The sequence below is a fragment of the Phyllostomus hastatus genome, unplaced genomic scaffold (assembly GCF_019186645.2).
Source record: "Phyllostomus hastatus isolate PE091 unplaced genomic scaffold, TTU_PhHast_1.1 phas_scaffold_193, whole genome shotgun sequence".
Classification (NCBI taxonomy): domain Eukaryota; kingdom Metazoa; phylum Chordata; class Mammalia; order Chiroptera; family Phyllostomidae; genus Phyllostomus; species Phyllostomus hastatus.
This window is the reverse complement of record NW_025334015.1, coordinates 5,283,409-5,409,797: the sequence shown is the minus strand read 5'-3', so window position 1 is coordinate 5,409,797 and position 126,389 is coordinate 5,283,409. Positions and strand designations below refer to the sequence as shown.

The window sequence follows — 126,389 nt, the reverse complement described above, 5'->3', positions numbered from 1 at the left end:
GCTCTCAACGTCACCCTGAGGATGTTGTTTCATCCCAGCAGCTCGGTTTGTTTTGGTTGCAGCAGCTCATTCCGCTTTCCTGATGGACCCCTGAGCCAGCTTTGTCATATCTCTTCAAAGACCAGCACCATCAGCTTGGGATGTCCTCTTGCCCCTTCCTCCCAGCCTCTAAACGTTAGTAATTAAAAAAAAAGATTTTATTTTTAGAGAGAGGGGAAGGGAGGGAGAAAGAGAGAAACATCTATGTGAGAGAGAAACATCCATTGGCTGCTTCTCCTACATGTCCCAACTAGGGACCAACTCCAAGCCAGGCACCTGCCCTGACCCAGGATGGAACAGAAGACCTTTCACTTTGCCAGAAGTCGCCCAATCAACTGAGGGATGCAGGTCAGGGTGGACATTAGTAATGTCAAATTCTCCCCGAGATTCCCCAGAAATAGGGGTGGTAGTTGCTTCCTGTAGTTACTATTCTCATAATACGTCTGTTCCCTTTTCAACTTTTATATTAATGAATCTTCACTAAGTTATTTCCATTAAAATAATCGGTGTGACTTCTCTCCCCTACTTGAACTATAACTGCCATTTGTGTTTATTATTTCCAAGCCAGAAACAGCAGGACAGCCAGTGCAGAGGAAGAAGCAGGGAATCAAGCTGAGGATGTTCCATCTTGTGTGTGTGACCAGTCTCCACAAGTAGCTACTGGATCGATTGCTTCCTGAATCATACGAGAGCCACGCAGAAAAGCAGTCTGAAGTCTTTTCTGAATAGTGCAGAAGCACTTGAAGAATCTGAAAAACCACATCGTCAGTGTCCACTGACCAGTGGACAAGAAGGTGGCCAAGTGGGAATGACTTGGCACTGATTCCTTAACAATTCTGGAAGCTGCAATGAGGAATAAATCCTCCTGTTCCTGCTTGGGATCTGTTTGCATGTTTGTACTTGCTCTAATGTTAATCTGTACAATATGCTGGGCAGAATAACCTCTTTTGCTTTCCTTTTGTCAAAAAACATTGAGGTCCTATTTTGCACTCATAAAACAAAACAAAAATGAAAAATTCATTCTAACAAAAAGAATAAAATTGATAAAATTGAGTAGTAAGGATATTTTCCATTTTTCTGTACTCCCTATCATTTATTAGGCAACTAGTATTAAATCTTGCTTTGTTGAAGACAGCTACTCAAGTTTACTTGTGGTTTTCATTGGAATACTATGCAGCACTAAAAAAGAAGTAACTCCTACCTTTTGTGACAGCATGGATAGAATTGGAGACTATTAGGCTAAGTGAAATAAGCCAGTCAATGAAAGACAAATACCATATGATCTCACTTTTAAGTGGAATTGAATGAACAAATAAACTAACAACCAAAATAGAATCAGAGACATGGAAACATGGAACAGACTGAGAGCTGTAAGGAGAGTGGGATGTGGAGACTGACTGAGAGAAGGTGAAGAGATTGGTCAAAGAACATACATGCATGGCCCATGCATCTGGACAACCATGTAGCTATTGACTGTGGGAGTGGGGGACTGGCTGGGTAGAGGGGGGCTAAGGGGAAAAAATTAAGATAACTGTTATAGCATAAACAATAACAATTTTTAAAAATCTACTTGTGGTATTAATGTGAATTTAATTTCCAACACATTCCTTCTTTATTATTCTTTGAAGCCTTTTTATGTGAAATATTTTACATATACATAAATGTATGGTTTAGTGAATTATAAAATAAATATCTATATAAGCAGCATTAAAAGTCAGAAATAAAATCTCAAAAGCACTCTCCCCCAAAGTTCTGAACCTGACTCCCAGAGCTGACCATTCTAACTTTATGGTAATCACTACTTTGCTTTTTTTTAAAGATTTTATTTATTTATTTATTTATTTATTTATTTATTTTAGAGAGAGAAGGGAGGGAGACAGAGAGAGAGAGAGAGAGAGACATCAATGTGCGGTTGCTGGGGGCCATGGCCTGCAACCCAGGCATGTGCCCTGACTGGGAATTAAACCTGCGACACTTTGGTTCACAGCCTGTGTTCAATCCACTGAGCTACGCCAGCCAGGGCTACTAGTTTGCTTTTTATTCAGCTTTCTCCGCTACGAATGCATCCATGAATTTAACAGGTCAATTTTGCCAGCTTTAAATTTTTAGATATAAAATCATACAATGTGTATTTTTTTTACTCAGTATGTATTGTTAAGGTGCCTATGTGTCATTTCATGCAGCTGTAGTGCACTCATTTTCACTATTGTGCACTGTGCCAGTGTATGGAACACCACGGTTTAATGAGCCATCCTGTTATTTCCAGTTTGGGTGCACATGAACTCCCACTTTTTTAGGGTAAATATCTAAAAGTGAAATTACTGAATCACAGGATACACATATTCTAGCTACTGTCAAACCATTTTCCCAAAGTGGTTGCTCGACTTCACACTCCCATGCGCAGCTAGAGGCCTGGCTTTCCATCCTCTCCAACGCCAGACGCCATCAGATACTCTGCCTGTCTGGTGAGTATGGAGTCATATCCACTGTGGCTTTCATTTGTCCTCTTCCAATTAGTGATGAATTAAGCACCTTTGTAATCAATAAATATTTACTGGCCATTTGGATTTTTTGTTTTATTTTTTAAATTTCCATGGAATGAATAGGGGTGACATTGGTTAATAAAATTACATCGGTTTCAAGTGTGCATTTCTGTATTACATCATCTATATGCTATACTTTGTGTACACCAGCCGAAGTCAAGTTTTCTTCCATCGCCATTTAGCCCCCCTTTCCTCTCTGCTACCTCCCCACGCCCCCTTCATCTGGATTTCTTTTGTTAAATTCCTGTTCAAATCATTTGTCCATTCTTTCATTAGAGTCTTTCCCTTGATTTGGAGAAGTTCTTCACCTATTCTTGGCGATATTTGTTGCAAATATCTCCTTCCACTTGATGGCCTGCCCTTCCTCACTTCCCAGCTTTGGGAAGCAGGCCTGGCCTGATAGCAGCCTCACCAGAGCCCTGCGGGTCCCGGGGCTGCCCCGCTGCCCCATCCTCGACGTTCCCACCCTGTCCGCTTGAGCAGACGGTGTAGCCTCCCCGCGGTGTGACCTTGCTCAGGGCGGGCCACGCCGGCGTCGCTGGGGGCCTCGGTCTCCAAAGCAACGCGGGGAGACGCTGGCGGGCAAGGACCCGGGCGGTGCCCAGCGAGGCCGGGCGGGGCGGCGGCGCCAGGAGGAGTCGGGGCTCGGGGTCGCGGCGGCGGAGGAGCGTGGGGCAGGTGAAGGCGGTTGCACCCGGAAGGGGTGGGCGGTGCGCCCCGGGGACGGAGGCACGGAGGGGAAACGGGACCGGGACCGGGACCCGGGAAACCTCAAAGGAGCCAGTTCCCGACGGCATTTAGGACCCGGACAGGAAGGGCGGACCGCGGCCGAGGCAGGAACTAGGGTCTGGGGGCCTGGGGAGTGGGTGGGGCGACGCGCCCGCACCTGAGCCGGCTTTGGTGCCCAGACTCTGGGAGACCGCTCTGTCCTCGGTTAAGAGTGGTCTTGGGCTCCAGCCCCGTCGCACTCCGGCGCGTGTACTGGAACTTAAACCGCCCATGCTGCCTCCCATGCTTTGTCCATCAGAGAAAAAGCAAAGGGAGAAAACAAATCCGAACGCGCCTATGCGCAGCTTCTGGCCTTTTCCAAAACGGCAACTTTTTCTCTCCCATTCATCTCGGTGAGCGCAAGCGGGGTTCCCTTTCACTCGCCGCAGGAAATTGATTCCTCCCAGGGCTAGCGGACTAGACCCGCGGTATCCCTGTGGGTCTTGTTTACCGAGATTTGTCAGTCTCTCTAGGTCAGGAACTTAAGTAGAAAACTGTTTGGGCCGCTAGGGAGCCACCTCCATTACTTTGAAAATTCTCCCTTTTTCATTGAGCCGACCTACCGGCTTCAACTGCTGTAGGGCCGGCCCCGTGTGAGGTTAGGTAGGCCTCCGCAGGATACCCAGCTCGACCTGTGGTATTTGGCTTTGCTTTATTCCTGCACTCACAAACGTCGTTAATCTGTGAACAAAAAAAAGTATTACTTTTATGGACATTTTTTATTGATTAACTGCAACATACACTATCTCATTTAAGAAAAGAAGTTGAAGAGACTAATGTCATGAGGAAGCATTTTCCAAATTGAAATATAGTGACTGTTTTAAGCTTTTTCTTTAAGACCCCTAGTACAGTGACTTGAAGTCGTGCAGTAAAACGTTTTAAAACCTTCGGTGACTTGATTGATTTGCTGCTTTGTAAAAATGTCCTTAAAAACAACAGTTCATCAGCTTGCCAACTTTAAATTAACACAGTAGAATGAAATAGACGTTATTTTTAAAATGAGAGACAATACAGCAAACCAGTCTGTACACTCGACAATAATATTTCCATATGAATGTTACCTTTTGTCTGTTTTGTTTGCTAGGTGCTTTTCTCCAAGGAATTGATGATGTTTCTTGGGAACGTTAGCAACAAAGTCAACATAAGCAATGCCAGGAATAGGAGTAAGGTCATGTTTAATTAAAATTAGGATCTAGCAAAAAAAAAAAAAACCCCCCCAAAAAACCAAGAGCAAACCTTTTAAAGCAAATTTTGCAGTAATCTCTGATGTGGAAGGTTTCTGTAATCTGACCTAGAGAAAAAAATGTCATAAAGGCAGTGAGAGAGAAGACAGACCAGAGAGAAATGCTGGGTGGAGATGAAAGGGAGCACAATCGGAAACCATCATCTCCTTTCAGTCTGCGGTGAACTCAAAGCACCCTTTCCATAAACCGCCTTCTGGGCCCTCACAACAGCCTTTCAAGGCGGGGAGGGCTCACTTGCAGTGACAGCCTTAACAGAGTGAGAAGAGACCCCAGCTATTGTTCAGGCCGATCTCCCAACACCCCCTGGGGCAGCATCTCTTCCAGGTAGGTGGACATTCAGCCTCTGCTGTGAATTGCTCAGTGGTAGAATTCACAAGATGGCCAAATCTTTTGTTGAATAGTTAACCATTTATATATATATATATATATATATATATATATATATATATATATACACTGTATTGAGGTTGATCTCCCTGTAACGACCCCCTAAATTACACATTCTGATCTAGTAGCAACCTGGATACCAAAAAGACCTCCCAATGACGAAGCTAGCCAGTGCAGGTCTAGGGGTCTAGGAACCAAACAGCTTCCCTCTGTACAGTTCTGACTATGGAAACCACACTCTTGCTCTCTCTGCCTCCTCTGCTTTCCAGAAGACAGACCATGAACCTGTTTTATTGTGTCCATGAATACAACTGAACAATGGCATATTTGTACCAGTGCCCTGGGTATTTGAAATAAGGCCATCAAAGTCCTGTCCATAATTACCACTTGGCATGTCCAGGCTTATCTGTCAGAGGGCCTTGGAAGCTGGAGAAGGAATGTGCTTCCACAAGCCATTTGATTTCCTCAGTGAAGTAAGTGTCCCTTGATTACCCAGGCTGGTTTGAAGCTCTTCATCACATGTATTCCTCCAGAGAGAAAAACACAATGATATTGCCAATAGACCTTCCTCTCACACACAAAAGGGTGCATATGAAAGCCTGCAGATAATACAACAAGGTTTTTGTCCTCATCTAAATTTTTGATTAACATTGCAATTAAAGAGATTTCAGTAGTCACCGAGTAACATAAATGTAATTTTTTTAGGTAATGCTTTTGTGAACCACAACTTTAAATATTCAGCCAACTGCTCCTATCAACAAAAGTATCCCTGTTAATTTTTGTATTTTTCAAGATGAGTCATAGTAAATTAATTCCCAAGCTATCTGTTCAATCTCCTGTCTATCATGCCAACTTAAAAGTTCAGTCCACAAAGTTACCTTTTAAGAAAGAAGACGAACATCTGATTTCAAAAGACTCCCTGGAAGCTGATTCAGAAAGCCTCACTCAAGAGGTTAATTCCCCATCTGAACTTGAAGACAGAATCCAGGACCACAATGTGGAGACCGACAGCTTGGAGGAGGAAAGCCGTCCACAGGATAGCCTTAGTGAGACAGAAGAGGAAGCAAGCAGAAAAGCAGCTCAGGTGGCCAGCAAGGACAACCTCCGTTCTTGGGATAGTGGCATGAAAAACAGGTAAGAAGCTGTCTTGTATAAGATACCAGTGCTTTCTGAAATGTTACATAATTACGGGCCATAATGCTGTTTGAGAGTGAGGTCAGGCCCCCATAATGAGCCTGTTATGTGTGTGAGCTAGGTCTCCATGCATCAGATGGCAGCTCAGAGCCAGGCTTTTGGCCATAGTCATTGTTTATATTAAAAAATATGCAAAAGGCAAGGAGAGGTATTAATAAGGGCATTTGCTTTTCTTGTGTTCCTTACTTCCTGTCCATATTCCAAGTGTCTCCACTGCTAATATAGAAAAGTGCCATAGCTTGGAGTCAGGTGGCCTCAATTCGGTCCAGGCACTGCTGTTTAGTGTATGATGTAGAATAATTACTTATCTCTTTCACATCTCACTTTTTCTTACCTGTTAAATGAACCATCTTGTCTTTCTCCTAGGACTGCTATAAAGGTCTGTAAAGTACATTCTGGGGTTAGGTACCTCCCCCAGGGCTTATATAATCATATAAAGATTCAGTTGCTAATAATCAGTATTTTTGTATCCTCACCTCAGGACATTTTTTCATTGCCTTTAGAGAGAGGAAAGGGGAAAGAGAGAGAGAGAGAAAGGGAAACATCAACTGGTTGCCTCCTGTATGTTTCCCAACCAGAGATCAAACCCACAACCTGGGTATGCGCCCTGACTGGAAATTGAACCTGCAACCTTTTTGGTCTACAGAATGGCGCTCTAACTGAGCCACATGGCCAGGGCTCTAATAATCAGTGTTGATGAGGCATTAACTTTATGCTATGAGCTACCAAACTATAAGGAAAAATAAATTTGTGCAATATTAGTCCTAGTTTTAATGAAAATGTAAATGTGATAGAATATAGAAGTTAAAAGCTATTGATTAGAAAGATGTTTTAGTGCGGTGGTGAAGTACATAGAGTCTGAAACAGACCATGGGGTTCAGATTCTTCCACTTACTAGCTGTATGACCTTGGCCAAGTCCACTTAATCTCTCTGTGCCTCCATTTCCTCATCAGTAACAATGGGATAATAATAATGGTTACTTTGCATAGTAATTGTGACACTAACATAAATTAATATATAAAATATATAAAGTACTGAGAACAGAGACTGACTGTGTTGTATATGTGTTAGATTTTTTTTAAAATTAGGGGTAAAATATATTCAGGAAAGTTTATTGACACTCCTAGAACTTGGGTGGGTAGGGTTTTGGAGACAAGGTAGACTTGGCAAAACAAAACAAAACAAAACAAAACAAAAGTGATGTGTGTGACATAGTAAGGAAAACTGCTTGATGGCAGAGGGTCTGTTCTCAGTGTAGGGAAGGTGCGCTGAGTAGGGGCCTGATCATAGAGGCCATACTAGAGTGAAAACAGCTCCTACTCCAACAGGGCACCAAATACAGAACTCAGATGACTCATCCAGGAACACAGTCACAGCAAGGGCTCAGGGCTCTTTTGGAACAGAATTTGAGCATGGTCCTCAGCCTTTTTTTTTCCATTTCTTCTTTCCATCCTTCTTTTATTCACTGGGAATGTTGAGTTGAATCAAGTTTACAGGGGATCTCAAAATACATTACAAGTGAAATTCTGTCAATAAGGCACAGCCCCAGTGCTGAGGGCAACAATGGGCTCAGGAATGCTTTAGGCAGCCAGCCACACCTGGTGACTGGAGGGCCTGCCAGGAGGAAAAGATGCAGGTGCCTGGGGAGGGCAGTGAGGTAAAGCAATGTTTTTATTTAAATTATATTTTACTGATTATGCTATTACAGTTGCCCTGATTTTCCCCCTTTGTCCTCCTCTAACCAGCACCCCCCACTCCCTAAGGCAATTCCCCCACCATGGTTCATGTCAGTGGGCCATGTGTATAAGTTCTTTGGCTACTCCATTTCCTATACCACACTTTACATCCTCAAGGCTATTCTGAAATTACCTATTTGTACTTCTTAATTTGCTCACATCCCACCCATTCTGTTACAACTCCCTCCCATCTGGCAACGATTAAGACACTCTCCTTATCCATGATTCTGTCTCTCTTCTTCTATTTGCTTAGATTGTTTTTTAGAGTCAATTGTTGATAGATTTGTATTTTTTGCCATTGTTCATAGTTTTAATCTTCTTTTTCTTAAATAAGTCCCTTTCACATTTCATCTAATAATGGTTTGGTGATAAGCTCCTTTAGTTTTTTTCTTGTCTGGAAAGCTCTTTATCTGACCTTTGATTCTAAGTGATAGCTTTGCTGAGTAGACAAATCTTGCCTGTAGGTCCCTGCTTTACATGACTTTGATTTTTTTTTTTTTGCCAATTCCTCTAGTTTCTTTTGAGAAATCAGCTGAAAGTCTCATGAGAACTCCCCTGTAGGTAGCCAGCTTCTTTTCTCTTGCTGCTTTTAAGATTCTCTCTTTATCTTAAAGCTTTGGCACTTTAATTATGATATATCTTGGAGTGGTGCTCTTTGGGTCTATCTTGTTTGGGACTCTGTGCTTCCTGGACTTATATGTCTATTTCTTTCATCAAATTACGGAAGTTTTCCTTCACTATTTTTTCAAATAGATTTCCATTGCAGTCTCTTTCTCTTCTCTTTCTGGCACCCCAATGAGGTGAATGTTGGACCTCTTAAAGTTGCCCCAGAGCTGCTTATACTATCCTTATTTCTTTATTTTTTGGGGGGATTCCTTTTATTCTTGTTTGATTGCTTGTTTTTTGCTTCCTTATGTTCCAAATCAGTGATTTGATTGTCAACTTCCTCCACTCTACTGTTGTTTCCCTATAAATTGATCTTTATTTCAATTAGTGAATCCTTTGTTTCTGACTGAATCTTTTTTTTCAATTGGTTGTTTTACTTATTTATTTTAAATATATAATCTTCATTATAATTTTTTACATTTAGTACCTTATACCCCTATCCTCACAGCAGTCACTACACTGGTGTCCATATCCATGAGTCCTTTATCCTTTTTAATCAATCTCTCCACCCTCTAACCTCCCCCCGCCCTGCCCAACTAGTTGTCACCTGTTCTCCATCTATCACTCTGTCTCTGCTTTGCTTGTTAGTTCAGTTTGTTCATTAGATTCCACATATGAGTGAAATCATATGGTATTTGTATTTATTTGTATTTCTCTGACTGGCTCATTTCACTTAGCATAATGTTCCCCAGGCCTGTCCATGCTGTTGCAAAAGGTAAAATTTTCTTTTTTATGGTCAAGTAGTATTCCATTATGTAAATGTCCCATAGTTGTTCTATCCACTCATCTATTGATGGATACTTGGGCTGTTTCCATATCTTGGTGATTATAAATAATGCTACAATGAGCATAGGGGTGCTTATGTTCTTTTGAATTAGTGTTTTCATTTCCTTCTTATATATTCCCAGAAGTGGGATTGCTGGGTCAAAAGGTAGATCCAATTTTAATTTTTTGAGGTATCTGCATACTGCTTTCCATAGTGGCTGTACCAATCTGCATTCCCACCAACAATGCAAAAGGGTTCCCCTTCCTCCACATCCTTACCAGCACTTGTTGTTTTTTATTTATTGATGATAACCATTCTAACAGGTGTGAGATGGTAGTTCAATGTGGTTTTATTTGCATTCTCAGGTGGTTAGTAATGTTGAGCATCTTTTCATATGTCTATTGGCCATCTATATGTCTGACTGGATTTTTTTATGTTGTTGAGATCCTAAGTTCCTTGAGCATCCTTATAACCAATATTTTGAACCCTGCATGTGATAGATTGCGTATCTTCCTTTTGTTTACTTCTTTTTCTACAGTGTTGATCTGTTCTTTCATTTGGGCCATGTTTTTTGTCTCCTCATTTTGGCAGCCTCCCTGTGTTTGTTTCTATGTATTAGGTAGAGCTGCTGTGACTCCCTGTCTTGGTAGTGTGGCCTAATGTAGTAGGTGTCCTGTAGGGTCCAGTGGTACAGCCTCCCCTGTCACCCAAGTTGGGTGTTTGAGTTATGCCCTCTGTGAGGGCTGAGTATACTGTCCTTTGTAGTTGAGCCTTGGTTGCTGTTGGCAGATCAATGGGAGGGATTTACCCAAGCCAGTCAGCTACAAGAATTGCCTGTGACCACCGACCACCAACCTCCACCCTCTGTAGATGATCAGCTGTGCAGGGGTAGGGTGGTGGTACTCTCACATGGTCTGTAGCTGTCCACTGGGTACACAGGCTCTGGGGTTTCCTGGGTGGTGTAGGCCAAGGTCAGCCACCACCTGTGTTTTGCTTGGGGCCATCCTGCCTGAGCTATAAAGCAATCTGAGATGGCTGCTACTTGTGCTGGGCTTGGAGATTCACAGGTAAAGCCAAGCTATGAATCTAGTCTGTCTGCTGCTAGTGCTGGGCCTGGGGCCACTTAGTAAGAGGTATGGGGGCTGGGGGCTCACTGAGGCTGGCTGTTGCTTGTTTGAGAGGATTTAGAAGTTGTGAAGCATGAGCCAAGACCAGCCATTCATATGGAAAACTCTCTGTTAACAGCTTGGGTGGGTCTATAAGTTATGTGGGATCACCAGGGTAGGGCAAACTATGTTAGTCAGGTTGATGGAGTCTCAAATATGGCACCTGCCTGTTCTCTTCATGAGTGGAGGGCTCAGAACAAGGACAATGGTTTCTACCTGCCTTTCTGTATGAGAGAAAGCTGTCCCCCAGCTCTTGCCTCGATGCCAGACACTTCAGTTCCCCCTTGTATGCCTTTGGTGCCTTTCAAGCTGTTATCCCAGTGCTGGAGCTCCGAGGGAGTGAATCTGAGTAAGTCCATGTGTGGGTTCTTTAAGAGAAACTGCTTGAAACTACAGAAGTTTCTTCTAGAAATGCAATTCCTGCTGGTTTTTGCAGCCAGAAGTTATTGGGACTTATCTTCCTGACACTGGAACCCTGAGCTGGGGGCCTGGTGAAGGGCTGGGACTCATGGCTCCTGAGATATTCCTCCCAAATTTTTATCCACCACATGTAGCTTTGGGACCAGCCCATTCTATGTCTCCACCTCCTACCAGTCTGGATGGATGTGATTTCTTTAATTCTGTAATTGTCAGACTTCCATTCAACTTGATTTCTGATGGTTCTGAGTGATGGTTGTTCTATAATTTAGTTGTAATTTTATGTGGTTTTGTGAGGAGGCGAGCCATGTTTACCTATGCTGCCATCTTGACCAGAAGTCCCTAGCAATGTTTAAAGAACATTATTCTGCAAGCTGGCACATTTTGAATTAGAAGATAAACACACAAGGGACAAAGAGACTGCCCATGGTAAATTCCCAACAATGTTGACAACTATTAACATAACAATATCTCTTTGTATAGACCCATCTGTAATTTCACTTAATTCTTCATTGTCATGCTGTGAGAAAGTACAGTTACACATTCCCATTGTGAGATAAGGAAAATGAAGCTAACAGGTGAAGTAATTAGTCTAGTGCCATAGTGCTGTGAGGGGATATTTGTTGTTTTGCTCTTGATGTGGTTGTTTTCTTTTTTAATTTTGACAAAATTCTAACCTAGAGAACAGTATAGAGAAAATGGTTATAACCCTATTACCATATTTGTTTCAGATATATATTTTTAAAGACATAAGTTTTCTTGCTCCACATCCCAAATCCATTGTCCTGTTTTCCCCCTCAGAAGATAACCAATACATAATCCTTCTTAGCACTCTTTTATTCATTTCTGTCGTGGGTAATTTATAATTAGTGCAGATTATATATATGTATATATAACATACCCATGTGCGCGCACACACACACACACACACACACACACACATGAATTGGTGACAGATTAGGAATGATGACTGAAGGAACAGGAGAAGCCAAAGACCACTTTAAAGTTCTAAGCACAATAGCTGGCATTTACAGCATGCTTATCCTGGCCCATCACTGTGCTAAACACTTTACATGCATTACGTCATTTAATCCTGTGGCGGCTCTGGTAGGTGGTCACTATAATGATCCCATTTTAAAGGTTGTAGATGAGGCTTACAAAGGTTATATTATACCCATTTATTACATCTAGTGAGTGGTGGAACAGAAAACTCAGGCAGTCTGACTCTGTGCTTTAAACCATGTTTTTCTTATGGCTGTAATCTAAGGGAGTCATTCTCTTGGTGACAAACAGTAGCCATTTTATTTACAGAAACGAGAGCATTGGAAAGGGAAGCTCTTTGGCAAGGAACAGGTATTCTTGTCTGTACTTTAACATGAAGAAACCAGGACAAGGATTTATTAAGTGACCTCATTTCCCCAGTGTTGAGTTTTTCCTCTTTGAGTCGATGCTCAGAGACCCAATGCTCTTTAACTTTGCTCTTTACCCAAGGACAATGTAACTACCACTCAATATATTTGAAAATAAAAAGTAATACAAAAATAAAAATTATGGTTAGGGCCTTGGCCTTCTGATTTAGATTTCCTTAAATAATGCTATTATTCTTTGATTGATTAGCCTTGGAAATGTTTAATGATAGATTATAATCCCCAGGGTTAGAATGGGTTATACATTGCACAGTAGGAGGACAGTTCTCCACTACAAGGAACACAGAACTGAAGCATTCGGCTAAATTATGCCTCAGAAATAATATCCATGTGAGTGTTTAGTCATCAGCCCTTTCTCTGCCTACTTAGGTCTTGAGAGTTTGCCTGGGTGTGTTGTCGCTCAGATCTGGTAGTTCATGAGCCATGAAGGAGATAAATTGATATCATTCTCAATATAAAATTCAAGTATGCTTTCATTTCTGTAAGGTAGATGGCATTCTGGGAATTGTAGTTCAAAAAAACTAGTCAAAGTCTGGTCTTAAATCCAAGGAAAATCTTCTTCTTGCTTTTATTAACAACATTTATAAAAGCTGCCTCACAGGGGAGGTTAAGAATAGTATAGAAAATGGAGAAGCCAAAGAACTTATTGACATGAACTAAGTGGGGGGAATGCTGGAGGAAATGGGGGTACCGGGTGAAGGGGGATAAAGGGTAGAAAAAATGGGACAACTGTAATAGCATAATCAATAAAATAGACTTAAAAAATGAAATAAAACTTGCCTGACAAATCCATTGAGCCCTGCTCTTAGGTTTTCATGTTACTAGAACCTCCTCCAAGCAATTACTCCTTTTACCTCACCAGAGCCAAGCCATAGTTCAATGTACATGGATTAGAGAAAACATTTTTCTTAACAGAAATTGGAGCTGCACTGACTATAGTGAATGATTCAAGAGTGGAGGGAGGGTCTTCACATGACTGCCCACCAATGCCACTCCAGAACTAGCCTTATGACCTTCGGCACTCATGAAGAAGAGATCAGTGTCATCCTAGAGCATTAGAAATAACTGCTTCAGTTGGGGCCTTCTGAAACCCTCTATATTTTTAAAAAATCAGAGAGCAGCAGTACAGTGCCTAGTGTATGTGTTTGTATATGTGTGTAGTCTTGTTCACAGGCACATGAAAGTGTAATTAGCTACCATTTGTAGAACTATTTGCTTTATGCATGCTGTCTCATTTACCCTACAGGGGCCTCTTAGATAGACACGATTATCCCCATTTTGTGGCCAAGGCACTGAGGTCCTGGGAGCTGCATAAGTGTATGTAGTTGTTAAGAGGCAGAGGCTGAGCCTCTAATTATATGTATCTAGATAGGTGATCAAGGCTAATCTGATAAAAGATTCCATTTTACTATCCAACAAATAGTAACGGTATAACAATTTTAATATGGACTAAGCCAAGGCCAGAGTACAGATGCATGTAGAATTATTCTTTTTATTAAAGTCATCCAAATTTTGAAGGACTCTGTGTCCCCAGAATAAATGAGCATTGATCGTGTCTTTCTTAGGGCAGCAGAGTCGTAGTAGCCTCCGTTCCTCCTCCTGTCCTGGCAGATGGAGCTGCTCGTTCCTCAAGGTCCGCAGGTGTCTTCCTCTCACCTCCTGGGAACCACCGCCTGCAAAAAAGTTCCCCTATTCTGTCTAATAAACCTCCTTGTGCCAGAAATTACTGGGTGAGAGAAAGTCAACATGAGCAATTAAAAATTAAGTTGAATGGTCAGAATTGTCTGAAAGTAAGAAAGAGACTCAGTATAACAGCCTGCATTTTTTATTGTTTTATGGAGGTATATAATTTTTCCACGCAAATGCTTCCCTGTGTATTGTTTCAGATTAATAATACCACAATCAGGTGGAGTATTGAATGATGGTTTCTAGGACCTAAACAGCAGTACTAGATAACCAAGATGGATAGTGGGTAAGGACCAACACTCAGCATGTTCACTACCCCTCAAATTTCCCAGACTGCTTTGTATAGCACAGTGGAAACACTTAAGCTGAGGATAGACTACTTTCTCTCATAGGTGTAGAGATTTTATTTTTGTTTTTTTTAACTGATGGGGAGCATAAAAATGACACTTGAGGCTAGGTCTATTATTCTATTATTAAGAACATCTGAGAGTTTCCAGGAGTCAACTTTCATTTTTGGGGGGTTCTAGCAGTATTCATCTATGTTGATTTCTATTTTTAGGATAGATTGCTATCAAGTACATTACATTACACACCTTATTTTAGGGATTTCACACAGTATTGCAGGGATAGCTACTAGCATCGTAGCTATTTCAGATCATACAGGAATAGTAAGTATATCAGACATGAGACTTTTGGTGAGAGGTACTAGTTATTCCTCTTCTGTGTCCATTCATTTGCCCCTATTCTGTACTCCTCAGAGCAGGCATGGTGCCATTGTAACAGAGGAGTAGTCAGAGGAGGGATTAGAGAGTACTCGAGGGCATGAATTGTGTCTGTTAAGGGCAGAGTCCTTGCCAGAAAGCTACAGTCACAGGGACTCCTCAGGTTTATTGCCTTCCGAGAACAACCATTTTGTTTCTATCTTATTTCAAAACAGGGATACATTACTACATTAAAATAAGTAAATAAATAGTGAGTTTGAAACCTTACAAAGTATAATTTAAGTTTATATCACCGGCAAGCCCATGAGTTCATCAGGAGAATTAAGAAGATTGATACTATCCTGGCTGGTGTGGGTCAGTGCTGGTGTGAGTGCTGGCCTGACAACCAAAGAGTCATTGGTTCAGTTCCCAGTCAGGGCACATACCGGGGTTGTGGGCCAGGTCCCCAGTAGGGGGCGCATGAGAGGCAACCACACATTGATGTTTCTCTCTTTCCCTGCCCCCTGTCTAAAAATTAATTAATTAAAATATTTTTAAAAGGATTAAAAATATTTACTAAAATATTAAACTAAAGGTATAGTTTAATTCATGACCTTTATGGTTTTCATTTATTTCCACTCTGTGATGAGTTTGAAAATAGAGAAAGCTGTGATAACTATACTTTTTAATGTGTTGAATTTAAAATAAGTGCTTTTCCCAACACTTCACCATAGATTGCCAAGTTTTACATGATAGGCCCAACCCAGTTACTAAAATAGTGGAGTTTTGGAGCCATTGGGATTCTTAAAGTTCAGCCTAGTCCCCTTATCATACAACAGGGGAAACTGGCGCCTAGGGTCAGGGGAAGACTCACTCCAGTTCATACAGCTGTAGTCAGTGGCAAAACCCGGCCTGGGACCCAAATGTTGAGACCTGGCCCCCGCTTTTCCCATGACATCACAGCCACCTTGAAACTTCAGTGCTGTGAACATCTGGCTTTTAAAATGCAAGAAATTCTATCTAAAGAAAGTCCATTCATTGGTTATGCTACCTAGAGAAAGTGTAACATCCAGAAATTTTGTAAATCTGGGTCCCTGACTCTTCGCCCTTATTTCTAGAGAATGAAATGAACAACAAAGCCCCCCTAGTTTGGCAGAGCTCTGTCAACTCTCACTGAGTGCGAGGAATTGTGTTCTTATATGCTGTGTCAGACAGCGTTTCCTTTGCGAAAACACAGTGTTTGCTGCACAAAAGGTAAACTTAATAGAATTGAGGAACTGGAATTTCACATTGCAATTGCTGACATGCCCTCCTCAGGCCGTTTATTTTCACTGGACTCACAGATTGTCCTTGAACCAAGACTGTTCCTAACAAGTCTGATAATGTGGGACAAATATCTGGTTATTTCTCAGCCATAAACTTGTTGTCAAAAAAAAAGAAAGGATTTTAAGTGGAATTATCTGGAGTATGTAATTGCTGAAAATAAAATTCACTAGATGACAATCCAGTCCTCCAGTCCCTTATATTCCCGTGGGTGGTCTTCCACCTTCAGTTCATTGAACCACCCTTTTTCTATTAGAATGTTTAATTATTTTGTCAGAGTAAATGCCTGCATTAAATGAAATATTCTGGATTGTAAAGATCCTTCCAAAGCATTGCAGTGTATTTGAGGAACCATTTTATTTCATAATTGCAAAAGTCATTTTTTAAGCATTTGGGTTTTTTTTCATTTGATTTACTTAAAAGCTGTTGATAAAAGATTAAGAAGAGCATAGAATTCAGAAATCCTTAGAAACAGTTGTCAATTTTATAGTTCTTGAAAAAGCATTAAAAACTTCACATTTAAATAAAGATCGAATTTGCTCTTCATATGCATGAAAGATTTAATGGCATACAAATTGGCAATAATTGTTCTATTTAAAAGGATTAAATTAAACCTAAATCAATAATAACATGTGCAGTTTCAATTTAACCGGCTACTTTAAATAAAGTAGCAAATAAATAACTGCTAAATGATTAATAGCAATGCTTTTATTCACCTTCTCAACAGACAAAATGGCCAGTTATTGAAAATTTTATTATGTGTGCAAAGGATGTTAATTGTGCTAGAAACATGTTCTAATTTTAGTAATTTTTTGACTGAATACTATACTGAAAGTGAGGCTTTTCATTAAATGGAGATTTTATTTTGCTTTGTTTGAAGTTGTCACAGTCATTAATCAAATATGGTCCATTAAAGCCAGCAAGTGTCATGGCCCATGCATGAGAGACCCCCGCCCCTCCCTCCCTGCATCCATTTCTAACCCGGCATCTGAAGAGGAGACCTGGCATCTGTTGTCTGAACACGAACAAAAGCGTTTCGTGCTCACTGTTGGTGTAACGCTTCTGTCGAACGCAGAGGGAGAGAGGTGCATGTTCTGTGTGGAGATGATTACTGATGAAGGAGCACTTCACACTCGGTCTGTCCCCGCGTGTTGACCTGGACCACGCAACACAATTGAGCAACTCATCGCACAAGCCCAGCACAATGGGGTTCTTTAGTGTCGTGTTCTATTTCCACCATTAGACTTGCTTCTGTAAAGGATTACAGCTTTCTGTGCTGGTGATTTGGCAAAACATAACCTCCCGTTTGTACCAACATGTGATTTCCATCGAGAAAGGGAAGAGGGAATATTGTGAGATAGTCGACACAGGTGTAAACGGTAAAGTGTGATTAATGCTCTGTTAAGAGCTGCATTTTCAGATTCTGTCTCATATACATACATTATTAGAGTGTATCTTCAAACGATTGGTTCAAAAATATTTTTCTTAGCCAAAGTTATTCATTTTGTCTGATTTGTTTCAAAACCCTCTGTAGTTTCTAGATTCTACTTTAAACATCACTCTTGCTTTTATGGCATTTAAGAATGGAAATTTACTGGTGTGGCTCGGCTGATTGGAGCATTGTCCCAGAGACCAAAAGGTTGTGGGTTTGATTCCTGGTCAGGGCACATACCCAGGCTGTGGTTTTAATTCCTGGTCACGGCGCCTGCAGGAGTCAACCAACCAATGTTTCTCTCTCACATTGATTTTTTTTTCCTTTCTCCCTCTTTCTCCCTTCCTCTCTCGTTGAAAACAATGAAAACAAAATGTCCTTGGGTGAGGATTTAAAAAACAGAAATTTGTTGAGGCTAGAATTTCTGAAGGTCTAAGTAGTTTGATTCTCCTAGTTTTATCTTCCTGACCACTTTTCAGCAGTTCTTAAAATATTTTGTCTCGAAGAGACACTGACATTTCTTAATTTCATTTCCTAAATCACAGTTTTGACAGATCTGTCCATGACGTTTAAGTTGTGTTAAAAACTGGATTTTTAAACGTGTTAATTTTTTCAGGCCACTAAGTTGCCACTTAGTGCGTCACAAGACAACTTAGTACCCTAGCGATAATGTAAGCTCTGGGGAAAGAACCCCCAGAGGCCCGTCAGCAGGAAGCACAGTACACAACAATGTGGCCTTGTGGCCACTGAAGGTAATACACAGCAAGCCAGCGACCAATGAGAGAGCTCACTGAAGCGCCCTCAGAGCTCACCCTCACCAGGTCCTTACTCTGTGGGCATAGTCCTAAGTTTTATGCATTTATAAATTTGCTTAATCCTCTCAACCACACTCTGAGGTAGGTAATATTATAAACCATATTGTGTTATTGATAAGGAAGTAGAGGCACAGAGAAGTTTATTGACTGGCCCATACACACACAGGAACTGGTAGCACCAGGGACTGAGTGCCAGTAGTTGGATTCCAGGGCCCTTATCTTGAGATGCTCCGCTATGGCTCTTCTCAGAACTAGAGTACTCCCCGTGGTCACTCAGAGAAGCATGGCACCGGGGGAGTCCCTGGGACTGAGGAAGGTCTACACCATGACTGACTAGATGTCATGCCATTGTCAGCTGGTGCTGATTAAAATGATGACCAATCGGAGTGCCAGTATTTTCAGTGGTATTACTGCACAGATGGAACTCGGAATCCATTTCCTTCAGTCATTGAAGATCAACTACTTTTCTTAATAGTAGACATTCCTTGGTTATTGAGTCTTTTATCATAGGATCATAGAACAATAGAGGTGGAATGGACTTTGTGATGTATTCTAGCAACTGAATCTGCAAATAAGAGGTTAACATATTTTCAGTGACAAACAAGGTTATGTCCTATTTTAAATACCCATAACATTCTATATCTCTTTACCTATCTAATTTGTTAATTGATCATTATAGTTGGTACAACAAGCCGGTCTTCCTCACTAGCACTCAAGGTCCATCAGCCTGCTTCTATTTTGCTTACCACTCCATCTTCAGTGCCTAGTTCTTGGGGAGCCACTCAGTACATATTTGTTGACTGGCCAACTGACTAACTGATCAATTCACTAACTTCCATGAGGCAGGCCCTGTGACAATGTGTGCTTCACTGCCACCTTTGGGAACAGCTACATGATTAAGGGCCACCTAATGGACAGGAGCCAGGTCCTGGGACAGACTGCCAGGTCTATATCCCAGCCCTTCCATTTGTTAGCTCTGTGGCCTTGTGAAAGTTACATAAGCTCTCTAAGGCTCAGTTTCTTCATCTATTAAATGGGGATAATAATAGTACTGACCTCATAGTGTTGTTCTGGGAAAAAACTAAAGATTCACTCTAAGCATTCCCTAGATCACCACCACGTCCTTCCCCATGACTAAGAAGCAGAATAGTGATCCCCATGAGATGAGTCACTTTGAAAGGTCACCAGCCCCTACTTTAAACACCGTGAAGGACTACACGTTCTAACACCTTCCAACCCCTCAAAACCCTTACAACCTCTGTAGATAATTCCTTTCAAAAGTTCATTATTTTCACTATCCAAAAGTGTTTGTGTTATGATGTCTTTGCTCTAATTAAATTGTTTTTGCTAATTAAATTCAAACTCTGAAGTTAATTTAGTTGAGCCAAACTCCTTCACAGTGTTTATGAAGCCCTTCAAGATATGACCTCTCCCTAGTTCTGAGCTCTATTCCTCAACCTTCCCTGCTCCCACCCTCCACTTCACCCACACAGAATTTGTTCTTGGAAAGCACCATGTTTTCTTTCCCCTCCATTCTTTTCCATGTTGTCTCCTCAGCCTATCATACACTTCCTGCCCTTCTTGGCCTTAGGCCTCAGCTTTTCCTGACCCTGCAAGACGGGATGGCTATCCCTGCTGAGTTCTGAGGGCCCTGGTGTCACTCCTGTTGCCATTTCTTGTTTCCTAATCTGCTTCCCCCCACGAGGCTGAGAGCCCACTGAGGTATTCCTCAGGCTCACAAACACTCAGTAAATACCTGTCTGATCAATGTGTGAGCAAATGGATAAGGAAAGTTCAATTCTGTTGAGTTAAACACATCAATGAGGAGAGTTAAGTTCACTCTTTCCTTTCAATATATCATGGATACGGTGAAACAGCACCTTTCTTCATTAGAAAATGTCTTATATCTTTGCTTACTTGAAGCTGTACCTGGGGCGGGCCTTGCCTTTCATTCCTGCCTAAACGACCACAGTGGAACCTTACCTGTAACAGTGCAAGATAAGCCCTAAAATCAGTCACTAATTTGGTCCAATGCAAGAAGCTTTTCTGCACGTTTATGTTCTAATTTACTACTATTGGTTTTTTAAAATAAATATTGAATACTACATTTGCGTTGACTAGAGTATTTTTAGAGGCTCAGGTCTTTATTTAAGAAACCCTTACTGATTCTCTCGTCTCTGGCAGAGGGCAGAGGACTCAGTGAGGGAGGGGAGGCTAACTCGCAGTGCCCGGTGCCCACAGCCGTCACCAGCTGAGGGGACAAGGTCCCCAGAGTGAAAAGTGAAATAAGCCCAAATACAGAATGTTAGTTCAGATATAATGTCTCATTTTGATCCTTATGCAGTCCTGAGAAATAGAATAAATGTAACTCATCCTCACTTACAGCGGAGAGACACTGGCTTGAGGGAACATGATCTGCCAGCTGGTACTCAGGCAGGTAGTGACAGACCCAGAACTTAAGTCCAGGTCTGTACAGTCCCAAGTCCTGCATGTCCTGCTGGACAGCTCCATGCCCCTAAGACACACTCAGTGACCCTTAGAACAAGCAACAGGCAGAGCCAAAATTGTGGTGAGTCCCGTGAAGGGACATCAGAGAGGAAAGCTTATCCAAGCTCCAGAGGTGTCGGTGTGGTGGTGTGTAGGGCACGGTGAGTCACACAATCTGGCATTCAGTTTCCTGATAGATGAGGGCCATCTTCATCCAGGCATTTTGCTGGAGGAATATATCTGTTCTTCCCCTGATATGTGGCAAAGGAAGACCCTCCTATTCCAGAAAGTTTTCCATCTTAATATGTGAACTGAAAAATTCACGACAATTTAGCAAGACATGGGAGTTTTGGCTTTTTGTTCTAGTTTTTGCTTTACATCAAATCAAAGAAATCTAGGTCCATGTTAAGAAGAGTAAATTAGCATCAGGTGCACCATTAGTTTGTTTACTCAGCATAAAATTATGTCCTCAGTAAATGGGAATATCAAATAATATAAAAAAGCTGGCTGATTTACATTTTCCTTTTTGATTAGAGGATTGCATCTGCTGAACTTAAGGGAGGAAAATCTCTCCCATTTAGCTTTTGAAGATCAAAGGGACCATTAAATATGCCATATTACCAGCATTTTTTTCTTTTGGGGTTAAGACTGAAAGGTGCATTACAAATTGAGACTGCCGTGGGGAAAAGAGAGGACTTTATTTGGGGTCAAGTTCACTTCCCTCAGCCAGGACAATCAGTTTAACCTTTTATTCCAATAGGGCTGCCCTACACCTTAAAGTAAACCCTGACCTGTCTGCTGAGTTTTCTGTGCAGAGACCTGAGCCGCCACCTGATTCTAAATCTTGGGGATTGTTCTGTAGTGCATTTGATAAAGTCGACAAACATAAAATGAACTGAAAAGTAAAACCATCGAAAAGGAGGAGAACCTGTGTAGGAATTCAGTTGGGATACATCTCGTTTCCTCCTGAAAGGGAGTAGACAGAGACAAGTGTCTGGGTAATGTTCGTGTTTTCCTTCTTAGATAAATAGCCAAATGTGTGCATGACCAGCTGGAGCGTGAAGTCAGCTTCATCTTCAGCTGCTGAAATACTTATGGTGTACATGAGTAATAGCATTTCTCAGACCACAGTCATTGGCTGGTTTAACATTAGAGGCACTTGTTTGTCCGTTGTTTTCTGGTGTTTAGAAATTAACTGTCCCCAGTTTCTAGTCCCTGTTTTAATAAACTTGAATAATTAAGACCTTTTTCAAGGTGCCTCTAAGACCTTTTTCATGGGTGGTGTGCAGGACTAATTTGAAAATGCCTGAGATATGTCTTTAACATGTCGACAGTAAAAGGAAAATTTTCGGAGATGGGTTGAGATTGATTTCAAATAAAATGAGCAACTAAATGTAATGAGTAAATTTATCTTAAGTACTTGGCATGTCTTTTCTGCTTTGGGCAGCCAACACCCAGAAGAAGACAAATACTCAGATCTCCGCTATGACCCAAACTGGAAGAGTAAGAGAGGAGAAGGGCAGTCATTGAGTGTGGAAACATCGCCAGAGTCTCCAGACAGCTCCACAGAAAATCTGACTTTGGGTCCACTCTACCCTTCCAGGGAGACTTCACTGGAACTCCCAGGGGGGAAGGGTGAACAGAAAAAGAGCCCACAGAGCGAAGCCTCCTTACTTGGTAGTGAATTTTTAAGCCCAAACTATGAGCATGGTGCCCATCGCAGCAAGCTGTTTTCAGAGTTGAGCGACAATGACCTGGCAGAGAAATCCAGCAGCCACTCTCTGTACTCGAAGAGTTCCAAGTCATGTAAAGAGGTTTTCTCGTCAGGACCACGTGGCCCTCACCGAAGGAAGTCCAAACAATATTTTGTGGAAAAAAATAAGCTGACTTTGGGATTACCTACCCCTAAAATGGACTCTTACCTTCAACTTCACAATAGAAAAAGGGAGGAAACTCTCACAGAACAGGTATGTAGCAGTTTCTTTAAAATCTCACCAGAGTGCTCTCCCTCCTGGGAGCAGGCTCCCATTTTTCCCATCTCCCCACCCCACATTAGTTTTACCCTTCTCTCTCCTAAGCTCCAAGGGCCCCTTCTTTTGACTCTGTAACTTGTTTCCTGAGCTCGTTTCTTCTGCCACTCAATTCTCTTACCTCTGTAAATCTCTAAATAAACTTTCTCTTATAGTTTGAGTCTTGGCTCTGAATTCTTTCCAGGCCAGAACTCAAGTTATAAAGAAAAATAAGTCATCTGAAACACTAAGCACTAAACTGGAATTTGCCTTTGTTCGAAATGGTTGGGTATCACTTCTTTGAGATAGTGGTGGCAGTGTTAACACCTGCCTAAGTAAATCTAATGCCCTAGGGAATTATTCCACAAATTCCTAAAAGCAAAATAAAAGTCATGAATGGTTTATAGTTCTGTAATTGCTGCAATTCAATTATTATCTCTAAAATGTTTTCATTCAAGGAACTACAGACTTTATTTAAACTACACACTCCAATGAAGAAATCTTGATTCCCTGTGTCAGTTGCCTTTGCAGCAACCTGATTAACTGCCCCCAACACATTGGAGATGACAAGACATTAGATAGTGGCAACTCATGTACAGAAGTGATTCTCAGTCAGATGCTGTGTACTTACTGGTTGGGAGTGGGAGGAGGGCAGATACAACATGGAGCATTTTTTTAAATCCAAAACATTCTATTACCTTTCCAACTCCTCTTGATAATCCCTATAGCATCCTTTACTATCCTATCCTGATTAAACCTTAGTCTGTCCATCTATAAAATTAGGATAATAATAAATGTCCTCCCTTTCTCATATGACCATTTCGAAGGTAAATTGTATCCCAGATGATGGATTCAAAACCTGTTGAATCCAGAAAACTTAGTTCTATTTCATGGGTGCAGGTAAAGGTCATATCAACCCACCATCTAATGAATGGTTCCCCTGTGGACACGAGAAGAGAGTGTGGTTGAATCAGTGTCCACCACCCTTATTGGAGGAGGAGCTTGAAATTCATCATTTGCTATGGTGGGGTCAATAATAGAAGGAGACCTTATGACATTAAGTGGGGATTCCTGTAGGCCTATTCCAAACCTAAATTGGCCTTGTTTAACCTGTATTTTCTGATGGAACAAGAGAGATGGGGTGAACATTTGTGATTATTTTCTTGATTTAGAAACTCCCTTGAGAAGGAGCACCTTTCCAGTTGCTAGATAACATGCTGCCAATTAATGACTCACTTAATAAAGCCAATTAGATATTTAAATTTTAAAAAAGAAATTTCTTTTGTAGTCTTTTAAAAAATATTTTATTTATTTATTTTTAGAGAGGGAAGGGAGGGAGATAGAGAGAGAGAAACATCAATGTGCAGTTGCTGGGGGTTATGGCCTGCAACCCAGGCATGTACCCTGACTGGGAATTGAACCTGCAACACTTTGGTTCACAGCCCACGCTCAATCCACTGAGCTATGCCAGCCAGGGCTTCTTTTGTAGTCTTAAAGAATTTGTCACATCCTTGCCTTTGTGACTAATAATAAAACAAAGGAGTGGGTGTCATATATTTAGCTGAATTATCAAAACAAATATTTAGCTGAATTGAAGCAGAGTTTAAAAGATTTTGACCCAGTTTTAGATGTTTAATCTACTTTTTTGTTTCATAAAACTGATATGAAATTTTGAATTTTGATTGCTCATTTAAAATTATAAATAAATTTGATAGCCTAGTATATGTGAAAAATATTTATAGCTAATTATTTCTCTCAGGCTAGGATATGTTTCAATTTATTTTAAAATGTGTTGTCAAAAGAAGCTGATATAAAAGGAGAGGTAAATAGGCTAAAATAAGTAGTTATATTTCTAATAATAAAAAGGAAAAATGTTAAATATAAACTCATTGCTGATATTTGATTGTTAATTTTTTAGTAGTTATAACTTAATTTACTAAACATTATTGGGTTGAGTTGATTGTCAGTGATTCCATAGCACAGTTTTCATTATGGCAAGGGACTTTAAAGCATGTAGGCCCTCCCAGTCTTCAAGCTCGTGAATTAGCCTTTAGCCATTTACCTTGTCCATTGCTTTCTCCAGGTTCAAATATCTAAGGGCTGGTTGCTAATTGTATTCAAAATTGTTCCATAACCATTTCTAACATATATTTTCCTCATTTTATATTCTTTTAGAAGGATAAAAATTAGTTTGACCTAACAATGATATAATGATAATGTATAACTTTTTAGTCCATATTATAGTCGGTAGCATGAAACATATTACTTTAAAATAATTATTTAGTTTAAGAAATGTGTAGTCTTTTTGTGCCAGTGCAGATTTATATATCTTCTTATGAGCAGGAACTATGCTTTGAACATATATTTTTTGAAGATTTTATTTATTTATTACTAGAGAGAGAGGGAGGGAAGGAGAAAGAGAGAGAAACATCGATGTGAGATCACATCCATTGGCGGCTTCTCACATGCTACCAACTGGGGTCCTGGCCTGCACCCCAGACATGTGCCCTGCCTGGGAACCGAACCAGCAACCTTTTGGTTCACAGGCTGGCGCTCAGTCCACTGAGCCCCACCAGCCAGGGCTAAACTTATTTTTAATCTTCATAGTAACCAGCCACCCACACTACAAGGACTCAGTAAATATATAGGAATTGAAAGCTACATCTCTTCCATTACATCCAAACTTGATCCTCTTTATTCTGACTTGAAGTTTATATGGGGAAAAAGGTATTCCTAAAGCAGTGGTTTGAACTCCTGGCTGGATATTAGAACCTCCTGAGAAACTAAACATTGGGGGGAAAAAAAGTGATTCTCAGCTTCCTGCAGGCCGCTTCACATCTGTGAGTGAGAACTTGAGCATCAGAATTTTTTTAAAGACCCTCAGGTGACTCTGATGTGAAGCAGGTTTGAGAAGCTTTGCTTGAGACAGAGCAGAGGCTCTCACCCTTGACTTCACGTTGGAATCACCTGGAAACGTTTAAAAATGGTAACTCACTGTTGTGAAGCCCGAAATTCTGAAATTCTCATTTAATTCATTTGGGGTGCCCCGTAAGCACGGGGAGTTTTCAGGGCCGGCCAAGGTTGATCGCTGGTCCAGAGCAGTGGTTCTTAATCATTAGCACGAGTGAGATCATCTGAGGGCTCATTAAGCCAGGTTACTGGACGGAGCCCAAGAACTTCTGGTTCAGGAGGTGTCAGGCTGGGCCCAAGGATCTGAATTTTCTGCATGGTTCCAGAGGATGCCCCTTCTGTTATCAGGTCCACACTTTGAGAACCACTGACCTTTTGCTCCAACTTAAAAGTGCTAATGAACTACCTCAGGATCTTGTTAAAATACAGATTTTGATCCAGTAGGTCTGGGGTGACACAAGAGCTTGTGTTTGTAACAAGCCAAGGCTGCTCCATGGACCACACTTTGAATAGCAAGCGGTGAGAGTATAAAGAACATAAAGCATTTATCAGAAAGCTAAAGCCAAAGTGGGGTAAGTCAGTACCCACAAAGCTTTGGTGATGTCACTGGCCTCTAGGAGTATTCCTTTGACTGAGAGGTAGGAGGTATGAAGTTGGGATGGCAGGTTAGATTAAGCAGCATCCTTCTGTAAGTTTTTCATATTTGAACATCTATTTTCTTCTAATTTTTTTGAAAGAGATGACAGATGTCTTACAACTAGGAACATCGAGAGGATAAATAACATCTATTGTTGAATGAATGAATAAATAAATCTCAATTACTATTAAACACAACCAAGAAGACTCAGCTTTTTAATTTTTATTTTTTGTAAGCACCTATGCCCCCTTTGAATCAGACTTAAGGGTCTTAAGTAGTGTGTTGTACTTAGGAAGATTTGAAAGTGAGTCAAAGAAGCTTATAACATCCCAATAAAACTCTTGATAGTTTTCTTAAAATAAGACTTGAAAAGCTGATTATGAAGTTCACATGAAAAATTGGCATGAATGATAAAGACAGCTCTGGAAATTAAAAGTCCTGAAAGAATATAGCCCTACTAGATAGTATAGTGTATGATAAAGCCTCAATAATTAAATTTTAAGGTAGTATTTAATGCATATGCGGATAGAAAAATGGAAGAGTAGAATAGAAAGTCTAGAAATAGAACCAAATTCCATATGAGAATGTAAGATCTAAAATGAAGATTTGATAAAGGCGGGGTCGCAAATCAGTGAGGGAGTCAGGAGCTGCTCAGTGAAATAACTGGATAAGCCACCTGGGGAAAATTAAAGTTGGATCCATACCTCATGCCATACAACAAGATAAATTCTAAATGAATTAAATATTTAATTTTTAAAAGTCACAAAAAAACTATTAAAAATACGAAAATTCTCTATAATCTTAAAGTTGTTTAAAATCTAGAATCTATAGATGATTGATAACTTTGACTCCATAAATATCAAAAACTGCTATAGGAAGAAAGCATATGAAAGTCAAAATATAAAGAATAAACTAGGGAAAATGTTTCTAATTTATATCACAGACAATATACTAATATCTTAAATACCTAAAGAGCTCCTAGAAATCCATAAGAAAAAGACCAGTGCTCCAGTATAAAATTACACAAAATATATGAAAAGATAATTCACAGAAAAGTTAATACATGTGGCTATTAGGTATATAAAAGATATTCAACCTCAGTTATTATAAGAGAAATGCAAATTAATACTACACTGGGATTCCATTTTTTATCTATAATTAAACCAACAATATTTCCCAAGTCTGATGAACCTATAGGCAAAAAGTACAATCAAGCTGGTGAACGAATAAATTAGTATACTAGTATGGGGGAAATTTTGTTAGTACCTATTTAAAATATACATACATACACTCCTTGAGAAAATCAAGTGTAATGGCCAGGAGTGTGGACTTTGGAGACAGGTGGGTTCGCACTAATTCCTGCTAGCTGTGTGTCCCTGAGCAGCCTGCTGTACCTCTCGGTGCTTCAGTTTTCTCATTTTAAAATGGAGATAATAATAGTTCCTTCCTCTTAGGATTATTAAGCACGTTGAATAAATGAGTTAATTTGTGTAGAATGTACAGATCAATGCTTGGCTTAGAGCAAGCACTATATAAAAGTTAGTGATTATTATTTTTGTTTGACCCGACACATGCCTCACCTAGGAGTTTATCCTAGTTACATGTGTGCAGTTTTGAAATAACTCCTGTGTAAGGTCATTTATTTCACCCTTCTTTACAATAACAAAAGACTGGAAACCACTTGAATGTCTGTCATCTGGGAGCACTGAAGTAAATCATGGTGTATTCAAACAATAGAGTACAACTGCCGCTGCTTAAAAACGAGGATGCCCTGGCCAAGAGGCTCGATTGGAGCGTTGCTCTGGACGCCAAGGGGTTGCCGGTTTGAATCTGGTCAGGGCACATACCTGGGCTGTGGGTTCAGTCCCTGGTCAGGGCATGCTCAGGGAGGTAACCAATCAGTGTTTCTCTCCCCCCTTCTCCCTCTCCATCTCACTCTCCCTGCCTCTCTAAAGAATCAGTGAACATCTCACTGTTGTGGGTGAGGATTTAAAAAGATGGAGATGATCTTTATAAACTGTTATGGACAGCTTATCAGGATTTATTATTAAGAGAGAAAGGTCTAGAGTAGTGTGAACAGTGTAAAATGGTGGGGAGGTTAACAAATATAGATCATATTTCCTTGGCATACATAAAACCTTTGGAAGGGTCCACAGATGGTTAATTGTACAGGGTGGAGAGGAGCCAGCGGGAGCACAGCTGTGCACGCCACACCTTTTCCGAGCTCTCGGTTCTGAAGCATGACTGTGTACTTGTACTACACAGCATTTTGTAGGAACCCTTGTACCTTCATGCCCCGAGTTGTTCAGAGTCACCAAAATTGTGTTATTTCTGCTTGTAAGTAATGGCTCAGAGTAGAACCATTGATTTTTAAATTCAATTGCTGCACAACCTTTTGGGCATTTTTCATAGACCTGTCAATAGCACATTAAAATGCACTGGAAAAGTCACTTTGGAATTCACGGTCAGATCTTAGTCACATGATGCGTAGAGCCAGGAATTGAATAAAAACAACATACACTAGAGGGCACCTAAGCACCACATTTAAACACAAACTTGGCTGGTGAACATTCAGTGCTTGGATTCATGAGCTACTCAGTAGCCAGAAGGATTTGTCTGAAACTCATTAGAGTTTGAGTCAGTTTATGTTCTACCAGTAAAGGAAATTATGTCTTGAAAAATGAGCTACCTTTCTTTTCTATCTTGACTTTAATGTGACTTTTAAGACTGGTGATGCTGAAATTTAGTATGGGCTCAGAGAAGAGCGTTAAGTGCTTTATACATGTTATTCTTCTCTTTCCTTGTAATTTCTTGGAAAGAAAGTACAGATACTTTACAAATGTGGATATAGAAAGACTATTTAACTATGTAGAGTCTTCAAGGTGATATAAAGCCACTTATAGAATCCACTTCTCATTCTCAGGTTCAACATACCTTTGTGGCTGTTGCTGAGCCAGCAGGTCAGTCAGCAACAAACATTTATTGAGCAACAACTATGTGCTAGGTGCTGTCCCTGGTGCAGATGTTCAGAGCCCCATCTGGAAGGAAGGGGCTAGTCATGTGACACAGGCAAAAAATGTAACATGTAGCAAAATAATTTCAGGTGCTTCAAAGGAGGCTGAATAAACTATTTAGAAAAGGAATGAGGGGTGTCACTGGGAAAGTGCTCTCAAAGCAACACCATCGAGGCCATGCGTGAGTGGATCAGAGGAGAGCGGACTGTGCGGGCAGGCCCTGGGGGACAGCTTTGGTTTGAGCCAGCCTCGGTGGCAGCCTCTCTCAGAGCAGTGACCTAATGTAACAGGAGAAAAATGAAACTCAAGCAAACCCTGGTGTGGGAGTCCGTCATGGATTATTAAATCCTGGCTCTTAAGCATACTAGCAGGTAGTGCTTCCTGGATACTTGAACCACTGACTCTTTAAGCCTTATGTGCTTCATCTATTGTACGTATTCAGTTTCTGCCTGGAGGCTAGTAAAGGTTCCTACAAAACTCCTGGTGCCTGGCAGACACTCAGAAAAGGAAAGCTGTTATTACCACTGGGCTAGGAAAGGAGTTCATTCTGGGCATATGCCTTTCTGAACAGACGTTAGTTCAGGCTACAGTGCCTGAGAGTGTGTGGCTTCAGGTGGAGAAAGAACGAAGCGTAGTCAAAAAGATAGCCCCCTTATGGTCTAGCAGCCCATTCTGTGGTGTGGCTCCCAAAAGGCTGTTAGCAAAGGGCATACACCTAGTCACCCCTCACACTTGCCATGCTGTTTCTCAGAGTGGTACTGAAGGCCTCCGTGACCTTCCTGTGGATTCAGCCTCATCCTTTGTCACGCCACCTCCCTCCCTGCATCCCCAGGTCTCTTCATGCTGATGGACCCACCGCTCTTCCCTGACTTGCTTGCTTAAGAAAAGCCTACCTTCCTTTGGAGGTTCAGCTTAAAGGCCCCTGCCTCTGTGAAGACTCTCTAAACACCCTTCCTCCCATTGCCTCCCTTGTCCCAGAACAGCCAGCACAGTGACTAGTTAGTTTTGTTAGTGTGTCTGTATGTCTTCCCACGACTCTGAGCTCCATGAGTGCATGCGCTGACACCTCTGGCTCCCAGAGCCTGGCCTTCAGTAAGTACTGTTTTCAACAAAGGGATGCAATTTTAAATGTGGGGGGGGGAGTCCAGAATTCTATTATTTAAAAAATGAAATTATTTTTCCAGTAACTGTAGTTAGTTACTAACTAACTGTAGTTAGTAACTAAATTATTTTTCCAGTAACTGTAGTTAGTTACTAAACTAACTGTAGTTAGTTTTCCAGTAGAAAAACTAACTGGAGCTTGTGCTATTGACTTAAATATTGGAATTTGTATTCCTGTATTCAAAAGACTTGATTTGAGCCCTATTGTTATTGAAGCAATTTATCACTTTTAGAAAATCACAAAATCTTGCTGGGCCTTATTTTTCCCTAGGAGAGTGAGGTCACCAGTGTTTGCCCTGTAACTCAGACCCAAGACTACTGGGGTGACCAAACAAGGTACTTACTGTAGGTGAAAACTTGGTATAATCATATAGCCCTATGTAAAGGTCATATTTATTATTCAACATTTGATTTAAATTTAATTTCTTACCAGATAAGATCATTACCAAGTGAGATATTGCTCTCCTTTGCCATAGTTTTGAGTTTAGGGAAACTCTTAGTTGTCTATGAAATTAAGCTTTACCTTTATTTAGGTTATTATTTTCTAATTATATTCAGTTAGAAACATGGAACTCTTTTTTTATAGAATTCTTCTAGTTTGCTGGTGTTTTTGAGTTCCACCTCTCCTATTATACATGTAAAAATTGTTCTACAGAGTGGCTACTCTGTGTATGTTTATTGATTTTTAGATTTTTTTATTTTGCCCTGTGCAACTACAACAAGAGCACTTACTTAGGACAGTGTAATTTAAATTGAACTTTATGGAATTTTCAATACAAGGCATTTGTAAGGCATCTTTCTTGTGTGCACTGTTTATCTCTTAGTTGCCTAACTAATGATTTGTATCATCTATAAAGTGATGCTTCATTAATTCAACATTACTGATGACAGGTCTGTGAAAAGAAAACTTCGCACATAACTGAAGCATTCCCTTTTGAAAAGTGGAATGCCAACATACATAATCATTTCTATGGATAGTTTTCAAACATGTGCCTGGTGTGCCTGATAATTCTGCCTATTTCACTGGTGCCATATTGCACTGCTGTGCAATAAAGCCAGGAGCAAGGCAATGGGCATCACTTGGCCTCCTTATTAAATGCCCTCGTGTACTGATTCAGCCTCACTCAGTCTGGCATCACCCTTGCTGCTATTAGTGACTCTGCTCTTCAGCAGCTTCTGGCCAGTGGGAAGCAGGCATATAAACAGTACCAAGAGATAACCGCTGCACCGGAGACATGTGGAGTCCCAACTGAACCCACGGGAAGAAGTGCCTCCGCCTATCAGGGGAAGTCAGAGAGGCCTTCACAGAGGAGGCCTCACTGACCTGATTCTTTAAAAGAAGCAGAGGAAACAGGTGTAGGTGGGCAGCAAAGGAATCACAGGAAAAGGGAGCACAGCAATGGTGTAGAGGAGGAGTGGACACTATGTAAGTATTATGGAAGCCTGCTGGTATAGCAGGAACCCCTGTCACATTAGTTAGGAACTAGCAGGCCTTTAATCAGACAAAGTGTTTAAAGCAGAATGGGAAGTGATACCTATGTGTCTCACAACATAAAATACATGTGAATTTGCCGTTTTTTCCTGGGGAGCCAAGGCCTTTCCTGTTGGTGCACAATCTGCTGATTGGAGTCTCGCACTGTCTTTCTTTCATCAGTTTGAGAGCATCTGATCTCTGCTACTGATTTCTTGAAAATAGAAACTTAAAAAGCCTTTAGAAACAATCTAATAACAAAATCTTTACCGATTTTTATGGATGTTTCCACTAATCTTTTACATTTTTTTCCTCAACATGTTACTTTGCCATTTGCTGTTATTGGGTTATTCTATATTATTTAACTTAGTTTTTAGTGAAAATAACTATCCATACTCAGATTTCCCCATAGGGTCTAATATTTAAATAAATTCCATAACTTCAATACTTTCAATAAGAATAAACAGGCTTGGAAACAAATGTAAAAGACTCTTGGTAAACATACAAACTAACTAGTGGAAACAGAAGTATGAGGCATACTTATGAGTAGCTGACCTGCCGTGAGCATTCAGCTGTGGGCATTATCTGAGACATCTGAAAGGAGGATGGGGAAGTATTGTTTAACCCAGTACATTACTTAAGGAGAAGGCGGTATAGTGCTGTGCTGTGTGTAGCTAGATTGTGAGGAAGGGAGCATGGGTATTTAAGCTGGAGAAATTGGCAGGTGCCTTTCACATAGGCCCTTGTATAGCTTTTTAAAGCAGAGATTCTCAGAATGTGGTCCCCGAACCAGCAGCAGCACCCAGGAACTCATTAAAATTCAGATTCTTGGGTCCCACTCAGAACTCCTGAATCATACACTCTAAAGTGAGGCTTTTAAAACTCTGTTTTAAAAATTAAAAGGGTTTCCCTCAAGACAAGAACAGGATAAGGATGTCCACTTTTACCACTCTTACTCAACAGAGTACTGGAAATCCTAGCCACAGTGATCAGACAACAAGAAGAAATAAAAGGCATTCAAAATGGAAAGCAAGAAGTAAAACAGTCACTATTTGCAGATGACATGATACCATATAAAGAGAACCCTAAAGATTCCACCAAAAACTACTAGAACTGAAATCAGTGCCTTTTTATACATCAATAATAAACTAAACTATCAGAAAGAGAAACTAAAAAAAAAAATCCCATTTACAACTGCATAAAAATACTTAGGAATAAATTTAACCAAGGAAATAAAAGACCTGTACTCAGAATATAATAAGCCATTGAAAAAGATACAAGTAAGTGGGAGCATGTGCTGTACTCATGGATAGGAAGAAGTAACATCATTAAAATGTCCATGCTATCCAAAGTAATCTATAGATTCAATGCAATTTCTATCAATATGAATGGCATCTTTCACAAAACTAGAACAAAACTCCAAAAACATACATGGGACCAAAAAAACCTTAATAGCCACAGCGATCTTGAAAAAGAAGATCAGTCTTGGTGGTATCATGCTACCTGATATCACACTATATGTATAAGGCCATAGTAATCAAAACAGCATGCTACTGGCGTAAAAACAGATATAGATCACTGGAACAAAGTAGAGAGCCCAGAAATAAACTCATACCTGTATGGTCAATTGATATTTGACAAAGGAGGCAAGAACATACAGGTAAAGACAGTATTCAATAAATGGTGTTGGGAAAATTGAACAGATACATGCAAAAAACTAAAACTAGGCCACCTTATTACACTATATATAAGAATAAACTCGAATTAAAGACTTAAATGTAAGACTTGAAAAGAAAAGTTCTAGAAGAAAACATAGACAGTAAAATCTCTGACACATTTTAGCAGTATTGTTTCTAATATATCTCTTTAGGCAAGGGAAAAAATATAAAAATATACACATGGGACTATATCAAACTAAAAAGTTTATGCACTGAAAAGGAAAATATTAACAAGATGAAAGGACAACCTACTGATTGGGAGAAGATATTCTCCAGTAATATATTCAGTGAGGGGTAAAATCCAAAATTTACAAGAAACTCATACAATTCAACATCAAAAAACAATTCAATTAAAAAATGGGCAATGGACCTGAATAGATACTTCTTCAAAGAGCACATACAGATGGCCAATGGACATATGACAAGACCCTCAAAGACACTAATCATCAGAGAAATACAAATTAAAACCACAATGAGATATCATGTCACACCTGTCAGAATGGCCATCATCAGTAAATCAACAAGTGTTGACACAGACGTGAAGAAAAGGAAACCCTTGTGCACTGTTGGTGGGAATGCAGATTGGTCCAGCGACTGTGGAAAACAGTATGGAGTCATCTCAAAACATTAAAATGGAACTGTGTTATGACCCAGGAGTTCCACTTCTGAGTTTATATTCAAAGAAACCCAAACAACTAATTTGAAAAGGTATATATGCATCACTATGTTCATTGCATCATTATTTATAATAGCCAAGGTATGGAAGCAGCGCAAGTGCCCATCAATAGATGAGTGGATAAAGAAGCTCTGGTACATAGGTACAATGAATGGAATATGACTCAGACATAGAAAAGAATGAAATTGTATCACTCACAGCAGCATGGATTGACCTAGAGGGGAAATAAGTCAGAGAAAGACAAGTGCCATATGATTTCCCTTATATGTGGGATCTAAAAAACAAAATAAATGAACAAACAAAATTGAAACAGACTCATAGACACAAAGAACAGATTGATGGTTCCCACTTGGGAGGGGCCTGGAGGATGAGTGAAAAGGGAGAAGGTCCCGGGTCTGTAAAGCACAGCATGGGGAATAGAGTCAATAATATTGTACTGACTACATACAGTGCTAGGTGGGTGCTGCAAGTATCAGGACGACCACTTGGTAAAATATATGGTTGTCTAACCACCATGCTGTACATCTGAAACTAACACAAAATAATACTGAATATATAAACCTCTGAGCTTTAACAAGCCCTCCAGTGATTCTGATATGTTCTCAGGTTTCAGAGCCGCTGTGCTGGATCTGGGCCTTTTCTCAGTGATGTAGAGACACACTGAAGGGTCCGAGTGATGGGCTGTCTGAACACTGTGACCGTCAGAGGTCCCACTCAGACGGTCTTCACTGGGTTACACAGGGTTCAGGTCGCCAGCGAATCAGCCTTGATACAAGTTGCATGGGACATTCCTAAAAATCTCTCACATTTTTAAAATGGGTAATTTCTTCATCATTTATATGTATTTGTTAGGAGCTTATGATTTGTCAGTCATTGTCCTAGGATACATCATGAAAATAAATCACTGAACAAAAGAGACAAAAACCCAGGCTAACTTTCTATTAGGAGGTGGACAATAGACAAAGTATTTGTATGTGTATTAGTATGTGATACAAGTGCTAAGGCAAGAAGTGAAGCAGAGCAGAGGGCTAAGGAGTGCTGGGGGAAGTACTGATTTTAAACAGCTCACAAAGACGGTGAGGGAGTCCTCCTTGCAAATACGGGAAAAAAGAGTACGGTGTGAAAGGACACAGCACATACGAAGGGCTGAAGGGCCAGTGGGCCTGGAGCCTAGTAAGGGAAAGTGGAAGATGAGGTCCTAGTTCTACCTTACTTGTTGGCAGTTGGCTGCCTGGCTTTAATACCAACCACAAATCTAGCCAGACGAGGTAGATTGTAAGTGGAGACTCCCAAAAACCCAGAATTTATTTATACAAAATTGTGTACTTATTCTTACATATTTAAATTTCAGTCACCTTCAAAGGACTCTCCATTTGATGCAATACACCTTGAGATATTTCCCCGATGCTCAAAACAGGTTTTGAACTGGTCAATTTTGATGCCTTTTAGTGCTTCTGCCATTTTTTGTTTCACCTCTTCCACACTGGCAAAACATTTCCCTGTGAGAACTTTTTCATCCAGGGAGACAAACAAAAGTTACTCAGGGTGAGATTGGGTGAATCGGGAGGGTAGGGCGTGAGAGTCATGCAGTTTTTTGGTCAAAACCCATTGAACACTCAGCATGGTGTGGGCAGGTATGCTCTTAAATCACCTATTGTGGAATGGGCAAATGCACTGAAAGAGTCTTCAAAAAAAAAATTCACTGAAGCCAGATGCAGCCTCTCAACAACCCCAGCTACATACAGATTGGTTCCAAGATACTCACCTAGCAAGGGATGCCTGTACGACAAGAGGACCACCCTCCAGAAGATAATTCCGCTTTTGGGGGAGTCCTTCCTCATATATGTATTCTGATGTAAATGGAGAGTTCAATGAGCAATGAATGCACACTGGTTGTTTTTTCACTCAGTGATATTTATCAATCATGTGTGGGCCAGGCATGCGTAAGCTGCATGCAGCTTGTTTGAGGAGCGGGACTGGAGCAGCACAGCACACAGCCCTGCACAGATCCATTCTTCTGCTGCTTCTGGACTTAAAGTCCAGAAGGAAGATGAACATAACTACTAGGCTGATACTTGCTGCCAAAGGGAAAGTACAAAGTACTAAGGACATGTGCTCAGGTGCATCTATTTTAACCCCTAGGGTGTCTGGGAAGGCTTCCTGGAAGAAGTTTTATTTCAGCCAGACCTGGAACAGTGAACAGGATTGGTCAGAATAAGTGCTGTGAGAAATTTCTGGGCAAAGAATGGACCAGGCACAGCAGAGATGAGAGATAACAGCACACGTGGCCTGCCAGTGGGACCAACGGTACAAAATGAAGGGAGGAAGGAATTCAGGCTGAAGAGCAGAGGATGCATGCTCTTATAAATTTGGGGTGGAGGAGCTTATAAATTTTTCAAGATTGAGGCAGTGGAAAGCACTGAAGTGTCTTTAGGAAGGTGACTGGCATAATCAGTTTTAGGGTTGTAAAACTCACTGTATATGGAAAATGAATGTAAAATAACACATCCAAAGGTTTTCCTGTCGTCTCATTTTTGTTGAGCACATGTCTGCTAAATACATCATGAAATGTCCTATAGGAGTGGAGAAAGTGGCCAACAGCAGAACCAAGTTCTTTCACGTGTCTCGTCTCTACGTAGCTGAATAATTCAAACAGCTGTGCAAAATATCCGCTTTGGAGCCTTACAGGGCTACTCTCTTTGTATAGCCATGCCTCAGCTTCTTCTGCTGGCTGTTTATAAACACAGGAGGTAGCAGTGCTGACGTTAGAGGGCATGAACCAACGCAGCACTAGGTATTAGAAACAGGGCTGGGAATGAATACTGCAGCTCCCTCATTAACCAAGTTAACACAGAAATGCACCCTGAACCAGTGATTATGCCTCAAGGAGACAAACTCAATAACCGATGTGTTGGAATTGTGGTAAGGAAATACATCTTAAAAATCAGAATCTGGCCTGTTTTTATTTGGATATGTACTAGTTGTTAGTATCATCAAGGAATGAGAATAATAAGGAACCTAGTAAATTAATGTGAGGCCCCTCACAACATCTGAACATAAGGTCAGTGATAAAAAAATCAAGGAAAAAAAGAGCGAAATCTGCATTGATGGCTGACCATAACTACAATGTGCTATTTAAACATGTTTCAGTGTGTGCCTATGCAGAGACACTAATTCACATAGAGCACTTGGTAAAGCATCAACTTTTTGTGTGGCACTGATTCCCTAAGAATCTGATGAGTTTCTTTGAGGGAGCGGCAGCAGCCCAATCTAGCTCAGCTGTGCTCAGTCTGAGTTGCTTTCCTACCTACAAACCCTCACTTCAAAGCAAGGAACATAATGTACAATTTTTTAATGGCTCTAGACCCAGGCACTCAGGCTCCCTGCTCTGTGCCTTCCCTCAGTGTAAACACCTAATCAAGATTGCCTGCGCTTCCACAATAGCAGCCAAATGCAATTCGAGAACCACAAGCCTTTGAAGTCCTCCCAGCAAAGGCCGGTTTTCTAGTCTGGGATAATGACATGCCATGATTGCTGTCTTTGTTGTATCTTTTCAGTAGAGAAGCAATTATAGGCCCCAATTTAACAGAATAGACATTACACAGCTTATGATGCTCAAAATGCAATTTCATTTGATCATTTTCTCAATTTGATTGGTATTAATAGAATGGTTCACAAAAAAAAAAATAGCTGGCAGAGGTTGTGTCCCATTCCACTTTCAAAGAGATAATGTAGAAGCATGCTTTACTTGCCCAGCGGCGCCCACTGGGGTGGCTCAGACACTGAGTTCCAACAAAACAGCCTGTGGATGGAAGCACCATACCTCCCACATTCTCTGGGGAAGGAAGCGTAAGACAATGCCATTTTAATTTGTAAACTTTTTACCAAAGCTATGTAATAGATCCCATCATTGTCAATCAATATCACCAGTGAAAAATTGAATTAACTAAACCAAGTCCTCTTGACAACAGCCAGGGGATAAACTGCCCAGTGGCAGATCTAGGAATAAACCCGACTTTTCTCCTGTCATCAGGCTCCAGATAACAGCTCGTCCAAGATGTCTCAGGTTTGAGGTTTGGGAAAGGATGTTTTCTTGTCTCCTTAGGCAGCCTATTTAGATTTGTTTATACTCTCAGGTTTCAATTCTCACCCAGGACAGAGTTGATTTTTCTTTTCTCTTTTTAAATTATATTTTATTGATTATGCTATTACAGTTGTCCTGACTTTTCCCCCTTTGTCCTGCTGCCCCCAGCACCCCCATCCCACTTCGTCAGATAATCCCTTGTTCATGGCCATGGGTCACGTGTATAAGTTCTTTGGCTACTCCCTTTCCTATACTGTACTTTACATCCCCATGGCTATTCTGTAACTGCCTGTTTGCATTTCTTAATCCCCTCACCCCACACCCATTCTCTCTGTTACCTGCCCCCCCCAATCTCTTTATCTTTAACCTTTGGCATTTTAATTATAATGTACTTGTGGTGGCTCTTTGTGTGCATCTTGTTTGGGACTCTCTGTGCTTCCTTGACTTGCATGTCTATTTTCTTCGCCAAATTAAAGAAGTTTTCTTTCATTATTTTTTCAAATAGATTTCCAATTTCTTGGTCCTTCTCCTTCTGGCACCCCTATGAAATGAATGTTGGATTGCTTAAAGTTGTCCCACAGGCTGATTACACTATTTTTTTTTTTTGGATTCTTTCTTCTTATTGTTCTGATTGGTTGTCTTTTGCTTCCTTATGTCCAGATCATTGATTTGATTATCAGCTTCATCAACTCTACAGTTGACTCCCTGTAAATTGTTCTTTATTTCAATTGTGTACCCTTTGTTTCTGACTGGATCTTTTTATGCTGTTAAGGTCCTCACTAAGTTCCTTTAGCATCCTTATAAATAGTGCATTGAACTCTACATCTGATAGATTCATTTCATTTAGCTCTTTCTCCATTTCATTTAACTCTTTTTCTGAAGTTTTTATCTTTCCTTTCATTTGGGCCATGTTTCTTTGTCTCCTCATTTTGGCAGCCTCCCTGTGTTTGTTTCTGTGCATTAGGTAGAGCTACTTTGACTCCGTGTCTTGGTAGTGTGGCCTAGTGTAGTAAGTGTCCTGTAGGGTCCAGTGGCACAGCCTCCCCTATCACCCAAGCTGGGTACTCGAGGTATACCCTTCAAGTAGACTGAGTACACCCTCCTCTTGTAGTTGAGCCTTGGTTGTTGTTGACAGGTCAATGGGAGGGATTTATCTAGGATAGTCAGCTGCAAGGATTGGCTGTGACCACTGACTACCAACCTCCATGCTCTGTGGATGATCAGCTGTGCAGGGCCAGGGTAGTGGTGCTCTGATGTGGTCTGTAGCTATCCACTGGGTGCTCTGGCCCTGGGGTTTCCTGGCTGGTGCAGGCCACAATCAGCCCCCACCTGTGTTTTGCACAGGGCCACCCTGCCTGAGTTATAAAGCAATCTGAGAAGGCTGCCTTTTGTGCTGGGCTTGGAGATTCACAGGTGAAGCCAAACTGTGAGTCTAGGCTGCTAGTTCTGGGACTGGGGCTCACTGAGGCCAGCTACTACTTGGTGTTTTCTTTTAAGTGAGCTGTGTTTCATGACAATGAGCAATTGAAATCTAGGTAATAATGATGACAAAGTTGTAAAATCAAATACTTTTTTTAATGGGAGAAAATTTTTATTTATTTTGTATTTATTTATATATTTTTAGAGATAAGGGAAGGCCAGAGAAAGAGAGGGAGAGAAACATTAATTGGTTGCTCTTGAATGCACCCTCTCTGGGACTAAACCCCCAACCCACACATATACCCTGACTGGGAAGCAAACCAGTAACCGTTTGCTTTGCAGGATGAAGCCCAGTCCACACTGTTCAGGGCACCTAATACATTTTATAGTCATCTAATGTTTCTTGAGCTGGTACTGTGATACGGACCAAGAGATGGAAACATTAGAAATGGTTCCTGACCTTGAGCAACAGCATTTATCGTCCTAAACTCCCCATTTCAGCACGAGTTCAACTATTTCATGGTGCTGTGAAGTTTCCCCCTTGCAGAGTAGGTAATCATTTAAAACCTGTTGATTACTTCCATTTGTAATCAGAAAAATGCTATCACCAAATAGTTCTGGTAGTAGCAGTGAAAATTCAAGCAAAATTCAAGTGAAAAAAGTTCTATTGTCACTTTTTCCGATTTTCAGATTAACCTTTAAGTATCCAAACTTGCACGCCATCTGTTTGCACACACACAATGATTGTGATAAGTAGACATTCAGGTAGAGAAGGTTACATTCAAGATAAAGGAAACAAGATAGTGCCTTTGTTGTGCCAGAGAAGTTACATTAAGTTGTAAGGAATGAGGTTATCTCCATTGTCAACTGCTTACTTATTACTTAACATTTAATAAATATTATTGCTTCTTTTCATATTGAATGCTAGTCTGTGTAGCATGAAGAAAAAGGAAGCAGCAGATGGAGAACTCAAACAGGAACATGCAGAGTCTCAGTCCCACACTCTCCCAAGGGTCTCACGCTACTCAGCCTCCTGGGGAAATTTAACAAAACAAGTATAAAGTGCTGAATCTATATTTTGAAGTCAATCACATTAGCATTTAAAGGGAAGTCAATCACATTAGAAGTGGGAAGACGGATCAGAGTGCCCAAAGGAGCACCCCCTGAATGACCCATCCCAGGACGAAGGGCACAGAAGTTTCGTGGCTGATCCTCCAAATAAAAGCAGGCTTAGGAAAGACACTGTAGTCAGCTTCTCATAGTTTTGGCTGTTTTCTGACAGAGAGATTGGCTTATTCCATGTTATTTCAGAGAGCAGAGGGATAGAAAGGGAAGGAAGACATATTTCTGCTCTTGTAAGGAAGAGCTTTATAGCATTCAGGTGGCTCAGTGATGGAATTGCATCACTGAATGTTCACCATTCATGAAACAGAGATTGAGAAATTTAACATTTTACTCCAAGGGATGCTTGAAAGGACCAGGTCTCCCACAGAAAGGGAATACACGCAAGCCCCCTCCTCATTCACAGAAGATCCTTAAGCTTATGCTCACACAGACACACAGAGAGCTTTGGCCAGGAGAGGAGGCCCGTGTTTGGGCAGCAAGTGGATGAACTTATACCAGGGATGGTGTAGAAGTATCAGAGGCTGTGCTGGATCACCTCCAGAGTCCCTTCCAATATTATGATTATGTAAGTGTCACTTGATTTTTCTGAAATGTCATCTGCTGTAATTCCACATAGGACAGAGAAATCCATTTTTTTTTTAATTTAAAACAGATAGCTAATGGATAGAGATAATGAAGGCCCTAAGTCCCATGAATAGTTTTGGGACCTAAATATGATATAGCTGCCTTTATTTGTGGTTCCCAAACCTAGAGGTGGGAGGGTTAAAACATCTTAATATTTGGGGCCACCCACAGAATTTCTAATTCAATTGGCCTGGGGAGGGAGAGCATTGATAGTTTTGAAAAGCATCCTGGCTTATTCTAATATCTTACTACAGTTTACAACCACTGATGACCTACATCATTCAAATTCAGAGTGCCAGATGAGAAATTCTGCCAATCAAAGATGATATTCCTAATAAGTGAGTGAGTTTATCGAAACTATCAAATGTACAGGCTCTGGAGTTGCATATACTGCCTGGCTCCACTGTTTACTGGCTGTGGACTCTGAGCAGGTTACTTAACCTCTCTGTCCCTCAGTTTTCTCATTTCCAAAAGGATATTATAATAGCACATACCTGATAAGCTTGTTTGAAGATTAACTGATATATGCCAAGTACTTGGGACAGCTACTGACACTATGAGCATTCAAGGTATATTCAATACTGTTGTTATTTCTATTGTTGTTGGTGTCATTATCTTGCAGTGCAATGTTACTTCATTATATTCTTTTGTCTGGCATACGCAAGCATTAGTCGCAGAATCTGGTTCACATAACTCCTGTAAAACTGGGTCCCCTGAGTACGCACAGCATTTACAGTCATTAGTGTGACCTCAAAGCACTGATTCTAAGATCATGCCTGAAAGAGAAAACATTGTTTATTCCCATCTCTCTTGGTAACAACATAAGTCCCTGAGGACTAACATTAACCCTTGAAATGAACAGCAAGTAAAACAGTCCTTGCTAGAGACAGGAGGCCGTGGCTCTAAGGCCATGTCTCTAAGGCCATGTCTCTAAGGCCGAACCAAATCCAGTGAACCTGCTATGTGTTTCGCCCCCCTAGATGTCCTCCCCAACCAGAGGAATGGGCCAGATGTCCACCCAGCACTCCCACGAGAGGGGAAGAGTTGCCTTTGATCCTGAAAACAACTGGCACCAAAGAGCCCAGCAGCTAAAGGTTACTTGCAGGATTGAATTTTAAATGTGTTTCAAGGGTTACTGCTAAATATAAGCCATGTTTGTGACTCACTTCTTATCACTTAAGGGTTCATTCTTATGCCTGAGAACAGTCCCCTCCTCCCAGGGTAAGACTGGCTTCTGCCCAGATGGGCCATGGCTTGCCCAGCCAGCCAACCTGACCCATTTTCGCAAAGGTTCTACTTCCTAAAGGAAGAGTCATTTCACTCTCTAACATTCGAAGTTATAACCCCTTTGAGAAGAAAGGCATGGAGAAAATGGAAGGGGAAAAAATGCAGTTCCAAAAAATTGTCCAGTTCTGTGCCCCTCCTGGCCTGTTTCCTCTGGGAATTGGCGGTTCTGTTGCACCCCTGGGGGAGGGGGACCCCGACCCTCAACATGAGACCGGAGCCTCACTGCAGCCTCTGTGGAAAGGGAAGGCCTGCTCACTGCTCACAGAGCATAATGACATCCTTTTCTGCCTGTGGGTTTACTATCTTGAAACTATATTTTGTTTGTGGGAAGAATTTTATGAAAATGCCCCACTGACTTTTTCTCAAGGAATCAGGAAAAGCAGCTACAGCTGCCTTCTGGAGCAGTGTCTGCGGTTGTGTGGAGCGGTGTCTGCGGTTGTGTGGAGCGGTGTCTGCGGTTGTGTGGAGCAGCCGCGTGTGGACCGGGTGCCATCCCTGCTTAGGAAGGAACCATCCCTTTAGAGTCACCCAGGCTTTGACCTGGACTGTCAAACTATGTGCAGCAGTGGCAGTAGTAATAACAACAATAAGTTGTGGTCCGGTTTCAGAGGAATTAGATAAGAGGGACTGCCCCAACCATCCTTCCTGGGGCAGTGGCCTCCAGACCAGTCTTATTTTTATTTTTAATATAACTTGTATTTTAAATTACAGTTGACATCTAATATTGTATTAGTTTCAAGTGTACAGCATGGTCACTGGAAATGTATATAACTTATGAAGTGATCACTCCAGTAAGTCTGGCACCCACCTGACACCTACATAGTTATTACAGTATTATTGACTGTATTCCCTGAGCTCTACTTAATCCTCATGACTATTCTGTAACTTCCAATCTGTACTTCTCAATCCCTTCACCTTTTCCACTCATCCCCCCACACTCCTTACCATCTGGCAACCATCAGAATGTTCTCTATCATTGACGTTATTTCTGTTTTTCTTGTTCACTTATTTTGGTTTTTAGATTCCAAATATAAGTGAAATCATATATTTGTCTTTGTCTGACTTATTTAACTTAGCACAATACCCTCTCAATCCATTCATACTGTTGCAGATGGCAAAATTGCATTCTTTTTATGGCCAATCCATTATGTGTACAAGTATATCCAAAGAAAACCAAAACACTTATTTGAAAGAATATATGTACTCCTATGTTCATTACAGTGTTATTTACAATGGCCAAGATATGGAAGCAGCCCAGATGTCCATCAGTAGATGAGTGGATAAAAAAGCTGTGGTACATTTACACAATGGCAGTAAAAAAGGAAATCTTATGTTTTGCAACAGCATGGATGAACCTGCAGAGAATTATGCTAAGTGCAATAGGCCAGTCAGAAAAGGACAAATACTATATAATTTCACTTATACATGGAGTCTAACAAACAAAATAAACTAATAAACAATATAGGAACAGACTCATAGAGAATAGACTGACAGCTGTCATAGGGGAGAGGGCTGGGGGCTAGGTGAAAATGTTAAAGGGATTAAGCAAAAAAAAAAAAAAGCAAAACTCATAGACACAGACCACAGTATGGTGATTACCAGAGGGAAAAGGAGTAGGGGGAGGTAGAAGTGGGTAAAGTGGGTAAAGAAGTAGGTAAATGATGTGGGTTGGTGAACACAAAATATAACATACAATGATGTATATAGAACTGTATACCTGAAAACTATGTAATTTTATTAACCAGTATCACTCCAATAAATTCAATTAAAAAGTGAAAAGACAAATAGAGATAACAGTGAGGAATGTTGGGGTCATGTCCCCCTGGTACGGGCTGTTTATCTCTGAAGGTCTGGAGAAGAGATCATTCTGACATTTAAGCATCCTATCCTAGATGCACAGGGCTCGCTCCAGGTAAAGATTACCACACAGGCCTAGGACGTGAGTTCTCATTATGAGTAGCTCAGTTAGGAATTTTTATGAGCAGAACATCCTGCATGGTCACCTTCAGGTGTTGTGCTTGTTCTGCCTGCCAGGTAAGCCATCTTGTCATTTATAGTTTCCCCTTTTGGTCATAAATCAGTTGGAACAATGCCTTGATGACCAACCATTTGGGAATAATGTAGTCCCATGGTGCTAGGGAGGCTCATTCCGAGGAAGTCTTAGTGTCTGCGTTCTCTTGTTGAAACATGAGCAGTTGGGGATGGGACAAGACTATAACCATGGGATGTGAATTAAGGCCTAATTTTCCCAAAAGAAGAAAGGGCAGGTAGATGGGAGGCAGTCGGTCCTGTGGGCCTTCATTATGACAAACATTCTGGATCGTTTCTAACCCATGAGCTCCATGACCTGAGTTTTCTTGTTTACTTTACCCCTCATCCTTCTGTGTCTAATGTAACATTTACCTAACAGGAAGAGGAATAATAACGTAGTCCAATAACATACAATAAAAACATAATCTGCTTTAGGTAAGGATGAGCTTGAGGGAGGTAAACGTCTCAGCCAGTCAAAGAACGCTTTACAGGTGTTGTCATGGTTTTTACCAAAATAACAATGTGTTTTCCTCCATATATTGCCATCTGTACTTTATGAGAGGTTTGGCCCAATGAATGAAGACTTTTAGCTATTTCATGACCTAAATTTCTAATTTTTCTCCTGGCTAGTTTCCATGGAAATAACTCCATGGAGAGAATTGAGTTCAATTTCCCAGTACATTTGATTTTCAGTATTAATATTCTTATGTTTTGTTAGCCTGAGATAAAGTTCTTTACCTGTAATCTCTGTATTATACCATATTCCTGTAGCATTTAATATAAATTTAGTGTAATTATAATAGAAATGACTTAGAATAACAGGAATTTTCTAGTCCTTCCCAACAAAAATGGCCTTTCCCCATGTACCATACATTGTTACTTGTCAGGATAGATGCAACAGGACAGGTTTGGGTGAACTCAATTTCACATAGTTTGAGGGCATGACCATTTTACCTCTTTGATTTTCATAATCTGACAGTAAGATGAGCTCCCATGTACTGCAATCTTCTTTAATATGGCCCATCTGTTTCCCACTAAAAAGTGTTATTAAGAATAGTTTTTTTTGGACTTCCGGCCAAGATGGAGGCATAGGTAGTCACACTATGCCTCCTCGCACAACTAAAAAATTACAAACAAAAAACAACCATAACAGAGAGAAATGAACCGAATGGAAGTCTGACTACCATACATCCAGAACGGTAAGGAGGGGCGGAGTCGGAGGCCTACGGAGAGGGGTTGAGGGGTCCCAGCAGGAAAAAGTGGTGGCTGGCAGACGTGGGTGCGCAGGGTGCAGACGGCAGTTGTCGGACCCTAGACGGGCAGAGACAGCTGACAGACGGGTGTCAGACCCTGGGCAAGGGAGGCAATGAGCAGACCCAGTGAGGCACGCAAGGCAGCAGCTGGCTGTCTGCAGCCGCGCATTCATGTGCAGACAAACTAAGTGAAAATGGGCAGCAACACAGACTATGCAACCCAGGGACCCAGCGCCAGGAAACAAAGCCTAAAGGCACCGGCTGAAAACACCTGTGGGGGTTGAGGCTGGGAGATTCTCTCAGCCTCACAGGAGGCACCTTGGAGAAACCCACAGAGTCGAGAAAGTACACAAACCCACCGGCCCGGGAGCCAGCACCAGAGGGGCCCAATTTGCTTGTGGGAAGCAGCAAAGAGGACTGAAGTCGAAGAGAGAGCGGAGCGGGTGCCATTGTCCCCCTCGGACCCCGCCTCCACATACAACGTCACATCCCAGCGACTGGGTTGCCCCGCCCTGGTGAACAAGTAAGGCTCCGCCCCTCATACTTAACAGGTGTGACCAGACCAAAAGAAAAAAATAAAATAAAAAAGATAGCTCAAACAGAGTTAAAGCCCCAGAGCCAGTTTTTTTAAGCAACCGAGAGATAGCCAGCCTATCAGATGCACATTTCAAAGCACTGGTGATCAGGATGCTCACAGAATTGGTTGACTTTGGTCATAAATTAGATCAACAAATGCAGGCTATGATAAGAGAAATGAAGGAAAATGCACAGGGAACCAATAGTGATGGAAAGGAAACTGGGACTCAAAACAATAGAGTGGACCAGAAGGAAGAAAAAAACAACCAAACAGAAGAGAATGAAGAAACAAGAATTCAAAAAATGAGGAGAGGCTTAGGGACCTCCAGAACATCTTTAAACATTCCAACATCTGAATTATAGGGGTACTAGAAGGGGAAGAGGAAAAACAACAAGTGGAAAAGTGATTTGAACAAATAATAAAGGAGAACTTCCCAATCTGGCAAAGGAAATAGACTTCCAGGAAGTCCAGGAAGCTCAGAGAGTCCCAAAGAAGTTGGACCCAAGGAGGAACACACCAAGGCACATCATAATTACATTAGTCAATGTAAAAATGAAGTAGAGAATTCTAGAAGCAGCAAGAGATAAGGGGACAGTTACCTACAAAGGAGTTCCCATCAGACTGTCAGCTGATTTCCCAAAAGAGACTTTACATGCAAGAAGGGGCTGGAAAGAAGTATTCCAAGTCATGAAAGGCAGGGACCTATATCCAAGATTGCTCTATCCAGCTAAGCTTTCATTTAGAATGGAAGGGGAGATAAAGTGCTTCCCAGATAAGGTCAAGTTAAAGGAGTTCATCATCACCAAGCCCTTATTATATGAGTTGTTAAAGGGACTTATCTAAGAAAAAAAAGATAAAAAATATGAACAGTAAAAAAGACATCGAGGGAGAGGAAGATGGCGGCCTTACTGTAGGCAGCATTTTTCTCGGCTTCTGTGAAGAGGGGGGAAACTCGCGGATCGGTGGAGAGGCAGAGCAAGTGGGCTGGGTTGCCGAATCACTTTTGAAAGCAGGACATCTGAAATTATTGCACTCACTGGAAAACCAGACGGTAAGAAGACGGATACAGGACAAAAGGGGCCCAAGAATCAGCGCGGGGTCTGGGGTGCGCAGACCCCAGGCCCGCCCGGTGCTCCGGGCTCTGCCCCAGGGATCCCGGGAGAGGGAAGTTGCTGCTCCCTCCCTCCCCCGAATACGGGGGTGAGCAACTCCAGGGGAGAACGGGTTGCTAGAAGGAACAGATTGGCCAGTTGGACTGAGAAAAAATCGCCCAGGGAATATGAAATCCCGCCCAGAGGCCAAGAAGTGAGAGCCTCTAGCCAACAGGACCAGGGGCATCTTTAGCCTGGTGGAAGTGCAGAGCGGTAGCGAGCACAAGCCGGCCGCGCTCGGCTCGCGCCCCATAGGGAGGCAGGAATCGCGCGCTGTGATCCCAGGAGAGACGAGGGGCTGGGCGCGTTCCTTCAGTGGTGGCTCAGAGATTTCCAGCCAGCCCGACCGGAGAGCCGGGAAAGGCGCCAACATTCCGTCGGAGAGCCGTTTGGCGGGGAACACGGAGCTGGAAATGGCTGGGCTCCCGCACCTTCATCGGGAAGACACTCTCTCGCACCAGTGTGTCTTGGAGCGCCCCGGGTACCTGACAGACTTGCTGAGTTCTGGTTGTGAGAGAGAGAAGCATTTCAAAGGCCCCTCAGCCAGCTGAAGCTAGCAAGATCAGAAAAACTGGTCTGGCCAGTTAGAAACCAACAAGAGGTTTTTTGTTTGTTTGTTGTTTGTTTGTTTGTTTGTTTGTTGGTTTTGTTTGGTTTTTATTGGTTTCTCTGGCTGTTGGTTGACTGATTTTATCTTGTGTTTTATGTGACTTTTTTTTTAATTCTCATTATTTTTATATCGCAATCCCTTATGTTTCTCTTCCATTCAACCTAATATTATTCTTTCCACTCCAAATTTAGCTCTCCTGCACCACATCTTCTGCTTTTCTTTCCTTTTGTTTTAATCTTGCAAGTTACTGTAAATTTGTATTATCTTTTTCTCACTTTTACGACATTTTTTATTTTAATAATATTTTGGTACTCTTTTTCTTTCTGTATAATCTTCTTTGCTTGGCTGGTTATACTGTCATTTGATAGGTTCCCCCTGGTATCTCAGGCACAAGATGTTGATAAGTTACTATCCTTCATCTGAGTTCCATTAATACACTTCTCAAGGTTCTATACTCTTTATTCTTGTTATCTAGACCTCATCGATTTTGCCACAAGACTGTCACTTTACTATTACTGCTAGTAAGACCTAGTCTATACAATTGTAAATGCTTCTCAATACCCCTACCTGATCTCAGCCCACTTTGCAATTTTCTGAACTATACTATTGTGGGGGTTGTCTCTATTCTTTTACTCACTACTCCTATATACTAATCTTTAGTCCAACCCTACCTTAGAAGCTGACCTCCCACAGCCTCACAGCTTTCTAGATCCAACTAACAATCCTCTCGTCCCCAATAAGAGTCTTACCTTCTTTCCATCCTTTCTAAAAGGTGGATAGTGGGGTGGAGGATCACGGCTACACTGTAAGGAGCCAAAGGATAACCCATCTCTTCTCTACTGGCTGCTAAAGTAAATATCATAGTATACTATCTTGCTGTTTTAAACCATTTTGCCTTACTCCTCCAACTGATCCCAAAAAAGAGTAGGGGGAAGCTGTGACCACCAGGATACACGAAGGAAATTGCACCACTGAAACACACAAAAATTCTACCACAGAAGTTCACACCATAAATACAGGGAACCAGAACAGTTCAAATTAACAAACAAGAAGAACAAAGAAGAAACCCACGAACAATGAGAAAACAAAGAAACAACCCCCAACTGAAGGGAAACGAGGAAGCCTCAGGAAAAATGCTAAATGAAATAGAGGCAACCCAACTATCAGATAGTGAGTTCAAAACAATGATTACCAGGAAGGACAATGAACTCACAATGAGCTTTCAGAAATTAGAGGGAAACTACATCAATCTCACTGCAAACTATATAAACATGAAAAAGGAAATAGAAACTCTCAACAAAGGTCAAGAGGAAATGAAGAATACAATTTCTGAACTGAAGAACACAGTAGAAGGAATGAAAAGCAGGATCGATGAAGCAGAAGATCGGATTAGCGAGCTGGAGGACAAAGTAGAAAACAGCATCCAGAAAGAGCAAGAAAAGGAAAAGAAGCTCAGAAAGAATGAGGAGGGATTAAGAGAAATGCAAGACAATATGAAACGTAATAATATCCGTATAAAAGGGATACCAGAAGGTGAAGAAGAAGAGCAAGGGATCGAAAACTTAGTTGAACAAGTAATGAAGGAGAACTTCCCTAATTTGACGAGAGAAAAAGTCACACAAATCCAGGAAACACAGAGAGTCCCAATCAAGAGGAACCCAAAGAGACCCACCCCAAGGCACATCATAATTAAAATGACAAAATTTCAAGACAAAGAGAGAATCTTAAAGGCAGCAAGGGAGAAGAAGGAAATAACATACAAAGGGAGCCCCAATAAGGCTAACAGCTGACTTCTCAATGGAAACACTTCAAGCCAGAAGAGAATGGCAAGAAATACTTCAGGTAATGAGAACCAGAGGTCTGCAACCAAGGCTACTATATCCAGCAAGGCTCTTGATCAAGATTGAAGGCCAAATAAGAAGCTTCCCAGACAAAAGAAGTCTAAAAGAATACACCTCGACCAAACCAGCTCTGCAAGAGATTCTAAAAGGACTGCTTTAAGGAGGAGAGAAGAAAGAGAGAGAGAGAGAGAGAGAGAGAGAGAGAGAGAGAGAGAGAGAGAGGAACACACATACATAAAAGACAATGAATAAGTACCTATCAATAATAACCTTAAACGTAAATGGATTAAATGCTCCAATCAAAAGACATAGAATAGTGGATTGGATAAGAAAAAATGACCCACATATCTGCTGTCTACAAGAGACCCACCTCAGGATAAAAGACCTACACAGGCTGAAAGTGAAGGGACTGGAAACAAATCTTCCAAGCAAATGGTCAGGAAAAAAAAGCCGGGGTAGCAATACTCATATCAGACAAAATAGACTTCCAAAAAAGGTCCATAAAGAGAGACCCAGAAGGTCACTTCATAATACTCAAGGGAAGAATCCATCAAGAAGACATAAATATTGTAAATATATATGCACCCAACATAGGAGCACCGAAATACATAAAGAAAATCTTAGAGGACTTCAAGAAAGATATGGACAGCAACACAATTATAGTGGGAGATTTTAACACCCCACTATCAAAAATGGACAGATCTTCTAAACAAAATATCAACAAAGATATTGTGGCATTGAACAATACCCTTGATGAAATGGATTTTACTGATATATACCGAGCCCTCCATCCAAAAGAAGCTAAATATACATTCTTTTCAAATGTGCATGGAACATTCTCAAAGATAGACCACATGATAGGACACAAAACAAGCCTCAAGAATTTCAAGAAAATTGAAAGCATACCAAGCATTTTCTCAGACCACAAGGGACTGAAGCTGGAAACCAACCCGAAGGAAAAAAACCAAAAACGCTCAAAATCATGGAGATTAAATAGCATGCTATTAAACAATGAATGGGTCAAGAATGATATTAGGGAAGAAATCAAAAGGTTTCTGGAAACAAATGAAAACGAACTCACTACAACCCAAAACTTATGGGACACAGCCAAGGCAGTCCTGAGAGGGAAGTTCATAGCGATACAGGCCCACCTAAAAGGGTTAGAAACTTTCCAAACAAACAACCTAACCCTACGTCTACAAGAACTCGAGGAACAACAACAAAGACAGCCCAGAGCAAGCAGAAGGAAGGAAATAACCAAGATCAGAGCAGAATTAAATGATATAGAGACTAAAAGCACAATTCTAAGGATCAATGAATCCAAGAGCTGGTTCTTTGAAAAGATAAACAAAATAGACAAGCCTTTAAGCAGACTCATCAAGAAAAAAGAGAGAAGACCCAAATAAACACAATCAGAAATGAAAGAGGAGAGATTACAACAGATACCACAGAAATACAAAGGATTGTAAGGAATTACTACGAAGAACTGTATGCCAAAAAATTTGAAAACCTAGATGAAATGGACAACTTTCTAGAAAAATATAATCTTCCAAAACTCAATGAAAAAAGAAGCAGAAAGTCTGAACAGACCAATAACAACAAAAGAAATTGAAGCAGTAATCAAAAAAACTCCCAACACACAAAAGCCCGGGACCAGATGGTTTCACAGGAGAATTCTACAAAGCATTTAAGGAAGAGCTAACCCCTATCCTTCACAGACTATTCCAAAAAATCCAAAAAGATGGGAGTCTCCCAAACTCTTTTTATGAGGCCAACATCATCCTAATTCCAAAACCAAATAAAGACACAACAAAGAAAGAAAACTTCAGGCCAATATCACTGATGAACATTGACGCTAAAATCCTCAACAAAATACTGGCAAACCGCATCCAACAATACATTAAAAAGATTATACACCATGACCAAGTGGGATTCATTCCAGGGATGCAAGGATGGTTCAATATTCGCAAGTCAGTAAATGTAATACATCACATAAACAAAAGCAAAGACAAAAACCACATGATCATATCAATTGATGCAGAAAAAGCATTTGATAAGGTACAGCACCCATTCATGATAAAAACACTCGGCAAAGTGGGAATAGAGGGAGCATTCCTCAACATAATAAAGGCCATATATGAGAGACCTTCAGCCAACATCATTCTCAATGGGCAAAAATTAAAACCTTTTCCACTAAGACCAGGAACAAGACAAGGCTGTCCACTTTCACCACTTCTATTCAATATAGTACTGGAAGTTTTAGCCACAGCAATCAGACAAGAAAAAAGAAATAAAAGGCATCCAAATCGGAAAGGAGGAAACAAAACTATCACTGTTTGCAGACGACATGATAGTATACATAGAAAATCCTATTGACTCTACCAAAAAACTGCTTGACCTAATAAATGAATTTGGCAAAACAGCGGGATACAAAGTCAATATCCAGAAATCAAAGGCATTTCTGTACACCAACAATGAAACAGCAGAAGCAGAGACCAAGGAAAAAAATCCCATTTGAAATAGCAAAAAGAAAAAATAAAATATCTAGGAATAAACCTAACCAAAGAGGTAAAAGACCTGTATTCAGAAAACTACACAACACTGAAGAAAGAAATCAAGGAAGACACAAACAAATGGAAACATATACCGTGTTCATGGATTGGAAGAATTAATATCATCAAAATGTCCATACTACCCAAAGCAATTTACACATTCAATGCAATTCCTATTAAAGTACCAATGGCATATTTCACAGACATAGAACAAACACTTCAAAAATTTATATGGAATTATAAACGACCCCGAATAGCTGCTGCAATATTGAGAAAGAAGAGTAAAGTAGGAGGGATCACAATACCCGACACTAAACTATATTACAAGGCTACTGTAATCAAAACAGCCTGGTACTGGCATAGAAACAGGCACATAGACCAATGGAACAGAACAGAGAGCCCAGAAATAAGCCCAAGTCTCTATGGTCAATTAATATTTGACAAAGGAGGCAGCAACATAAAATGGAATAAAAATAGCCTCTTCAACAAATGGTTTTGGGAGAACTGGACAGCCACGTGCAAAAAAAATGAAACTTGAGCACCAACTTACACCATATACAAAAAATAAATTCAAGGTGGATAAAAAGACTTAAATATAAAACATGACACCATTAAAGTCCTAGAGGAGAACGTAGGTAAGAAAATCTCAGATATTTCACGAAGACACTTTTTTAATGACGTGTCCCCTAGAGCAAGGGACATAAAGGAAAGAATAAACAAATGGGACCTCATCAAAATTAAAAGCTTCTGCACAGCTAAAGAAAACAGTATGAAAATTAAAAAGAGAACCAACTGTATGGGAAAACATATTTGCCAATGACACCTCAGACAAGGGTCTAATCTCCAAAATATATAGAGAACTTACACGACTGTACTCTAAGAAGACAAGGAATCCAATTTAAAAAGTGGGCAAAGGACTTGAATAGACACTTCTCCAAGGAGGACATACAGAGGATCCAAAGACACATGAAACGAGGTTCAATATCGCTAGCTATCAGAGAGATGCAAATTAAAACCACAATGAGATACCACTTCACACCAGACAGAATGGCCATCATAAACAAAGCAACAAACAACAAGTGTTGGAGAGGTTGTGGAGAAAAGGGGACCCTAGTGCACTGTTGGTGGGACTGCAGACTGGTACAACCACTATGGAAAGCAATATGGAACTTCCTCAGAAAACTAAAAATGGATCTGCCTTTTGACCCTTGCAATTCCACTACTGGGACTCTATCCTAAGAATACTAAAACACCAATTCAAAAGAACCTATGCATCCCAATGTTCATAGCAGCACAATTTACAATAGCTAGATGCTGGAAGCAACCTAGATGCCCATCAGTAAATGAATGGATCAAAAAACTATGGTACATTTACACGATGGAATTCTATGCAGCAGAAAGAAAGAAGGAGCTCCTACCCTATGCAACAGCGTGGATGGAGCTGGAAAACATTATGCTAAGCTGAAACAAGCCAGGCAGTGAAAGACAAATACCATATGATCTCACCTTTAACAGGAACCTAAATAACAAAACAAAGAAACAAGCAAAATGTAACCAAAGACACTGAAATAGAGGACAGGCTGATGGTGACCGGAGGGGAGAGGGGAGGGAATTTAAGGGGACAGTGGGAAGGGTTCACAGGAACAAACTTAAAGGACACATGGTCATAGACTAAGGGGAGGGTGGTAATGGGAGGGAAGGGGGGCAGGTGGGAGGGGGAACTGGATTGGGAGTAAAAAGGAGAAAACTGTATATGAACAATGATTAATAAAAAAAAAAAGAAATACTCCACATGTATTTTCTAGCAGAAATCTGGATATATAATATGTTCTCAATACATGTTAATGGGGTCTAGAACTATTTAGTTAATTGCCAAATTTCACATGACATTCAATGATGAAACTGCTTCTTTGAATCTGATGCTGTTAGCGCTTTTGCTTTCAGCTTATATTCGTTGTTTATTTGGTTTCAAATAAACATCAATATGAATTACAAAAAAAAAAAAAAGACATCAAACTCACAGTTAGTAACAACCATACCTAAAACAAAGGCAAACTAAGCAAACAACTAGAACAGGAACAGAACCACAGAAATGCAGGGCACATGGAAGGCTAGCAGCAGGGGGGTGGGAGGAGGAGAGAGGGGGAAAAGATACAGAGAATAAGTAGCATAGACAATAGGTAGAAAATAGACAGGGGGAGGGCAAGAATAGTATGGGAAATGTAGAAGCTAAAGAACTTATGACACATAGACATGAACTAAAGGGGCGAATGTGGGTGGGAGGGGGTGGGCAGGGTGGAGGGGAGTGAAGGGGGAAAATGGGACAACTGTAATAGCATAATCAATAAAATATATTTTAAAAAAGAATAGTTTTTTTAGCAGCCAGTTGAATTATTGAAGATTTTAGTTTAGGATTTAGCTAGATGCCTGATACAGTATTGTAAGTTCCATTTTCTTTCTCCCCCACCACATTTTGTTATTGTTGTTCAAGTACAGTTGTCTCCATTCCCCCTGCCTCCCACCAATCCCCCCTACCCCAGCTATCCCCACTTCCCGCCCTTGATCTTACCTCCCTTTGGTTTTGTCCACGTGACCTTTATACTTGACCCTGAAAACCCTCCCCCCTTTTCCTCTCATCCCCTCCTCCCCTCCCACCGCCCCTCTGGTTACTGTCAGTTTGTTCTTAATTTCAATGCCTTTGGTTATATTTTGCTTGTTTGTTTTGTTGATTAGGTTCCACACATAGGTGAGGTCATATGGTGTTTGTCTTTCCAGCTAAAATTTTCTAAAGCTCAGGGAGATCCTAAGAGTCTTGTAGGTCTTTACACCCATTATAATTGGCCATTGTCTTCCAGCCATTTAAGATTCCATTTGTATTAACAGGGATACCAGGCCTTACTGAGTAAGGTGCATGCATTAATTAATAAATCAAGTGTAATTGGCAAAAGGTAGTCAGACTTCTGAGCCTTGTTAGTCTATATCTTCTTGATCCAAAAGGATACACAAGCAATTTATGGAATAGCAGAAAAAGAGTTCAAATCATTCCTAATTAAAAGGACATAGTGCTTGATAGATCATTTCTATTCTTTGCATCACCATAGTTTTAGTAGGAGTAGCTGATTTCAAGCAGGGGGAAAGACAATAGACTTTGAATCTGAATACTACAAAAAGGATCAGCAAACCTACCAATACCATAAAACTCTAACAGAAATCAAAACAATGTTCTTAATCCTGAAAGTAGCCAGCTAAACAAGTCATGTAGTGGGTCATCCTTTCTTTTTTCAGGTGTCATTTAGCTTGTTGAGTGGCCTTTTCTAATTAAGTCTCTATTCCCCCTGAGGTGTTTATGTAAGTGGAATAGGTGACATGAGCAACAGCACAAACTCCACCTTGTTTGGCCAGCAAGAAGTCAAGGGCTATGTGATTGTCAAGGACAACCCAAGCAAGAGAATTTAGAGACTTTTGTTGTTCAGCAACAGTCTTAGCCATCTTTTTAGCAATTTTCCAATGGCGGCAGGTAAATTTTTAATCATATCCCTACTGATATATATTCTGGCTCTTGGGATTAGCATGCCAAGTATACTTTATCCAAAGCTGTCATGATAACCAACCAGCATTTCCTTTTAAGGCCTTATGATCTGTTTTTCCTTCTGTTGAAACAGCTCTTTGTTAAAATAATTTGTCCTATGGAATACTGGGGATCCTTATGAATAGATAAAGGAGTGATGAATTGCCCCCCCCCCAAATAGAGTCCTTCCATTTGCCAACTGTTTAAACATCAATGTACCCATCCTTTAGTAGAAGGATCTTCTCCAATGCCATGAATAAAAGTAAACTTGGGTGGAGCACGAACTACCTCCCCAACTTGAGTGTCTTTGTCTATGGACCATTCAGTTATTATTGAGAGAATCCCTTTCAATAAAGGTGAAACCATTTATTATACATGTTTTCTAAAATCCATTGAGTTGATATTGGTTGGAAGGAATGAGTTTACATAATTTGGTTATATTTTTCTTTTCAATTTTGTCATGTAGACATTTAAAGATCAAGTAAGAAAGGAATCAGGGAGAGAGCCGAGTTAAATTCAAGTTTGGAGATGACAGGGGATAGTGAAAAGCAAGGGACGGATGTTCCTCATTCTTGAATAGATTCTACCTGAAAGGTGAAGTTGGACATGGGTTGGGAAGACAGTGGCATTGCACATAGTTCCAAAGTTGGTAACAGGTGTAACTAATGGTAAGGATTGGTTTCTTACTGACTTAAGAATTTGATGACATATCCAACAATCACTCTGATTTCCTTTCTTAAAGTTTTACCTAAAACCTTTTTAGGCATTAGAGTAATGAAAAAGAGACAAGGAAAAGGGAGCCAGTTGGGTTTGTTACCATCTTTGCCAACCTTCCTGTAGCATAAATCAAGATCAGCAAGGGATGAGGCAAGAACTTGAAGTTAGTCTCTGTAAAGGCTAGGGTGACGCAGACCTGGTCCAGTTTCTTGGGTACAGGTCTTCAGTTGGTGGCTTCTCCTTGTCAAGGAGTTTTTGACATTCAGTATAGGTGGAAATAAGTGTCACAGACAGGGCAGATGTCCATAACATTCCATGAACTACACCGAAGGCATTGCGACTATCAGTATAGATATCGGCTGTTTTTAGAAAAATTTGTCAAATTTAAAAGGACAAGAACCATATGATTTCACTCATATGTGGGATATGAACAGAAAGCAACAAATGAAGAAATAAACTCATAGACACAGACAACAGTATGAAGGTTATCAGAGGGGAAAGGGAGTGGGGGAAGGATGAAGAGGGTGAAAAGGTCAAATATATGGTGATGTAAAGAGACTAGACTTTGGGTGGTGACTCACATATGCATTACAGAATTGTACACTTGAAACTTATATAATATTATTGACTCATAGCACTGCAATAATTTAATTTTTTTAAAGGCCAAGCAAAAAAAATATATAGTGGCTATTTGATCTTTGACCAACCAACAAGTTTGGCTTAGAGCCATTAATTCAGTTTCTGGAGCAGATCTTATTTCAGGTAGATGTGGACTTTCAGTTATGTCCACCAGGGAAGTTGCTGCATATCCAGCTTGGTAATGCCCCTGTTCGTCTTTTAGATAAGATCCATCTGCACCTAAGTTAAGTCAGCATTATCAATAGGAGTTCCCTGTAAATCATTCCTAAAAGTATAATTTGAGGTTTCTTCCTTCTGTAAAGAAAGTAGTAAAGTTGCTGGGTTACGACTGTTACATTGAGAAAAGTCATATTAGATGAGGAAAGCAGTACTTCATAGGAAGCCAGTCCGATGACAGGGAAGCCATGAGTGTGATAGGAGTTCAGTAAAGGTTCAACACAGTGAGGAGAATGAACGGTTTGAGGACAGCCCGGAACGTGGCTGAGCAGCAACAGGCCGCATACAAGGAGGGAGCTCCAATTCCTTTAGGTCTATCATGATCTCCATGTTTCTGAGTTAAAACTCCTAAAGCATGTCCTTTATTTTTGTGTATAAAAAGGAAGAAAGGATGTTTATGCGTTGAGTCTCCCAAAGTAGGAGCTTTAGATAATTCTTCTTTAGAGCTTCTATATCTCATTTCCCTTGGTGAGTCCATTGGATTGGATCAGGCTGATCTGATTTTAATAATCCAGATAGAGGTTGAGGTACTAATGAAAAATTTGAGACCCAGTTTCAACAGCATCCAGTGAGCTCTAGAAATCCCCTAAGGTATTTCTTAGGTATTGGAAGAGGAGAGGCTAGAATTCTTATGAGTCTTTTAGAGTTAATTAGTAGCTAATTAGAAGGTGGCAAAGGTATTTTACTTGGGGTAAACAAAAAGAAAGTCTTATCTTTCAAGACATTATGTCCCTTTTTGGCTAGATGTTATAATGAAGAAATTGTGTCCTCTTGAAAGTCTAATGATATCCTGGAGTGTAAAAGTAAATCATCCCCATACTGAATCAGAGTGGAATCTCTAGGAAATTCAGTATCATTTAAATCAACCTTTAGTTTTTGAGAGATATATGTGGGACTCTCTGTACATCCCTGGGACGTTACTGTCCCAGTGAACTGAGAACCTTTCCAAGTGAAGGCAAAAAGATGTTGCCTGTCCTTTGCTACCAAAATGCTGAAAAGGCACTACCTAAACCTGTTCCTGAAAAATACTGTAATCCCCAGGAAAGGTAGATAATAGTGTATGTGGATTTGGGACCACAGGATGTCTGGAAATAACAATTTCATTGTAGCTCTAAGATCTTGTACAAATTCTTAGCCTTTCTCATTGGATTTCTTTACTGGAAGGAGTATTAGAGGAACTTGTGCATGAGTTATAAGCTCTCTATTTGAGTATTCTTTTATAAATTTTTATAATGGGCTTAATTATGGCCAGTGCATTGGGTCTCAAAGAGTATTGACAAATACCAGTGGAGGCAAAGTATTGTCAATAGTTATTTTGACATGAGTAGCTAACTTAAATGTTCAGCTTCAAAATTAGTTTCCTCTTTTTGAGCCTTCTTTAAAATCATTATTTTCTCAATTGATTCGATGCCTGATTTCATTTACTTCTAAATACATTGCACCCCCCTTTTTTTTCACTGACCAGGAATTGAACCTACAACCTCTTGGTGTATGAGATGACACTCCAACCAACTGACACAGCTGGTCAGGACTACATTTACCTTTTTGAGAAAAGGCTATGTGGGTGTCATGATTTGTAAGAAAGCCCTGTCCTATCAGGTGAAATGGAGCAGATTTGACTAGTAAAACTATGTGTTGCCCCTATCATCCCTGAGCTGAAAGGCAACAGGTTCTGAATTAAAAACAGGCACTAATTGGTTAGCTATCCCTACAACTTGTCTAGAAGTTTCACTCTGAGGGAGAGGGCAATTTCATTGGGTAGAGTGAGCAACAGATACAGTAGTCCTGGTATGTTTAAGAGCCTTGATAAATTTCCCCTTTATGATAATTTCAGCCTCCCCTAAAGTATCGGTAGGGGGAAGGCAACGTACTCTCGTAATTTTTGGAGTAGCCCTTATGCTTGCTTCTGTTTCTTTTCTTTTTCTAAAAGCCATTTCAGTTTTCTGTAGTCTTTCTGAAGATACCTGGCTTGTTACAGTAAAAACAGACTTTCTGTCCCCTTGTTGAAAGTCCTTTGAGAAGGTCTGACCTGATTGCTTAATTGTTAGAGCTGTAAATTCATGATTAGTAACTTTATCCTTTTCCTTCTTTTGAATAGTTTTAGATAACTGATCAGCCAGAACTCCTAGCTTATTAGTTGCATCTTCGTAGCTCAGTTTAATTTATGCTGTTTAATCTGAATAACAAACTCTTCATCTAATCCTCCCTAAACATGGCAACTTGAGAAATGGATAATTTTGGTGATTATTAAAAGTGGAGTCAGTTCTGAATATTGTTTGAAAGTTTTCTTAAAGTGTTCAAAGAAATCAAGTATGGTTTCATTGGGTCTTTACCTACACTGCTGGATTTTAGGGGGAAATTTTCCCCCGTCTTTTTTGGGGGGGAAATCTCAGAAATGACTTGGTGAAACCAATTGGCTAATTCCTTGCATTCATCCTGATCTATTTCTCTTTGTCTTAAAAAAATCTACAGGTTCCCACCCACAAAAACCTTATTTAACTATTGTGTTGCTTTATTGTCAGAAATGAATAGGTGTATCATTTGGGACCAATCTGAAAAGCCAGGATTGTGGAGTCTAATAGTTAAATATCTTAGCAAGTCTGATGGAGCCTTGGAGGGGATCAGGAACATCTTTGGTTAGATTTCTTAATTTTGTCCTAATCAAAGCAGTGTAAATAATTGCTGGTACTCCCCTTCCTGAAACTGGCTTTTCCCTAAAGGGAGCCACCAGAATTTCTGGTCTTTCTAGTTTGTCCTGGTTGGGTTATTTTTTAGTTTCTTTTTTAGTCGGTGAAGGTGAGGGCATCAGAGAAGGGAAAGAAGAAAGGGGGAAGGCAGGAGGAAGGGGAGTCAGTCCACGCAGGGAGCTCAGAGAGCAGAGGATACAGTGGAGTGGTTGGAAAAGGGGGAGGAAAAGTCATTGGAAAAAGTTGGATAAGATGGAAGTAGGTGGTTGGCAGTGAGTAGCTTTGGAAGCCCTTTTCAGTTGAGACAGTCTAAAACTTTCAAATTAACTTACTGGAGGGAAGAGAGTTTATCTGTGCCTTGTCTTGAGGCGCCTAATTTTCAAACAAAGTAAGCCTCCCATTCATTTCATTTAATTAGAGCTGGCCTTTTGCAGTTGTGCATGCAGAAAAGTCAATTGGAATAGATCAGAAGTTCCCCATTTTAGCCATCTTAAGCTGAGATCAATTTTAGTTAAATCTTTCCATTTCTGTAAATACTGACGAATGAAAGCTCTGTGTGGATTGGACATGAGTCCTCCAGGAATACTAGTAGGTGGCTGCCCATTTGGGGCTTGTCAGCCTGTAGACAGAGTTTCACATTTGAATTTAATTTCCTTTTGAATTCAGTGGAATTTGAATAAGCTTCTAGAAATATTATGTTGTGGGTTATAGTGTGCTGCTTGTGTGTTGACTTCCAAGACTTTTACCTCCTGAGTCTCTCGAACCTTCTTGTGTGCCTTAGTGTCTCTCTCGGGCTGTCAAATACAACTGTGAGGACTTGGATCACTGGATGGCCAGTCCTTATTGCGTGTCCCGGGACAAGTCAATTATTCAATTGCGATGCATTGGGACTCCCTATGGGACTACGTCATGCCTTCACATTTCTGAGACTCTGCCCCTTCCCACAGTGATTCTTAGTTATCTAAGAATACTCAGACTTTGAGCTGGAAGGAGCAGGTAGCCTTTTTCTTTGGAGCTGAATGAGTTCAGTCTCTCATTTAACCAACAAAGACTTTTTTTCAGTCAGACTCCCAGAAAGCAATCCCAATTGAAAGACTGACGTAAAACAGCCAACCTTTCTTCCTTTCCTGGGTAAATCTCAATTTAACCAACCCTTGTCTTTTAGTGCCACCTCAAGGATTTCCTAATAACAGCTCAAATAAAGTCAGGACCTGGGCCCAAAAGTAGGAAGGTCCAGGATTCCAAGAGCGAGCCCACCCAAGGTCACCCAACATGAATCGAGGGACCAGTGGGGCACAATGGGCCCCTGCTGGTACCAAACACAGGTCTGGGTCTGCAGGGTGGTCCTGGGTGGTTTCCTTTGGAATCCTGCTCATATCACCATATAGATGTCAATGAAAGGAATTCCAAACCCAAAGAGTAGCTTAGAGTTTATCCAAGTCTAGGCTGAGGGCCAGACCCAAAAGGAAAATAAAAGTGTCCAAGTGTCTGATTAGTGGTATCAGTTCTACTGAGGAAGAAAAGGAGGGCTTTGGTACCAGGCTGAAGGGGAAGGGGGTGTGAATACAGGGGTGGGCCTGATGATGGGTTTGGAGTTGCCTGTATCTGAAATGGGCACAGAATGCAGAAGACCACATCTGTGTTAGCAATACATTTGCATCATTAGAATTCACTGGTGACTGAAGCTGTCGGAATTGCTGAAATGCCCCAGGACTTGTAGGGCAGAAGAGAGAAGGGTCAAGAGCAGGGCCCTGTGGAGAATGACAGAATTTTAAGGGTTGACAGAGGTAGAGGTGGAGAGAGCAGGAGGGGAGTCTACAAAGGGATGGCCAGAGAGGTAGAAAGCTGACCAGGATAAATCAGTGTCATGAAACTGGAGACATGAAAATTTTAAGAAAGAAAAATCAGTGAACAAGGTCAAACTCCACAGAGAAGACAAGTAAAAAGGTGCCATGAAACTCAAATATGTGAGTTTCAAGTGATTCAGAAAAACTAAACAGTATCATAAACAATAGTGTAAATGTATTTGTGTGCCTATTTAGCAATATATGGAGAGAAGACAGAGTGAATGCCAAAATGTGGCAAAATGTTCAATATAGGTGAATCTTTATATAAGAATCTTTGGAGACTCTTTGTGCTATTCTTGCCATTTTTTCTGTAAATTTAAAATAATTTTGTAATTTTGAAAGAATTAGAAGTTAAAGAAAAAGGAACCCATAGGATTTAGCAACTGAGAGGGAACTGGTGGCCTGAGCAGAGCGGTTTCCATGGGGGCTGAAAATCAATGCTTGCCCCAGGGTGGAGGTCAGAAGAGAGCTGGGGAAATGAAGACTAGCACAGCCTGCCCTTCCACGCCTGACAGGGATCAAGAGAAGAGGTTTAGCTAGAGAGTGTGATCAAATGAGGGATTCTTCCATTTTTGTAACAGGAGAGTCTTAAACACATTTACATGCTGGAGGAAAAAAGGGAGAGAGAAACTAGAGATAGGACAAGGAAAGAAAGATGATAGGATGGAAGCAAGGTCCCTGACACAATTTAAGCCTATATATTTTCATTTTAAAAATACTGATAGTTGGCCCTGGCTGGTGTGGCTCACTGGATTGAATGCCGGTCTGTGAACTGAAAGGTCACTGGTTCAATTCCTAGTCAGGGTACATGCCTGGGTTGCAGGCTAGATTCCCAGTTGGGGGCACATGAGAGGCAACCCATAGACCATGTTTTTCTCCCTCTCCTTCTCCTCCCTCTGCTTTCTCTAAAAAAATTTTTTTAATAGAATAAAATAAAATAAAATAAAATACTGATAATTGATGGTAATTATTTTCTTATTTACAACCCAAGGAATCCCTCTTCATTTGACCTTTCCAAGTAGATCTTGCTGTTCCAAACCATTCTGTGTGTCCCTGGGAATCTTCACAGGTTTTCCAAACCCCACTTCCACTGTGTGCCCAGAACTGGACACAGTACGTAGCTAAGGGTCTAGCCCTCACTGGCTAGTGCAAGGGAGCTGACTCCCACCAGCAAGGAGTGTGTTGTCAGTAAAAGAAATAGAAACTTGTCCAATTAGGTAAAGCTTCAAAAGAATGAACTAGGATGTTTTCTTTCTTGACACTCCTAAATTGCCCTTGACTTTCTAGGCAAGGAAAAGGAGTGACAGTGTGAAAGGTGTAGAGGATCTCTGACTAATCTCAAAGCTCTGTGCTTCCTGGACTTGCATGTCTATTTTCTTCACCAAATTAAAGAAGTTTTCTTTCATTATTTTTTCAAATAGACTTCCAATTTCTTGCTCTTGTTCTTCTCCTTCTGGCACCCCTATGAAGTGAATGTTGGATTGCTTAAAGTTGTCCCACAAGTTGCTTACGCTATTGTTTTTTTGGATTCTTTTTTCTTCTTCTTGCTCAGATTGGTAGTCTTTTGCTTCCTTAATGTTCCAAATTGATTTGATAATCAGCTTCATCTACTCTACTGTTATTTCCCTTTAGATTGTTCATTTCAATTAGCATATCCTTCATTTCTCACTGGATTTTTTATGCTCTTGAGGTCCTCACTCAAGTTTTTTGAGCATCCTTATAATCAGTGTTTTGAATTCTGCATCTGATAGATTGCTTATCTCCATTTCATTTAGCTCTTTTTCTGGAGTTTTGATCTGTTCTTTCATTTGGGCCATGTTTATTTCTGTCCTCATTTTGGCAGCCTCTCTGTGTTTGTTTCTGTGTATTAGGTAGAGCTGCTAGGACTAGGGAGTCTTGGTAGTATGGCCTAATGTAGTAGGTGTCCTGTAGAACCCAGGGGAACAACCACCCCTATCACCCAAGCTATGTACTTGAGGTGTGCTCTCTGCACGGGCTGAGTACACTCTCCTCTTCTAGTTGAGTCTTCATTACTCTTGGCAGGTCAATGTTTGGGATTTACTCAGGCCAGTCAGCTTAATGACTGGCTGACACCGCTGAGCCCTCCATGGAGGGTCAGCCGTGTAGGGGCAGGGTGGTGGTGTCCCGACGTAGTCTGTAGCTGTCCATTGGGTGTGCAGGCTCTGGGGTTTCCCAGGTGGTGCAGGCCAAGGTCAGCTCCCACCTGTGTTCTTCCCAGGGCCACTCTGCCTGAGCTATAAAACAATCTGAGATGGCTGCTACTTGTGCTGTGCTTCATGATTCCCAGGTGAAGCCAGGCTGTGAATTTAGGCTTGTTGCTGCTAATGCTGGGCCTATGGCTACTTAGTAAGAGGTATGAGGGCTGGTGACTTACTGAGGCTGACTGTTGCTTGTTTAATAGGATTTAGGAAGTTGTGAAGCATGAGCCAAGACCTGCCATTCATATGAGAAAGTCTTGGTTAACAGTACTTTTAACCAAGTATTGGGCCAAGGGTGGGCCAGTAATTTGGGTGGGATGGAGTCTCAGGGGATCTTCAGGGTGGGGCCAACAGTGTTAGCCAGGTTGATAGAGTCTCAGATATGGCACCCACCTGCCGGGTCTGTGGCTCTATGGGATGAGAGTTCAGAAAAGGGACAGTGGCCTCTGCCCACCTTTCTGTTTGGGAGAAAGCTGCCTCTCAGCTCTCATCTTGATGCCAGACACTTCAGTTTCTCCTTGTGTGCCACTGTTGCCTTTCAAGCTGTTGCTCTGGTGCTATAGCTCAGAGGGAGTGAGTCTGAGTAAGGCCGTGTGTGGGTTCTTTAAGGGGAACTGCTTGGGATCCTGAAGTTTCTTCTACTGACTCAATCCCTGCTGGTTTTTGCAGCCAGAAGTTATTGGGACTTATCTTCCTGGCACTGGACCCTGGGCTGGGGGACCTGGTATGGGGCTGGACTCCTGACTCCAGACATATCCCTCCTGAATTTTTATCTACCACACATGGATGTAGGACCAGCCTGATCTGTGTCTGCCCCTCTTACCTATCTGGATGAATGTGGTCTTTAATTCTGTAGTTGTCAGACTTCCATTCAGCTTGATTTCTGATGGTTTTGAGTGATGGTTGTTCTATATTTTAGTGTTGTAATTCTGATGTGGTTGTATGAGGAGGTGAGGCATATTTGCCTATGCCACCATCTTGACTGCCATTTTCTTTTTTATGTTTTCTATCTAATTTTTTATGTTTCCTGTCTCTTTGTTGAGGGTCTCAGTAAGTTCCTCTACTCTTCCCCTAGTTTCATTGAGCATCCTTACAAGTGTTTTGAACTCTGCTTCTGGTAAATTGTTTTTCTCTATTTTGTTTAGTTATGTTTCTGTAGTTGTATTCTGTTATTTCATTTGGGACATGTTTTTTGTCTCCTCATTTTGGCTGCCTCCTGTGCTTGTTTCTAGAGCTGCTGTATCTCCCAGTCTTGACAGACTGGTCTAATGTAGTATTTGTCCTGTGGGGCCCAGTGGCACAAGCTCCCAGTCCCCCAAGCTGGACACTCCAGGTGTGGGTTGTGTGTACCCTTCTTGTTATAGTTGAGCCTTGATTGCTGTTGGCACATCAGTGGGAGGGATTTATCTCCAGGTCTATTGGTTTCAAAGACTTCCACAACTACAGTGGGGGATCTGCTGTGCAGGAACCAAACCAACACAGAAGGACTTGTTTCAGTGGCGCAGGGGTGCCCACTAACTCCACCCCTTGAGTGTGTCACTTGTGAAGGCAAGCTGCTGCTAGTGCTGAACCTAGGACCACTTAGCAAGATGAATGGGGCGTGTTGAAGCCAGATCCTGCTTGTTTAAGGCTTATGAACATTTGAAAGCTTTAAGAAAAGTCCACATATGTGCCAAGACAGGTCATCTGTTTGGAAAAGCCACTGGAAACAGCTTGGGTGGCCCTGCAAGCTGGGTGGCGAGGGGTGTCAGGGAATCTCCAGGATGGCAAATAGTGTGAGCCAGGTTGTTGGAGACTTAGATATGGCACCCTCCTGCCTTCTGGCTGTGTGGGAGGAGGGCTTAGCAAAGAAACATTGGCCTCTGTCAGCACTTCTGTCAGGGAGAAAGCTTCCCCCAGCTCTCACCCTGATGCCAAACAATTCAGTTCCTCCCAGTATGTGCCTGGTGCCTTTTGAGATGCTGCCCCAGCACGGGAGCTCAGAGCAAATGAGTCTGAGTAAGTTCCATGTGCAGGCTTTTTAGGAGGAACTGCCTGGAACTTCAGAAGCCCTCTGTCTCACTGAGCCTCAATCCCTGCTGGTTTTTACAGCCAGAAGTTATGGGGACTTATGTTCTTAACACTGGAAGCCTGGACTGGGGACCACTCACTCCTCAGTGGGGACCTCCATATTCAGTATATCTCTCCTGATTTTTAATTGTCACACATGGGTGTAAGAACCAGTCCATTTCATGTCTCTGCTTGTCCTACCAGTCTGTGTGTGGTTTTTCTTCATACCCTCTGTTATAGTACTTCTGTTCAGCTATATTTAAGGCAGTTCTGGATGATGGTTGTTCTGTAATTTAGTTGTAATTTTGATATGGTCATGGGAGGATGAGTGTACTGCGTTTAGCTACTCTACCATCTTAACTGAAAACTATTGTTAATAAACACTACAGAAACTTCTCTATCTCAGAACTCATCTTGGAGTCCAGACACAACACTCAAGACTCCAGGGTTGATCAGGGTAACTGCCGGAGAGGTAATAGGCTATATGTGTGCTCCCCTTATGAGCAAAATGGGTTTTGTTTGAATGCAGATGGACTTCTTGGTTGAGATCAGAGCGTATATTCTCCCTGTGCTTATGACATGCAAACAGCAAAGCCATGGGAGAGAGAGCCTCTGGGTACCCTTTCCCAGGGTTGGGGCAAACTTCCCCCAGAAGGCACACTGTGAACAAACATTAATAACTAAGTACGGCTCTTATTAAGAAATTGTTATGGTAGCATTAGGCATCAGGATTCCCCAATGCTAACGGTCCAGCCAAAGGACCCTGCTCTGTGTGTGGCAGGAAAACCCACTGCCATTAAGCAGTTATTCTGAGTGCATGGAGTATGGGCTGATTGTGCATGCTGGTAACAAAAGAGCCCCAGTGAGAGCTCGATGAAACAGAGGATTTCAGTGCTGATGGAGATTAAATGGCCTGAGAACCGCTTTGTGTGTGAATGTCAGGGAGCTCAGGTCTTGCCACCTAAGGAGTGACACATGACGCCTCCACTGTAGGGTAATAAACCTTGGTGAATGTGGATCTCAAGTGGGCTTCTGGGGAGACCAGAGAAACCACAGCGAGCCCATAAATGTCTTCTGCTCTAGGGACTGGAAGCCGCCTCTAGGCACTTACATTTGCATGAATAGCGAATTTAACACTTGAGACCATTGAAGTTTCATAAAACGATGAGTCCGTGGCCTTGTTGACCAAGCACCCTGTGAAGAACACTGTCATAACCTGAACTGGCAGCAGCAGAGGTAGCATGTGACCAAAGCCAAGTGGTGGCCTGAGACTTCAGGTCTGGTGCTCTTGGAAAAAAGTTTCTAACAGGTTTTTGTTTTCTTCTTTATTGATGGGAATAAGGAGGGAGAACTGAAACAAGTAGTTGTACAGCAGCAGAAAAAGAGTTTCTGGTCATGTATTTTCTAGCAATTAAAAGACTGAACAAGTAGTAAAAAGAATGATCTTATCAGCATCAATCAATATTTGTAGATCATAGCAAAGGGGGCCTTTTTTTGCCCATCATGGGCAGTCATGACAGTCATAGAAAGAGCCACTATGTTTCAAGGACACCCCTGTAAATTGTGCAGTATGGTTTCCTTAGGCGTCTACCGCAAGGACGGATGCTCTTGGGCTGTGGCAGAGCCTCTTTGCCCACATCTCCCCAACCCCTGCAGTGCAATATACTGTGTGGGAGGAAGAATCTGTATTTTTTCTTTAATTTTTAGTTGATTTGAGAGAGAGAGAGAGATTTGTTGTTTTACTTATGGATGCATTTACTGGTTGATTCTCATATGTGCCCTGACTGGGGATCAAACCCATAACCTTGGTGTATTGGGACAACACTCTGGCCAGGACCTATCATAATTGAAATACAGAAAGAGAAGTTTTCCTTTTTGCAGCACCACAGGTAAAAGTTAAAGTTTAGAGGAGCTGATCAGAATTTGGCCAGTCATCTAGAAAGCACAAATCCTAAGGAGAACATACTCTAAATTTCAAATTATAAACCATTCTGACTTAGAGATCCAATGTAAGAAGTAATATTGTTTATTACTGTTTTAAGTAGTCTCAACCTTATCATTATAATGAGATTTCATTCAAAATAGAATACCACTTAATATCATGCAGGAATAGGATGAGTCTTAGCGATTGTATCAGAAAAGTGAAATAAGAGTTGACCTCATCGCAGTACTTCTATCATTCTTTATAGCAAGCTAAAACAAATGGTGTAAACAGAAACATGACTTATTTACTTTAAGCTTTTTTCTCAAATGATCCAGGCAACTTGCATATTTTGATTAACGTTCATGAATACAGACCACAGAGATCTTGTACGTGTGTGTTCAGGAAGGAAGAAATGTGTTGCAGGTGCACAACATGCAGTTGCATACGGGCATCTTACTGCTTTAAGTAAGCATTTTATCATTCTTTCCAAAGGCCTCTTCACTCAGCTCGTTCTTCACAAAGTAATGAGTGCTTTATTCTTGGACAATGTTTCTAAATGACTTAGCACAATATAGTTACATAAAGTATCTATTATTTCAGGAGTACATTTTGTTGTTATAAGACTATGAAAAGCATAAAGACTGTGTGAAATTGAAATATTTCCCCCAATGTTTGATTGCCTAAATAAGCTGTATTAAGGGACAGAAGCAAAACCGCTCCTGTGGATTCACAGACATCCTATCACAGTGCAGACTCTCTTATAATTCTCTGAATAAAATCTGATTTGTTTCATCTGGTGTAGAGGTCATTTCTAGCTTCTGCACTATATGAGGGAAGAGATCTGATAAAGGAACTATATCTCATACTAAACTTGTACTTGATTAGCAATGCTTATCATTGGTGTTCTTTCTGCTTAATATTTTAAGATTTTCATATTAATTAAAATACACTTGTATTATTACAGCTCTTCAGAGAGAAAGCTTCTCTTGTTGCTCACCTGCCCAACGTGGTAACACTTAATTTTATGACATTTTAGGTCAAAGGCATGTCCTTGAAATAAAGCCCATGGTAAACTCCTATTTCTTTCTGGAAAATTCATAATCTAAAATTTCCAGCAGTAGTTGCTGTGCTATCTTATCCTGTTTGACTGAATTGGGAAAAAATCCTCTAGAGTCTTTATCTCCTTTCAATTCCCTGCTCACCTTCCTAGAAGTCAAGACTCCCAGTGTAAAAAAACACTAATTTAAAATTTGGGAAGTGTACCAACCTTTTAGCTTTACATTAACCAAAAATATCTTTTTGGGATTACCTCAGGAGCACTGGTCTCAATATGAAAGTGCAAGTCCAAGTACCGCACCAACAGGTCAGTCTCCCGAAACAACCGGCGGGCAGCAACCTCCCAGAAGACCAGCCACACACCACAGCCGCAAACAGCGGAAACGCAACCGTGGCCTGAAGTCTCTGGTAACTGAAGAGCTGGTCGTCAGTCAGGGACACCAGAAAAACACCCCCGGACAGCAACAAAGTCAAAATAAGCTTGTCGATGCTTCAGCAGAGCATGAAACAATTGTGATCATGAATGCCCCTAACTATGACTTACACCACTCAAGTGCACTTGGAAGCCAGGAGCCCAAAGTGGCCTCCAATAAATCTGCTCCAGCACAGCAGACTTCTGACAAGATATCATATAAACACTCTATTGGATATCACTCAGTGACGAATTTTGGGAAAGAAAGAAGACGCAAAAACCAAGAAGAGAAAAGAGTTTCATACCAGCGGCTACACACCAACACTCTTTCCCACGTGGACTTGAACTACCTTCATGGCCTTCCCGAGAGACAAGTGCCCCTGAGTCACACAGGCTCTCAGTCTCTTTCTAACGTGAATGTTGACCGAGCAGCTGGAAGTAAGAAGCAACGCAGACAGACTTATACAGAGACAAAATATAAGAACTTGGAAATATTATGGTAAGAATTCTTTTTTCTCAAGCTGTCTTCTGGGGGAGAAATGAGAAAATGGTGGAGACAGCGGGGAGGCAAAGTGGGAAGTTGGTGGGGGTGGGGGATGGGGGTCCCAGGATATCAGGTGAAGGGAAAAATTCAACTAACCACGTCCTTGGCTCTGATTTCTGCCTAAAATAGTCCACTTTTATGTATTTCTTTTCTTTTCCCCTGTCTCCTCTACTTTTTCCCACTCTAGTTAAACCAGAGTGGGGGTGGAGGGAGAAGCAAAGAAGGGTGAGAGACCCAGTCAGAAAAGACCACTATATTTTGAGGGTTACAGTAATGTTTGGAGGAAACAAATTACGTAACGGCCTGTCCTAAGAAAATAATCTAAAATACAGAAAAATATATATGCACAAACGTATCATTTATAGAAATGACCACAGTAATCTAACAATAAGGAAACACCTAGGTAAGTTGTGATATTTAACACCATGTAACCATTATTATGGTTATGAGGAAATGCTTCTATAAAAAGAAAATAGCAAGGTACAAAATTACACCTAAGGAATTTGTGCTCCACTGTATTAAAATGTGGGCAGAAGAACAAAAATGCACCAAAATGTCAATAGTGGTGATCTCTGGCAAGAAAGTTCGAGGGTATTTTCAACCTCTTTGTACTTTCTGAATTGTTTAAGTTCCCTACAGTGTAGATATGTTACTTTTACAATCAGAAAAAAAAAGTTATATTAAAAATCACTTCAGAGGACATTTCGTGATGTCACTCAATCAAATGTGTTTCTTACACAACTGATGTATGTTGAATATAGTGCTAAAATGCTACAGAAGATACAAAAGCAGTATGGTGCATGGGCACCTTCAAGGATCTCACTTTCAAAGTAGGGAGACAGTCTTTTACATGAATTGGTCGGAAGACATTTAAGTGCTACAGTTGGAGGTGTAGGGTTCAGAGTTAGCTTCCTGGGAGAGAGGGTGCCTTGTCTTTTCCCCTGAATTTAGAGGGAGTGCTTCTAACATTTTTAGCATTAAAAATAATATCTAATTTTTGGTAGATAGGGAGGGGAAGATAGGTAGGAAATTCCCTCCTATTCCTATTCCTATTGCAAAGAATTTTTATCATAAAGGGATAATTTTATTAAATCTTTTTATGCATCAATGAAAAAGATTGATGCAGAAAAATATTCCCTCTGTTCATACTTTAAGGAGGTTAAATAATTAACATATTCTAATGTTGCACTGTCCTTTTATTCCTAGGATTAACCTAACAAGTCATACTGTGTTCTTTATAAATTACTTTATTTGATTTGGTAGCGCTCTGTTTAGGATTTAACATTCACCTGCATGAAGTGAGACTGGCTTTAAGGTTTTCTGTCTACCATTGAACCCATATATATATATGTTATCAAGATTTCACCAACCTTATAAAATGAGTTGGGAAATATTCCCCCATCTTATATCCTCTGGAATGCTTCGGTTTGTTGTTGCTTACGGGCGGATTCCAACTTTAAGCTACTTCTGTTTATTGTGATAGTCATATATTTGGATTTATTTTTACCATCTAAATCTGTCCTTCCTTGTCATCCTTTTTTATGCATCTTCCTTTTATATCTGCTATCGAACTCATAGAATGTTGTTACTTTTTCCCTGTACTGATTCGGAAATATATATTTGTCTATTTTTTTAAAGTATTTTTATTGATTACACTATTACAGTTTTCCCAATTTTTCCCCCTTTATTCTCCCTCCATGCTGTCCCCCAACCCTCCAGCATTCCCCTCCTTAGTTCACGTCCATGGGTTGTACATATAAGTTCTTTGAGTCCTCTGTTTCCTATACCATTTTTATCTCTCCTCATCTATTTTATGCCTACTAATTATGCTGCTTCTTCTCTGTACCTTTTCCCTCCTATTCCTTCCTTCCCCCTCCTCAATGAAATCCCTCCACGTGATGTCCATTTTTCTGATTCTGTTCTTGTTCTGGTTGTTTGCTTAGTTTTTGTTTTTGTTGTTTTTTTTTTCTTTTAGGTTCATTTGTTGATAGTTGTGAGTTTATTATTTTATTGTTCATATTTTTATCTTCTTTTTCTTAGATAAGGTCCTTTAACATTCTATTCTTTTTTTTTTAACTTACATACTTAACTAGTCTGGTGTTAAATTAATATACCTATTCTTCTCCAGAACAAACTCAGAATCATTGTATTGTTATTACCCTATCACTCTTCCTGCCTTTCATACTATCTTTGTTCAGTGTCTTATCCAGAACCGTATATCTCCTAAATTAATCATTACTTTTATTATTGTTATATAGAATCAATGACATTTTATTCCTTATTTTATTTTTTATTGAACTTATTGGGGTAACATTGGTTAATAAAATTACATAGGGTTCAGATGTACGATTCTATATACATCATCTATATATTATATTTTGTGTTCACCACCTTAAGTCATTTGTCCCTTCTTTACTGTCTTCTACCTCCCCACACCCCCTAGCCATTCCCTCTGGTAATCACCATGTTGTTGTCTGCGTCTGTGAGTTTGGGGTTTTTTTTTGGTTTTGCTTAATCCTTTTACCTTTTTCACCTATACCCTCAATCCACCCTTCCCTCTGACAGCTGTCAGTCTGTTCTTTGTATTTATGAGTGTTTCTGTTTTGTTTGTTAGTTTTTCTTCATTAGATTCCACATATAAGTGAAATCATATGGTACTTGCCTTTCTCTGACTGGCTTATTTCACTTAGCATAATTTTCTCCAGGTCCATCCATGCTGTTGCAAAACATGATAATTCCTTTTTTTTTACAGCCAAGTAGCATTCCGTTGTGTAAATGTACCACAACTTTTTTATCCACTCATCTAATGATTGACACTTGGGTTGCTTCCAGATCTTGACGATTATAAATAGTGCCTCAATGAACATAGGGGAGCATATAGTCTTTCAAGTCAGTGTTTTTGAGTTTCTTCAGATGTGTTCCTAGAAGTAGAATTGCTGTGTCATAAGGCAGTTTCATTTTTTATTTTTTGAGGTAACTCCATACTGCTTTCCACAGTGGCTATATCAATCTTTATTCCCACCAAACGTGCATGAAGGTGCCCCTTTCTCCATATTCTTGCCAACATTTGTTTGCTGATTTACTAATGATAGTTATTCTGAGAGGTATGAGGCAGTATGTTATTATGGTTCCAGTGTAAACTTCTCTGATGATTAGTGATATTGAGAATCTTTTCATATGTCTATTGACCATCTGTATGTCCTCTTTAAAGAAGTGTCTATTTTGCTATGTCTATTTTTAATTGGATTATGTTTTGGATGGTGAGTTGTATAAGTTCTTTATAAAGTTTGAATATTTTACTCTTACTAGATGTGTCATTGATGAATACATTCTCCCATTCAGTGGGTTGTCTTTCCATTTTGTGGATTATTTCCTTCACTGTGCAACAGCTTTTTAGTTTGATGTAGTCCCATTTCCTTATTTGTTCTTGTTTCCCTTGCCCGAGGAGATATCAGAAAAACATATTGCTACAAGAAGTACCTGAGATTTTACTGTCTATGTTTCCTTCTACAACTTTTAAAAAAGATTTTATTTATTTTTAGAGAGAGAGGGAGGGAGGGAGAAAAAGAGGGAAACATCAATGTGTGGTTGCCTCTCATGCACCCTCTCTGGGGACCTGGCCTACAACCCAGGCACGTGCCCTGACTGGGAATTGAACTGGCGACCCTTTGGTTCACAGGCTGGCGCTCAATCCACTGAGTCAAACCAGCCAGGGCTCCTTCTGCAACTTTTATAGTTTTGAGTCTAACATTTAAGGAAGCCTTTAACACATTTTTAGTTTATTCTTGTGTGCGGTGTAAGAAGGTGGTCTAGTTTTATTCTTTTGCAAGTATCTGTCCAATTTTCCCAACACAATTTATTGAATAGACTATCTTTACCCCATTGTATGTTTTTGCCTCCTTTATCAAATGTTGGTTGATCATAAAGGTGGGGGTTTATTTCTTGGCTCTCTATTCTGTTTCACTGATCTATATGTCTGTTTTTATGCCAGTGCCATGCTGTTTTGATTACTATGGCCTTGTAGTATATTTTAATATAAGGTAGCATGATTCCTCCAACTTTGTTTTTCTTTCTCAAGATTTCTGTGGCTCTTCAGGGTTATTTTTTTTGTAGTTCCATATCAATTTTTGGAACATTTGTTCTAGTTCTGTGAAATATGCCATTGGTGTCTTGATAGGAATTGAGTTGAATCTATAGATTGCTTTGGGTAGTATATACATTTTAATGATGTTAATTCTTCCTATCCATGAACATGGTATGTGCTTCCACTTATTTGTATCTTCTTCAATGTCTTACAATTTTTCAAGCATAGGTGTTTTAAATTCTTGGTTAAATTTATTCCTAGGTATTTTTAATACAGTTTTAAGTGGGATTGTTTTCTTAGTTTCCTTTTCTGATAGTTCATTATTGGTAAATAAAAATGCAACTGATTTCTGGATATTAATTTTGTATCCTACTACTTTATGAAATTCATTTGTTCATTCCAGTAGTTTTTTAGTAGAGTCTTTAGGGTTTTCTGTCTTTAGTATTATATCTTCTGCAAATAATGAGTTATTTAAATGCATTTTACCTCTTCCTGTTGTCTGATTGCTATGGCCAGGACTTCCAGTACTACATTGAATAATAGTGGTGAAAGCTTGTTCCAGGCTTGTTCCTGATTTTAAGTGAAACACTTATGATTTTTGCCCAGTGGTATGATGTTGGCTGTGGGTTTGTCATATATGGACTTTGCTACATTAAGGTATGTCTCTTGTACTCCCACTTTCCTGAGAGTGGTTATCATAAATGGGTGCTGGATTTTATCAAATGTTTTCCTGCATCTATTGATATGATCATGTGGTCTGTATCCTTCAGTTTGTTTATGTAGTGAATCACACTTATTGATTTGTGGTATTTTACCAAACTTGCATCTCTGGAATAAATGCCACTTAATTTTGGTGTACGATCTTTTTAATGTATTGCTGGAACCAATTTGCTAGTATTTTGTGTTTTTTTAATATATTTTATTGATTATGCTATTACAGTTGTCCCATTTCCCCCCTTCTCTCCCCTCCACCCTGTACCCCCTCTCCCACCCACATTCCCCCACTTTAGTTCATGTCCATGTGTCATACTTATGAGTTCTTTAGCTTCTACATTTCCCGTACTATTCTTGCCCTCCCCCTATCTATTTTCAACCTACATTCTATGCTACTTATTCTCTATACCTTTTCTCCCTCTCTTCTCCTCCCACCGCCCTGCTGCTAGCCCTCCATGTGCCCTCCATTTCTGTGTTTCTGTTCCTGTTCTAGTTGTTTACTTAGTTTCTTTTGGTTTTGCTTTAGGTGTGGTTGTTAATAATTGTGAGTTTGCTGTCCTTTCACTATACATGTCTTTTCTTTATCTTCTTTTCTTAGATAAGTCTCTTTAGCATTTCATAAAATAAGGGCTTGGTGATGATGAACTCCTTTAATTTGACCTTATCTGAAAAGCACTTTATCTGCCTTTCCATTCTAAATGAGAGCTTTGCTGGATAGAGCAATCTGGGATGTAGGTCCTTGTCTTTCATGACTTGGAATATTTCTTTCCAGCCTCTTCTTGCCTGTAAGGTCTCTTTGGAGAAATCAGCTGACAGTCTGATGGGAACTCCTTTGTAGGTTACTGTCCCCTTATCTCTTGCTGCTTCTAGGATTCTCTCCTTCATTTTTACCTTGGCTAATGTAATTATGATGTGCCTTGGTGTGTTTCTTCTTGGGTCCAACTTCTTTGGGGCTCTCTGAGCTTCTGGGATTTCTTGGAAGACTGTTCCCTTTGCCAGATTGGGGAAGTTCTCCTTTATTATTTGTTCAAATACGTGCTCCATCTGTTGCTTTTCCCCTTCCCCTTCTGGTACCCCTATAATTCGGATGTTGGAATGTTTAAAGGTGTCCTGGATGCTCTTAAGCTTCTCCTCGATTTTTTGAATTCTTATTTCATCATGCTTTCCTGCTTGGTTGATTCTATCTTCCTTGTGGTCCACTGTATTGTTTTGAGACTCAGATTCCTTCCTTTCACTATTGGCTCTCCTCCGCGTATCTTCCTGCATCTCTTTTATGGTAACCTGCATCCTTTCATCTAAATTGCACCCAAAATCAACCAATTCCATGAGCTTTCTGATCACCAGTGTTTTGAACTGTGCATCTGATAGATTGGCTATTTCTTGGTCACTCAAAAGGATGAGTCCTGGGGGACTGATCTGTTCTGTTGGAAACATGTCTCTCCCTGTCTCCCCTTTTTCTTTCTTTTTTTTTCCCGGTCTGGTTGCTCTTGTTATGGTGGGGGGCAGAGCCTTAGGTGTTCACCGGGGCTGGGCACCCTGGTCGCTAGATTGTGACGTTATATGTGGGGGCGGGGGCGGGAGCGGGGATGGGAGGGAACAATGGTGGTATTTCCGTTCTCCTGGGATCTCAGTTCCTTCCCTCGGATCCTGGGCTGCAAGCTCTGCCCTGGTCCACAATCACTGCCCCACAGGGTCCGCCAGCCGCAGCTTGCATATTCAGGGACCACTGCTGCATTCTTGTGCGCCGGATGGCTGTCGCGCTGATTACACGCCAAGTTTTCCCCGACCTCCGTGCGCTGCCGACCCGCGCCGGCCCGGCTCGTCTTCTCCTACCAGTCTGGATGTACGGGTCTACTTCAACTTCTTGGCTGTCCAACTTCCATTCAGATAAATCCTCTATCAGTTCTGGGTGTTATTCTATCTGTAAATTATTGTTGTTCTAATCTTGGTTGTGCGAGGAGGTACGGTGCATCCACCTATTCCTCCATCTTGCCGGAAGTCCCCAATTTGCTAGTATTTTATTGAGGACTTTAGCATCTATGTTCATCATGGATATTGGCCTATACTTTTCTTTCTTCATAGTATCTTTATCTGGTTTTGGAGTTAGGATAATACTGGCTATGTAAAATGAGCTTGGGGGTCTTCCTTCCTCTTGAATTGTTTGGAATAGTTTGAGAAGGATAGGTGTTAGTTCTTTGAATGTTTGATAAAATACAACTCTGCGAAGCCATCTGGTCCAGGATTTTTGTTTGTTTGGGAGTTTTTTGACTACTGCTTCAATTTCAGTAGTTGTAATTTGCCTGTTGAGATTCTCTGATTCTTCCTGATTCAGCTCTGGAAGGTTTTATGTTTTTAGTAACTTATTCAGTTTGTCCAGATTGTCCAATTTGTTGGCATATGGTTGTTTATCATATTTTCTTACAATCCTTTTTTTTGTGTGTCAGTTGTTACTTCTCTTTCACTTCTGATTTTATTTGAGTCCTACTTTTTTCTTGATGAGTCTAATTAAAGGTTTGTCAATCTTGTTTATCTTTTCAAAGAACCAGCTCTTGATTTCATTGGTCTTTTATATATTTTTTTAAGATTCTATTTTATTTATTTATTCTCTGATCTTTACTATTTCTTACCTTCTACTCACTTTGGGCTGTGTTTGTTGTTGTTTTTCTAGTCCCTTTAAGTGTAAATTTAGGTTGTTTATTTGTTTTTTTCTTGTCTGTTGAGATAGATGTATAATGCTATGAATTTCCCTCTTAGGACTGCTTTAACTGTGTCCCATAGATTTTGGGTTATGTTCTCATTATCATTTGTTTCAAGGAATCTTTTTATTTTTTTCTTGATCTCAGTATTAACCCAGTCATTGTTTAGTAACATGGTATCTAGCCCATGTCTTTGTGTGTTGTTCAGTTCTTTTTTTGTGATTGATTTCTAGTTTTACACCATTATGGTCAGAGAAAGTGCTTGATATGATTTCAGTCTTCTTAAATTTATTGAGACTTGTTTTGTGTCCTAACATGGTCTATCCTAGAAAATGTTCCATGTGCACTTGAAAAGAATGTATATTCTGCTGCTTTGGGATGAAATACTCTGAAGATATCAATTAAATCCATGTAATCTAGTGTGTCATTTAAGGCTACCATGTCTTTGTTGGTTTTCTGTCTAGAACATCAATCTATTGATGTCAATGGGGTGTTAAAATCCCTACTCTGACTGAAACAAGTACAGTTGGATGGAAGCAGAAAATGAGTTTCTGGTCACCAATTTTCTAGCAATTAAAAGAATGAACAAATATTAAAAAGAATGACCTCATCAGCATCAATCAATATTTATAGATCATAGCAAAGGGAGCCTTTTTTGCCCATCTTGGCCAGTCATGACAGTCATGGAAAGAGCCACCATGTTTCAAGAAACCCCTGTAAACTGTGCAGTATGGTTTCCTTAGGCGTCCACCACAAGGATGGATGCTCCTGGGCTGTTTGCAGAGCCTTCTTGCCCATGGAAGCAGCCTGGGCTGTTTCCCCCCTGCAGTGCAATATACAGTGTGGGAGGAAGAACTTGTTTTTTTATTCATACTGTAGCTCTTCAAGGGTTACAGGCTTCCTACAGGCATCTCAGTTCTGACTCTGCCCCACATGGGGCCATGGTCTCACATATCCAGTGCAGGGTTAAATCTCAGAACTCAGGCTTTTAGGTCCAAAACTTTCTCTAGGGAAGCCATCACCTTATGCAAAATCTGCTTTAGTTTTAGGGTGGGTTTTTTTTTTGTTTTGTTTTTGGTCTTTGAAGAGTCCCTGCTCCTTTAACAAATTCAACTATATATTACAAAGGATGTTTGTTTAATTTAATCCAACATTTTTAGATATTTTGGAGTGGGAAGTTCTTTAGTTTTTCAAAATTGTGGCTTTTTTTCTATTTTAAGTGCATTAAAGGAAAGTTTTAAATGAGAGCCAAATATCATAAAGAAAAAAAAACAGAGCATTTTAAGATAAGAAAGAAGTGTTTTTATGAAAAAGTTGAGCTAATAGTCACTATTTGATTTATGAAGTAATAAATACATCAAAATAATGGTTTATAAAGACTTTTCTGGAGACTTCCGGCAAGATGGAGGAATAGGTGGACGCACCATACCTCCTCGCACAACCAAGATTAGAACAACAATAATTTACAGATAGAATATCACTCAGAACTGACAGGATTTATCTCAATGGCAGTTGGACAGCCAAGAAGTTGAAGTAGACCCGTACATCCAGACTGGGAGGAGAAGATGAGCCAGGCGGGTGCGGGGCTGGCGCGGGTCGGCGGAGGTCAGGGAAAATTTGGCGCGAAATCGGTGGGACAGCCATCCAGGGCGCAAGAATGCAGCGGTGATCCCTGAGTACACAAGCTGCGGCTGGCGGACCCTGTGGGGCAGTGATTGTGGACCAGGGCAGAGCTTGCAGCCCAGGATCCCAAGGAAGGGCCTGAGCCCAGGAGAACGGAACTACTGCCATTGTCCCCGCCCACTCCCGCCCCCGCCCCCACATATAACGTCACAATCTAGCGACCAGGGTGCCCAGCCCCGGTGAACACCTAAGGCTCTGCCCCCCACCATAACAAGAGCAACCAGACCGGGAAAAAAAAAGAAAGAAAAAGGGGAGACAGGGAGAGACATGTTTCCAACAGAACAGATCAGTCCCCCAGGACTCATCCTTTTGAGTGACCAAGAAATAGCCAATCTATCAGATGCACAGTTCAAAACACTGGTGATCAGAAAGCTCACGGAATTGGTTGATTTTGGGTGCAATTTAGATGAAAGGATGCAGGTTACCATAAAAGAGATGCAGGAAGATACGCGGAGGAGAGCCAATAGTGAAAGGAAGGAATCTGAGTCTCAAAACAATACAGTGGACCACAAGGAAGATAGAATCAACCAAGCAGGAAAGCATGATGAAATAAGAATTCAAAAAATCGAGGAGAAGCTTAAGAGCATCCAGGACACCTTTAAACATTCCAACATCCGAATTATAGGGGTACCAGAAGGGGAAGGGGAAAAGCAACAGATGGAGCACGTATTTGAACAAATAATAAAGGAGAACTTCCCCAATCTGGCAAAGGGAACAGTCTTCCAAGAAATCCCAGAAGCTCAGAGAGCCCCCAAAGAAGTTGGACCCAAGAAGAAACACACCAAGGCACATCATAATTACATTAGCCAAGGTAAAAATGAAGGAGAGAATCCTAGAAGCAGCAAGAGATAAGGGGACAGTAACCTACAAAGGAGTTCCCATCAGACTGTCAGCTGATTTCTCCAAAGAGACCTTACAGGCAAGAAGAGGCTGGAAAGAAATATTCCAAGTCATGAAAGACAAGGACCTACATCCCAGATTGCTCTATCCAGCAAAGCTCTCATTTAGAATGGAAAGGCAGATAAAGTGCTTTTCAGATAAGGTCAAATTAAAGGAGTTCATCATCACCAAGCCCTTATTTTATGAAATGCTAAAGAGACTTATCTAAGAAAAGAAGATAAAGAAAAGACATGTATAGTGAAAGGACAGCAAACTCACAATTATTAACAACCACACCTAAAGCAAAACCAAAAGAAACTAAGTAAACAACTAGAACAGGAACAGAAACACAGAAATGGAGGGCACATGGAGGGCTAGCAGCAGGGCGGTGGGAGGAGAAGAGAGGGAGAAAAGGTATAGAGAATAAGTAGCATAGAATGTAGGTTGAAAATAGATAGGGGGAGGGCAAGAATAGTACGGGAAATGTAGAAGCTAAAGAACTCATAAGTATGACACATGGACATGAACTAAAGTGGGGGAATGTGGGTGGGAGAGGGGGTACAGGGTGGAGGGGAGAGAAGGGGGGAAATGGGACAACTGTAATAGCATAATCAATAAAATACATTAAAAAAAAGACTTTTCTGGTATGTGCCTATCCAAATTTTATTAACAGAATTATGTTTTTTTTTTTTCATTAAGGAAGTTCCATTCTTCCTCAAACAGCCGACCTGCGAGCGTGTCTCCAGACTCGCGGCTTGCCCAGGTCATGGAGCAGCATGAGCACGCCTTGCTGCAGCTGACTGAGGTGCAGCCGCACGAAGTGACCTTGGCCAGTGTCACCTTCCCACCTATATTGTCAAGAATAGAAAGTGAATCCCAACTCAACTCAGAGAAAAGCCAAAGACACCAAATGAAAATTAGTCGTAGCAATTCTGAAGGCTATCTGTTTCAACTGGAAAAAGGGAAAAAGCATAGAAAAAGGAGCGTTAAGGTAATAAAAGCCTTTTACCAAGTAATCTTTTAGTTTTGATAATATAGATGGACCTTGATTTTCATTCCCATCATTAGAGCCCTGCAATCAGGATGGTCACTACTGAGCTGCTGCCACATCATCAGGGTGGTCCACGTCCTGAGGAAGTCCTTTACTGAGCCCTTGCTACTGCCTGGAATTTTCCTCCTCTTTTCTTGAAAGTGGTTTCTATCAGGGATGCCTGGGCCCACTTCCTTTGTGCTTCATGTCAGGGAAGGGTCTACATTTGCAGAGGCAACAGTCCCCCTTTGGCACAAGCTTAAATGTCACATGTCCAGAAAAGCTCCCCCCACCCTCCTCAGCCCCAGTCCACGCTGAGTCTCCAGGTATCGTCTCAGAGCCAAGAATAAGAGGAAGTTGGGCTGGGGCAATGAAAGCTCCAGCTGCTGAGTATTTCCCTCCCACCCACATGGCCTCCTACCCGAGAATGCCTCCTGGCCCTAATCTCACAGCTCCTGCAGGCAAGTACACAGGGCAGCCAAGGACTGGGCTCTCTTCTGAAATGCTTGCCAATCTTAACCGAGTTCTTTGTTCCCAGTAAGATTCACTGTGACTTACACCTTTGTGCACTTAAACCTTTCTGATCAGGGCTACATTGTTAAATAAGGGACATTACAGGGAAGGGTGGCAAAGGGAAAAGTTTCCAGGGAGAAACAAAGGGGCACTGAAGGAGCCTTTGTATTTCTCTGCCCTTACGGGTAGTAAAATCCCCTCTGGGAAGATCCCTTGCTTCTAGTGTCACATAGTCAGGAAAAGGCTGGAAACAGCACTCCGTGTCACAGGGCAACATGGGCAGAGCTGGCTGGAAGCAGCAGGCCTGTGGTGTGTTGGGTCCCTGGGGAGAGACCCTGAAACAGAGATGTGCATGCAGGGGGTGGGGATTGCCAGCTGCTTCCCATGGGTGAGGACAGAGGCCTACAGGGCTGTAGAGGGAGTGGGCGCACTGTGTTGTTGCAGGTGCCACATGTGCCTCAGTCAAAGCTACACGGGTTCTGAAGTTGGGACGGCCCCTGAAGGCGAGGGACCCAGATTTCCTGACCCTACACGGGCCAGCCCTTGGCTACAGATGCCCCTGGGGAAGGGCTCTACCTTTGGGCACAGCAGCTCCCATTTGGCCGAGTGCCGTTCTTAGGGAGAAACTCAGCTGTGACCCATGGCAGACAACAGACTCAGCAACCTGGGGGCGTGGGGCTCGTCCAGAGGGGCCTGCACTACACACAGTTTTAGGAAATCCCCCCCCTCTTACTTCAGTTTGACACATACTTGTTGAACTCTGGCTAGAGATTGTGTTGGGATGTGAAGAGAAGGAGCCATGACCGTCCCCAGCAGAAGTTTACAGGTGATGTGGAACCAGGGAGACACATGTGTGAACGGCCTCAGTATAATGGTGCAATTCAGAGAGGGAGCGGAGGGAGCAAACAGAGCAGTGGTGAGTGTGGAGAAGGACACAGCCCTGCCTGGGGGTTGAGCAGAGGTTCAGGACATGACTGTGAGCTGCGTCGGAGAGGACGATGCACAGGTTACAAAAGCAGAAAGACTGCTCAGCAGGTGGAAGCTGGGGACAGCATGGGCACCCGGGAACAGGCAGCGCTCCAGCGCTGCTGTCCCTGCAGTGGGGCCCAGAGTGCTGAGGGGTGTTCAGAGGTGGGCAGGGGTTTTGGCAGACCTTGTTTCTCATGTGAAGACGGGTACTTTATTCTGTGGGTCTGGGGAGGGACACATGAGAGCATTGACTATGGTGAGGTTGGTGCGTGGGCAGACACCAAGCATTCCAGAAAGTTAGGGGATCACAGAGTCAGTGGGCCCTTGCGTGGGACCCCCAAAGGAAGAGAGAAAAGGGCGGCTTTGAAGGGAAGGGGAAGCTGGCCTGGAAGAGAGGTGGGTGCTATTGAAGAGAAAAGGAGGGCAGGCCTGGGCTGAGATGTGACTGCTGCCGGAGGCCTCTGCTCTGCTGGGGTCCCACTCCTGCCTGGCTGGGAGCTGCAACTGGTGGCATGGAGCCAGTGTCCCCTGTCTCACGGTAAACACGCAGAGATATGTTTCTGGGATCACAAGTCACTTTTTCCCACAGAAACATCATTGCCTGGTACGTTCTGAGGCACCATTAGTACTGTTTCCAAGCACTTTACAAGTGAAGCAGGTTTCATGGGCAGGGCAGGGCAGGGCAGCCAGGCACCTGGGGTCCCGGTTTAGGCTGAGGCAACCCCACGAGCATCACAGTCAAGTCACTCACATGGATGGCTGCATTTCCCAGCGTGTGTGAAACTTGTTTACACCACACTGCCATCTATTAAGTGTGCAGTAACATGTCTAACAAAACAATGTGAATACCTTAGTTTAAAATGCTTTGTTGCTAACAAATTCTAACCATCAAAAAAGGAAAAAAGAGAATGCAAGCTTTAACGTCAACACATGGTGAGCAGGGTCAGTGGAAGTGGTGGCTCAGCCATTCCCGAGGCCTCGTCTCTGCCCCGTCACTGCAGGGCTCCGTGACTTGGGCAGATCATTAATCCACCTGCACCCCTTCTTTCCTCATAGGCACAATCAGAATTGTCCTTCCTTTTTGCAGATTTGGTATGCTAAGGATATTAAATAATGTATTAAAGCCTTAGCTAGCAAAGAACAGACATCAGCTAAATTTTAGTTTCCCTTCCTCCTTCTCTTAATAATTTGAATTTAAGTTTTACTGAGGAAAGGTAGAGGGGCGTACCCTAGAGACAGTGTGTATCACTGGAAATCTCAGAGCATGGGAGGGCAGGCAGGAGAAAGAAAAGAGCTTCTAGTTACTGCTTCCTAACCCCTCCTTCCACCATGGAATCCCCTCTTCCTGCCTTCTTTCAGAAATGTTACGATCTCCACACATATCCACTTTCTCCACCCAACACCTTCAGCCCACTTTGGACAAGCACACAGAAGCAGGCTTTGTCCTTTAAGCTGTTCCAGAAGCTGAAGTGATTTAGAACCAAGCTATTTGTATAGGACAGCGGGTAGCCGGGGCACCAGACAGAAGGAATCACTATCCAGGTCATGCCCATTTGCTAGTCAGCAAATCTTGTGGTTTCCAAGGTAATCAACTTGAATCCCATTAACAATCTGAGGATTTGTCAAGATAATAGGTCCAATCACCCCCTCCTCTCCTCGAAGTTCTGTTGTGACTAATTTGAAAATACTAAGCATTGCCCATGCCTTTAAATCCAGGCGTCAGGCAGTAAGAGATTAACACAATGCAAGAGATGACATCCAAAAATCTCTGTCACAACCCAGCACAAAATAACTGCTGACAGAGTTCTCCGACAGCTGACTGTGTGGAGCTGAGCCACAGCGATTAACTCTCATGTTTGCTCTCACAGACAACCTGGGTGTTACTGCCTGACTGCCTCTCAGAAGAGGTTTACTTGGATTAAATTTAGCAACCACAGAGCAGATTTCCTTTGCTCGCTGTCCCTCAGTATTTGGGCATTGTTTGTCCTCTTTTGGAGTAACTTTCTCACATTTGCTCCCCTGAGGAATGTTTGGAAGAAAGCCCTGGAGTGCCCCACGGCGGGCACAGGGTGTCCGCGCTAAAACAGCCCTCATGGACAGCCGGTGTCATTTCCAGCTCCAACTCACTTTGCCCCAAGCTTACAATAAGAATCACTCTTCCGGCTTGAGAAGAAGTGTCATTAGTTCCTTCCAAGAATCTTCCATGAGGAAAGCCGTATGCCATCATCTGCTAAGGAGATCGGTGGTGAACACCAGTTCAGAGGGGCAGGTTTGGCCTTAGCAGCAGCCACCCAGAGCCAGGGAACCCTCTGTGTGTGTGTGTGTGTGTGTGTGTGTGTGTGTGTGTGTGCGCGTGCGTGTGTGTGCGTGCGCGCACGCACATCTCCTGCAGGGACTAGCAGTAGATCCTCAGGGCTTTGCTGAGAGCTCTGTGTTTGGAGACCTAACAGGACTGTCATTGTTGAATTTTTTTTTTCTTTTGGCATCATGCTATTGTGACCTTTCAGTCTTATAACAGCCAAGGAGAAGTAAATCAAAGTAAATTCTAGGGATTATTTTACTATAAAAGCCTTTTGAAGACATGGAAAGTAGATTAGTGGTTGCCTAGGGCTGGATTTGTAGCGGAGAAGGAGAGTGATTGCTAATGGGTGTGGGGTTTGTTTTTAGGGTGATGAAAATGTTCTAAATTTGCATTGTGGTAGTGTTTGCACAATTCCCTGGATATGCTAAATAATCATTGAATTGTGCAACTTCAAATGGGTGGATTGTGGTGTGTGAAATATCTCACAAAGCTGTTAACAAGACTTCTGATGGAAAGCGATCAAATTTACAGCGCTGTGAGCCAATCAGGATTACTTGAACCAAAGTTACGTAAATCCTGGATTTTTCACTGCCAGTCACCCAGAACAAACTCTGTTAGGAGCCATCGCTCTCCTCTGAGAAATGTCTCTTTGCTAGAAGCAGTTTATCCCATAAAGGGGTGAATGTCATTTGGAGAAAGTCTTGTTGGGGCTACACTCTTTCCTCTCAATACGTTATGCTAGACCCTGGGCTCTGTCTTCTGTGACAGCCAGGATATGTTTATTCAAGGTGATAGGAAGAACCGGGACCCCAGGGGTGGCAAGCATTATTCATGCTTCACAGTGTGTCTTTTGTGAGTCAGTGCAGTGACTCAAGTTAAGCCGCTTCAGACTAAGCATGTGATTTCAGGACACTGATCATTACTTTCTCATCCGTTTTGGACAAATTGGATATATGACTTCGATACTAGTGGGGTTCTCTTCTCCTATTTTGTTTACTTTGGCAAATAGACAGCACCTTAGTCATTGCAAAACAATGGTACAGAAGGCATGTCAGAAAAAGAACAAATTTGCAGTTGCAAAAATATAAGATCTCAGTTAATTCACCTATTAAAAATTAGCAAAAGCTTTAACATGTGATGATACACAGTGTAATGCAGGTTTAGACAAAAAGAGCATTCCTGGTTTTTTGGCTTTTGAATACCATATGATTTTTAAAATGTATTTTATTTTTTAATTTTTCAGGTGTACAGCATAGTTGGTTACACACTCCCTGTGACTATTCTGTAACTACAAATCTGTGCTTCTTAATAATCCCTTCACCTCTTTTACCAATCCCCCAACCTCCTCCCCTCTGGAAATCACCAGTAGAGTCTCTGTGTCTATGAGTCTGTTTTAGTTTTTTGTTTGCTTATTTTGTTCAAAATGAGCATTCTTATACATTTTTAATGAAAGTGTTCATTAATAACCTTAAATAGGTTCATGATTTGTGTCCATAATCTCACTTCTCTTAATTTATCTCAAAGAAATCATCAGAGTGGCCCACAAACAATACTGATCCCTAGTACATCTTAAATGTTCAACATCTAGAGAAATAGCTAAATAATTCAACTACAACTAGACAATAAAATGTTATGCATAAAAATCACATTTTTGATTAGTGATGTTGAGCATCTTTTCATGTCTATGTCTTCTTTGGAGAAATATCTTTTCATGTCCCGTGCCCCTTTTTCAATTGACCATTTCTTTTTTTGTTATTGAATTGGACGAGTTTCTTACGTATTTTGGATATCGACCCCTTATTGGATATATCATTTGTGAATATATTCTTCCATTCAGTAGGCTGCTTTTTGTTTTATTGAAGGTTTCCTTCACTGTGCAGAAGCTTTTTAGTTTGATGCAATCCTGTTTATTTTTGCTTTTGTTTCCCTTGCCCAAGGGGACATATCCAAGGAGATATTACTCAGACTGATGTCAAATACTTTATTTTCTATGTTTCCTTCTAGTTTTATGGTTTCAGGCTTTACATTTAAGTCTTTAACCCATTTTAAGTTTATTTTTATATGTGGCATAATAGAGTAGTCCAGTTTCATTTTTTAAGGAGGCTGTCAATGCTCCAATGAATATTTGTACTTTATCATACATTATTTGACAGTACAAGTTAAGGTTTATTTCTGGCTCTCTATTCTGTTCCATTGATCTGTTTTTGTGCCAGTGCCATACTGTGTTGATTGTACCATACTGTGATTATTATAGCTTTGTATTATAGTTTGAGATTGGTATGTGTGTACATCCCACTTTGGTGTGTCTTTTTTTTTTTTCAAGATTGCTTTGGCTATTTTGGGGATCTTTTGTGGTTCCTTATATCCATGTTATATTCCTCCATTTATTTGCATCCTTTTCAATTTTATTCCTCAATGTCTTATAGTCTTCAGAGTATAGGTCTTTCACCTTCTTGGTTATGTTTATTCCTAGGTATTTTATTCTTTTTGATGCGGTTGTGAATGTTACTATTTTTTATTTCTCCTTCTGATTGTTCATTATTAGTGTATAGGAATATGACAAATTTCTATATATTAATTTCATATCCTGCTACTTTGCTGAATTTTTTAATTCTCTTAATTTTTTGGTGGACTCTTTAGGATGTTCTATATGTAGTATCATGTTATCTGCAAATAGTGACATATGAAAAAATGCTCAACATCACTAATCATCAGGGAAATGCATATAAAAACCATAGTGAGACACTATCTCACATCAGTCAGAATGGCTATTATCAAAATGTCAACAAATAACATACACTGACAAGGATGTGAAGAAAAGGGACCCCTTGTATACTGCTGGTGGAATACAAATTGGTGTAGCTCCTGACTACAAGATTGCCAGACTGTCACATGGTGACAGAAGCTCCAACTCTAGGAATCACACCCACATTCCCATATTTGAGACTCCTCAAAAAACTACAAATAGATATATCATATAACCCCACAATTTCACTTCTGGATATTTATCTGAAGAAAACAAAAACATTCACTCAAAAAGATATGTGTATCTTATGTTCACTGCAGCATTATTTAGCACAATCAAAATATGAAAGCAACCTAGGTGACCACTGATAAATAAATGGATAAAGAAGATGTGGCATACACACACATGTGTATTATACAATGGAATACTACATAGCAATAAAAAATGAAACCCTGCTATTTGCAACAACATGGATGGCTCTAAAGAGTATTATTCTAAGTGAAAAAAGTCAGAGAAAGGCAAATGCACTATGGTTTTACTTACATGTGGAATCTCAAAACATAGAAACAAACAAACAAAAAAACAAAACCAGACTTGTAGAAACAAAGACCAAAGGAATCATGATCAGAAGAAAGGGGGGAAGGGATAGGTGAAAATCGGAAGGGGAATATAGTGAAAATATTGTGATGAATTCACATGGTGACAGATAATTACCAGAATTAGTGGGGTGATCACACTGTAAGGTATAAAGATGTTCAATCACTGAAACTAATACAACCAATATAAGACTGTATACCAACTATACTTAAATTTTTAAAAATTTTTTGTAGACAACATTTTCAAAAATATTTAGTGATAGGAAAATACAGTGTAATGCTAAATTGTTTAGTGAAAAAATAACACTGGCCCTGGGGTATCCTGAGTGCTATAGGCCAAGGTCAGTCCCAACCTATGTTTTGCCAAGGGTCACCTTTCCTGAGCTATAAAGCAACCTGAGAAGGCTGTTACTTGTGCTGGCCTTGGAGATTCCCAGGTGAACCCAAGCTGTGAAACTAATTTGGCTGCTGCTGGTGCCTGGCCTGGAGCTCACTGAGGACAGCTGTTACTTATTTGATAGAATTTAGGAAGTTATGATATAAGAGCCAAGACCAGCCATTCACATGGAAAAGCAGCTTGGGTGGGCCTGTAAATTTGGTATGGTGGAGTCTCTGAGACAATCCAAATTGGGTCAAACAAGTGTTAGCCAGGTTGATGGAGTCTCAAATATGTCACAAGCCTGCTTGCTATGTGGCTCTATGGGGGGAGGGGTCAGAAAAGGGACAATGGCCTCTGCTTGCTCTGATGCCAGACACTTCAGCCTCTCCCAGTATGTCACTGGTGCCCTTCAAACTGCCATCCTGGCATTAGAGCTCAGAGGGAGTGAGTCTGAGTAGGTGAGCCCATGTGTGGGTTCTTTAAGAGGAACTGCATGTGGATCCTGCAGTTTCTTCCACCAACTCAATCTCTGCTGGTTTTTGCAGCCAGACATTGTGGTGACTTATCTTCCTGGCATTGTAACTGTGGGCTGAGGGGCCTGGTATGGGGCTGGGACTCCTCGCTCCCGAGATGTCCTTCTGGAATTTTTATCCACCACAGAGAGTCCAGCCTGTTCCACATCTGCACCCCTCCTACCAGTCTCGGTGGATATGGTTTCTTTAATTCTGTAGTTGGCAGAATTCCATTCAACTTGATTTCTGATGGTCCTGAGTGATGTTGTTCTGTATTTTAGTTGTAATTTTGATGTAGATGTGTGAAGAGGTGAGCCATGTTTACCTATACCACCATCTTGAACAGAAGCCGCTAATGATTTTAGTTCAAAGGCTTCTTTAGGAAAGGATTTTCTCTCACCTTTTAGAATTAGATGCACTGAGTTTTGACTATAAATGTTTAACATTCTAATTAGCAAATTCTATTTACAGAATTTGTAATCCTTGCACTGTAGAAGTGCTGCCAATGTGATACATGATTTGGGCCCTTTGAAGCACAGAGATGTACCACAGAAAATTTCTATAACTATAGAAATTTTGCCTTCAGCTACAAGTCACAGAATTTTTATTTTCAACTACTTCAAAAGTATGGGTTCTTTTTCTTAAAATTAATCTCCAAGAAAGTTGTTGCTGGCATGATGGTTCTACAACTCAAAACATCAGAACCAGTCTTTGAGTGATTCTTTTTTCCTCCTCGCCTACAAGATTGCCTTTGAAGCTCCAACTCCAGGAACCACTTCCACATTCCAGCCAAGGTCAAGGGAAAGCGGTGGGGTGGGGGGGGGGGGCAGGCTGCACCATTCCAAATAAAAGTTTCCTAAGATGCATCCTCTCTCCAACCAGAAAAACCAGAAAACTTTCCCTCATTCCTCATGGGCCAGAGTTCAGTGCTGGAGGCCTGGGGAAAAGAGTGTTTGGGTCCAAGCCTCCACAGTGGGAAGTGATAGTGGAGACTCTAATGGGCATGACCGCTAGGTGGTCAGTCAGCAGGCCACTGAGAGTACAAGGTGTTGACATGAGTTCACTGTTAAGGTCTGGGAATTATATATAGTAGCTGTATCTAATGTGATGAAAATATTTTTTAAGTCTCTGGACTGTCTGCCAAATTCTGTCTAAGGAAAAGATACATTAAATACATTGTAATCTTAGGACTCAATCATTAATTGACAGAAGCTTCCAAAATGTACCCTGTTGTTCCCTGGAGTCAGTGCAGCAGCGCCCCCTCCCTAGCAGGGCTCCTCCTCCTCCCTCCCATTCTTCCCACCGACTGACCGAGATGTGCACCAGGATAGTTACTGTCACCCAAACCCTCTCTCTGGCATTGTCCTTCCTACCCTTCCTGAGGAAGGAAACCAGATAAACTCACAGACTCAAAGGAAAAAGGGTTTGCTTTCCCCACAAGGGCATCTGCTGCAAGTACAAGTCAGTGTCAATGCCAAAAGCAGCAGTTTGAAAAATGTCTTCATCTGTCCTATAGTCAGGAGAGCATTAGAATTTTTCCTGCCTATTATTGGGCTCAATATCACAATCAGTTAATTAAATTGCCTCACATTACTTTGCGCCTTTCAAGACAAAAATACTAATCAGTTACATAAAATTATTTGGACCTTTTAAAATATCCAAATCACACTGAATATGACTTTCTCAACAGGTCCTGCCTAGACTCTTAACTCTGAAATATTCACTTTGTTTTGAATATTATAATATCACTAGACAGGGTGCTCTTATTTGAAGTAATGTGCTGGCCTGGTTCATTCAGATTGCCTCTTCTGGGGCCATGATTTGATGCAGTGAACTGAATGAGACTAGACACACTAGTAGCAGCAGCAGTGAGGTCGTAATGTACATGTTACATTGAAATGTTAACAAAACAGCACTTGGCTCACTTGAAATTGTTTATTCATAATATTCACAATTTCAAATTCTTTAATTGCAGAAGTGGAAAAGTCAAAACATGTTAGCTAGTCAGCTACAAAATACCAAAGAAACTATTGCCAGTGAGCACCATTAAAATGGATGAGTTGGCAGGAAGTGCACCGTTCTCCACTGCCCTCCCTCCCTTCCTCAGGCAGCACAGTGACACCTGTGGGGGGCATTTGAGTCCTTAAGACAAACTGTCTCCATGACTGTGTTTTCAGAGTTCCAAGCTGAAAGGTTACCAGAAAAGAGACGTGAAGCTGGGAGGCCTTGGACCTGACCTTGAGTCCATCAGAGACAAAGTGAGTGGGGTGTGCACCCAGTGTTTTCAGGCATGGATTGGCCCATCTTTTAGCAAAGATGTATAAGATGCCCCCAGAACCAAGTTCTAATTCAAATGTCTCTGAATGGAGACACTTCTGAAATATCACTGGTAACAGTTAGAGACCCAGGCATTCTTTGACTGAAAAATGAAATTACTTAGCCAGTATTGTGTTGCACACCCACTTTCAGTGTCGAAGGCCCGCGCACGGGGGAGTGGGGCCTGCACACATGAAAGGAGAGGGTGGGCTGTGGGCTCATAGGTCTTTCCCAGCAGAGTCATCGTGGTAATTTTGAGCAGCAGCTACAGAGAGGACACTCAGGGTAAGGGTTTCCTGACCCACGAAAAATGCATCCACTTTATTCTCTGTCCTCGAGGGAAAGCAGATCTCCGTTTAATGTGTTTTAACTGCAGTTGCACTCAAGGCATAGAAAGAGAGTCTAGTTCAAAGTTAGACGCAGAAATGAAAATAAATTGGGTAAATGCAACAAAGAAGAGGCTGGATGTGATTTAGCCGATGTTAAGGGAACACTGGGTGGGCTGCTGTGCAGATGTTCTGCCTCAGAGAGACTGCTTCCCAGAGAAACATCGCTTAACTGCTTCCCTGCTGTCTCCCCGGTGCTGCTGCCAGTGGGCCTGGCTCGCTGCAGGCAGTGCCGCTTTAAATAGAGAGCCCAGTGATCCAGCAGGACCAGTAACTGTGCTTCTCTGAACAGATGCAGAAATTAATACACCAAAAGGAATATGCAAAACAGGTTAAGGAGTACAACATGAAGGCACTATCCATTCTGTCAAAACCACACACAACAAAAACAGAAAATAAATCGGTCCTCTCTCGGCAGAAGGTAAGAAATTCTCACAAATGCAGTTACCTTCTCAATTAGAATTAAAAAGAAACCTTTATTACCTCACGAGGTCATGAATTCCTTCCCAGTTTGTGAACACACGGGTGTTTTAACTACCATTCATCACTGACAGACACGGATGTAAAAACGGCACACATACCTACGACGCCGTGACAGGGTCAGCCTTTGACTTCTCCTGAAGTTTATTATTATCTTTATTCATCCACAGGTTTTCTTCTAAGTGTAGTAGTCCCAGTTTGTCACACATAACAATCAAATAGGTGACTTGCTAGTGAATTGGGATTGATAGTTTCCCCTATTGATTTCATTTTCTACCACTGAGTGAGTAAGGCTTGAAAGGAAGTTAGTGCTTTCGTGCTGTTTATGTGGCTATGTCAAACAAAAGTCTTTGTTGTTCCTCTCAAACTTATTCTCCCATGTTTTTCCTAAGGGGTCATCATATACAGCTTCCTCTGTCCAAGAAAAATGATTTCATAGACACAGAATGCTCTCTCTCAGTCAGAGTCATCCAACTACAAGTCTTGACATGCAGGAAGTATGTTCTGTGGAGACACGGAGCTTTGCAGAGCAGGTCTCTGTCTCCGTCCCAATGAGGACGACAAAGGACCCTTGGTGCCTTTAGGAATTTGTACTTTATGTTCTCATTCACAGACCATCTTATTTACTTATTTATTTATTTACTTACTTACTTCTGTGAAATAGGGAGGGAAAGAAGGAGAAAAACATCAATGTGTGGTTGCGTCTCACATGCCCCCGAATAGGGACCTACCCTGCAACCCAGGCATGTGCCGTGACCAGGAATCAAACTGGCGACCTTTTGGTTCGCAGGCCAATGCTCAAACCACAGAGCCACACCAGCCAGGGCCAGACCAGCATATTTTTTATTTATTGCCTTTTGTCTTCAGACCTTGAAAACCTCAATCCACTTGAGTTTTTATGGTGCCACTTTTTTTTTTCCTCCAATTCATTATTTTTTCATGAAGAGATTCAAGGCAACAAATCTGTAATTAGAAATTCATACAAAGTCACCTACACAAAACTGAGAAGGCTGGAGTTTTTCTGTTTTGAGGGTATTTTTTTCCCTGTAGGACCTACCATCCACTCCTATTTTAGCCATCAAGAGACTCTTTTCAAAATATAAAACTGATATAAAAGCAGATTTAGAAATCTTATTTAGTCATTTTATTTTTATTGTAATGCCTTTCAAAATCGACATCAGTCAGAAAAAAAGAATACTGCCTTTTCCAGTATCCAAGTCTATATAGGTATACTAAAAAAAGAAGAAAGAATCATTTATAATTTCTAAGAAAGACTTATTAGATTTCTAAGTGCCTGAGAACAAGAGAAGTTGGTGTAATAATGGAGGTGCAGTTTTATATCAGCTACACTGATGTCTTTGGCCTAAAGTGATAACAAGTCCTCTTTGGATAGAAAGGCCTGTTAATGTTGCCTTATGATAAATTTGGTTTTAATAAGATCAAACACAAGAAAATTCTACTTTCAAACACTCAATTAAAATTCTGTTTTATAAAGAAAACATTGAAAGCTACAACTGTATGTCCCCTTTTCAACCCTTTTTCACAGCAAATCCTTATGTGGCGAATTTATTTTGTTTAAACCTGTAAGTTATACCACATTATTTGCATTTTCTGTTTGGTTTCCATTTCCATCCATGTCTTTGTACACTATTGTATCAGTAGTCTTCGCTTATATTATCAATAAGCATTTCCTAAGTCTAGACTGCATTTAAGGAATCCAGGGCTCACTTCCTATTTCAAATACAATTTTCTTTATGTCTTCAGGCTTTGGAATATGCTAAGACCATCCCAAAACCCAAACCTTCAAATCTGACTGACCACATGTCAAAGGATAAGAAAGATGTAGCCTATGCAGGAAAAGAAGACACTTTGCCTGAAATTTCCCTGCTGGAAATACTGCAGAGCAGACACGAAAGGGAGAAAAAAGCTGTGGCTGCTTTCAAAGTCCTTCAAATTGTCTAGGCCCATGTGCAGGGGACCAAAAACGCCCTGAGAATGGACACGCAGTGAAGAAAATCCAACTAGCCTCTCTGCATTGAGAGTGGCGAGCTGTTATCAAAATCAAACTGTAGTCCCTCTTTGCTTTGAGTGTGATTTAAAATATGGAGCCCTGTTACATTACGGTGCCATATTTTACCTTCTAGGAAGAAAAATTTAAATTATTTATTTTCAAATCAGTTAGAGTTTGGGGCTAGGGAGTAAGAGCTAGGGAATAAAGCCTTTTGGTTTTATATTGGATCTTTTGATTTCTTAAACAATGTCTACCCTTCCTTAGCATAATGAAAACTTGGAAATTATCCAGAAATAAGATTATCAACTTGTGTTTCTCCCTTTTACATTCCTGACAATAAAAATGTATAAATACTTCAGTTTCTGCTAAAACAAACTCAAATTGGACTAATCACCAGCATATTTTGAGATACTATTTCCAAAATATTTCTAAAGTCTTTAAATTTAGCAAAGATTTTTCCTATAAAATTAGAAGAAATGAAGATACATCTGGAGGCGCCTACTCTGGCAGGACAAATCTGAGTGTTCCAACAAAGCATCAAGACGCTAAAGAGAAACCCTCCGAGGCCAGGAGCACCGACTCAGGCAGCTCAGAGAGCCACACTTCGTCAGGGCGACCTGTTCCAGACTTCGAGTTGAGATGGCAGCACAGGTAAACACAGTCCTTGCCTCGTCCCATGGCCACATCAGAATTACAACTAAGCCACAGAGAAAGTGTCCTTCAGAACCATTTGAAATCTGGCTGAATGTAAGCCCTAAAACTAGAATTTAAAGAAGCAGCCACATTGAGACTGGTAGGAGGTGTGGAGACACTCACACATAGTGGATAAAATCGGACGGATATCTTGGCTGTGGAGATGACCCCTGAGGAGCCAGGCCTCCTAGCCTAGGCTTTCAGCGCCAGGAAGAAAGTCCCCATAACTTATGACTGTAAAAATCAGCCGATTGTGGCTTAGTGAGAAGGAGAGCTTCTGGGGTCCCAGATGATCCTCTTAAAGGGCCTGTGCCTGGATTTACTCGGACTCACTCCCTTTGAGCTCCAGCACTGGGGCAGCAGCTCGAAAGGCACCAGGGACACACAGGGAAGAACTGATTTTCTGGTGTCAGGGTGAGAATTGGGGAGACAGCTTTTTCCCTGACAAAAGTGTGGGTAGGTGGGCACCACATCTGAGTATCAATCTGGCTTGCACTGTTTGCCCCACTGGGGTGATTCCCTGAGACTCCTGCCTCACCTGACTTTCTAGCCCATCAAGCTGTTTCCAGTGGCTTTTTCATACAACTAGCCTCTCTTGCCTTATGCTTCAGACTTTCCAAAACAAACAAACAAACAAACACAGCTCTCAAGAAAGCAACATCTGGCCTCAGTATGCCCCAAACGTCTTGCTAAGTGGCCCCAGGCCCAGCACTAACAGCAGCAAGATTTGGTTTGTGGCTTGACCTCACCTGGGCATCTTCAAGCCCAGTGCAAGTAGCAGCCATCTGCAGATCACCTGGTAGCTCATGCTGGTGGCCCCAGGCAGGGCACAGGCAATGGCTGACCTTATATCTCCCAGGAGGCCCCAGAGCCAGTGCAGTCAATGGATGGCTTCAGACCTTGCTGGATCTCAACCTTACCACCTCCACAAGCGACACACTCAAGGGCCAGACTCAGTGAGCACTTGAGCCCCACTGAAGCAAGTCCTACACTGTAGGGTCCACTCCTGCACAGCAGCTCCTTCATATAGTCGCAGCTGGTCCTCACAGCCGATCAGCCTGGGTCAGTCCCTCCCAGTAACACCAACAGCAATCAAGACTCAACTACAACAGGACAGAGTATACAGCCCAAACAGGGGTGCACCCGGAGCACCCAGCTAGGGTGACTATAGAGGCTGTGCCACTGCACCCACAGGACACCTACTGCATAAGTTGCACCAGAAAATCCAGGAGATACAGCAGCTGTACCTAACACACAGAAACAGATACAGGGAAGTGGGCAAAATGCAGAGATGAGGAAACAGGTCCCAGATGAAATAACAGGAGAAATCTCCAGAAAAAGAACTAAATGAAATGGAGGCAAGTAAACTACCAGATACAGAGTTCAAAACAATGGTTATTAGGATGCTCAAGGAATTTAGTGAGAACTTCAGGGAAATTAGTGAAAACTTCAACAACATGAAAAAGGGCATAGAAACCATAAAAAGAACCAGTCAGAAATGAAGGATACATTAATTGAAATTAAGAATAGTTTATAGGGTATCAATAGTAAAGTAGATGAAGCCGAGAATCAAAGAAAACACCCAATCAGAACAGACTACATGTATAAAATATATACTTATATATACATATTTATACATTAATATGTATATATGAATACATTATATAGTCATATTAATATATAATAACTTTTCATTATATATGTGTGTGTGTGTGTGTACTCCAAAAGAGCCTCTAGGACAACTTTAATCATATCAACAGTTGTATCATTGGGGTTCTGGAAGGGGAAAAGAAGAGAATGAGCAAAAAATTGAAAACTCATGTGAAAAAATAGTAACAGAAAACTTCCCTAACCTGGTGAAGGAAATAGATACACAAGTCCAGAAAACACAGAGAGTCCCAAACAAAATGAGTCCAAAGAGGTCCACACCGAGACACATCATAATTTAAATGCAAAAACTTAAAGACAAAGAGAGAATCTTAAAAGCAGCAAGAGAAAAGCAGTTACCTACATGGGAGCTCCCATAAACTGTCAGCTGACTTCTCAACAGAAACTGTGCAGGCCCCAAGGGATTGTCAAGAAATATTTAAAGTGATGAAAAGTAAGAACCAAGAGTAACTGAGATTACTCTACACAACAAGGATATCATTTAGAATAAAGGGTTAGGTAAAGAGCTTCTCAGACAAGAAAAAACTGAAGGAGTTCATCATCACTAAACCAGTACACATGAAATGTTAAAAGGTCTTCTTTAACAAGGAGAAAAAAGATAAAAAATATGAACAATAAAATGGCAATGAATACATATCTATCAACAATTAATCTAAAAAGCAAAATAAACAAACAAGCAGAGCAGAAACAGACTAAAAGATACAGAGAATGTTTTGTCAGTTGCCAGATGGAAGGGGTTTCGGGGGATGGGTGAAAAAGGTGAAGGGACTGAGAAGTACAAATTTGTTGAAATTGGTTACAAAATAGTCATGGGGATGTAAAGTACAACATAAGGGATACAGTCAATGATATTACAATAACTATACAGTGTCAAATGGGTATGAGATTTGTCAAGGTGATCACTTAGTAAATCATTTAATGTCTAATCCCTGGGGAGTACACCTGAAACCAATATAATATTGTATATCAACTATAGTTGAAAAATTAAAAATAATTTTAAAAAAGTTACTCCAAGTATATAAATTTGTTGGGCATCTTGCCATCACAAATATCTTAAAATATTATCAAATATGTACTTTTACACAAAGAAATAATATTAGGTAACACAAAATCATTCCATAGTTTACTATGGATGTCAGTATTAATAATTATTTCTACTTTTTACAATATTTTGAAGTTGAATGAACATTATAAAATTCCCAGGTCTCAAAATGAACCTAGATGATTTCATGTTTTACTTGCCTGTGTTAGATGGGCATCACATCGTTAGATGCCATATCCAGAAATGGACAGTTTTAATAATGATTGAAGACAGATCTGTTTTTCTACAGAGGCGGCATAAGGACTAACTTTGGAGATCTACTTCTATGTGGTATGCATTTTACATAAGCCATGATGAGGCATAAAAGCTGCCCATACTTAATTTTCTCTTAAAACTGGAAGCAATTAGAATCACAAGTCTGGGAAGATAACAAATACCTTATGATAAAGAGTAAACTGACAAATTATGTTTCTGTGGTGTTTGGAAAATCATATCATACATGAGGGGCAAGTTTAGAAAAATCACAGCTTGGACGGCTCCTAAAATATATTTGTAAAAGAAGAGGAAGCATCAGCATATATGGTCAAGACTTTTCTAAGAAACATGACATGAAATGATTTTTAATGGCTTCAAATTTAAACTTACTCTGGAAGATAAAATAGTGCTCAGAGACACTTCCATGTTTTTATATTAAAGGGACAGTGTAAATCTTTATAAATATTTCACTTCCACTAGAATATCTTAAAATAATTAAGAGCTTGGAATAGGCTTCTCTTGTTCAACCACCAGTTCTTCAGGAGAGGAAACACCAATTGGAAGGAGGCAGTCCTGCTGAGCAGCCAGGTCTGAATCCGGCCTTTCCACACCTAGGACAGCCCTGCTGGGTATTTCTGTATGGGGAGAAGTAGTTCTTGTTTTACTGGGTGGGCAGGAGCATGTAGTTGATACGGATTTCAGTTTTAGACTTGAACTTCCATAATGCAGTTCCATATTCTGAAATATGCATTCCTGTGTACCTTATCAAACTTTTAACATGTACAACCCAGCAACTTCATTACTACACTGATAAAGCTGTAGGAGATGTGTATAAAGCAACTCAGAGGTTAACCAATAAAGGGGATGCTATTTCTTCTCTTTCCAGAACATTTAAAAATCACCCCACAACCATTTCTCTGTTAGCCTAAGCATTGTAACTCCTTCAGGTATTTTCACACATACTATCAAGAATACACAGTCAGTTAACGCTGGTTAAAAAATTCAGTCAATTGTCATACAACATTTCACAGGGTCTTTCTTCCCAAGGCAAGTCTCTGTCATTGGGCCTATAGGACTATAGGACATCAAAATTCTCTGTATGGAAATATTTAGAGTGACAAACAGCACCTAAAATGACTTTGGCTAAAGAAATAGGACCTATTTGTTGAACACTTGGGTTTCAAATGAAAAACTGGATCACAACAGGCCTTCCTCTGGCCCCAAGGGACCTCGCAAGACCCAGCAGACTATCACTAAGCTACTATGACACCAAGACAGGGAAGAGACTGCAAAAACAGTGAGTGACAAACGATGTTTTGCTGTTCCTTTAAAGTAAATTGTACTAATGACAATATTAACCTTATATAGACTCATATGGATCAGTGATTTTTTATAGTTGTTCATTTCAAATATTTAAGAAGTAAAAAGAATCTGCCTACAAGAAAACAAGGGACTTTAAGTGTGTGTGCTACAATGACAGAGGGCCTGCATTTCACCAGGTGTTATATGTGCCACTGAAAGACACAGTGCCTAATCTGCCTGAGCGCTAGAACGGGGGTAAATAAGGGACCTTTAAACCACACATTATCTCTTATTACAGCCTCCTTTTTTATGGTGTTGTTTCATCTTGAGGTTCCAACGAGACATCCTCTTGGAGCGTTTTTACAAGTAGCTGAGTTTAATGACAGCTGTCTTCATGGTATTGTTTTGTACAGAAAGGAGTCTCTTGGGAGTTATCTAGAAACTCAAGACAAGACAAGGTTGAGGAACAAATAGAAGGTAAGCCTAGCTAAGGCCTCAATGCCTAATGGCTCTAATTGGGGCCTTATTATTGGTTAATGAATCATTGTCAAAACATCACAGCAAGCATGAGCACTCACAGTCTAGTCTACAGTGAGAAAATAACTCTTCCTCCCAACGGTTATTATCTGGGAGTTGTTCAAAAACACACCGAGTAATTATGACAACACTAGACCTAATTGAGAACTTTGAGTTGATAGCAAACGGGCTACAATAGCAGACTAGATAAATTCAAGAGGGGTTCTTTTTAATTACTTACTGAAAAATAGCAGAAAATGAATTAAATTGTGAGGATAGTCTGCAGATATCAGGGCAAGTTTAGCTAATTCTCTCCAAGATGTGCTTCAAAACATGTATTATTATATTAGAAGTAGCATTTGAAAATATAAAGTTCTTAAGGAAAAATCAAAGTTGCTATCCTAAGTATACCTTTTTTTAAAGATTCCTTTTACCTGTTAGAGTAAGAATCTTGAATGCTCTGTATCCCATCCAGCTCTTACCCATTCATGGCATTGCAGACTTCTCCCTAATGCTAAATGTGTTATCATAACTTCTATTCCTAATGGGTAAGAAGAGAGACAAAAAGATACAGGAGCACTGTATTTACCTCTTCAGTTGTTTTCCCAGTGAGGAAAAGATTTAAAGCAGTAGCACATACAGTAAAGAGATCAGTGGTTGCTAGGGGTTCAGTGGGAGGGCGGGTGGGACGAACAGTTGGAACAAAGGAGTTATTTAGGGCAGGGAAGCTATTCTGTATCATTGGATGTACACCATTGTACACAATACATTTCTCAAAACCTATAGAATCTGCCACACAAGAAAATGAACCCGAATGTGAACTGTAGGATTTGGCAATAGTTAATGATACTGTTTGTCAGTCGTTACAGATGTACCACACTAATGTGAGCTAATGATGTGGGAAGCTGGTAGGTGGTAAGAGATCACATGGAAATTTTATGTACTGCCCACTTAACTTTTCTATAAACCAAAATCCATTTGATAAATAAATAAATAAACAGTAGCACAAAGTGAAATTCTTTAAATGTTGTTGATTTTGTTTATCCATAGGGTGTCCTTCCCCCTCTATCCCTGATTATAAGTTGTCTATATTGTCAGATAAAACTTACATACTGTCAAGGGAAAATAAAGAAGAAACATGTATCCTAGTAAAATTTCATTTAGACATTTATTCCACTTTTGTAAATATGTTGGAGTAGGCTCACAGAGGAGCTAAAACCCTGAGACTCGGCACTGTCCCCTCACCCCGTTGCCTCCAGACTGAGTACAGGATTTGTCTCTTCTCTCCACGTAACCTCACTAAGCGAGTAACACAGCTTCCACACAAAGGTACTGAGAAAACGACGTTTCCTCAGCAAACATTTGGTCAATGAAAAGCAAAAAGTTTTAGATGGTGGATTTTTCATTCATTTTAAAATTTTATTCCCTTGTCTTGAAGATTCCTCTTCTTCATGGTTACTTGATTTGGACTTAGTGAAATAAGTGGAAAGTTGGGGTTTCCCTAAAATGAAAAAATCACATCACAAGATGCAAAGTGAACAGACTTTTCAGCTCTCTCCACCTCTCAAATATAGGGGCTCTTTGGGTATTATGAAGAGAGGAAGCAAGAATTTGGCGGGCAGGGTTTATCTCCCTTGCTGCCTCTCCACTGCCCTTTCATTTCCCCTTGCCATGTAAGTAATTAATTTTCAATAAGCTGCATAAATGGTCTTCTGCTATTAAACAGTCTTAACAGGTTGATTACAATGATATGAGCATTTCAGGCAAATGCAGTGTCCAGCAGAAGTAGCACCTGATTGAGTGTGGTTGGTAGGGTAATAATATGGGTGTAATAATCTATAGTTTTAATTTGAACATTTCACCTAAAATGTCACATGTGCTTCAGTGTGGTATTGTTGTTACAGAATTACATGCTTATGACTTTGTAATAAAAGATTTTTTAATTAAAAAGGGGGCATTATTTGTGCTAGACCCCTGTATATTTAGTGAAGCCTTGGAAACATCTGAAAAGATTCCACAAATGCCCTTCACTGAGCTGACAGCTCACAGAGGCCACCTGACACGGGCTGCTGACAGGCCTCCCAGGGTGTCCTCTGTCACTAGGGTCCCAGGCTTTTGCAAGAGGTATTTAAATAGTAGATACCCTCATGGTGCAAATTTGACAGTGGAGGAAACAACCTTCAGACATTTAAAATCCAAAGAGTGCACAGGGGAAGGAAGTAGAGAACAGAATGAATATCCAGTGAACAAAAGCAATGCAGGTCTCTATGCTAAACAGTTTGGGGCACCAATGTACCCGTTCCTCCTCTATGACAGATTTGTCTCCCAAATCGACCCTGATGCCTTCTTTCCCATCCAGACTCCTACCAAAGCCACCATCATGAAGCCAGTTGGCCTTGCCCCCCACACCTTGCACCCCAGCGGATCTGATGTCTCTGCTGCCTCCATGCAATGGGAGCATTTGATGCAGTGTTGATGAAGTCCCTAAATTTGTTGTCTCTACATAAAATTGACAATCCCCTATCATACAGACCTCAAGCACCTATTTTTAATGAAACCTTTAGATGAATATCAAAGAACAATTTAGCCATGTCTAATGTTTTAATTAGATTATATTCTCAATTTAACCCATTAAGCCTCCTTTGATGATCCCTGTATTTGGGGCTTAGCCTCAGATGCACGAGGTAATGAATACTGGACCTTTTGATTTAATGAGAATTTTGGCTCTTTCAGCCTGCGCTTCTTTGTATACCTTTTATTTTGCTGGCTATAGAATTCAGTTAATTGAAGGAGTCTCTTACCATCACACATTAAGGAGTATAAATTAGCATTCCCATTCGGATTGGAAAATGCAAGCGGCCAGTATGTCTTTGATCTGAGGATGGAGCTGAAGAAGACAGCCGCCCTCTGAAAATGAGCTGATGGCCTTGTTATCAGGGCAAAATGCAGATGCGTCCGTGTGCCACAAAACACTTAATGTCCTAATTGATCACTTTCTAATTCTCCCTGTCCTGTCTGCCGCATGCTCTTTAGGAGCATGTGTGTGTGCGCGTGTGGCAGTGTGTTTGTGCTCCTGTACCTCTGTCTTGCTCTCTCTGTGTGTTCTTTCTGTTTCTTACTCAGAGATTTAGGGACCTAGGCTTCAAATTAATTTGAACCAAGGAAAATGAAGTAGCATAAATTTCCTCACCTGGAGATTTTTAAGAATATCTTGTGAAATCATTCAGGACCTTCCACAAAGATTCTTAAGGATTAACTCTGACTTCCAATGCTCTTAAACTGAGAGAGCCCAAGCCACTTGCATGGCATCATTGACTAGGAGGTAGGAAGGGCTATTCTGTGCTCTGGCAATGCTGTCAGCCTTTTTCATCTGTTCTGATGATGATGCAATTCTCCTGAACCTCAACCAATTCAGTTACATAAAGGAAACACCGAGGTAAAAGATCAACACCTCCTCACTCACAGTAAAAGCCAGAGCATAATAACATGAAATTCAAAACATGAGGTTTCTGGATAAATACAGTACTCTGAACACACACAGACACACACACGTTTCACTTTCTTGGCAAGCCCCCACTAAAATCCCAGTAAAGGGTGTTTTTAAGGCATACACAAATGATCTCACCTATAAGTGACAATCAACAAAGCAACAAAACAAAACAAACAAGCAAGCAAAATATAACCAGGGACATTGAAATAAAGAACAAACTGACAGTAACCTGAGAGGGGGATAATGGGAGAAAGAAGGGGAAGGGTCATCAAAGAACATGTATAAAGGAGCCATAGACAAAGCCAAAGGGGGGCAGGATCAGGGTGGGAGGAAAATAGAGACAACTGTACCTGAACAACAATAAAAAATAAATAAATTAATTATACTTGGTGATATTCTATTTTAAAAAAGGCATACACATATTAAAATGGAAAGAACAGGAGCAGGGACAATAGTAACAAAATTCTGAAAAATGAAAAGCAGATAAATGAGTTGTAAAAAAAAAAATGGCAGACTCCAAAAATACTAACTTCTAACTTAGCAAAGAGGGCAGCCAAGAATTGATCTGACTTATATTGAAGAAGACCCCCAACTGTTCAGGAATTGATGGTGTCAATTATCTTCAGAAGTGGGGGTGAAGGGAGGTGAGGAGGACTGAGTGAAGGATACCTACCCCCCCGCCCCGCCCCCCCACCCACCAGCCCAGGGAAGGATTACCCTCCCCTCTGCACGGGCGGGAGGGTGTGTCTGGAGCGAGGCATGGCTGACTCTGCTAGGAGCCACAGAACTGCAAACAGCCGAGAGTGAACATGCGTGTTCTAAACACAGAGGCCTCAGCTCCTCTTCTGCCACATGGCCCCCAAATGTTGGGCCTTCATCTTACAAATGGGAATTTGGAAAATCTTCTCTGAGTAATCTGGCCAGGCTAAAAGAAAAGACCTAAAACTCCTGAGTTTAGTAGTTCTGCAACTAAAGAACTCAACCATGTCATGCTACTGTAAAGCTGACAGTCAACAAGTCCCGCTGTGTATTCATAACTTCCTATCAGGTTTCTCCTTTCTCATACTGAAATATAAGCAGACAGCCATGGATTCCTAAACATCTGAAAATGCTGGAGAAAATACGATTTTTAAAAAAGCAGGAGGATAAAGAAATTAAAAGAGGTCTCAGGAATTAGAAATATGATAGAAGAAATTTAAAAAACTCAAAGCCTAGAAGATACCATTGAGGAATTCTCCCAGAAAGCAGAGCCAAAAGGTAAAAAGATTATAAATTTAAAGAATAAATCCAGAAGGTAAAATCTAAATAATGGGAGTTCCATAAAGAAACATAGAAAAAGAGAAATAGAAATAATCAAATAATTAATTTGAGAAAGCTTCCCACAACTGAAATAGATACACTTTCAGACTTAAAATGAGGGCCTATTGAGAATCCAGAACAGGGAGCAGAAAATAGGTCTCTAACCAAGGCACATAATTGTAAAATTTCAGTATACTACCTACAAATAGAGTATTCTACAGCCTCAAAAAATAAATAAATAACCAAAGCAAGACAAAGAATCAAGTAGCTTTAGATTTCAAAACAGCAATTGGAAGCTAATATTAAATTGAATGATGCCTTCAAATTTATTCAAAAAGATTTTTCATTTAGAATTCTGTACTTAGCCAAATATTAATAAACTGTGAGACTAGAAAAAAGACATTTTTAGACAAGGATCTCAAAACATATGACTCACACAGCAATCAGGAAACTATGGACATTCTTCACCAAAGTGAGAGAGTAAACCAAGAAAGAGGAAGATAAAGGAAACAATAATAAAATGAAAGGACTCCAGCCCTGGCTCATGTGGCTCCAGTAGATTGAGCACCAGCCTGTGAACCAAAAGGTCACCAGTTCGATTCCCAGTCATAGCACATGCTGAGGTTATGGGCCAGGTCCATAGTTGGGGGTGTTCAAGAGGCAACCGATTGATATATCTCTCATACATCAATGTTTCTGTCCCTCTCCTTCTCCCCTCCCTTCCCCTCTGTCAAATATAATAACTAAATAACTAAATAGATAGATAGATAGATAGATAGATAAAATGAAAGGACTCCCTGGGATGGAGGAAAGGGAGATGAATTAACAAGAGAATCCAGAATGAAACAGACCAATGGCTTTGGGAGAGATTTATTCAGGAAAGTGAAATGTTAAGAATACATGAATATCTTAGGAGGAGGATATACAAATGGTGAGGAGCTTGGAGTTAAATTAGTCACAGGTACATTAAAAATTACAAATAAAACAAGTATTATCTCCGAGAAAAACAAAAAGTCTTGCAGAACAAGAAAAGTAACCATAACTGAGTGCCCGGTTTAGCTGCAGCACATCCATGTCATAACAGCGATGCAACCAAAATGCCCATGTTGAGAAAAGAGACGGAGAGGTGCACGTGTGGTAGGAGCAGCAGACAAGGAAAACTGAACCTTTCTCTTTTATAACATGAAGTACTAGAGAATCCCTAAAATAAAAATATCAAAAAGCAGCAATTCAGTGAAATAATTTGGAAGCATTAAGTAAACACAAAATAATCAGACATTACCGAAACCAGTTGCCTGTGCAAACAACATGGGGAAGGGGGCAGGGGACTACTCCCCTTTCTAAATACCCCTTATAGAACTATGTGACTCTTTAAACAACATGCATAAATAACTGACAAAACACAAATCTTTTAAAGTTAAAAATAAAGAGTTTAGGAATTGAAAGAGAAAAATAGATGGAAAAAGACCAAAGCAAGCACAAAGTGTTAGTTTTCTGCTCTTAGTTTATAAATTATTCCCATTTGAAACTCAGAATATGGGGTCATCCGTCTGTCCCTTATCCCCATTGCTTTTCACAGTTTATTTCCCATCCATCCCAAGTCAAGCACTGAGAAAGTATAATGACTATTTGGCCATTCTTTAACTTTTGGCTAGAATATTGGTAAGTGTACTTATTATCCCATCATGTGTAACCATGGAGGCTAGGGAGAAAATGGATGCTCCAAATATTCAGATAATCCCCAAAGGTTATACTAGTCAATATTTTAAAACAACTCTGGCTTATTCTTGTTGTGGAGGTATATTCATACAGTGTGTCTGTTTAAACTAAAAAAAAAAAAATCTTAAAAGCTTAAGATAAAAGCTTAAATCTTGGATTTTCCTAGTAGATTCTATGCTGGAAACATAAGCAATTCTTTATCTTTTAAGAAGACTCCCATGGATTTGAATTCTAACTTCCCTCCCTACACAGCATTATGTCTGTCAGTCAGGAATGGCAGAAACCCCATGCAGGATTGAGGGGGGGGGGTGGGGGTGGCAGTTAGGCACTGGGGAGCAAAAGGGCGTTCTACATGAAGCATCCTCGGTGAAACTTTCCGACTCTATTTCATCCAGGACCCACCCATCCTCTCTGAGTCCAAGCAGTAGGACAATGACAAAAGAGAAAGTAAGATGAAGTTATAAAAAAATTCCTTGGAAAGACGCATAATAACCCTTTTGTAATAATGGTGATGGAGCACAAGACTAATGATACATTAGAGTTAACCATATTTTTACAATAGTCCTATGAAGTATGGTATAAAGGACCAAAGTGATATATTTCATTCTATAATTTATTATCTTCCTCTAGCACTTTTCATGCAGGATCTCACAGTAGGTACTTTCATATCCCTTATCTCACATCCCTCTTCATTCTTTACCAACTTATAAGGCACTCTCCTCATTTTTCAGATGCCAAGTAAGAGAAGCAATATACAATGGTACCTTGGTCCTTGTCATTAATTCATTCCAGAACTTGTACCGAGGGCCGAAACTAGTGAGCACCAAAGATGAAGCATTTTCACTTGCGGGGTAGCGTCACACCTGTCCTAGCAAGTGCAATGAGTCCCAAGCAAGCGCCAAGTGCTGGAACAATTTTTCCTCATCAAAGTGGGATGGAGTACAGAAGTTGATGAGTTCTGAGGCCAACGAGTACCAAGGTACGACTGTAATCATTAGCGACAGTAAGATTAGAATTTAAGTCTCTAAGCCAGTGGTGATGATGCCAAATCTGATTGTGGCTATTCAATATTATAAAGACAGTAATAAGATAGTAATAAGAAAAGACAGAATTATAAATAAAATCATGGAAGAAAGGTTATTTGGTGTGCACACCAGGAATTCTAAGAGAGAAGAAAGCATTAAAACCAGAAAATACAATGAAGAGGATCTGACTGGAGAGAAAACATGAGAATTGTTTCAGATTTCCATCTCACTCCTGAATAGTTACTGGAGGTCACTTCTCTGACCTCTGCATGTATTAATTCTGTAACTCACCAAATTAAGAGGCTATGTGACACTGGGCAAGTCAACCTCTCTGACTCTCAGTTGCCTCATCTGTAAGTAAAGGAGATTAGGCCAAAGTTTTCAGAGTAGAAAAATGTGGAGATCTGAAGTAGCTTAGAGAGGCCATCTAGCTCACCCCATTGAAGATGTGAATTTCTTCTAAAACAGCTCTGCAAGTGGTCATTCAACCTTGGCTTGAATGAAAACATGGCTTACGGACCTGGCACCTCCTAGGAAAGCCAGTTCAAGTTTCAGAGAGTTCTTAACCAGAAGTGTCTCTGTAAACTGATCTAAGATTTTACCAGATAATTTCCAGCTAATTTTTTAATCTTGACACTATTACAGATGTCTCTCATTTCCCACCCCCTTTCACTCCCCCCTTGACCACACTTTACATCCAAAATTGCTATGCAAAATCCTCTCCTCCACATAATACAATGATAATAACCCCACCATCGTGAATTACTTGTAAGGTGTGATCATCAAAATTGACTTTCAGTCTTAGTTCTGCCGCTTTCTACTTGACATTGGTAGGACGTTCAGTATGCCTGCATCTTAACTTCTTCTCCATAAAGTGAAGGGTTTAGAGTGTGTCAGGTGTCTCTTCTGACACCCACAACCCCTTCCTGACTACATCTCAGTTCTGGACTCAGGGGAACACCACTTTGTTTTCACTTTCTAGAATGAAATTTTTGAGGTTTCTTTACTGAAGAGTGTACTTTTCTTCTTTTTCTTGTGTCTCTTAACTCTTCTGGTTGTTTTAGATATAGTTACTTAAATTAGAGTATATGACCTGAAATCTTATTCATAGTGAGTTGACACTTATAGTTCCTTTACAATAAGAAGATGATAGAGTACTAGGATCTTAAAGGTTAGAAGGAACCACACAGGATATCCAGCCCAATCTCCCCCAGAAGAAGAAATCCATCAGAGAGCATCCCCAAGGTCTGCCTTCCAACTTCTGTTCAAACTTTCCTAGTGAAAGGAGTGTAGAGCTCTGTGGACTTGGCCTGTTCTGTTGATGGAAAACACAGTGCTTGACCTATAAAAGGTATTTAAATGTTGTTCAAAAATCTGCTTCTCTGGAACCATCCATTGGTTCTGGTTCTGCTCTCTTAGCATGGCAAAATAGACATGCCCCTTGACACACTTAAGAGCTATGCAGCCATTCGACTACAATTCCCTTAGCTAATCTCCCCTCCCACCTGTCTCCAAGGCCTTGCTTCCTCACACTGAAAAGCTTACATGTCTTCATTTGTTGTTTTCCACACCTTTTACTATCCAGGTTCCTGTACATTGTGTGAATTTTAGCTTACTTACATTCTCTTTAAAATGTGATTCCAAGAATATAACAAATAAAATATAAAGTATTTTTATTATTTTTTCAAGATTTTATTTATTTGTTTTTAGAGAGAGAGGAAGGGAAGGAGAAAGAGAGGGAGAGAAACATCAATGTGTGGTTGCTTCTTGCACAGCCCCTACTGGAGACCTGGCAAGCAACCCAGGCTTGTGCCCTGAATCAACCCTATGACCTTTTGGTTCACAGGCCAGCACTCAATCCACTTAGCCACACCAGCCAGGACAAAATACAAAGTATTTTAATTAATTCATTGTTTTTGCACATATATCAAGCCCAATTCAAGAAAACCAGGGAGTCATTGCTTCAATTAAATATGTTTATTGCATGATTCTCTTAGCACCAGAAAGCATTCTGTTTGCTCTTTGCCTTCATATCTCTATCTCTAGTTAGCAAATACGCCCACACCAACCAGTTCTCTGGCTTTTGAAGTGGTGTCATGGATTTCAACTAATCATTTCTTGGTGTCACTATCAGCTTCATACTTGGCTGAATGGTGTGGTGGTCATTTCTTATGTTCTTAGGTTGTGTGAGCAGAAATATTATCAAGAGCCCCTCTCTGAGAATCTATGAAATGAAGTCCATCACAAACAACATGAAGAACTAACATGAAGCAAATTATTTACCACAGTTGAGATTATAAATGGGGTGACTTTCCCACCTTGGCTATTTTTAGATGTTTTTGCCCCTTCAGAATCAGACCTATGTATTTCTGTCTTTCAGATGTCATAATGAGATTGGTTTTATCAGGTCTTCACCACCAAGTGAAAGTGAGTTGAGGCAAAAGCCTGGGTCATTCAGACAAAACACCTCTTCGGCCTATGGAGGCTTTGATCAGTATTGAAGGCCAAAAACAAAAAGTGTGATTGTGTTACATTAAATTGAGACTAAACTGTGTCTATCCACTACTACTATCACTAACCCCCTGTGTATAGCAAGGGGAAAGGAAGGGAGGGAGGGAAGGCAGGGAAGGCAGGAAAATCAAGAGAACTTTGCTGCTGAATTGCTAGCCCACAACCTCAGGGAACACTGTCTGATGAGTGAACAATGCTGCGGTCCATATAGCTCTTCCCTCCCCGCCACCCTCGTCTCACCAGGAACAGCTACCAAGGAAGGACAAGGAGGGCAAACGAGCATCTTTCTATGTTTCCTGCCCCTAAACCAAACACACAGGCAGCCATTCCCTGAGCTCTGGGATTCATTCTGCCTCCCACCAGGCAGAGCTGGGCCTGTGCTAATAAAGCTTCCTACCTACCTGCCTTCCTTTCCAAAAGGTTATGAAATGTGACGAATGTGCTCCTTTTAGACCCAAAATAAGCCCTGGCATATTCTTGTGAAGACAGAAGAAAGATAAATTTCTGATTTGGGGGGTATGTGTTAACCATCTAATTTAATTTTTTAATTTCCCCCAAAACATAGTATTTCTACTTACTTGAAAAATTCTCCCCAAATTCCTTTTAGTGCCTGTTCTTCCAGGGATTGCAAAAGTTTGAGGGTTTCCCCCCTTTGTATAATAGTATCTACTTTCCTTTCCAGATTACTAGGAACATTCTTATTCACAAATCACATTTTTCCTAAAATCAAGTTGTTTTGTCTTATTGTAAAACATTTGTCAAAAACTCCTGCCTTAAAGCTGTACTGTCATTATCTGAACAAAAAGAGAAAGGAGAAAGCTGAGCCTAAATTTGCTTGTAATAACATATCTACACAAACTATATAAATGACAAAGGTATTCTTATAAAGTAAGAGACAAAAATGCCAATCAATGCATTATAACTAGAAATAAAAGTGTGCTGGGCAGAGAAATGAACAAGGAGTCAGTATATATATATACTGTGTATATATATGTATGTGTGTGTATATATATTTGTCCTGCTTTGGCTGTTAGCTAGTCCTGATTTCATGGGTACATCCTATAATCTTACCAAGCTTCGCTTTCCTGAACTATGAAAGGGAAAATAATTCTTGTTGTCTGTGACTCACAAGATTGTTGATTGATAAAGAGCACTTTGGAAAATCCAAACAGCTATACAATTCTTATGTTTTTAAAGTAGTAGCTTTGCCTCCTAAATGATGCAGAATGGATAAAGGTCTCAGTCTGACATTTCTCTTTTTTTAAAATAATGTTTTCCTGAACAAACTTACTGTAAAAAAAAAACCCAAAACAAACAAAACCCAAAAAGCCTATTCCTGCGTTCATGGAATCATAGAACTTAAGTCTAGAAGGGCTTTCAGGATTTATCCTCGTACCAGAGAAGCAAGGAACAACAACAGCAAAAAGATGAAATGTAACAGTGAACTCACATGGCTGCTGTCCACATGCTGACACACCTCGTTTTATTGCCCTTCACAGTTGTTGCGTTTTTACAAATTGAAGGCAATGCCCTCCACAGGCAAAAGGATCAGCATCGGCTTTATTGGGATACTCGTTTTATCACAATGGTCTGGAAGCGAAATGCCCTTTTTCCCAAGTGCCTGTAATTTTTATTCATCATTAGAACCCACAGGACGGGATTCCACCTCGCCACTCTTACTCCTTTCCAGCCTTCCTGGGCTCACTCACCTTAATACACAACCAGAGTGAAAGAAAGATCGGAAGCTGGGAAGTCGCCTCTGGCCTGACTGACACACCCGATAAGTGTGCTGGGCGTGCAGTGTCCTCAAGTAATTCGTTAGCGTAATTTCGAACCCCAGATGTTAAGAGAGCTGTGTCTCTTCCGCATTCCAGAGTCAAAAAATATTATTTCCGTGACCTTTTCCATGTAGGTGGAACTCAAGACTATTATTAAACGGTTAAAAACTCAAAACTCGGGGTGGGGAAGACGCGATCTGTTAACGAAAGGTCAAGAGTTAGCGAGTCCAGTCCGGGGGAGAAAGGAGACGCCTGGGGCGGAGGGGAGGGGCGTGCGTAGGTCGGACGCCGTAACAAACGGTTCCCAGAAACTTGTGTGTGTTCCCAGTTTTGCCCGCGAGCCCTTTATTAACTAAAGAGACTGCAATCCCCAGAGGACAACAGAGGACTCCCCGGGCAAAGGGAGAGGGGCCGCGTCCAGGGCGCGTCCGACTCCAGCCCCACCTCGGAAGTCCCCAAACAGGTGCTCTCACGAGGGGAACGAGCCTTCCCCTTTAGCCTCAGTCTTGCTAAAAGGCCGCATTCCCTTAAAATGCAACGAGAACGACCGTTTTCACACACACAACCCAAGGAGCACTCACTCAAAATGTCAGTAAGCCGAGGGACGCGGAGCAGTCGCGGGACAGGCGCACTACAAGGTCGGGAAGCAGAAAGCTCTCGGTGGGCATTTTGCGTCCCACCTTCTCGCCGAGCGCAAGCGCCGCTCGGTACCCGGCCGCGCCGCGGTGGGGGGAAGGAGGGGCTTTGGGGACTCCAGTGGAGGGGACCAGAAGCTTGGGAAGGGTGCCAGGGGGCAGAGCCCCCACCTCTTGAGTGGGACCGTGACGTGAAAGGACGGAAGCGCCGCTCCGAGAAGGAGGGAGTCGCTTTAGTATCTGAGTTAGAGACGGGGCTGGGGACCAGCGCTGGAGGTCAGTGGCGAGCAGGGCGCCAGTCGGTCGGCGGTGGACGAGTTCAGGATCTGGTCGTGGCTCAGCCTGGTTCCCCCGCAGGGCGAAGACCCAGAACCGACCCCTTACTGCAGACCACCAGTCTGACCGAGGAAGGGCCTAGGGTCCAGGTGGAGAGGCCGCGGAACCTGGGCCGCAGAGCTGGGGACAGGCGGCTGAGAGTTTAGGGCCCTAGTGATCTGCAATCTCCGCGACGTCGTCCCCCAGCGCATTGGCAAGCCGAGAGAACAGCGTTGCGTTTGGAGCCGCTGATGGCGCAGGGAAGAGCCGCCCCAGAGCACACGCACCCCCGCGGGCACCCCCGCGGGCACTGGCGGGGCTGGAGCTGGGAGGCTCAGCCGCGGTCGCGCCGGTTCAGCACGGATTGGAGGGCGGACCGGGGACGTTTGGTTTGTCTTCCAGGAGCGGATCTCCGAAGCCCGCCCGAGTCTTCAGGTCCCGGAGGGAACCGCACCCGCCCCACGATCTCCTCCTCGCCTCCCCCAGCCGGGCGGCTCAGAGCACCTGCGGCTCCGAGCCGAGCTCCCCCTCATCCCCGATGTCCACCTCGTCCTCCGGCTCGGTCAGCACGAAGGGGCCGGCGGGCAGGCCCAGCCGAGCCTCGGCGGGCACGGCTGCGGGGCCGCGGGGACTGCCTTCGGGGCTCTCGGGAGCTTCCGGCGCTTTGGGTTCATCTTGACTTTTCCTCAGCTGCTTTTTATGCTTCATCCGCCGGTTCTGGAACCAGGTTTTCACCTGATTTCAAGGAGAAAGACATAAAACCACGTCATTCCTTCAGACGCACAGCTATTGGCCCTAAGAGCTAAGCGATTGCTGGGGTTTAGGAAAATAAACTACAATCCACTGACAAATTGTTCACGAGTTGTGACAGTCTCACCCTGCCTTAAGTCACACCTGCTCTGCTCAAACGTTATCCTCTTAGGTTAAAAGAGAATCAACCTAAGGCTCCAGAAGTAATTGTCCCAACATAACGATGAGGATCAAAATAACGTGGTTAGTAATACTAGTCCTGTTATTAATTAGAATTCCTAATAGTAAGTGCTGCGTGGGTGTCTCATCCATGTTCGACACAATGTAGCTCTTCTGATTATGACATCTGACTACCTGTCCAGCAAGGCTCCTGGACAGGCAGATGGGAGTCAGACCTGCTGCTTCTCGTCAGAGAAAACCCCTGGGGCCCAGCGGGGCTAACGGTTTCACAGCAAGGTGGGTGTCCGGGCACACAGAAGATAAGAGAGGGAGTGGAGAAGGACTTTGGAGGCGGCACAGCATCTGGAGGAATCCAAACGGTTCTTCCACTCAGGACAGGGCAATAAGGAGATGCTTACATTATGTGTTTTGGGGGAGGGGACGATGTAGGTATGAAGACTTGAAGCTGTGAGAGATTAAAATAAAAAAGCAACAAGCTCCTTGCATGGACCTCTCTCAGGACAAGAACCCATCTGCTCTGGCTCTGGGCCGGACACGGGTTCTGCCCGGAGGAAGAGAAGTGGGGAAGCTGCCGCCGCCGCAGCCCTCCCACGGGCAGCCAGGGTCAGCATCACCAGAGGGTTTTTTCCCCCGCGTCCGGAGACCCTGGGGAGATTTTGCTTTGGCAAGTCTGACATGAGCTGGAAGTGGCTGTACTTGGCTAAGGATTTTTGGGGACACCTAGAATCAAGGGGAGCGGGGTCATTCAAGATCTCTGCCTGGGAGCAGAAGGGGGCAGGAGTGGAGCTGAGAGGAGCCAGAGCAGAGATGGGGCCTCCCTGGGGTCTGGCCCACCTGCGTCTCGGACAGGCTGAGCGCTGTGGCCAGCTCCACCCGCTCTGGCGTGGACAGGTAGCGCTGGATCTCGAATCTCTTCTCCAGGCCAGACAGCTGCGAGTCGGAGAACACGGTGCGCGCTTTGCGGCGGCGGCAATGCTTCCCCGGGAGCTCCGTGTGCGGGGCGTGCGGGAACAACGCGGGGACCGGCACCCCTGGGGAGAGAAAAGCGGCCGTGTGAGCAGAGCCCACCACGCGCAGGCAGCTCCCGCTCCACTCCCCACCTCTGTCCCCGGCACCCCCCTCAGCCTCCCTTGGCCACCAGCCCCTCCTCGCCCCAAAGCCTCCGGAGCCCTGCTGCCAGGAATTGCAGAACATGGGGATCGCAAGAATACAGCTTGCAGATCTTTAGCTGGAAGCCATCTAGAAATGCAAACAAAAACTGTAGGAAGAACTGAAAAGAAAAATATAAGCTGGTGAGGATGTGGAGAAAGATGAACCCTTTTGCACTTTTCAGGGGAATGCAGACTGGTGCAGCCACTGTGGAAAGCAGTATGCAGATACCTCAAAAAATTAAAAATTGCACTGCCTTTTTATCCAGCAATCCCACTTCTGGAAATATATCCGAAGGAACCCAAAACACTAATTCAGAATAACATAAGCCCCGTATTTTCATTGCAGCGTAATTTAAAATCGCCAAGGTATGGAAGCAGCCCAAGTGTCCATCAATACAGGAGTGGATAAAACAACTTTGGGACATTTACACAATGGAATTCTACTCGGCTGTCAAAAGAAGAAAATTTTACCCCTTGCAACAGTATAAATGGTTTTGCTAAATGAAAGAAGTCAGAGGAAGACAAATACCATATGATTTCACTCATACGTGGAATCTAATGAACAGACTGAACTAACAAGCAAAACAGAGGCAGACTCATAGACAGCAGGCTGACAGCTAGTGTGGTGGAGGAGGGAGGTTAGGGGTGGAGGTACTGAGCAAAAAGGAAACAGGACTCATGGACCTGGACAACAGAGTGGCGATTGCTGGGGGGAGGAGAGTATAGGGGTACTAAATGGTAATGGGAAAAATACAATAAAGATTAAACAATTTTTAAAGAAAATTATAAAATAAATCCAGAGGACTTTTCAAAATACCTTCCTGGAGAGACTTTTGAAGCATCTTCCAGAGTCTAGCCTCCTGAAATTTTCTTGCCAACATCACATGGTCCAGGAGCTGCCTCCTTGCACCCCCCACCTGCCCCACCAGGCTTCCAGACCCCTGGTCCCTGGTGACACAAGGGTTCTGAGGCTAGGAGAATGGCGGACAATATCTCGCCTCCCAAACTCACTAAAAACCACCTTTCTCTTTCCCGAGCTGCCCCCATTTTCCCACCTGCAGCCCAAGGGAACAGGTCAAAACTCTCATCCAGGAAGTCTCGGGAGCGAGGACAGAGGGGCAATTCTACCCTGGCAAGTTTTCTTGTCAGATTGTGGGGAACACTGGGGACCCGGCTCTCTAATCTCCTCACTGGTTTCCTTTCTTGCCCAGTGACCTCCAACAGGACTGAAGTGCTTTTCCACTGCGGATCCGGAAGACTGTTGAACAACAAAATCTTTCCCCACTTCGCAGGCTTTACTCTGTCGGAGAGGCACCAAGCAAGCAAACTGCCATAGATGCCAATACTGGCCAACTCAGGGAAAACCAACCAAAACAGAAACAAGAAGTCCCCGTGCCGGGGACTTTGGCCACTGCTATTAGAGGGGAACATAGGTAATGCTGGCCAGTGCTGAGGCCAAAACGGAAATTTGGGCTTCAATGTAGGCTTTGTTATTGCCCTTCCAGCTCAGTGTCCCGATGTCTGCGGTTTCCCGAGTCACAAGCACTTTTAGCTTTTGTTGTGGGTTCCAGCGCCCACACTTCACAAACTGTCTCCTGTCTTTCTTTCCACAGCCCTTGCTGGGACCAGGTTTGTTTTTCCAGCTGCCCTTTGCACTTGGACTCAACGAATTCTGTTCCTGTTGGAATGAAAATGCTGGAGAAGAAAGTGTGAACCTGACCTTTCAGAGAGAGAGAGGCGGTGTAAATTTGAGTATTTCCCAGCATCTCTCTAGTTGCACCGACTAGACTCTCACTCCTTGCCACATCTGCCAAACCAAAGTACTTGTGTGTGAGGCTCCAGTGATGCCAGCAACCAGGGCAGGGAGGGAAGCCGAGCCTCAGATTGTGAGTTAAGGACTAGAGGTTGGGAGTAAAGGGGGTTAAAGAGGAGCAGCATCTCTTCCTCTGTGTTTTCTAACCCTTTCTCCCTTATTCCAGCCAACCCAAACCTTCAGTCCTCAAATATCCCAAACTCTCTTTCACTTCTAAATCTCTACAGTGTGGGTGGTGAATGCTCAGCACCTGAGAGGGGAAACCGCCCCCCTCCCCAAGTCTCCTGAGCTTCCCTGAATTGCAAAGTTGATACTGTTCTGTGGGGTGGAGTGGTCAGGGGTCTACCTCAGAGCAGGCAGAGACAGAGAATCGGGGCTGACATCTGGGCCAGAAGGACCACAAGGAAGGAGACTATGCTCAGCCCGCCCAGAATTTTGTCAAAGCCTCTGGCTACCACTTGGCTAGGCATGTTTCCTGCACTGCAAAAAGTACAGTGACCATGAGTTATCCCCATGGGTCGGCATGCTTCAAGGTAGCTCTGCGTGTTCTCGCTCACATCCCATGTCCCACCTCCTGCTGTTACTCAGGGAAGGCAGCCACCAGCCAGGCTGTACCAGCTCTGGCCTTGTCCAGGCTCCATCACAGGTGTAGGGCCTGCGTGGAGGACTCGCTCTCTTGCTCCCTGTGCCTTGAAGCCCCTGTTTACTTACCCGAAGTGGTGAGGAAGTAAGGGTGGTGGTGGTCTCCCTTATGCAGAGGGTGATGGGGGTGAGGAGCCAGGAGGGTGGGTGTGGGCATGAGGGGGTAGCCATAGTCTAGCAGAGGCACCCGGGAGGCCAGAGAGCTGGCAAAATGGTCGGGGGCCACCTCCCTTAGTGGCTTGGGCTTGTGCAGCAGGATGTCCTCAATGAAGAAGGATGTGGGCCTCTGAGAAGATGCCGGGTGCAGAGGGGAGGTGAAGTTGAGATTCATCTTGGGCCGAACGCCTGACACGGGGCGAGAGCCGAGGAAGAGGTGTAGGAAGCAGGCAGCGTCTCCGCAAGCCTGTAAAGAGGCGAGAGTCCAGGGCCGACCACCACCCAGCGAGGCTTGGGTCCCCGCGGCTCTTTCCCCGGCCTGGGCTACCCCGGCCGCAGGAGAAGCGAGAAGACTATCTCCGGGGTAGGTTGGGTCTAAGTGGAGGAGAATTGGCAGCTTGGAGAGGGGAGCCGGGAGAGCCAATGGCAAGGCTGCCAGCAGCAGAGGGGAGGGTACGGTGGGCCGGGGCGGGGCGGGGAGCTGTCCGCGGTGCTGAATTCAATGGGCCAGGCCTGGGAGAGTGGAGTGGACCAGGTTCTTGCTCCTACCAGGATTCTGGACCTCCATTGCGGCCCCTCCACTGCAGGGGCTGCTTGGCTTCCAGCTGTTTTTAAAGCAAGCAAAAAAATAAAAAGTCTCTGTCCTCTGACAAACTCCTCTTTAGAGAGCAAAAGGTACTTAAAGGGCCCAAAGCCGCAGGGATAAGGCACTTATTTCGGCAGGGGTCTGGGCTTTAAAACTTTGTAAAAATGAGAGCAGAGGAGAAACGGGAAACAGAAGGAGAAAGGGCGTCCACGTCTGCCAGACCCGGCGTAAACGGATGGCTGAGGAATGACTAGATTGTTGAGGTAGATAAATAAAATGATGACCACGACATTCTTCACCTCAGTTATAGAGGGTGGTGTGAGGGAAGCGATACCTACATTAGTCAAGTAATGTGGCCTGTCTAAATATGCCCAGGCTGCCTCTTAATGCCAGTCTCCACCTCCTCTCAAATGTTCATCGTCCCTCCTCGTCCCACTTGCAGGGCTTACTGTTTGTGCCATAACTCCCCTTTAAACCCTACCCCCCTCACATAATTCTCTCCCGTTCCCTTTTCCAGCCTTTCACGTTGCTCCCTTCCAACCTTCTCTTCCCCTGTTTTTCTTTTTCTAATCTGTCACATTTATTTCCCTTGAGTCAATTTGCTAAAATTAAGGTGATCATCTACAGCACAGCAGGGGTAACTTCAGCTTGCATCTCCAAAAATTGCTCTAATTATTGGTGTTAAACTCAGGGAAATTAAAAGAAGCCACTTCTCTTCCATCTCCCCATTTTTAAGCTCTAATTTGTTGAAATCTAGTTGTCATCACAATTCCAATCACTCCTGCTAATAGTAAAAGTGTTTTAATAGAGACTGAGTCCTCACAACCCATGCTATTAGATAATTAGAGGAGGTGTTAGAAAGCCAAGTGCTAATCCTTGGGCACATGGGTAGAATTTTCATCCGATCTAGCAGGTAAAACAAATTAATTACCAGAATCAATTAGGCCCCAAACTGCAGTGCTGCAGGAAGTAGGAGCACTGTATTCCATATGGATGACCTGGTAAAAATGGTACACAGATGAGGAGAGTGAGAGGAAGGAGGAAGAAGGGAAAATGACTTTAAAAAGGGGTCTTGGCAAGTAGGCATATAAACAAAGTCAGAACGCTTTGTCCTGGAGCCTGAAGTGTGGTTTTTGTTTTAAGTTTATAGTGGTAAAAACTGAAGACCTAGAGCAGGCCCTTGAGAGGGGGCCACGGAGAGAGAAAATGGTAGACTTTCAGGAGTTGTTCCTTAGTCCTTCACCCTGGTGAGGAGGCCCAGGGCAGCAGTGCACACTGTACTGCATCCACCGTCTCCCAGTGAGACCTCCCCTCGAGTGGAAACCAAGCAATCCTGTCTCCTAAGATCCCAAAGGCTGAGTGGCTGTTGAGGACATGGCGGGCATATGGCCAGACACTGGCCTTAGCAAAGAGTCTTCCTGTGTCTGCTCACCCCACTTCTCTGATTGCACATGGATGGAGAGCAGATTTGTGCTCAGCCTTAGGGGTGGGATTTCAACTTCTCTATGGGTTAGGGCTAACTTCCCCCTCAGAAATCGGAGTAAAAAGATTATTGAATGTCTCCTTGGGAGCAGAAGCAGTAAAAGTTGTTTTGGAGTGACAGTTACCTTTGCCCCAAGGCACTGCAAACCCCTTCTCAGAATTTAGCCGTAGGCATTTCTCAGTGTTGGCTGGATCCAAGGAGGGAAGGGAAGGGGTAGGTAGACCGCCTGCAGGGTCCTAACCCTTCCCCCTTATTTCATAGATCCTGGACTCAGCTCCTCATTCTCCCCCAAAGCTAAGTCTATTTTCAGGGCCCTACTGCCTAAGTGCAGGGGAAGAGGCCAGCCCCTCAAGCTCCCCTTTCTCAGTCCTGCTTTTTCTAGCACTTGCCCACCTGCCTTCATAGCCCAGTGTGGCCCACTCACTAGGAAACTAAGAAGTGAGAAATGGAGGGAGAAAACTGGGTAGCTATGGGAAGTGGCAGGACCTTGGGGACTGCCGAAGTTTTACTTCCCCTTTCAGGGATTCTGGGAAACAAAGCTGCAAGGCTGAGAAAGTAGATGCCACCAGCACCAAAGCAGGCCCTTGGGGAAAGAGGTGAGAATAGAGGCTCCAAAGTGGAGGCAGAGACAGGGATTCCTCAGTCACCACAGCCAGCACCCTGTTCCATGAGCCAGACCCCTTCTCCCTGGGTGCTCAGTAATCAGCTGGGGCCTGCCATGGGACTGACTGTGTCCGGCACTTGAATAGACAGGCTGTGCAGGCAGGTGTTGTCCTGGAAAAGTTCCTATGGGGTCAAGCTTCACATCCAGGACCCAGACCCTCTGAAAAATCTAGAGATCAAAAAGCTGGAAGTGTCTCCACGGTGGTGTGGCCACAGGAAGCTCTGGGGTTCCCAGAACCCAGCCCCTGCCTTCCCATCAGGGCTCAGGCCTGGCCTGCTCTACTTCTGAGATGGGTGACTCCAGCGCCCTTTGGAGATTCAGTTCCTGATTGTCCTGGGGTTTGGAGGGAGAGGCATTCCAGAGCCCACAGACCTTCCTCTGCCCCACCCCCTCAGGCCCTCAGGGCCATTCTGGGTAAGAGGTAAATGTTATATTTTTAGATAGCTTGTAAACAGTTTGCTCCTTAAAAGCAGAAATGTTTTATCGCCTGGATTATCTGTAAAGTCTAGACCAGCACTGTCCAATAAAAATATAGGAGCCACATAGGTAATTTTACATTTTCTACTAGTCACATTTAAAAACTAAGAAGAAACAGGTGAAATATTAATATATTTCATTTAACTCCAATATGTTAAAATATCATTTAACATGTAATCGATAGAAATATTATTAGTGGGATATTTTTTCATTCTTTTTAATACTAAGTCTCCCAAATGCAGTGTATACTGTACACTTACTGCACAACTCAATTCAAACTGATCATACTTTATGTGATCAGTAGCTGCACATGGCTCGTGGTTCCCTGCTGGACAGCTAGTTAACAAGACTAGTTAATTATAATAATCCCTTTTACCCTTCTTCAATGCAGGTAGACATACACAGAGAAAATTGAAAGCAGTTTCAGAAGTCAGCCTAGCACATTCTCAATGCTTGCCCTTCATCCATGCATTCTATTTGATTATTGTGAGCATTTATTGAGCATCTACCGCACTCCAGGCTTCTCACTACACATCTTCCCAACCTTAGATTTAGCAAATGCACTCACATCACATTTATTTCCAATTCTCATTTGACTAAAATCTGTCACCAGAAGCAACAGGCTGTAGCTGACATATAAAACCAGATCCTGAACACTGCCCTGAACAAAAACAAACAAACAAACAAACAAATAAGAAAACAAAAAGATCAAATGAACCCTCCCCTCCTCAGCTTGCAAGACAACATACAGCTCCTGCTTATGGTTTCAGCAGAAGAATTACTAATTTAAAGAGAAAAAAAAATGTTTTTCAGAGAGCAAATAATTAAACAATCCTGCTCCCTTTCATGTCAATCTCATCTGAAGCTGTCATCTGAACTGGGATTTAGTTTGCCGAAAAGATAACCCTATTGATGATCAAAGGGAAAGACTGGTTCCATTAGCCAAGTTGCCTATACTGTGGCCTTCAAAATAAAGGGAGAAATGTATTTTAGAAGGATCTGAGTAATGCACTTTACTCATAACACTTTGTATTATATTGCTTGTTGTCTGCTCCAACTTACCCTCTGAGTATTTTATTTTAAGCACTACCAAAGTGGATGACATGTCTAGAGAAAGGGCTGGAGTCACTGAATGCTTCCTGCAAATGCATCTCCTTTTACACTGGAAAGTAGGCTGTGAATTCACGTGAGAACACATTCAAGGATAGGATACTTAAATCACAGTATTCCTCATATCAGAAGGACTAAACCCATTCAGTTTGCTCATTCAGGACTGGGCCAGTCTTTAAGGGCAAACATTTTCATTTCTTTTCTCCCTTGAAGTTTTCTATACTGCCTTTGGCATCTCAATTCAAAACATGTTTCGTAAAGTTTGTGATAGAAAGAAACACCTTAAGGGAATTAAAGGTTTGAAATATGAGAAGTCATATATCATCATTTCTTAATCCTCTAAGAGGTACATGGGAGAATGAGAATGATCTTTAAATCAGTTTCTTGTTAGAATTTCCCCATTTTCCTCATCAAGTCTCAAAAGAGTAGGCAAATATATTACCAGAAAAAAAACCCAATAAGCTAATACAAATGCCTTTTAAATATTCTTTTCTTCATTCTAAATCACCCAAATTCTATTATCAGGGTTAAAATTTAGCACCTAATGACACAATTTACTTCAAACTGTAATAACAAACTAGCATGCATAGTTTTGAAAATAAAGGAGCATGAATTGCTACAACTATATATGGTGCATTACTGATGTTAGAGATTGTAAGACCCTTTCAAACTTTACTTTCAGGTATAGCATTGAACCTATAAATGTTCCCCAAAATGACCTCATGCTGGAACTAATTTTTTGTATGGTTTTCTTAAAATACTGAATCATTTATATTTTGTTTGAAAATACTGTTCATGAAGCTAAATTGATTTTCATTCTTTTAATTCTCATTTATAATGCAATGAAGTAGGTGGGCCAAAAAGATAAACAACTAATGAAAGGCGCAAATATTGGCACCATGAGAGGACAGTATTGAGTTTGTCTCACAATGACCGAGATGGTCACTCATCTTAAAAGGAAGCAGAAGAAAAAATATTGAGCAAATTTTCTTAAATAAATTTAAAATAGGAAGAGCTATTCTATGTATAATACAAAAGCTTGGAAGCCATAGGAGAAAAATATTAATAAAATTAACTATATTATTTTTAAAAAATTCTTTATGACAAAAGCTATCATAAGCAAAGGAAAATAAGGCAAATGACAAACTAGAAGAAAATGTATGCAACTCATATACCAGACACAGGAGTAATCTGTTTTACATAAAAAGCTACTACAAATCAATAAAGGCTAAAAGCACAATGTAAAAATGGGCAAAGGATAGAAAAAAACAGTTCACAAAATAAAAAATATAAATGGCTGTTAAACATTTTTAAATGCTGATAATAATACTAAAAATAAGACTAATAAAAGTTTAACTATACTGAGACAGCATTATTAACTACTAAATTAAATTTTAATCCTATTAATTTAAAATGCACTCTGAGCAAAAGCATGGGGGAAAGAATCACTCTCATACATTAATGCAAAGAATGCAAATTTATACAGTCAACGTAAAGAACATTTTGGTAATGTATATCAAAATTACAAATGTACACTGATATTTATCCAATAGATGTGATTCGCACATCATAGCTAAATTATTCAAACACAGATTGAAAGAAGCTCTTAGATGCATTGTTAAGTGAAAAGGGCCAAGTAAAAAATTTTAACATTTATTTTAATGGGGTTGGGAAAGAGAAAACTAACCAAATTTGATTATATATACTATACATACCTATGGTAAGATACCTAAGAAATTTACAGCATTGGTTGATTTCAGAGACTGAGGTGCTAGGTACTTGGGGGAAGGAGGTTTTTCCCCATGTGCCCTTTTGTACTTTTTGAGTAAGAATCCAATGAATGTAATATTTACTCAAAAGTAAACATTAAGCCCTGACTGGTGTGGCTCAGTTGGTTGGGTGTTGTCCTGAAAAGTGAAAGGCCACCAATTTGATTCCTGGTCAGGGCACATGCCAGGGTTACTGGCTCAGTCCCAGTTGGGGTGCATGAGAGGCAAACGATTAATATTTCTGCCTCACATCAATGTTTCTCTCCCTCTCTTTGTCCCTCACTTCCCCTCTTTCTAAAAATAAATTAATATCCTTGGCTGTTGTGACTCAGTTGTTTGAGTGTAGGCCTGTGAACCAAAGGGTCACCAGTTTGATTCCCATGCAGGGCACATGCCTGGGTTTTGGGCTAGGTCCCCAGTAGGGGGTGTGCAAGAGGCAACCACACATTGATGTTTCTCTCCCTCTCTTTCTCCCTCCCTTTCCCTCTCTAAAAATAAATAAATAAAATCTTTAAATAAATAAAAATAAATTAATACATTATTTTTAAATAAATAAATATTAAAATTAAAACATAAAGGAAAAAAGTTATTTTGCTTTAACCCAAAAATATCTGAATCAAAATTCACAACATTATTTTTATTATGCTTTTAGTTCTTCTCTGTAAATTGCTGGATCCAAATTAGTACATAGTTGTGTTTAATTGACACTTGCTTATAAGAGACATTAAACTTTCATTGCTTAGTAAAAGTTCTGCAATTTTTTACTTTCATGTTACACGTGATTTCAAAAAGTTAATCACAAACACACACACACACACCATTCCCATCCAGAAATTAGGGAAAATATCTATTTAATCACTTTAAAAAAAGGGTCTTTGAAGAATGCATTTTTACTATTTAAATGATGGTGTTATGGATATTGAGGTGGATATCTTGCATTTATAATATACATTATAGTCCTGGCCGAGTAGCTCGGTTGGTTAGAGCATAATCTGGATATTCCAAGGTTGCAGGTTCAAACCCCAGTCAGGGCACATACAAGAATCAACCAATGAATGCATCAATAACTGCAACAACAAATCAATCTCTCTTCTCCTTCTCTCTCTGCCCTTCCCTCTCTCTCTCAAATCAATAAATTAAAAATTTTTATAATATACATTATATTTTTGCTCTGCCTTTCATTTGAATATCACAACCCTTCTTCTTTTACACATTAAAAAAATAAAAGATCACTTAGATAGAGTCATGAGCTCAAGATCACTCAGGCTGGGATATGAACTCAGGTTTCCCTGACTCCAGAGTCTATACTCTGTTCTTCTGGCCACATCATCTTTAAAAAATAAACAAGTAAAACAATAACAGATGCTCTTATTTCTCATCTGAAATGGAGCTTGGAACTGTAGTCCTTGCTTTAAGATGACAGTATTTTCAATTCTTATCAGAGTGTTTATAAATTCATACCACAGCCTGCAATAACTAGAACCTAAAGCACCAGAAAGGATACTTTGAGATTTTAACGTCGGAGTATAAACACACACACTCACGTATGCACATATGCGCGCGCACACTACCAGCATCCTGTCAAGGTGATGAGAGTGGTACATGTTACCAGTGATAAACAGGACAGGGCTTGGAGTCAAACTTACCAAGATTAGGGAGTTGGCTCTATTACCACTTCATACAAGCTGTGTGATCTTGCAAATTTTGCTTACCCCCTGCAAGTCCTACTGTCCTCACTTACAAGATGGGAATAATAATAGCACTTACCTCATAGGACAGTTCTGGGGAATAATTAAGGTAATGTATGCACCTTAAACATATATAATGCCATTTGTCAATTATATCTCAATTTGTAAAAAGGTAATATATGTGAAGCATTTTGCTCAGTGCCTGGCACATAGCTAATGCTCACTTAAGTAGCTCTGCTCCTGCTGCTGCTGGCCATACTAACTGAGAAAAGCAACCCCAAATGATTAATGCTGGAACCTTGGGCTACCTTGGACAAAGAGAAAGAGAGGGTGGGGGGGGGGAATGTATCGAGAAGGAGGTGGTGAGTACTAGGGAGTATTCCCTGGTACAGGTGCAGAATATCTATCTAATTCTTGAAGATAATTTTAAGAAACTTGACATCACCTTATTGGATGGCTGCACTGTTCATGTTCTGACTTCCCCCCAGCCAGAGTTCAAAAACATTAAATTGGAAAATAACTTAAAATCAACCCCAAGGCTATCTTGTTC

General features: G+C 41.4%; 2 protein-coding genes across 4 annotated transcripts; one reads left to right on the top strand and one right to left on the bottom strand.

Moving 5' to 3' along the window:
- Positions 1 to 5,774: 5,774 nt before the first annotated feature.
- JHY (junctional cadherin complex regulator) lies at positions 5,775 to 95,073 on the top strand. 3 transcript variants are annotated; one of them, XM_045860356.1, is made up of 10 exons: positions 5,775 to 6,115; positions 22,246 to 22,765; positions 42,627 to 42,740; positions 54,804 to 54,812; positions 70,129 to 70,781; positions 81,582 to 81,867; positions 83,680 to 83,690; positions 92,109 to 92,187; positions 92,924 to 93,052; positions 94,876 to 95,073. In XM_045860356.1, the coding sequence occupies exons 1-10, from the start codon at positions 5,775 to 5,777 to the stop codon at positions 95,071 to 95,073; spliced, it is 2,340 nt and encodes a 779-aa protein (XP_045716312.1). The 3 variants fall into 3 exon arrangements, with proteins under 3 accessions (XP_045716312.1, XP_045716314.1, XP_045716313.1); XM_045860358.1 differs by lacking the exon at positions 42,627 to 42,740; XM_045860357.1 differs by lacking the exons at positions 83,680 to 83,690; positions 92,109 to 92,187 and adding an exon at positions 87,772 to 87,780.
- Positions 95,074 to 113,865: 18,792 nt separating this feature from the next.
- BSX (brain specific homeobox) lies at positions 113,866 to 118,237 on the bottom strand. Its single transcript, XM_045860131.1, has 3 exons — positions 117,976 to 118,237; positions 115,135 to 115,331; positions 113,866 to 114,105 (listed from the first exon to the last, which is right to left on the bottom strand). The coding sequence occupies exons 1-3, from the start codon at positions 118,235 to 118,237 to the stop codon at positions 113,866 to 113,868; spliced, it is 699 nt and encodes a 232-aa protein (XP_045716087.1).
- Between the last annotated feature and the right edge of the window lie 8,152 nt (positions 118,238 to 126,389).

What these genes read in the sequence shown, in the direction of transcription:
- JHY (XM_045860356.1), top strand. Translation starts at nt 5,775, where the DNA reads ATGAGTCATAGTAAATTAATTCCCAAGCTATCTGTTCAATCTCCTGTC. An exon ending in AGGAAACTCTCACAGAACAG is followed by an intron (nt 22,766 to 42,626) that starts GTATGTAGCAGT and finishes TCGCCCCCCTAG; the next exon opens with ATGTCCTCCCCAACCAGAGG. An exon ending in CGGTCCTCTCTCGGCAGAAG is followed by an intron (nt 93,053 to 94,875) that starts GTAAGAAATTCT and finishes TTATGTCTTCAG; the next exon opens with GCTTTGGAATATGCTAAGAC.
- BSX (XM_045860131.1), bottom strand. Translation starts at nt 118,237, where the DNA reads ATGAATCTCAACTTCACCTCCCCTCTGCACCCGGCATCTTCTCAGAGG. An exon ending in TTACTTCCTCACCACTTCGG is followed by an intron (nt 115,332 to 117,975) that starts GTAAGTAAACAG and finishes TTCTCTCCCCAG; the next exon opens with GGGTGCCGGTCCCCGCGTTG. An exon ending in TCAGCCTGTCCGAGACGCAG is followed by an intron (nt 114,106 to 115,134) that starts GTGGGCCAGACC and finishes CCTTGAAATCAG; the next exon opens with GTGAAAACCTGGTTCCAGAA.